At 36.4% G+C, this 144179-nt stretch overlaps 6 protein-coding genes and 4 non-coding genes across 11 annotated transcripts; 7 read left to right on the top strand and 3 right to left on the bottom strand.

Annotated features, from left to right (window-relative positions):
• The first annotated feature begins 6446 nt into the window (after positions 1-6446).
• Trnat-agu (transfer RNA threonine (anticodon AGU)) lies at positions 6447-6520 on the top strand. The gene has a single exon. It is a non-coding gene; the product is annotated as a tRNA-Thr (tRNA).
• Positions 6521-42031: 35511 nt separating this feature from the next.
• LOC129236623 (U6 spliceosomal RNA) lies at positions 42032-42138 on the top strand. The gene has a single exon (XR_008581683.1). It is a non-coding gene; the product is annotated as a U6 spliceosomal RNA (small nuclear RNA).
• Positions 42139-52199: 10061 nt separating this feature from the next.
• Positions 52200-59831, bottom strand: LOC129246664 (serine/arginine-rich splicing factor 4). Of its 2 annotated transcripts, none has more exons than XM_054885394.1 (6): positions 59560-59831; positions 55193-55519; positions 53973-54088; positions 53193-53711; positions 52812-53119; positions 52200-52673 (listed from the first exon to the last, which is right to left on the bottom strand). In XM_054885394.1, exons 2-6 carry the CDS (start codon positions 55397-55399, stop codon positions 52567-52569), a joined length of 1257 nt encoding a protein of 418 aa, XP_054741369.1. In that variant the 5' UTR covers positions 55400-55519; positions 59560-59831; the 3' UTR covers positions 52200-52566. The 2 variants fall into 2 exon arrangements, with proteins under 2 accessions (XP_054741369.1, XP_054741371.1); XM_054885396.1 differs by lacking the exon at positions 59560-59831 and adding an exon at positions 56871-57263.
• Positions 59832-63414: 3583 nt separating this feature from the next.
• On the top strand, positions 63415-69109 carry LOC129250839 (adenosine 3'-phospho 5'-phosphosulfate transporter 1). Its single transcript, XM_054890439.1, has 6 exons — positions 63415-63607; positions 63749-64189; positions 64297-64532; positions 64592-65415; positions 65485-65610; positions 67719-69109. The coding sequence occupies exons 2-6, from the start codon at positions 64158-64160 to the stop codon at positions 67887-67889; spliced, it is 1389 nt and encodes a 462-aa protein (XP_054746414.1). The 5' UTR covers positions 63415-63607; positions 63749-64157; the 3' UTR covers positions 67890-69109.
• Positions 69110-88586: 19477 nt separating this feature from the next.
• On the top strand, positions 88587-91971 carry LOC129250837 (PE-PGRS family protein PE_PGRS17). Its single transcript, XM_054890429.1, has 2 exons — positions 88587-89720; positions 91846-91971. Exons 1-2 carry the CDS (start codon positions 88587-88589, stop codon positions 91969-91971), a joined length of 1260 nt encoding a protein of 419 aa, XP_054746404.1.
• A 9114-nt stretch (positions 91972-101085) lies between these two features.
• LOC129246839 (uncharacterized) lies at positions 101086-101547 on the bottom strand. The gene is made up of 2 exons (XM_054885495.1): positions 101536-101547; positions 101086-101457 (listed from the first exon to the last, which is right to left on the bottom strand). Exons 1-2 carry the CDS (start codon positions 101545-101547, stop codon positions 101086-101088), a joined length of 384 nt encoding a protein of 127 aa, XP_054741470.1.
• Positions 101548-119252: 17705 nt separating this feature from the next.
• Trnaa-agc (transfer RNA alanine (anticodon AGC)) lies at positions 119253-119325 on the top strand. Its single transcript has one exon. It is a non-coding gene; the product is annotated as a tRNA-Ala (tRNA).
• A 3248-nt stretch (positions 119326-122573) lies between these two features.
• On the bottom strand, positions 122574-123246 carry LOC129251703 (acanthoscurrin-1). The gene is made up of 2 exons (XM_054890853.1): positions 123235-123246; positions 122574-123119 (listed from the first exon to the last, which is right to left on the bottom strand). Exons 1-2 carry the CDS (start codon positions 123244-123246, stop codon positions 122574-122576), a joined length of 558 nt encoding a protein of 185 aa, XP_054746828.1.
• A 1664-nt stretch (positions 123247-124910) lies between these two features.
• Positions 124911-132707, top strand: LOC129251111 (shematrin-like protein 2). Its single transcript, XM_054890519.1, has 2 exons — positions 124911-124922; positions 132216-132707. Exons 1-2 carry the CDS (start codon positions 124911-124913, stop codon positions 132705-132707), a joined length of 504 nt encoding a protein of 167 aa, XP_054746494.1.
• Positions 132708-142785: 10078 nt separating this feature from the next.
• On the top strand, positions 142786-142858 carry Trnaa-agc (transfer RNA alanine (anticodon AGC)). The gene has a single exon. It is a non-coding gene; the product is annotated as a tRNA-Ala (tRNA).
• The last annotated feature ends 1321 nt before the right edge of the window (positions 142859-144179 follow it).

Genomic DNA, 144179 nt, shown 5'->3' with positions numbered 1-144179 from the left:
TAGTGTTAAATAATATGTTTTATTTAATAACAAAAAATAATAAAAAATGTTTCTTCATAAGAAAGATATGGCAAATTAAAATAATTCAGTTACAGTTTTGAGGTCACAGCTTAAATGATGCACTAAATTAAAAGCACTCAAAAAACATAAACACATTAATATTTCGATTTCATGATTACGGCTAATACTCAGTGGGGTATCCCTTTTGATTCTGAACAGCTTTGAATCGGAACTAATTTTATCCCATTCTTCCTGTAGTGCCCGTTTCAGATCAGAAGCAATAAAATTATTGTGGTTTCTTATATTATTTTCCAGCACTGACCACAAATTCTCAATAACCTTGAGATCTGGACTCTGTGCAGGTGTCTGTACTTCATGTGGGCAGTTCCAGATAAGCCTAGTTTTCACAATACCAGACGTATGCTTGGGATCATTGTCTTGGTAGAACCTAAATGAATCCCTAACGCACATTTTGTACTAAATTATCTCTTAGCAGATCCAGATACACCTCTTTATTCATGTTTCCTTCGATAAATGTTAAATTTTCGACGTCTGAACATGCAACCCCATACCATCACACTACCCCCGCCGTGTTTAACTGCAGAGCGCAAATTACATGGTTGAACCGCGGTGTTTGATTTTCTCCAAACGCAGCACTTCCCATTAGACCTGAAAAAGTTAAATTTGCTGTCATCCGCAAAAACAACGGACTTCCAAAACGAAATGTCTTTGTTCAAATGTTGTCTGCAAAACTGTATTCTTTGTTTTCTATGACGAGCATTAATCAACGGCTTAATTCGGGCAGAACTCTACTCTACTCTCTGAAAATTTTCTTCGCGCAGAACTCTACGAACAGTTTCAGGGTTCAAGATCTTGCCTAAGTATTTTTCGACTTCTGATGAAAAATGGGTCCTTTACAATAATCCTGTTCGCAAACGTCAATGGTTAGATGAAGATGAAACACCAGAACCGACCCCTAGAGATGGCCTTCAGCCCAAGAAGGTTCTCCTGTCTATTTGGCCTGTATTGTTTATTATGAACTTCTGGAACCAAACCATACGATAACTGCTGATTATTATTCCCATCAGCTATCAAACATGAATGAGGCACTTAAAAAAAATCGACCGTCTTTAGTGAATAAACGCAAAGTTTTGTTTCACCACGACAACGCAATAGCTCACACCGCAAGGCAAACATTAGGCAAGCTGAACGAGCTCGGATGGGAGCTAATACCGCATCCACCATACTCTCCAGATATTGCACCTTGTGATTATCACTTTTTCGGGGGACTTCAATCCCATATGAGTAATAAGAACTACTCCTCAAAAGAAGCTATAAAAGGGGATATCGAAGCGTATTTTGGCTCCAAGGACAAAAAATTGTTTGACCAAGGAATTAGAAATCGTTGGGAAGACATTATAAATAATGAAGAAAAATATATTATTGATTAATAAATACTTTAAAAATTTTTTTATTAATTTTAAAATCATCTTTAAAAAACGCACGAACTTATGGGGGACTTCAATCCCATATGAGTAACAAGAACTACTCCTCAGAAGCAATAAAAAGGGATATCGAAGCGTATTTTGGCTCCAAGGACAAATAATTTTTTGAGCAGGGAATTAGAAATCGTTGGGAAGGCATTATAAATAATGAAGGAAAATATATTATTGATTAATAAATACTTTAAAAATTTTTTTATTAATTTTAAAACCATCTTTAAAAAACGCACAAACTTATGGGCTGACCTGATGCTTCAAAAAGAATAGTGAGTGGATGCACGTGCCGAGCACTTTCGTCTTATTTTATTCAGTTTAAGCATTCCTTTTCACAATCGTAATATGCATTTTAAATGCTTTGATAAAAGCGAAATTTAAATAACCAATTGATTTTCGCGCGTCAAGCACAACAAAGGAGGAAAGTCTTCTACGTGGCGTATGAGTAATATTTGCATTCAATCCCGTCAAAACGCGCATTTAAATTAAATTTGAGTAAAATAAATATTTTCAAAATTTGCATACTCGTATGTGTGTGAATCAACACGACAATTCAAAGCTTAAAATTTGCTTTTGTTGTTTTTTTTTTTAACGTCTGCTGTCGTCTATTGTGGTAAACTTATTGAACTTTTCGAAGTTTTATTGGAAATGAAACATTTGTAGTGGTAAGTCAGTCGTCTATTACATATTTACATACGGTACACGGTAAATGGGAACAAAAAACAATAAAAGCAAAATCTGGTTACAGCGCTTTATAAAAAATGTCAGTAAAATGAATTTATATTTTGAAAAATAATCTCATAACCTTTAGTGACTAAATTGTTCAAGCGTTTTATCATTGTACCTTTATGATGCGCGACATCACGCTGTCTGCTGACTCAAGTGCTTCGCCATCATTTGTCTCAATTTTCTGGCACCACTTGAAGCCATGAAGGCACTTATGAAAACATAGCCGCACAGAAGGCGAGGACGTAGTAGTGCAGCGAGTTTTTCCAGTTTCTTTTTTGCCTTATTGTGTAGAAAAATGTTACACAACACAACAAAGTGACAAGTATTACTTGGAAAAAAAAACAAGCGAATATGAAAATTGTGGCGAAAAGTGTGCAAGGAATCCTGAAACTGTAATGCCATGCAATGCTTTTCTAAAAGATTTTTTCGAAGATAGGCAACAACAAAAAATTCGCTAAAAATTTATGGCTGCAACATGCATCATAGTCAACCAACCAACCCAGCATATGAAGGTGAGAAGCAGCAAACAATGAAGGAGTAAATAAAATTTAAAATTACTTTAAAATACAATCAATTTTTACGAGTTGAGCGACGATAGCAAGCAAGTGATAGCAAAAACCGGTTTATGAGGATATTAAATCAATTTTGAGGTATCATGAAACAGCTGGGGTATGCGAAGAATGATGAAACTAAAAATGAAAAAATATGCGAAGAAATAACAAAAGTTAAATATGAAAATGAAAATAAAAATAAAAAACAAAACAATTTTTAGTTAAGTTTACAATTCATAGTCAAATGAAAATGGAAATAAAAACGTAATTTTTGTTTAAGTCTAATATTCATAGTCAAAATATTTAGCCAAAAAGGAGTCATAACTATTTAACGTAGCTACGGTTTAAATTTTTAGTTGCTGAATAGCTCAGAATTGCCTTTTACATTTAAACTATTCTCTGCCTCTAATACAAATATAAACAGCGCAGAGAAGTTAATACTTTGAAAGCTTTTATATTGTATGTGTAAAAATTCTCATTATTTGCTAACAAATGTAATAGTCAAATCTGCGAAAAAATTATATATCAGGTCAGTCCATAAGCTCGTGCGTTTTTTAGAGGCGGTTTTAAAATTAATAAAAAAGATGTTTAAAGACAAATTTTTAATTACCTGCTCAAAAAATTGTTTGTCCTTGGAGCCAAAATATGCTTCGATATCTCTTTTTATGGCTTCCTTTAAGGAGTAGTTCTTGTTACTTATATGGGATTGAAGTCCACGGAAAAGGTGATAATCACAAGGTGCAATATCTGGAGAGTATGGTGGATGCGGTATTAGCTCCCATCCGAGCTCATTCAGCTTGCCTAATGTTTGCCTTGCGATATGAGGTCTTGCGTTGTCGTGGTGAAACAAAACTTTGCGTCTATTCACTAAAGACGGTCCATTTTTTTTAAGTGCCTCTTTCATGTTTGATAGCTGATGGGAATAATAATCAGCAGTTATCGTATGGTTTGGTTCTAGAAGTTCATAATAAACAATACAGGCCAAATAGACAGGAGACCCTTCTTGGGGTGAAGGCCATCTCTAGGGGTCGGTTCTCGTGTTTCATCTTTATCTAACCATTGGCGTTTGCGAACAGGATTATTGTAGAGGACCCATTTTTAATCACCAGTAACGATACGGTTCAAAAAACTATCATTTTTAAGCCGTTGCAGCTGCTGATAACACATATTCACTCTCTGCTGAAGGTTGGCGACGTAAAGTCTATGCGGAACCCATTTTCCCAGCTTTGAAACCCTTCCCAACTGCACCAGGTGCCTGTGAACTGTTCCATGCGATGAATTTAACCTCTGAGCTATCATATCGACTGTGAAATTTGGCTCAGCTCCACGAGTTCGAGCAAGGCGTCGGAGTTAAAGCCTTCAGGACGACCAGCGCTCGGGGCATCCTCCACGTCGCAGTTACCACTTCGGAATTTTGAAAACCACTTTTGCGCAGTCCTTACACTCACGGTATCCCCTCCGTGAACAATGTTTATTTCTGCAACAGCAGTTGTTGCATTTTTACCACTTTTATAAAAAAATACAAAATATGCCTCTTATACGCGTGCGAAGATTCCATTTTATTTTTTAATAACACGTGCTTCTATCCGCTATTAAAATCACTTGTTGAATGCACAATCTATTAAAGAAACTATAAATAGTTCCGTTATATTCCGCGAATAATTTTTTGATTCCATAGCATCGCTTCCGATCCGTCTTGTCTGAAAACTTTGAACGCGTCTTTCCCAAAACTACTTTTTCCGAGCTAGCAGTAAGGATATCTCAAGTTCTAATGGACCAATATGGTTCAAATTTGGAGAGCATGTTCTTTATACATTCCTTCATCGGAAGACTCTAGCTCGAAACTATAACTTTTCATTTAGTATTTTTCAAAAATCGGAATTGTTAAAAAATTATGCAAAGAATGATTTGTTTTTTCAAACAGCCGTCATATTGTGAAAAAAATCGTATTTAACTTGTTGACGGCTCATTCGTTAACGGCATCTATAATAATTAAGAACCGGTTTGGTTTTTATTTTTCAGATCACCAGGAATCATGCACGAAGTCGCACCCTCTTTTTTTTGGACCCCCATTGACTGCGCATAATTTTGTCAATTTAAATTTTTTTTGGCTTGTTGTTGTTATTGAAGTGGTTGAGTATTTCCACTGAAATAATCCTAATTAGTGACCAGCACCGTTTTACTACCACCGTCCTCGTATAATGATGTGTTTTTCTTTTTATTTTTTTGTTGTTCTAAGTCAGATCCATTTAGTGAGATCCAAGTACAGCAGTGGGTTAGTTTTTAATGTAATAATTAATAACCAATAAACAAATGATAAAAAATGGACAGAACATTTTTTTTGTTTCCTTTGCCAGCGCTTCAAAAACCAGGCAAAAGTCATGCCTCTACACTAGAATACCCCCTTAAGTATATTTCTCACAAAATTATCAGTGATTTTACTAAAACGCAAAAAATCAATGCGAACCCTTTAAGAGAAATGCATAGATAAATGAACGCATTTCAATAAATGTGAACACAGCAATCACATTTCCCTTCTCAAAAGATATATTGTTTAGCGATTTTAGCTGAACTCTTGAAGCATGCTTTACCTCACCCACCCTAGTTACGCTACTAAATTAAAATTGGCATTGAAATTTTGAAAACTTGAAACATTTAAAAATTTAAGATTTAAAAAAATTTTAAAATTTTGAAAAATTTAAAAACTTAAAAAAATTGAAAATCTAAAAGCTTTCAAAAATTTTAAAATTAAAAAACAAAAAAAAATTCAGAAAAATTTTGAAGAATTGAAAACTTTAAAAAATTTTTAAATTTTGAAAAATAGAAAAATTCAGAAAATTTTCAGAAAAATTTTAAAATTTTGAAAAACTTGAACAATGTGAAAAATTTTAATATTTGAAAAAAAAGTTCTGAAAAATTTAAAAATTTTGAAAAATTTAGTAAAATAGAAAATTCAGAAAAATTTTAAAATTCTGAAAAAAAGAAAAATTTTGAAAAATTTAAACATAATCATAACACCACCCATGATTTGAACATTTTTTCGAATATCTTTAGGTACCCTATCAAACGCATCTATTGCTTTTTTATTAGCCAAAGTGCGCTCGTTGCATATTATTAAGCTGCAATAGATTAGAATCATCGCTTCTTCTGATGTTACATACTGCACATTTGGGAAAGGAAATAAAATAGGGGATTACCTAATATCCATCTGTAAACATTTTATACAAAATTTACAGAAAAGTGCATTTCCCCTGTGAGAATTAATTGGTAAACATTAAATAAAAAAATGTAAAGAACTAACTCATTTTGTTCTTGATTTTTAGTATTGCATATTCGCATTCGAGTAGTAAATGGACATATGTATGTATGTATGTGCGCACACTTTCATAGACTGAAGCAAAAATATGCCACACCATTCCGCAAGTTTTTACACAAAATTCTGAATGACGCGAAAATGTATTTACTTGAATCTCTCGTGGTCATTGTACATATATGCTTGTGTATGTTTGTATGTGTGCCGCTATAAATAGGCGTTTCTATTCTACTTAGTCTTATCTCACATCGAACGCATTTATTGTTGTGAATATGGTAAGACCAAAAATTGTTTAAAGATAACGAATTATTATTAGCTAATATTTTGATTTCTTTATTGGTCGAAACGTCCCCAAAAGGCGCCGTGGCTTAGTTGGTTAAAGCGCCTGTCTAGTAAACAGGAGATCGTGAGTTCGAATCTCGCCGGGGCCTTGTGGAACCTTTGTCCATTCAAGTTTTTTTTTTAAATTTAATATTAAATTTGATTTATTAATTCACTATTTTTATTCCAAAATAAAATGAACAGCTCGAAATAAAGAGTCTTTCAAAAGTGTTGCCTAGATGTCAATAGTGAATAATTCCTAGGCAGTACATTTTTTTATGTCATTTTTGGCATTTGTCAAGTAGACAGATATACAATTTTACCCGATAGAACAACGCGTTAAAATTATTGGAACTTATTATGAAAATGGTCGAGAATGGTTAAAAAACATATCGCAAAATTCGTGAATTTTTTGGTGGAAATATTCAGCCTAATGAGTCGACAATTTAAAGGCTGGTGAAAAAATGTCAAGCTTTCAAGCAAAATTTGAGCTGTATGAACTTTACGACAACATAGACATAATGCAGCGAATAAAGATCTAGCGGTTACGTTGGCTGGGTCATGTTGCTTTGAAAGTATTCGATGCGGCACCAACTGGGGAGAGGAAGGCCTCCTATGCGTTGAGAAGATCAGGTGGAAAAGGACTTGGTCTGTCCAACTGGCGCCAGTTAGCACGAGAAAGAAACGACTGACGCGGTTTGTCAAACTCGGTCAAAATCGCGTAAATGGTTATCGCAACAATAAAGAAGAAGAAGTAAATATTTCAAAGATATGGTCTGTCGAGTATAGAAAAAGGACTGACGGACCAAAAACTCGGCGTTCTGTTGCTGAACAACTTTCAACATCGATATTTCGATGTTCACCCACAATTAGGCATTCATGAATCGACTGTTTGGTGGATTTTAGCGGTAAACGAGCGGTGGACATTTAAGTGACGTCATTTTTCACATATATCATACTTTCTCGTATAATTGTTAAGAGCCATATTTTGCGTAAAAATAGTGAAAATGGAAAGTATCTCAATGTTTACATATTTTATTTTAAAACAAGGCGCTTCTTTTTAAAGACCGTTTGCATACACTCGAGGAAACTTTTTATTTGCGTTTTCGTAGATTTTTTTTAATTTTTTCTCGATATTTCGACTTTTGTAGCCTCTATTCTAATACTCTTTTTTTATCAGCAATCAAAAGAAATAAAATAATATTGCGAAAATAAGAATTATAGGTTTCTCATCGATATTTGAGGCAGCCATCATTTGAGACTTTTCTCTGCTCCCGATATTAGAGAAGCATAGGGATACTGCGGCTTAGAAGAAATTTTTTATACCTCAATTTCGCGTCGCTAACCTCCAATACCTAAGTCACCTCCTGAAATGAAGCTCCTTCATAGGCGTATAGCCAACAATCATAGCATCAGCTATGCATTTCTAACCTCCAATAGATCTAATGTCAAGCTAAGTCATGACATTCACCGAAAATTCGTTAGGATGTCTCATCGTCTTTGGGGCATTGTCGGACTTCTGTTACAGTCTCTTATGTTATTTAATGAAAAGACAAATAGCAGTGGATCTAAAAAGTTCCCTTCAGGGACATCTAATGAAGCGATGAAGGCCGCGTTATTTATTGCCTGTATCTTTTAAAAATATCGCTCATAATCCAACCCCAAAAAGACGAATTAAATCCTAGACAGGTTAGTTTACTAATAAGAATTTTGTGTCACACAGTGCCAAATGCTTTTGAAAAATGTGTATTAATGAAGAAAGGCTGGTGACGAGCAAAGAATGCAGCATTGTTATATTTAACGAATGCAGATAAGTTCGGAATAGGTTCGGAAATGCTGATCTATTGAAGCAAATTCATGTTGATTAAGGCAAAGATACAGCCTGTGTCAAAAAAAAGGAACCGCGATTATTCAGAAAGTATAAAAGAAATATATTTCAATACGAGTCGCAATTACTCAATAAACCGTGTAGTCTTCATCGTTGTCGAGTATAGCCTGGCATCTTCTTCATACATTGACCCAGCTTTTTTGCCTAGCTCGTGGACAAAGAGGACTAGATTTTGCGAACTTGAAGCACGAGTTGCTTTAAATCATGAACTAGCCTTCCGGCAAGTTGCGTTTTCATAGTACTCCACATATTTTCAATGGGGTTGGCGTCTGGGAACTGGGAAGGCCAGCCCAATGCTGTGACGCCATTTGCTTGTTTTGATGTTTCTCAATGTGTTTTTCTGAGAGCAGTGGTTTTGATGAGGTGGGACGGTAGGATATGTTCGACTCCTTCAGTTGGCATTCGATGGTGCTGATACTCACATCTATTTTAGCAAGAACTGATCGTGCTTGGCGTAGTTACAAAGAAGGATCCCGCTTAAAAAGTTGGACGATCACTTTATCCTGCTTTTTTGTCGTCAAGCCGCGCTCAGAAAAGTCATAAAAATTTTTTTCACCTAATATCGCTCATTCCACATAACAACGAACTTTTTTTGAGTTTTTAATCACTTTTGCAGCCGCGGCGTAAGATAATTTCGGCTCTTTCGAATGCGCACATAAAAATACCGCCTTAAAACTCTTCGTGTACTTCTCACTCATTTTTGTTTGGTTGCGTTTACAGGAAAGTTTCGAACGACACTAACCTGAGTTAGAACTGGGGTCGTAGCCCTTGAAAGGGACTATTACGCAGCAAAAAGCAGTTCTTTTCTTCTGGCACAGACTATCATATACAGCTAAAGATAATTTATCAGAGGCAATAAGGCGAAAGAGTTTAAATGAAGCTAGAGGCTTGAAATTTGAAATTTGAAAATGTCGAGCCAAGGAGCACCAGGAGATTTCACGGCTCCTAAAGCACTCAGGCTAAAAAGCCCATTGTATTTGAAGCTCCGGAAAGGGGGTAGATAGTCAGGGAGGGAAGGAGAAAAGTATCAGAGGAAGAGATAGGAAAGAATAAAGACAGAGATAGAGATAGTTAGATAGTTAGCTAGAGGCTTGATAAAAATTACTTTCAGTAATCGAACAGTTTCCAATAATTCTGCAGTGAAAATAGGTATGTACATCAGTTTGTACGGTGAACTTCTTTTTTTTAAGTCCATTTCTTTATTGCGATCTGATTTTTAAACATTAACCAATTTTGTTACTTAAAGCTATTCAATCCATTTAAGAGAAAACAAAACATTTATGGAATACACCCTGTGGTGCAACCACTTAATAATTTTATGATAAATACTAATTTAGACAAATTTATTAACATATGAGGTATTTTGTAGATTTTCGCTTGAGTCTGGTGAAGGTTATAGGATTTGCAATTATTCCTGTAACAAAAGGGTTTGAGTGCGATTGGAGTCGTGTGTTGTGTGATATTTGGCATATTTTCTTATTTCTTCAATTGTTGTTGGTACTTTGAGATGACGCTGAATTTGTGCATTTGTGATATAATAAGGGGCGTTTGAGAGCATTCTGAGGGTTTTCGACTGGAATCTTTGAAGTATTTCGATGTTGGAGTTAGCTGCAGTGCCCCAAAGTTGAATGCCCCCATATGTCTATATCGGTTTCAAGTTAGCTGAGTAAAGCGAAAGCTTACCGTCAAAAGAAACATGAGAATTTCAATGTAGAAACCAATTTAGGTTTCTGAGTTTTATTCCTAAGGCCTTCCGTTTGGCGAAAATATGCGCCACTCTTTCAACCAATGAGTTATTTTAACAAGTCCTTTCTGGAGTTTTTGGGAGGTCACTTGTTGTTGTTGTTGAAGTGGTTGAGTATTTCTACTGAAATAATTCTAATTAGTGACCAGCACCACTTTACTAACACTGTTCTCGTGGGATGAAATCTTTTTTTTTTTTTTCTAAGTCAGATCCATTTTTTGAGATCCAAGTAGAGCAGCCATTATCTCGATGTCTGAGATCTTGCTGTAAGAAGGACTTACCGAAAGAGCGAAGTCATGCCCTAGTTAACCCTGGACATTCACATAAGTAGTGGAAAAGACTTTCCTTCACCCCTTCCGCTTGACAGCTTCTGCAGATGGGATTGAAAATGAGGTTGAGTCTGGTTGCATGATCCCCAACTTTTCAATGGCTTGTAAGGGTTACAGCGATGCGTGAAATGTTGGGTCGCGAGAATCCTAACAAGTATTTCGTCCTTTGGATTTTGTACGACGGCCATGTTTTTTTTTTGTAGTACTACACGTATTTATTTGCTTCCACCTTCTTTCGGCCAAAGCATAGTAGTGCGAAGCAATGGATGCTTTTATTGTGTTAAGTGGGGTGGCGACTGCCACCGGCTCTGCTACGTGCAGTGTCGACCCTTTTCGTGCTAGCTCATCCGCTATATCATTACCCCGTATGTTCCTATGACCGGAAACCCATATCAGAGTAATTTCAAGCCAATGGTTAAGCAATTCTAGTTCCTCTCTACACTGTAAGACAGGTTTGGATGAAATGGAGTTGGATTCTAAGTCCAACTTCCTTGCAGAGTTTTAGTGATTTACATGCTTCTCTGATCGCTAATAATTCTGCCTGGAACACGCAGGCTTGAGATATATCGAGAAAAGCCGCTGTGCAATATTTTTTTTTTTGTTCAAATGCTTTGTGTATGCTTTTTATGGGGCCATGGACTTGTGCGATGGTACTGTATTTTTTCCTGAAACCGAATTGGTGATCTGGGATTATATATCGTTCTTCAATTATTGGCAGCATTCTTCTGAGGAAAAGAGTGGCGGTGAACTTAAGGCATAATTTTCTCTTAGCAATATTTCTTATGTTCCTGAGATAGGAAAATTACTAGACCAATTATACTCCCTAAGAACTGACAGTATGATGTATTTAAATAATTTACTATTGCCTTTTAACTAAATTAATTTATACATTTATACAAATTTTGAGGACTTTGAAATTAAGAACACATCAAACAAATAAAATGCATTCACCATTTCACAAAATTCAGTGCATTAATGTAATAATAATTTCTACAAGCATTTCAAATACAAAATCAGTTACTGCGGAAAAACAAGTATTTTATGATCGCTATTAGTACACTGTATAACTTTGAAATTAAAATGGCATTAATTTTGCACCGTAGCTATCACAATATTCTCAACACACACACACATTAGCCAGCCTCTTTGTCTACTCGGCCATAAATGAGTGAGCTCGCCCACACTAAAGAGCGAAAGTTTCTGAACTAATGAACGCAACATACTAAATAAATGCAATGAAAACTGTCAGCGACATCCACTGCCCACACTTGCTCGCACTCTGTGAAGGTGGAACAAAGAGAGTTTTAAATCCTCTCTGCCAGTTAAATGAATAATGATGACAATGGCGTTTTTACTCAACTCATAATGAGTTTATGGTTGTTAATGGAAAACTAGCAACAAAGATATAGAGTTGAAGGCTGAAAGACAATTCCTTCATTTTCCTTTAGTATTTAATTGGACAAGAAAGTTTGAAGCAAGGCTGTGATTTGAACTATCAAAACAAGAAGCCCGGACTTTATGCTGTCAATGTCTTCAAGCGAATGTTTAGGATATTGTTTAAAGGGAAATAATTAAGCAAACTTCGGTTACATAAGTAGTTGTGAGTTTATAAGCGTAAGTATGTATGCACTTATTTTAATTATCAATAAAGTAGTTTCCTGGTGCCCGCTGTTATTGTTGTTGGTTGACTTTCCAGGCTTCCTCTAACTTTGTCCTCTTTGCTACTTGGCTTTTATGCCTTTCTTACCTGTCAAAGTGATTGACGTCAAATGGTTACAATAAATTTATAAAGAATGGATTTAATCTACCAAATTGGAAATTGGGAAACTCATTTATTATACATATTTATTTCAACGAAAATGTTCGTGACCCTTGATTTAAATTTTGTATTTAAAATGTTCTCAATTTATTCAATTATCAATGAGATTGATTAACTCGTATTCTTTTAAATTTTAACTGAATAATTTATATATGTACTCATTGTTTTTTATTAAATATTATTATAATTTTTTTTTTGTTATTGCTACATATAAGAATCATAGCAGGCCATGTACATTTATGTCATTCGTTATTTTTAGTACACATAATTTTTCTAGTTGAAATAAAGCAACCGTAGCGTTTACACGTGCGTTTTCATTTTAGGACATTTAAAGGTAACAGGTTAGGTTAGGTTAGTATGGTTGCCCAGGGAGTGAGCACACTTGGACGAAGAAAGATTCGTCCTTTGTGATACCATTATGAAGGAGGTGAGGTGAAAGGGACAGACCGATGGGATGCAGGGAGAGGGTGGGGAGAGGTGCTGATGGGATGGTTAGGAGCGTACGGATTACGAGCGATTACAACCGATTTGTGCTGCTGATGAAGCTCATCAGATTTTTAATGCCAGCGCCAGCTATATCAAAGAAGTAAGAGCCAAGATGCCTGAATCTTAGCCCCGCGAGAGCGGGTGCAGCTAAGGAGAAGGTGCTGAGATGATTCCACCTCATCCTCCATACATCCAGTGCAAAAAGGGCTCGAGGTGATTCCAAGTCTCACAGCATGCATTAATCGTGCATTGTGTCCTGTGAGAGAACCCACTCGATGAGAGAGCTGATATTCTGTCAGCCTAAGAAGTTCGCCCGAGCGCCTCCGGTCCACACGTGGCCAGAAGGATTTCGCGACCTTACACGTTTGTGTATTTGCCCAGCGCTCGTTGAGTTGGCGCGATGCCCATCTTTCCAGGAGCAGACCGCAGGTAGTCAGGTGGATCCCAATTCTCTCCCTTCGCGGGGAAATCAACTCACATGTCCCTTGTCTGGCCAGCTCATCCGCCTCACAGTTTCCCGCAATGTCGCTGTGACCGGGAACCCAGATGAAGCTGATGTCAAAGAATTCGGACGTGAGGTCAAGCATTCCTTGACCAATTCGGAATGCACCGTCATAGACCCGAGGGCCCTTATTGCCGCTTTGCGGTCGGAGTAAATATTTACTTGCTTGACTGTTAGTACGCATTTGAGCAGCCAATCAGATGCCTCCTTGATTGCGACTACCTCTGCCTGGAACACACTGCAGTGGTCCGGTAACCTGAATTTGAGTCTAATGGGGAGCCCCTCGCAAAAGACTCCTCCGCCAACCTTTCCTTCCAACTTCGATTCATCCGTAAACAAGTTCACCAGGCCCTGCCCAAAATGTAGCCCTCCGTCCACTCTTCCCTTGACGGGATGTGAGTGGAGAATTTTCCGGTTGGACTAAAGGAGGGTATACACTGATCTGTTGACAGAGGGATGAACTCGAAATTTCTAAGGATGCTTGAGTGCCCATAAGTGAGGTTGAGCTTACAGCTCCAGCCCCTCAGTCTGATTACGGTACATGTAGCGGCCATTCTGCCTACGATGTCTGATTCCAATGAGTGCCGACCTCTGAACTCTCTCCAGCTTCTTCGCCAATGTCGTCTTCTCTAGTGAGTTCCACCAGACTGTGACTCCATATAACAAGGTAGGCTTTGCAATAGTATTATATAGCCAGAAAGGTAACAACAGGGCCAAGATCACGTAGGCAATTGATTTTGTTTTTTCGGTAAACCGTTGATATGAAAAAATGAGTGCAATCGCAAATATTCAAAAACTTTGCCCGGACAATTACATGACGTGGTCGGTACAGGTAAAAAGCCCGTTAATAATATTAGATTTGTGGGAATATGTGGTTGGATAAAAAGCGACCAGAAAGCATTGGCAACAATTACATTGGTCGTAAAATCTAGCGAATTAATACACATAAAAAGTTTTGTAACATCGAAGGAAGCGTAGAAGATAATCGATCAAAAATTGTGTGTTTTAAATGTGGCAAAAAGGGACATATACGTGCCCAGTGTAAAGAGTCAATGCCTAAAGAAAATAGAGTTGATAGAACACCCAATTGGGATTTCCATCTCCCTTCATCCATTATATCAAAAATCTTTTGTAACACATGGAATTGGAATGATTTATACTCGTCACAATCATCCGCCCGATTATATCAAAAGCTTGCACGGTTTGGTGGCCGAAAACTATACAAAATACCGTTAAACTGCGGCTAAGTAAACTAAAGAGGCTGGCATATCTCTCGATCCCAACACCAACGAGAACTTGCCCGACCTAAGATTGTGGTCTCCTTTTCTCATTTCTATAAGTGCCAGCAATAGAAGACTGAGGGAGCCAGTGCTGGAGTTTTAATTTAATCACTAAAAAAGCTGCTTTGCCCGAAAGTTCTTTGTGACATTTCCAGTTCGAAAAGGTTGCAGACATACTTGAAGAGCGCGTTTATTGATGTATTTTCAGATAACCAACTGGATATCGCGGATCTACCAAACATTGATTTCAAAATACTGCCACAAGATAATGATTTGAGTCAATGTTGAGTCCTCGGATCGTACGTTAATATAAAATACTAGGAGCGGGTCTTCCATATATCGCAGTCTGATCGATCCGACTTAGTTTTTCGATCAGGAGACTGCTTGATGAATTTTTTATGCTGAAACCCCGGAGAAATCGATCAACCTCAGTCCGTTATCGGATGTTTCGTTGTCCAGGCGACCAAAAATACCTCTGACGTCCACCTTGGCCTTGAAGTCGCCAAACACGATTTTTATGTCGTAGTGGGGGCAGTACTCATAGCGACGTTCCAAGCGCTCATAAAAATAGTCTTGCATAAATAATCAAGCTGTTGAAGAATCTCGAATCCACCGGAGTGAACGGAAAGACTTGCGTTGCTTTATATAGCCGCTGTAGTAGACGTCACGAAACCCAATGGTCTTCTTGCCTTGCCACGTCCATCGCATCTCTGAAATGACGATGATTACAATCTTTACTCCTACGAGACAATCAACCAGTCGTATAAAGGCACCTTTCTCATTAATTGACCGGAAGCATCAGGTGCCCACCCCCAAATCATAGTCCTTCGTTCATTTGCCGTAGTCGTCATCAGAGTAGGAGTTTTCATTCGAGGTTTTGCTTAAATTTTCATTGAGGAAGACATTTTTAGGGTGGCGAGTGCCAAACTCAGCGCACATCCAGATATGCTAAGTTGTTTCGGCATCTCACATCAGCTCGCTCTTAAACGCTCCTGGGATCATATTCCAGTAAAAATGGAATTACTACCATCAATTTCTATAGTAGAAAGATGGGTTTCTGAGCCGTACAAACCTTGAAAACTATCCACGTTAGGTACTTCTAAAAACAGCAACAACACCAAGCGTAAAAAATACAGCATATCATATTGGAAAATCGTCGAGTGACTGAAAGAAATTTAGTACAAACCCTAGGCATCTAATTGAGCAGTGTAAGCAATATTTTGACTGAAGAATTGGGCTTAAGAAAGCTGTGTTCACAATGGATGCCGCATTCGCTAGCAATGGAACAAAAACGCTTTCGAATACCACTTTCTCAGAAACATTTAGAGCGTTTTCGGAAGGATAAATTAGGTTTTGAGGGTATATTCATAACTATGTACGAGACTTGGGTCCATCACCATGACTCTAAATGAAATCAAGAGGCTAATGAGTGGTGGCAACCTGGTCCTTCGAAACTAGTTCGTGTCCAGAAATCGTTAGATCAGCTGAAGGAAAAAATTCGTGAAAAAAGATCCAGTTTGCGAAAGAAAAAATTTCTTTTTCATCAGAATAATGCAACGTGTCACAATAACATTTTGATAATGGCTAAAATCCATGAAATAAAATTCGAATTGTTGGAGCATCCATTGTGTTCAACAGATTTAACGCCTAGTGACTCCCATTTGTTACCAGATCTAAGAAAAATTAAATCGTGGAAAGCTTCAAACGATAACGAAACGTATTTTGCAGCCCTTCAAGATTCTCACTTCAGGTTTGCAATTCATAAATTCGAATCTCGTTGCAACAAGTGGATTGATGTACAGAGAGACTCTATTGAATAATGGAGTGTATTTCAAACCATAAAATTGTGTTTTTCTTATCGAACCGCAAAACTTATTCAACCACCTGGTACTACAAGGAACTTAGGTCACTTCTTTCAACGTTTTAGAGTCACTTATGATTTTTTTTTTTCTTAAACGAGTCTACTTAGTCAGCGATAATTAAATATCTGAAGACAGTTTTGTTTGTTTTGTAATGCTTGTGATTCGCCTACAACAAATAAAGTTTTCAGGTTACACTACGGGGAGATTGGTTTACTATTTATGGGCCCCTTTTTTATGAATTATTAAAATTTTTTTTTTGATTTTTTTTTTTTTTTTGATATTTTCTACGCTGCGAAAACACTTTGGATATAATTATCAATAAAAAAAATATTATATCATCCTCACTATGGATATCATATCCCAATTAATGTATGGCATACAACTAAAACGAGATAAGTGGGTGATTTTTTAGCTATTATCTTTTTAAACAGTTGGTTTAAATAGCTGACGCACGTTTCGTCTTTTATTTCACTGTCAAACATCTTATCTTCAATTTGGTCTATAATTTAACTATGAATCGTCTTACAAACGAACAACGCTTGCAAATCATTGAATTTTATTATGAAAATGCGTGTTACGTTAAGAAAGTTTAAGATCCACTTTTTTATCGAAAAATTGTGTTCAGCGACGAAGCTCTTTTTTGGATCAATGGGTACGTAAATAAGCAGAATTGTCGATTTTGGAATGAATATCAGCCAGGAAAATTGCAAGAGCTACCAAGGTGACAGTTTGGTGCGGTTTATGGGCTGGAGGTATCATTGGACCGTATTTCTTCAAAGATGCTGCGAATCGTGAATCGCGACACTGTGAATTGTGAGCGCTACCGTGAAATAATATCCAATTTTTTTGCCGGTCTAACCATAGGCAAACATCCTATACGAAAAGAAGTTTAATTAAAATTGAATTATTGAAGTGAAAACTTCTTTAGAATCGTTGGGAGTGATTTGAGACTCGATGAAACGAAAAAGCGACACTACGAAGCGTTATATGTTGATATACGTATATGTGTGTGGCTGCGTACTGCTGAGCCACGCTAGTATAGTGAGTATTGTAGTATGTGTACTACACTGCCTATTACTTGCTTTGGTGTTTAGTTCAAGCGTCATACGTATGTATGTTTGTATGTATGCTAGTACGTATGTGTGCGCGTCTGCGTATTACGGAGCCACGGTGAGCGAGAAGGCATTATGTATACCTATACTACACTACCTAATACTTGCTTAGACTAAGCGTCCTACGAATGTTTGTGTGTATATTAGTACGTCTGTGTAATATACGCGTTACGACGCTCATAATAGCAACCGCGTGTGCTGTATTGCGTCCGTATTTTTATATTCGTAAATATTTACCGCAATTATGCCGAAAAATAAAGCAGAAAAGTGTCGTGAATATCGACAGAAAAAAAAATCAATAAATAGCATCACGGAATTCATTCACGAAAATTTAATAAAGTATACACCACAAGTATCGCGGATACTTAGAAAAGATTACGATAAAGTTCCAATGCTTTTAAGTGGCGATTTTAACGTGAATTTTGCATTGGACACAGCGGTTCCTTTAATTGACGTTCTCAATACAACATTCAATTTAAAAATGTGTAACAATCGCACTGAATCGACAACACGATCAAAAACAACCATTGACGCGGTATTTCAAAGAAATGTTGACAACATCGAAACCAAAGCATTTGTATCATATTTTAGCTATCATAAGCCACTCGTATCATTTGTTGAAATTGAAAACATTGAGGATGAATAATAATAAAATGAAGAAAATAAAATTTGAACTTTATAACAATATTATAATGAACCTATAGTTATCCCGCTCCTAATGCTGCTTTCGTCTCATTCTCTCTCAGTTTGTTTTACGGAAGGTTTCACTTCTATCTCGTCTAACCGTTAGACTGGTATTTTTTTTATTTTTAAAAGTCGGGCGCTCTTTTCGAGTTTGGCAAACTAACTTCAAATTCGTAATCAGCGACCTCAAAACCCTCTCAATGCAAAGTTTTATTAAAATCGACGAACACCTTGGTATCTTTGCTACTTTTGAAGGGATTTCGGCCGGTGGTGCGCCAGCTTAAATTGATCAATAAAACGAATAAAGTATATATATGAGCTCCATTTATTTTTGATAAAGGGTCACCTTTTACAACGTGCAATATAGATACTTCTACTTCATCTTAGTTGGGGCGATAAACGCTTACGCGATTCTGGCCGAGCTTAACAAAGCGCGCCAGTCGTTTCTTTCTCGTGCTAACCGGCGCCAATTGCACACACCAAGTGAAGCCAAGTCCTTCTCCACCTGATCGTTCCCACGCAGAGGAGGCCTTGCTCTTCCTCTGCCAATATAGATACTAGGATGGTTGAAATCAGCTTAAACTATAAAGACCCGTTTTAAATGGACATAGATGAAGCAAAGAAGGAACACCTCAACTGGATATGCAGCAGCAATGTGGACCCAAAAAGCCCTTTCTAATAAACACTCCTCAACAACACGAATTGGAATATCAACTGACGGTACATTCATAATGTCTTACAATAATTGGTTTTTTTTCATATAAAAATCGAAAATTTGTTAGCATTTACATCGCAATAAACTTAAATTCTCCTGCAAAATTCTTGTAAACAAAATTATTTACCTAACTACGTTGCGCGCGTCACACTATTATTATTGTTCACATAAAAGTTTAGAATTCAATTTTGTTTTGATTAACTAACCAAACAGCAGCTGCTACGTCTGGCATTTCCGTTAAGTCTTTAATTTTTCTTTATCATTCGCCATAACTTTGCTCCCCCAGTATATTATTCAATCAACATTTCTTGCACGGCATACCTTGCTTTAATTTGCATTTTCTCAGCTATCATTATTCATTTTGACAGCCACAAAAAACAATAAGGCCAACTGTCGGCGCGTGTATGTGTCGCCGAGTTGGCTTGGCCAATATTAACAGTGATTTCAATCAAAGTTACCTCGGGCGCGCGCTAACACAGCTGTCGCCTGAGTGAACAGGAAGGGCTACAAAAATCAGAAAATTCAATGTCTGACCACTCGGGCAAGTGCGAGCTGCCAAGGAGTAACAGTCAGCCGCTTGATTACCTGTGCTCCGCCATCCATTTAGCTGCAAAAATTATATTTTTTTTTTCCTTCTCTGAGGAAGAAAATGTCTTAGCGCATTATTGCGGAAAATATTACTGAAAATCTGTATGTTTATGTGAAAGAGCGCACTTAAGAAATTTTTATAGCGAGTCAAGATAAAGCATAAAAATATAAAACGTTCAAAAAGAATAAAAAAAATTCTAAATATCTATATTTACAATGAAAAACAACAAGTCCCTTGAAGCTTGGCAAAAAGAAAATGCGCAAAAACTGCAAAAAGTAAATTTTTTTAGAACAGCATTCGCTAGTAGCAAAAGGCCCTCCACCAACTGTGTGAATATTCATGGCAAATTGTAATTTGAGTAAGTTTTATTTTTTATTTACCAAAACGAAAGCTAAAAAATACGTCAGTACTGAATGTACGCCTACGCTCGAAAATATGTAAAATGCATTTTGCATGCAATGGCAACCAGTAAGAGAACAATAACAACTGTTGCTGCTACGAGGCGACTGTAATACGATCGTGGTATTAAGTGCAACTAAAAACAACTCCAACAGCAGCGCTTAAAAGTGCACGCAGGATGCACGCGTACAGAATACATTACTTGATTTTTTATGTGAACATATGCACATCCGAGTACACCCTGTAGTCAAATCTACCAGTGCACAGTGCGGCCGATTCCCGAAAAGCTGGCCAAAACTCAAAAAATTAAGTAATTGATTCAAAATTTCTTACTCGGGGGTTGTCGGGGTCGCTGGTTACGAATTTGATCTTAAAATTTTGAAAATCCACCCCCTTCCACCCCTATTGAGCACCCCCTCACGTGAAATAGCGTATATTCTAGAACATAATCAAGATGCATGTTAATTTATATATTTTCGGGGTCGCTGATTACGAATTTGATCTTTAAATTTTGAAAATCCACCCCCTTCCACCCCTATTGGCCACCCCCTCACGTGAAATAGCGTATATTCAAGAACATAATCAAGATGCATGTAAATTTATATGTTTTCGGGGTCGCAAGGTAGCAAGTGGTAGCAGCTGAATCTTATTTTATTCAGTAACCATTACTTTTTTGAGTAACCTTTAATAGGTTTCAAAGCAGCATAGACGGCGTTGTATTACTATACAGTTTGAAAACTCAAATTTTATAAAAAAAATTGCAAAAAATGTATCTACGTATTGCTGCAGCTAAAAATTTTGTGTCGAGGTATTGATATGTACTAAAGATTTCTCGTATTTTACTAACCTTCCGAAGATGATTCCATTTGGTTTTGTTCAATTTACTCCATTACAAAATCTTTCAAATGTGTACAACTTTCACTATTCATCGACAGTAATATGTACGATGCTCAAACGAAGGCCACGTTGCGACTGAAAATACAGAGGATACTTAGGGTATAGGACGTTGCTATGAGCGGTTTTCACTACTCAAGGCATTACTGTAGCCAACCCAAAGACAAAAAAACTCTATCTAGAAACTTTTTTTTCGACTTTTGGCCAGCTTTTTGGGAATCGGCCGCACTGTGCAGTGGTCAACTTCCTCACAACTTGTTTGAGTCGCAAACCCAACTAGTCAGGCAACTGTCTTTTTGCCAAGCAAGCAACTGGTATTTTTGTGGTATTTTTACATTTTACGAGTACATGAACAGTGCATGTTCTACGCCATGCCAATTGTCAGACTTCGATCAGTAATAGACTAGTCCCATACTAGTTCAAAATAGACAAGAAAAATACCGGATCAATAATGGTCTCAAACTACTAATTTGGGGCTAAAAAGAGTAATTAAGATTAGGTTAGGTTAAACTGACTGGCCGAAGCCACGCAGAGACCATTTTAGTCCATAGCGATACAAGATCAGAGTCCTATTCGCGAATTTTAGGAGTCGCTCAAGCTCCAGTTCAGGGATACATTCTAGTATTTGAAAATTGCGAGCACCCAGATAGCATAGTCTAGTTTTCGAGAGAGCCGCGCAGTAGCATAGAAGATGCTCCAGGGTTTCGCTAGTACCCGCCTCATTACATTTCCTGCAAGCATTGGTAAGTGTTTAATTTAGCTTGTAAGCATGCGCTGCAACTAGTCTGTGTCCTGTTAGTACACCAACTAAAGCTCTACAGTTTCTTCCATCGAACAATATAACCGATTTAGTATACCTGTCATTATATGCGCGTTTATACATGATCCTGACAACTTTGCTATTGGTTAAGCTAAGCCATCTGCCTTTAGCCTTTCTTGGCATGCGTTCCTCTAGTTCTTTTTGAATTGTGTGCAGGGGTTCAAGTACCTAACTTACATATGTATGTGATCCCCTTTCAAGTATCGCGCCTTCTTTAACTATTTCGCCCGCTATCTCATTTCCCTCTATGCCACAATGCCGCGGCACCCAATATACACAAAGCCTTACGAGCATTACGAACGAGATTGTTAATCGCTTCCTTGCATTCATGGACATTTTTGGATGATAGACAGTATGACAGACAAGCTCTGCTGCTTTTTTTACAACAAAGATCTCAACCTGAAAGACAGTGTAATAGTTAGGGAGTTTAAATGGATTTCTGATGCTTAATTCCGCACTAAGGAACTAAGCCTTTGCGCCATCCATCGTCCTCGATAGCGATCTTTAGCGGTTTTTCAAAACTCGTAACTGAAACCATATAGTCTGAATCGACCGTGCCATTCCCAATAATAGAGCTACGTGCGAAGGTTCTAAAGGTAAGCTGATCAGTTGTTTGTGGCCTTACAGCTGAGTGGGTGAGAGCCCCAGTCGCTTCCAAGTATTATACAACATTCGTCTCCTTCTTCACCCTCTCCTCAACATTGGATTCCCACATCAATTTATTTTCCACTATTACTCCTGGGTATTTGGTGCAGGATGTCAGCGATAGAGAGATGCCGTCGAGCGAGGGTATTACCTATGCTGGAACTTTGTAGTTCTTTGTAAAGAGTAGTAAGTCCATTTGTTCAGCATTGACACTCAGACCAGCATTACTAGCTCAGTTGTGTATTGTTTTAATAACGTCGCTCATTATAGCGCTTAGCATAGATAGGCACCTTCCTGTAATAACTAAAGCTAAACCTTCAAATGGAGAGGGTATTTGATTTACAACTAGCAGCCAGAGAACTGGCGAAACCCCAATTGAGGAGTTCCTCTATGTGCTTCGCTCGTTAAAATAGTCCATGAAATTCTCGTGTAAGAAACGTCGCTAGCGAGTATGGTTATACCTCATAAAACTATGTAGTATAACTCACTATTTTCAATACTACCAACACTCTTTGTAGAGAGTTTTATTAGAGAGTAACGTCGTATTACCATCAGTATGGCCAGATTACCATTTTCGTAAGTTGATTTAGGATTTTTTTTTGTTATTTAGTCTTGGAGTTTTAGTTCTTTCTTCATGACATTTTTGTAGCCTGTTCTAATTAAAAGTGATGTTTAAAATGTTGTAAAATACATATACATTTTTTAAAAATTAGTTCAATAATTATTTATTTATTATTATTTATTTATAATTGGCGCGTACAGCCTTTTTGGGTGTTTGGCCGAGCTCCTCCTCCTATTTGTGGTGTGCGTCTTAATGTTGTTCCACAAATGGAGCGACCTATAGTTTTAAGCCGACTCCGAACGGCAGATACCATATTTTTATGAAGAGCTTTTTCATGGCAGAAATACACTCAGAGGTTTGCCATTGCCTGCTGACCTGCCTGGGGTGACCGCTATTAGAAAAAACAATAATTCACTCAGTTTTATTTAGTTTTACTTTTTTAACATCTGATCGAATTGCCCGCGATTGCAGTTGTTGTTGGTGTTCTTCTGCTTTCAGCAGTCAAATCTCTCTCTCAATACTGCAGTGTTGCCTAACTTTGGATATAAAAACGCACTCAAATGCCCATTTAAAGAAAATAAAACACCAAATTTTTATTGAATTACTTAAAGAACTTTGTAGGCGTGAGAAATTGTCTTTAAAATGTGCGTTTTTTTTTAAATAAATGTGTTATGGATATGTACAATTTAATTTGTTAAGAGAACGACTTTTTTGCTATATTTGAGGTTATGTAACAAGATAAGGTACTCTTTTTGTAAAACTGTCGTTATAATTTCTTCAGTATTTTTTGGTATTTTGTTGCTTATTTTTACTATGAATACACTTCTTGACGCCCTATGTCCTACTAAGGATTGAGGATCGGAAGAAACGATTACACCACTATGATTTTAATTCGCATTCAGTAAATTCAAACGCTTTTTAAAATGTGTGAAAAGGTGGGTTTCAATGTTAAGAAGAGTTGGGAAAGAGGCATTTAATATTCTTGCATAACCTTAAAAGGAAGAAAAAATTAAATTTACACTTTCAAAATATCAAATTTTATAAGAACCAACAAATTTTCATTAATAGTAAAATCTTCTCAGAGTGACCTTTTTTAACATTTTTTTGTTTAATAATAAAGTTTTTTTTTAACTTATAGTTTCGGTAGCTTTAAATTAAAAATAAGAAACAAACACCAACTTAAAAATTTTCGCATTTTGATGAATAAAAAAGCACTAAATTTATTGCAAAGATCAAATGGTTGGCAACACTGCACAACTCGGCCAATGTGACGTCACTCACTCTCTGATGGGCGCAATCATTCTTGAAGTATTGAGTTGAAGCAACAATTGTTTCTCTGTATGAGCGCGTTCTTACTAACACTCATTAAGTGCTTCCAAGCTGTGTAATGTAATTTTTGGCAGTTCCTTTCCAACGCTTCCAATATATGTTTATTTACAGCAATTGCTTCATCTATTCGCCACTTGCTAACGCTTGGCGAATCGAAGAGGCCTTATACAATCTAAGTCTTACATTTTCTAAATTATTATCATTCCACAGATTAAATAAAAGCATTTATCATTACATGTTATCAAAAGCAAAAGATTTCAAGTACAATAAGTATCATTTTTTATTTTACTTTCCCAATAAAATTTATATAGGTATTTTATAAATTATTAAGAATTGCATAATCCACTTATGCATAATTGAATTTTACTGAATGAAATTTAAAAGGTTAAAGTCAAATAAAATAGGAATAAATAAATAGTTTTATAAGCGGCACAAACCTGGTCTTTTTCGAACTAGTTCGATTTCAGTCAGGAAAGTCTTGTTGTAAACTACTATTTTTCCTGACTAGTTTGGTATTACTCTGTAGGGCAACTGCTTGTATATACATGCATATGTACGAATAGGCAGAACGTACACGTGTGTTCCCAATAACAGCAGCACGGACATGGTACAAAATATTGACTATTTATTTATTTTATATTTAATTTTTTTCGGTGTTTCACAGAGCTCCCTTACTATTTGTGGTGTGCGTCTTGATGTTGTTCCACAAATGAAGGGACCTAGAGTTTTTAAGCCGACTCCGAACGGCAGATATTTTTATGAGGAGCTTTTTCATAGCAGAAATACACTTGGAGGGTTGCCAGTGAATGCTGATAGGCGACCGCTATTAGACAAAACTTTTTCTTAATTTTGGTGTTTCACCGAGATTCCAACGTACGTTCTCTCTGAATTTCGAATGGTAGTTACGCACCAACCCATTCGGCTACGGTGGAATGTTTATGCTACAAAAAAACCCCACAAAATTTGGAATATTTTAATCATCATTTTTAGAATTTCCAAGTATGCAGCTTTTTTATAATAAAGCGCAAATTTGAAGTAGCTCAAAAATCGTGTTGATTTTTTAATTTTTTTTTTGTTTGCTGGCGGTCTTTCTATTTTTCTCCATACAAAAAATATTTTGGCATTACATAGGTTAGGTTAGGTTAGACAGGTTGCTTGTCTAAGACCCTAAAGCCTATTGTGATACCTGCATTTGATTTCCATTCCCTAACTAAGTTGCTTAAATCATTCAGATCTTTTTAAGAAGGTAACTAGTCCCTCCCGTGAGACATTTTGCAAATTTCCCAGGTCTTCAAAGAAATAATCACCAAAATATTTGTCCCTGCTTCTTTGATGTGCAGGACATTCACAGAGGAGATGTTGTACCGACACACAGCAACTGTGATTGGGAAATGGGCGTCTACTGGCTAGGGAGCCAATAGTGCAGTGATCTGTGATAACACCTATGAGGGCACTGGTAGTTGAATTGTTGAATCCAAAGAGGCATTTTGTCCAGTTAGGATTCAGTTTTGACTAGAGCGGTTTGGAAACCCTGCAATTAGTAGTCATAAACCACCTTCTATTAGTTTTTGCGATTACGCTCAAGCCAATCGCCGTGCACAGTTCGACTAGAGAAATGCTTATGTCCCCTGCCACTCGCTGAAAGTCGAGCTCAAAGCCTTTCCTTGCACACTCATCTGCTCTTTCATTTCCCTACACTACAGATAGGCCGAGGACCTATTGAATAAGCGATTTGCATTCTATAACACATCTTGAATTGATGCGCGCTAAGACCAGTGACCTTGATAGCTGCTTGATTATCAAAAAAATGGTAAGGTTAGCCGGAGGTAAGTCCATCAGTCCTCAGTTTAGAAGTCGCCACACCGGTCTGGGAGTCTAAGGAAGCAATTTGAGTTCCTAGTACACTCCCGATCTGCACAGGGTGGATATAGTCTTGCCGTAAATAACCATTAAACAAGTTGGTAACGAGAATGTGGCAACAAAATAGTGCGGAAGCGCTAGTTGTATTCTGGATGAATCACCACTTCAACCAACCAACCAACCAACTCCCGATCCAGTGCCAATGTCCTTCTTTGAGCCGTCAGTATAAATATGGTGACGACTATGATCTGAAATGACTCTGGTCTGCCAATCCTTTCTGTCGGGTATTCGTATTTTTTAGTCTTTGTTCAGATCTATCTTTGAAGCCAGATAGTCTGAGCATTCGTATTTTTTAGTCTTCGTTCAGATCTAAATTAAAAAACTAGATACTTGACATTTTCATAAAAATTTTAAATAAGATTAAAATTTGTATAAATTTTTTTTTTTTTAAATTTTGTACAAAAACTTCAATTATAAGATTTTTTTTCTTAGTATAAAGCATAATTTTATATAAAAAAAATAATAAAAACTTTGCAATATGTCGTGCCGCTATTATCGTGAACACAGGTGTATGCACACACATATGTATTTATATTTTTGCAATTGTATCAGCGTTTTCAAGTCCACTTACACGGAACACAATAAAACCAGCATCTAAAGGCACAATTGCAACCATAAAATACTATGTAGGTACAGATGAAATGAAAATTTAAGTACCCCGCCAGCAAATTCAACGCTGGACAATGCTGCTATGAACCGCTGACGCCAATTTTCCAATGGAACAGTGGACACCATTCATTGTTCAACAATATTGGTGGTACTTAGCAAGCAAATCCCCATACGCGCTCTATACAAGCCGCTTGGTCATCTAGCACGTGCCAGGAGCGATTGGCATGAAGGGACATTCGCGATTTTTACTAAATAAATATGTGCACGCCGTTGTATATGTTTGTAGCTTCGAATGGGGGTATTTATTTAATGAAAGTGTGTATTTACTTTCCATTTTAGTATTACATTTCGTTTTTAAATGCACGGACAATATAAAGACATTCTCTGCCCGGTAAGGATACTTGAAAAAACAAACTGTAGTCTCGCTTGCGGTCACTTGGAAAATGCCAGTGTAGCATATTTTTGCTTTTTAACTTTTTCGATAAGCTTCACAGCAGACAGTGTGGAGACAATCAAAGAAAGTCTGTAGCATGACTGAGCTCAATAAATTTTTAGTATATGGCTTCTCGTTGATATTGACTCAGTATTGTTTATTCGAATTTTTTGCCGTTTTTTTTTTTTTATTTTCAAATAAATTTATCTTTTATTTGTGCATGTGTACCGTTTTTCGTCGATTTATTCTTTTTTTGTTGTTCAGATTGTTGGCTTCTTGTTTCGCTGCTTTCAAGTTTTGCAGTTTCTGTTCTTAACATACACACATACATATGTGCATTCATGCGCACAGAAGCGCATACAGGGAGAAGACTGACTTTCAAAGCACACCTCGAGTACGCCAACAAAAAAGCACTCTGAAGAGGCTATTAAACATACGAGGACCAAAACAAAATCGCTGTCAGGCTTTAGCTAATATCGTGAAAAGCCAAATTTTGTATGGTGCACCAATTTGGGTGAACAAAACGCATCATGTATCATATTTTCGAAACTACAGTCTACCTACCGGTTGTGCGCACTACGCGTATGCAGCGCATTTAAAACGGTGTCCGACGATGCAGCCTTATTAGTATCTGGCATGTACGCACTGGACATATTAGCAATGGAAGCTGCCCAAATAGCGAGAATACAGAGGCCTATAAGCTCGTGCGGCGTTACGAGGGAATTGCACAGATAAGTGGCAAATAAGGTGGGATAACTCTACAAAAGGGAGAACTCTTGGATGGGAGTTGGGAGAAGTCTGTCTAAATGCTAAAGCTTTGGCTAACGATGCCACATGGAGAAGTGGACTTTTACATGAACCAGTTTTTGAGTGGACTTCAAAGCAGATTTATACAGGTTTAACTACGACGACAATCCCTATTGCGACTACTGCTCGCGCTTCCGTCCTGCAAAAGAAATACTTCATAGAACCTTTGGAGAACCTCCTTCGCCGGAAGCATTCATGCATTATGAAAGAGTTGAGGCGTCTGGAAAGACTGCGACACAGCAGCGACGGCTAATCGGTTTCCCTCCCCGCGAAGTAATTCTTGACGGTAGTCGCGCGGCGAGAGGTGGTGTCAATATTGGGTAGTCGAAAAAGTCTTTTCGTATTTCTAATCGAACTCCAACTCATTTTTTTATATTTATAATGAACTTTATTAAACCAAATATGTACCATTTTGGTCGACCGCCCTTTGCCATTTTTCCATCAGTGTAAAACTTTTGTGGTTTCTCAGCGAAAAACTGCGACAAGTAATTTTCACAGGCTTCTCTTGAAGCCAACTTTATTACTCCATTGACCGAAACAAATGGTAGTCCGATGGTGCAAGGTCAGGGCTATATGGTGGATGTATCAAAACTTCCCAGCCAAGCTCTCCCAGTTTTTGCCGAGTCATCAAAGATGTGTGTGGCCTAGCGTTGTCCTGATGGAAGACGACGCCTTTTTTGCTGATCAGTTCTGGCCGTTTCTTTCGATTGCTTGCTTCAATCTCATCATTTGTTGAAAGTAAAGTGTAGAATCAATCGTTCGAGCAGGCTGGAGCAGCTCATAGTGGATGATTCCTTTCCAATCCCACCAAACACACAGTATAACCTTTCGAGGCGTTAATCCTGGCTTTGCGACCATTTGTTGAGCTTCACCACCCTTGCACCATGATCTTTTTAGCACATTATTGTCGTATTTGATCCAATTTTCGTTTCCTGTTACCATTCGCTTCAGAAATGGTTCGATTTCATTTCGTTTCAGCAAAGAATCGCAGATGTCAATTCGGTCCATTAAATTTTTCACAAACAATTCATATGGTACTCAAACATCGAGCTTCTTTTTGTAACCAACCTTTTTTAAATGGTTCAAAACCATTTGACGATGAATGTTTAGTGGCGATGTCATGGCAGCTTATGTGACGGTCCTAGTCAATCTTTTCCATAATTTCATCGACTTTTTCAACGATAAGTGCATCTTTCACATCGAAATTTCCAGAACGGAAGCGAGCGAACCATCGTTGTGCTACACGAACTGATATAGTATCGTCTCCGTAAACTTCACAAATTACATTGGTGGCTTACGTGGCATTCTTCCCTTTTTTATACAAAAATTTCAAAATATAGCGAATTTCTTCATTATTTTCACTCATTTTTGAACAGCTATGACTTTTTTTCAACTTCTCCGAATTTAATTTTTTTTGGTTAAATGAAGCTTAAAATGTCACCTTTCTAACACCATATGATATGACACAATGTGATTGGTAGCACTGGAGATAGATGACTCCAACGACATCTATTAACAAAATACGAAAAGACTTTTTCGACAACCCAATAAAACAGGCTCAGCCTGGCTTCAGAAGACCACTTGATGGTAGCGCGCTAGCACAAGGCCTATTAAAAAATAAAACAAAAACATACAGGGTGTGCCATCTTGAAAAAAAACTGATTTGTATAAGTGAGGTATTTTTATTTGGTTTGGTTACTTAAAATTTATTAAAACTGTTTTTTGAATACAATATCAATCAAGTGACCACCTTTATTAGCAATCACAAACTGCGATCTTTTTTCTGCGTTTGTCATCCCCTTGCCAAGCATTGCGGGTTTTATAGCGACGATTTCGGCACGAATGTTTGCCTTAAGCTGGTTAATAGTCTGCGGCTTGTTGGCGTAAACCTTACTTTTCAGATAATTAATCTACAAAAAGAAGTCCGGCTGGGTTAAGTCAGGTGATCTGGGGGACCAGTCGATGTCGCCTCTTTTTGACACTAGACGCCCCGGGAATTTTCGTTGCAGAAATTCAATTGTTGAGTTCGCAGTGTAGCATGGTGCTTCGTCTTGTTGAAACCAGTAACCGTCTAAACCTTTCTCAGCCAACAACCATCGATATCGGTTTCCATCGATCGTTTCATTTTCTCGGTAAAAATATGGCCCAATGATGGTTTTGGCTCAAATGCCGGCCCTAAACAGTTACTTTCCGGGCATGCAATGGTGTTTCATGGATCTCGTGTGGATTCTCAGTTCCCCAAATGCGGCAATTTTGATTATTCACGCTGGCAGAGAGGTTAAAATGTGCCTCGTCAGTCATTGAAATTTGCTTCCAAAAATTGGGTTCAGTGTCAACCATTCGAGCGACTGTTTGGGCGTATTCCAAACGACATGAATGGTCTGTCGGCAATATTCTTTGTGTCAATTGCACTTTATACGGAAACAATTTTAAATCAACCTTTAAAATACGCCGCACTGTGGGTTTCACTGACGCCAAAATGCTGAGCGCGACGACAATACGACACTGTTGGCTCCTGGGCAACGCTCTCCCTCCCTGGAACGTCTTAGTCGTTGATGAACGGTTTGTTGACGATCTCCTACTGTGCCGTGCTCAAACAAATTCGACATAAACGGGGAATAGTACTATCACACGGTGCCTGTTTGCCGCGATACTTTTTGCGATATGCGCGTTGAGTTAGAACAATAGAACGAGTATTTTCGATGTTAGGCGCGTTGTTTCGGTGTAAAGCGATCCATGGTTGAAATTGTACTGAATTGACGTATCGAAAACATGTATATTGAAAGCGATCGGTTGGTAAATGACAAAGTTATTCAGCGTTTACATACCGACATAAAAGATCGCGCACCCTGTAGAGAAGTATGCCAGTGGTGCAAAATTAGTCACCCTATCGAAAGATTTATAATTAATAAAAGACATCGTACGCCAATCATATTTGACACTTATGAACAAAACAGTTCCAAAATCCGGACGGACAAACCATGGGGTGCGTCAAGGTCAAGATAAAGATTTCCATCACTTAAAATCATTTTTTTATTTTTAGTAAAAAACTTATTTAAAAACAAAATTGGATGATTAATTTTGTGCCACCTTGCACTTTGTATATCGCCATTTAAGGTAACTAGTTGGCTGATTTTCACACGCCGGTAGGTCTACCATTACGTTTGTCAACAGCCAGTTGTGTTACTTGCTTATTAATTCTTAAACCTGGTGAGAATTCTTGGCATTTTTGAATTTTAGTCTGAGAAGACTAAACTTTTCTTAAACATAGCATTTCCTCTAGAAAACGAGATATCCAAATAGTAACATTGGTTTAACTCGGCTAAGTTTCATTTAAAGGCGAATTTATAATGTAATAGGGTTTAGCTTTTGGAATGCAAAGATGTCACACATGCCACAGTACAGTGAGCATGGCCCCTAAAATATTAACCACAACAGAGCCAAACAAAAATGTCCTTCTGCTATTTCTTCGAGCCTGGCGTTGTCGTGAAGGAGTATAGTTTGACCAAGTCGATCAGATCTTTTCAGCCGAATATCCTCATTGACGCGGTGTAGTTGCGCAATGTAGAGCTCTTTATTGACCCTGACATTCGTTTCGAGCATTTCCAAGTGTGCCATGGCCTCCCAGTCCCACTCAACACATATCATGATCTTCTTTGGATGAAGATCCGACTTGACTCTCGGCTTTGGCGCTTCTTCTTGTGCCATCCACTCCTTTATTTATTTCATATTGATGTACAGGCACAAATTCTCATCTTCCGTTACGATTCGGTACAAAAGGCGCTGTTTATGACCGCATGATGGCGGGCGAGGTGCTAAGAATCAATTTGAAGACGACTTTCTTTGTTTTTTCGTTGAGTTCTATCGCATGAATACTTACCTTTCACCAAGCAGCAGAAAAAATCGTTGTGAAATAAAGGAAAATACAAAAACGCTATAAACTTATATCCCAACCCAATATTTATTATAGGGTAAGAAAGCTTCACAAATAATATTAATGCAGTTTTTTCGAGTTAAGGGTTTCCGGTGGTCTAGAATTTTCAAAAAACACCGAATTTTTTTTGTTTTTTGATATTTCCAAAGAATAGGCTTTTAAGAATATACTGTCAAATTTTTGGAAGGATATTCCCAGTACTTTCGTTTCTTCAGCCGTTTTGGCAGGTAGAGATTCAGAGGTCAGATTCATCACGCGCCGGCATGGCATCAATGGTCGCGTTATCCACTCTCAAAACTTTAAATTTAATTATCTCAGAACTACTTTTTTCGGCCTGGTGTTGTCAAAAAAAAAACTATTCAACCGAATCATCTAAAATGTTGGCTATCGCTCGTATTGGAATCATTTTTTTATTTCAATCATATCGATTTTTTTTTTATTAAAAAAGCTAAAAAAAAGACTATTTTTAAATTGTTAAACTCAAAACCGCGTAATTTTTCCAATTTTTTTTTATTCTAGTACGGGACACAGCTACAGTCATACTGATCAATAATTTAATTGGTTTTTGTGTTTCAGAAAGCCAAAATAGACAACACCGTCCAGGTCCAATTTTTCGGGAGAGTCAACTTCAGCGCCATTTTTAAAATTATTAAAATAATTTTTTTTTTTTCATTTTTGTATGTAAAAGAAGTTAAATAAAAAGCCTACAAATTTAAATATTGTTTTTAATATTTTTTATTGTAAAAAAATTCTTGAAAATACCCTAAATTTTCGTCTCTAGACCCTTAAGTTGCTGTAAAATAATTATGGACTAAAATCCGGGATTAATATCGGGATTCCGAGATTATCATAACGAGATCTCAAAAGCCCAGGATTGTAAAAATCGAAAAGAATGGCATTTTTAGTTTACACGAACATAAATCAAGTATTTTTTCGAGACGCCACTGTCGGAATGACGGCGCACATATTGAACTGAGTCATCAAAAACTTAACCAGCCGCATCAAGCACTGCCAGAGAAGCCAAGGTAGCCATTTGAATGATATGCTGCACCACACATAAGTACAGGAATGTAGCCTCAAAATAAAGCCAGAATCGATGAGATTTCTTACACCGTAATTAATTTATTTACATAGGTATATACTGGAGTTTTTCGCTCACTTTAACTGAAATTCATATTTTACAAATAAAATCCATTAAGAGCAGGTGTTAAGTGTCAAATGCAGGATATTTGAAAAGGTATTTAATACTTCCTCATCAAACACTTTAAGCCTTTTCCTATTTGAATTGCCTTAACCACAAGAAACCCTTCCAAATGACCGCAACTCATCATACTTATAATCTTCTCAACCATATTTCAATCAATAAATTTGCCAACAAACACTTATTGTGGTGCAAGAAGGAAGGGTCATTGAAAGAAGCAGGGTAGGCTACTGAAACAGAACGACGATAATAAATCAAATGAAATTAAACTAAAATAGTTAGCAGCTGCTAACCTGTGCTGGACGGCATTATTCAAACGCACCTACATAAATGAATGTATGAATGTATGAAGGGAAAGTCCAAAAAAAAAGATAAATATGTGGTACGCCTGAAAATGGGTTTAATTTAAAAAAAACTGTTGTAGCTTCGAAAAATTTCTTCGAATATTCTCCACAAAAAATATGTAGTGTGTATACCGCCGTAGCCGAATGGATTGGTGCGTGACTACCATTCGCAATTCACAGAGAGAACGTCGGTTCGAATCTCGGTGAAACACCAAACTGAAGAAAAACATTTTTCTAATAGCGCTCGCCCCTCGGCAGGCAATGGCAAACCTCCGAATGTATTTCTGCCATGAAAAAGCTCCTCATAAAAATATCTGCCGTTCGCAGTCGGCTTAAAAACTGTAGGTCCCTCCAAAACATCAAGACGCACACCACAGATAGGAGGAGGAGCTCGGCCAAACACTCAAAAAGGGTGTATGCGCCAATTATATATAATATATACGTATATACATACATACATTCACTATGAACAAATCATTATACGAAAGCAAAATCAGCAAGAAACAGTTGGCACGCCTACAAATTTGCTCAAGTTAAAAATCTGTATTGGCCTCCGGAAGCGTAAAACGGAAGGCTGGTTCATTTGACGTGTGCGCTTACCTACATATCTATGTATATTTTCATGTACTACATTACAGATAAAAGCACACGTTAACGAAATCGAAATGCCAATATATCGCATGTACAAATACGTAAAATGACAAGCAAATGGAAAACATAAATACGCAATCCTAGAAAAACATTTATTTTCATTTTATGTTTTTTTCTGATACCAGCTTTTGATTTTTATGCCTGTAGCAGCAAAAATCAAACAATCTTGAATGCCTCAAGGATTAACCACTTGTATTTACAAGTATTACGCTTGTATTTACATTTGCACACACACTTATGCATCCCTTCGTGAGCATGTGTGTGCGTGCGTTGAAAGGACTTGTTTCCTGCCAACATGTCACACTCGAAGATTGATGACACAGATTAAGAATTTTGTGTTGAGTATTTGTTTTAACACAACTTGGCGAAACCCTTAAAAATATTCAGCAACATTTGATTCAAAATTTTCGAAATTTGGTTAATTTTCTTTATCAAACTAATACTTGTCAACAACTGCTAAATCCATAGATAGTCTTGCGGATGTGCTTTTGTTCGGATTAGCAACTTTGCTGTAGAGAAAGTAAATATTTATTGTAGTCCCTGTACTTCGTAAGACCCAAAGCTATTTGCTTTGTGGCCGTTATTCAACATTTGCACTTAACTTAAAAGATAAAATCACAAACAATGTGACCTCTTGTAAAAAATTCTAAATATGGTACATACATGCAAGGACTGAAAGTGATCTTGAATGCTGGAAGAATTTAGAAAAAATTCACAGACAAAAATACAAAAGTAAGGGAAAATTAAAAGAAAATAAATAAAATAATCCAAAACAAAGGTGAAAACATTATCACGATTGTTAAATCAATGCTATCAAGAACTTAATGTGCGTGTTTATCTGATGTGGCCTTATTGGCGAACATACATGGCGGTCAAAAATGCATAAGTATTGACTGAAGGTTCATAACTGGCATACAATTAATCCGATTTGAACTGAAATCATCATTTAAATTACGAACTTTGAGCAAAAAAGGGGGACAAAAAAGAAAAATAATTAGAGCACGACCGAACATCGGTTTTTAAGACCGAAACCGAACTGAACCGAACTTCGGCCAATATCGACTGAAGCAGAGCATTTTCACGGTCAAAGCAATAAGCAAGCAATAACTTTTTAAAAATTCCAGTTTGGTTATTAAGAACACAGGTAGGTAGGCAGGTAGGTGAAATGGTTGAAGTGCCAGTCTGGCACACCTCAAGTAGCACTGAAGCGCCGTTTTGATACCATTATAAGACCTCCAACAGGCAGATATATACAGCCAGCCAGATCTTTTGAAGTAATGGAGAAGAATGATGGGATTTAGGTTGGTGCACTGCCCCAGGCTGTCGAAGAAATGAGCCCCCAGTGACTTTAGTCATCTAGCTGCCAAGCCCGGATATTCACAGAGAAAATCCTCTACAGTCTCTTTCTCCCACAGCTTCTACAAGGGGGTTAAACGGTAACCCTAGCTTTTGAATAAGCACAGCTATGAGCTTGGAAATTTAATGGCGTGGAATCCCCAAGACATTCTGTGTCCTCCGTATATTGTACTGGAGCCAAAGGGTTTTCGAAATAGCACATGAAGAAATGGAGCTCCATCTTTTCTGCGTTTTCCTGAGAAAGAATTTGTGCAGTTCCCCTTTAACAATTGTCAGGGCGGTCTCTAGGAGGTCTCTAAAACCAAGTCAGTCCCCTTCCTGGCAAGCTCATCAGCAATTTCACTTTCCTCTATGTTCCTATTTACTCGAACCCAGATCAGAGAAATGATTTGATCTCCTCCTTACAAGAGTTTACTGGTATCGTTCTGCCCCATGGCGTCGTCAAAGCCTTGATCGCGGCTTGACTATCGGAGAAAATGTTAATATCTTCCTCGCTCCCGCGTTCCCTAAGCATTTTGCATGCCTGCAGGATCGCAAAAACTTCTGCTTGAAAAACACTAGCAGTACTAGGCAGTTTAAAGGAGATAGATAAATTGGATGATTTAGAGAAACCCTCTGCTCCGAATCCCGATTCCATCTTGGAACTGTCAGTGAAAACAGAGGTGTAAGCTTCGGCGCAGATTTTTTCTCTCGATCCAATCCTGCCTATTTGGAAAGATTGCCCTAGGACGAGCCTCAAACTCTAGTTTGCGGATAGGGAGATCTGTTCGAAGTTCGGAGAAATACGGTGTTAACTACCCCAAAATGCTACCATGCCCCTTGAGAGATTGTCTCCAGAGGCCAACCTCCTTTAACCTGATTGCACTTTGAGCTGCGTAAAAGTCGATGGGAAGTAAGTGCAAAAGGACATTCAGGGCAGCACTGGGGCAAGTTTTACATGGTCTGGTGATGCCAATGCATGCACTCCTTTGCACCCTCCCCAGTTTAGTGATGTTACAGCCCTTCCGAAGAGCTTCAGTACATAAGTTAAAATCTTATTAATTTCAACTTTTAATATTATAAACTTACGTTTGTAACGACAACAAAACTTGTTTACTAATTGTTTGATTCAACAAAGGAAATTAGATTCTTTCAGGTTTCACTACTTTTATTCAAAATACACTATTAAGCAACAACAAAATAAACCATCAAAAACTACAATATATTTCGGACAACAACATCATTAAAGCTACTCAATTTGGTTTTCGGAACTGACATCAACTAATCTCTTACACATTTACGCTGGGCTACTGGGCTACAATAGCAGTAAGTCTTCATTTGTAAAAAGCATTTGCAGGGTATTTAAATTTAATATAAATACAAGGTCAAGTCCAAAATAAACAGGACTGAGCTAAAATAGAAATGACAGGACCTTTATTCTGATAACTTCGATTTATTTATTTTATTTATTTATTCAAAATAGTCCCCTCTGGTCTCGATACACTGTTTTGCGCGATCTAAAAGCTTCAGGAAATGTAATTTTCCTATTAGGAGGAAGTCACAGGGAGCCATATTAGGCGAATGCGATGAGTGATTGATGGTTAAAATGCGATTTCTAGTCAAAAAATCAGTCACAAGAGTGGATCGATGTGATGGTGCATTATCATGCAATAAGCGCCCGCTTCTTCCTTCGCGGCATTCATACAATACAACAAACGCTTCAAAACGCCAAGATAAAAAATTGCATTGAGGGTTTGGCCCGTTGGCACGAACTCTTTGTGGACGATTTCCTTGGCATCGTAAAAACCAATGAGCATCGATTTGATTTTTGATTCCTCCAAACGCAATTTTTTGGGTGGTGGCTCGTCTGAGGCCTTCTATTGGGCACTTTGATGTTGGAAACACCAAGTTTCATCATCAGTTATAATGTTGTGAAGGAGGTTCTCGTCTTTTCTCGCCTCTTTAATGAGGTCTTTCGAATGTTGAATTCTGAGCAATTTTTGGTCCTCAGTTAACTTGTGCGGAATGAAACGTGCACAGACCTTTTGAAAGTCGAAATGATAAGTTAAAATGCGATAAATCGATGTTTTAGGGATATTCAACTCCGATATCATGAATTTCAACGATGATTTCGGTTCATTTTTGATAAATTTACAAACAATTTCGATGGATTTTTCGTTGCTTACTAATTTTGGAGGCCTGTATGTTCTTTTCTCATTTATGTCCTCACAACCATCTCTGAAACGTGTAAACCACTCATGAACTCTGACACGAGATAAACAATCATCCGCATAAACTTGTTTCATCAATTCAAATGTAAACGTATTACCAATTCTAAAACAAAATTGGTATATTGGCTCTTTGTTCCAAACTCATTTTTGTACCGATGACACAAACATACTGACACTTTAGACGCAATAACTTCGCTTCCACTCAACCGAATGTCACCAAGATGTCATTAGAAGTCAGCTAAGGATGTAACTTCCAACGCAGTAATAAATCAATAAAAAGATGGAGCCATCAAAAACATGTTTATGACGCTAATCTTGTTTATTTTGTACTTCACATTGTATACTAAACTACATCTGGGCTATGTTATTAAAAGAGTCAGGACTATTTTTTTTTTTTCTTATTTTAATCTTATAAATATGGCAAAAAACCTAGAATCGAATATAAATTTTAATATGTATATATTAGGGGTGGGACTATTCGAATAAAAATTATTCGAATAATAAAATCTTTTATTCGAGAGGTATTCGTAATTCGAATAATATTTATTCGAATTTTTTATTCGTTTATTCGAATAATGCTATTCGAATAGTTCATTATTCGAATACCTTACTATTCGAATACCTCACTATTCGAATAGTTTACTATTCGAATACCTCACTATTCGAATACCTTACTATTCGAATACCTTACTATTCGAATACCTCACTATTCGAATACCTTACTATTCGAATACCTCACTATTCGAATACCTTACTATTTGAATACTTCACTATTCGAATATTTTTGGTAAATATTTACTTAGATAAGCGGACTACTAATCGGTTTCTGTACAAGTGCATGTACCTATGTATGCAAATTCAAAAACCACGCAAAGGCTTATATTAACACGTTCCCTGTCCCAATACAAAAATGCAAAATTGACCGTCAAGTCCAACAGGGTTTTTTGAAAAATTTGTTTTTTTGTAGTCATAGGATAGCTTTAGTAATAATAATAACTAAACAAAAAAAACGGATGCAGGGTATTTCTACCTGAAACACATATGGTCCATTTTTGCTTCTGCATGTTCATGAAACACATGTGGTTCAGGGAACTTTTTCTATGCTGACACACATATGGCTCAGGAACGTATCAGTGCTTATCAGGCGCACGTTTACTGAACCATATGTGGCTAAGCGTACAGGGAACGTGTTAAATGAAAATACTACCTACTTTTTAATGTGTCGGCGCTTTGTTTTTGTTTCATATTTTGGTAAATATTTACTTAGATTAGCGGACTACTCTTGCTTGAGGCATGAAATTATTATCTTTTAGGTTTTTTGCTTTTCGCAGTACTATTATATGCACATACATACATATACCCTTATACTCTACCTGCTACTGACTGACCTAAGCCCGATAAACGAGTGCAGACAGTCCTACGACCATGCATACGCTTAGGTAACTGGCGATGAGAATTATATATGTATGTATATGGACATTTCAGGCAATAAACTGCATGTGACACTGAAATACGTAATCTATTTCAGACTTCTTTTTAAGAGAAATAAAAAATATATATTTTATTATCGAATTAAAAAAAATTGTTTACTTTAAAAGGAAGAGCGTTAGCAAAAGCATACGTACATACATAAATACTTCAAAAACCATTTACTATGATAATTATTTATCACAAATAGTGTCTTATAACTAAATATACAAAGAAATATCTACCTACTATTGACCACTCAGCAGGGTAGGTACATGTACATATACATACATATGTATGTCATGTATGTATCTGTTGTTGTTGTCATGTATCTGTTGTACACACATTAGTAACAAAAAGTAAGTGATATTTTTATTTAATTTCTTCTATTGCGTAATTTTTTGAAATTACATACATACATAGATACATACACACATGCATTTGCGCATCAATCCAATTTCAAAGCAATCTGCATGTGTACATAAATAAGTACATATATAATTCTATCCTATTATTGGCCTTGAATAACTTCTAAATCTGTAGATTAAGCAAAAGAAGATTTTAAGGCTCCATATTTATCGTTTGAGAGAAAACCATTATTTCGATCCGTTACCGACAATGTTAAAACCGATGCGGACATAGAATATGTGAAATCATATTTCTCCATAGAATTTATATGGGAAATTGAAAAGTGCGGTGCGGGCCACCCTAATATTAATATTAAGGCGTCTAAACACAAGAATTGTTACGAGGGAAAACCAAATATTTTTTTAGAAACGCTCTGATGTTTTTATGCACATTTAGTTATGCACATACATATAAGTATGTATACCTGTCGATGTTTTATCAAGAACAATACCAAAGAAATATTATCATATTAGCTAATTGAAACATGAAGCGGTCAAATCAAAAAATCACAATGTTCAAAATTCGAGAAAAACTGATTAGCACCATGAGAAGGGCCAATGTAATTTTTATATTTTTAAAAGCATTTTCTCCCTGATATAAATGAATATATAGTGAGGTATTCGAATAGTAAGGTATTCGAATAGTGAGGTATTCGAATAGTAAAGTATTCGAATAGTGAGGTATTCGAATAGTGAGGTATTCGAATAGTAAGGTATTCGAATAGTGAGGTATTCGAATAGTGAGGTATTCGAATAGTGAGGTATTCGAATAGTAAGGTATTCGAATAGTGAGGTATTCGAATAGTAAACTATTCGAATAGTGAGGTATTCGAATAGTAAGGTATTCGAATAATGAACTATTCGAATTATTTGAAACGAATAGTATTATTCGTTTTATTCGAATAATGTTTATTCGAATATTATTCGAAAATAATCCCACCCCTAGTATATATGTATGAGCACATAATGCGGCGATTATTGCATATGGCTTACTATTTCATCTCCTCATCATGTTGGTCGCCTTGTCGCGGGGATGAGGCTTAGGTGGTGGTTTGACCCCCACATCATGGGGACACGAACTAAGAGGGAAGCTCCATATGAGGATTGATATTTAAATGATTCTCTTAAAGATTTAAAGATTGTGTTATTACTTTTACTGGATGGCTGTAGACGGTTTTCTCTTCCCTGAATTTTTTTGCAGATAGTGGTCCACATTATGGTATCAAAACGGCACGTAAGTGCTGCTTGTAGTATACCTGGGGTACTCTTGCCATCTAGCCTGCCACCTACCTGTATTACTTTTGCAGAATAAGGGAGGCAGCTCTTGCAGACAACGAATTTTTCAATCATTTTTTGTGAAAAACTGAGAGATGTTATTATCTTAAAATTATTAGTAATATGTATTATTTATGCTTAAATGAATATAATATAAAAAATTTTTTTTTAATAAAAAAATGGCGGCTAGAGCTGCTCAATCGTGGCTCCTTCAATTTGCGCGGTGGAATGTACAGCCTCTTGTAATTAACTGAAATCAACCAGACAAAAATAAAAAAAAAATCAACCATTAAAATAAGTTATTCCGCTTTGCCGTTTTAACGAATAAAAATAAAAATTTGAAGTGAAAAAGAAAACAATACACTTTTTTATAAAAAAATAGATCAAAACAAAATGTTTAGTGATAATTACTAAAATTTTACGTACATGAAAAGGCCAATATGTTTTTTGCCGTTATATTCGACAGCGCGTAAAAAACGTATTTCGAGAAAAACGCAATTAAAATTTTCGTTCGTATTCATCTTTCGTTCGACGCTCATCACTTCACTGAATTAATAGAGACTTTTTAGATATTCTATTAAGCTTAAAACATTGACAATATAATCTTTAGATTGTAAATGAATTTTTAAAGCAAAAAAAATGGAAAATTTGAAAGTGCTGGAGGAGCTGGCCCCCTTAACAAAGTAAAGCCTTCTGCTGTATCCTAATTGCGTTTTTATTTATTTGTTTATTCGCAGCATTGGTGTCACGGCGAATTAGAAAGGCGCAATTGTTATTATTACTACATACATACATACATACTATGTATATACCAAATATAAATCTCACGCAAGAGCAACAACAACATTAACAAGTATTTTGTTTTCCCACTTTGGTAGTCACTGGTAGTGAGTGTCAAAATTCAATGAAAATTTATGTTAAACAAACTAACAAGGCAACAACAAAGCAGCAGGGCACCTTGACAGTCAAACCAGCAAATCGCCAGAAAAAAACAAGTCTTCTTATATAGTGAAGTGAACGAGTACGTGTGTTTATGCACATTCATTCTGGACAATCCATATGTATATGTATATATGAACATATATCCGAACGTAATGACGCTACCTGAATGCGAACTTTACCTTAATTAGCGACTGGAACTGTTCTTGCTAGGCGCACAGCTGCACATACCTATGTATACATGTATGTATGTATAAATCGCTAGCACTTATTCTCTCAACCCTTAGCGAATTGTTTTTTGGTGCGAATTGGGTAAACAAATTTCGTTCGTTGCTTTCATTTCTATTAATTCGTAGATGCTTTTTCGGTATTGCTACGATATAAGTACTCTATAGTTAGAGAGGAATTTGTTCTTGCTTCGGCAGAACATATACTAAAATTGGAACGATACAGAGAAGATTAGCATGGCCCCTGCGCAAGGATGACACGCAAAATCGTGAAGCGTTCCACATTTTTTTGCGAAATTTATATTCACCCAAAGAAAATTAAATAAATGTTATATATGTACAAACGTAATCGAACTCTACGGCAAGGTAATGGTATATCGCATACATTTATAAAGTATGTCACAATTTCATTGACACTGTCAACGTGAGTGGGTATTTTACTGCTGTTATCAACTTTCGATTAATAGAATAAAGCGCGCTCAAAAAATATTTCTTAAGCAGGCATTACTTACGTTACCTACGATTTGAGGTCCCTGTTCCATCATATAAATATCGGCTATAGCTAATTATTTGATAACATCTACAAAGTAGAAGGACAGTTCTTTCACTTTCGTTTATTTTCAGTGTTGCTAATGGCATCGTCGACTGTCCAGTTCTACTTGAGCGGATAAGTTTTAATGTTCCACAGAGAGGTCTTTGCAATTTTTACCCGTTTTATGAGGAAAACTTTAAGACTAAATTTGCGAGTAATGCACCTATTCCTCGCGCTTTTCTAGACTATAATTTATTATTCAATTCCAGCCTGCTTGATTTCATTCGATCTATGTATATCTATTTTTGTAAAAACCAATTATTAACAAATTAAATTATTATTACTATTATAAATTATATATTAGTTAATTCGATGAAAAAAGAACTCGAAATAGGCTGTTTCGCGGTGTACATCATAACTCGCAACATAATCATTGAAACAAAAAAGTTTAATTAATTTGTTTAAAAGATTTTTCTTGGTAGCCAAAAATTTGCAAAAAAAATAAGCTAATTTCTTATTGTACCATTAATAATTATAAAGTAATAAATAAAAACAAGCTCCCTACCTCTACACCTTGCGAATTATATGAAGTGATGCTGGGGAAAATTTCAAACCATTGCTCCAATAGATTTTTAGTTATGACGTAAATGGGCTTCAAAAATAAGAGGCTTCATAAAAATGCTTTAAAACCGAGCAGGTATAGAAATGCAGTATGGAACAATGGACGCATGAGTATTTATGACTTTGCCAATTATGCTCCGATAGAAATTTTGACACAAATTCTTGAAATATAATTATGCACTAATTAAAAACAATAAATTGATAAATCAGTTTAAATACCTTAAAGTATTTCACTAATTCCACCTCTTTAGAAAGCTTAAGCGGAGTTGTGGAGGTAGCAAATATTTGAGTTCTGGTCTGTATTTAAGCAGATATACATAACTGCTGATCACCTACATAAACAAGCATGCTCTCTGATATCCAACTAGCAAATATTATACACATATGACTCTACAGCATCCCATGCAGTTACAATGTAAGTGTGAGTCAACTGCTGTGAGAGGCAGTGCAGTTAACGTGGAACATCACACGCTTCGCTTGCAGTTGCTACGCAAGAGTGAGTCGAGTGCTGTGAGAGCGCCCAGAGTAGTTAACAACAACGAGATATTAAGGCTGAAGTTCACCTTCATCCAATTAGAATTGGTTAATGGTTAATACTAAAGCTAGCTTTACTAATATTTTTGTAAATTCTTATTGTTAGTAAATAAATATTTAATATTTTATACATAGTTATCTAATTGGCTGTCTACTTAAAACGGCATGGCGGTCAAGAAGTAATGACACGGCATGAGACATTCAACTAAGGTTGAGATGAGAGCCAATCTACAATTTCGAGAGAGAATATCGAGCAGTATAAGCATATAATAGTATGTATGTCTGTACATACATATGTATGGCACTCTTCGAATTAATTGGTTGATTTTGTTCACTGAGCCATTATTAGTACTGCATTCATTTTGAACTAGATTGGTGTTTATGTACCTAAATTAACAAAAATATTGCAAATTGAGTTTCAATTTGTGACGGATGTGAACAATTTCTGATTGTAGCAATTTGGGAAAACTGACGAAACGTTTTTACACCTTATTCTTTACACAACTTACTTTAAATGTAATAAATAGCGAAAATTGGCAGGAAATACTATGATTATATAATATTTTTAATACTCATAAAAACTTGATTATTTCAAATCTGAAATTACGTACACTCGGCATTTGTTGAAAAATTGTGCTTTTTATTGTGTGCAAATATTTATTTATTATTTATGTTCTTATTCTATTATCCAAAATATTCTAGTATAGAGGTAACTGCTTATACTCGTACGTACATACATATATGTATATGTATGTATGTACTGTAACAGACCATGAGTATACCAAATCATTTTGCACACTTGGCTTTGTGATTTGATTATTTAAGGTACATCCTTTTTAGCCCTAGCTGAATTTTTATATATGTGCTTCTTTTTTTTCTTTTTTGTGAGGGATACTTGATGTCAGCAGAGAACTCAAAAGCGAAGTATCAAAAAAAAAGTTTAAAGTTGATGTACGAGGGCTGTTATTTTTATTATGAGTCGAAGAGTTCCTTAAATTTTATATCCGCTATGTGAAGTTGAGTACAATAAGAACTTAACTGAAAAAATTAAAAATAAATTATGTAATAATTTTTAGATTTCTTCAATTTTAAGAATTCTAATAAATACCGTTCTTTTTAAGATTTTCAGAATTTTTTTTTTGTTTGATAAAACAGGGTGGGCCATATAGCGTTTGCTTTTTGAACCACCTATTTCTTTGAAACACAAATGACATGTCAAATGTGTTCATAATTTACTTAAGGGGGGAGCATGGTTTATAAGGTCAAAAAAAAAAATATATATATATAGTATATAATCTTTAAAAACTAAATGTCATGAATGGTTCTACACAAAAATAATAAAGTTTTCAGAATAATTTTGAATCTTCGTTGTTTTATTTCAATTTGAAATCCGATACCTCTAAATTGTTCACCCTTTATAAATCTGAAAACTATTAATTTTTTATGTTTACTTCTTTTTACGTGGTCGTACCTCGCTTAACGAAAAAATATGATTGGTCCACTTTCATCGATACACAGCGGTTTTTTAGGATGTTTCGTAGCTATGCGAATACTTCAAGTGATAATTTGCCAGTTGGACATTTAGGTGATATAATTTAAATTCTTTGAGAATTGGTGGTGCATCAAGGGCTATGCTAAAACAAGTAAATAAGCTGCAACTGGCTACTACTTGGAAGCGCATTGTTGGCGAGATTACACAGGAAAAGGTAGGTCAAATTATAACAACCAGATGCTCTGCATAAATGCCACCGATGTGGGGAATAAAAAAAGTCTATCTCCCAAAAATACACCCGTTTTAACGCCAGAAATTTTGAAATTGTTAAGAAATCTCATATTAAAAACTGAAATGAGAATTTTTTCTTTTTTTATTTTTGAAATAGTTTTTGATTACTTCGTCACTCTTGACTAGCTTTTTTTGACAGAAAATGGTTCTATGTTCCTACAAACACAAACATTATAACGGCCAAAATTTTGAAAATTTTGAAATTTCATATTGAAAACTGAAGTTGAGAATTTTGTTTCGTCTTTTTTTTTTTGAAGCGGTTGTGGAATACTTCAGGGCACTTGAGTACAAGTAGGCTTTTTAACTATTCCTTCCTTCGGCTCCATATTTGAGGGGCACCTTAATCGGAGTGAAAAAAGAGCTATCATGGCGTGTCCATACAAGGTCAAGTTACTAGTCCAACTGATTTGTTGGTTTGAATGTCATAGTGATATGTTTTTGCTTTGTTTGTTTGTTGGCTTTCTTATTGAAATTTTCACATTAAGCCCTCCAAATAGCAAAAACAAAATACTGCCGACTCTCGTTAACTCGAAATTCGAAGGACTCTTAAAATATAACGAATTATCGAGTGTTGAAATATTAAATGGTTCGAAATTTTTGAGAGAAAATAACTAAAACTTCGAATTATCAAGTGTTTTTATTTAACTGCTAATGTTTTACATATTCGTCATCTGAATTAATTAATATTTGAAAATAACTAATTTATACGAGTTTGCTCCGAAGCACATATAAATATTTTTTTAAGGAGAAAAAGTGCCTGATATGCTTTTTCATCAGTTTCGTTTTGTAGACAAAAGTTTTGTAAGTTATCGAATGAGGCTCTTGCTACCTTAACTGAAAGCTCTGCCAAAGATTCGGATGTATCGTGTTCATCTTCATCTTTATCGTTGCTCTTTCCATTCGTATCTGTCGCAGATAAAATTTCGCCATCGGTTAGTGATCCTGTGACAGCAACATCTTCATCCACTTGAACATAGTCAGAAAAACTCACACCGCTGCACAGTGGTCCGGCGGCCGGACAAAATTCAATTTTTCAACATTTTTGAAATAAAAATTTGATAATGCAGATGTTTTCTTAAATATTCCAGGCAGATTTCCTGAAAATATTATTTAATTTAAAAAATTTTTCATTGTAGTTTTTTGACTTTAAACATGAAATTGTATGCAAATCGTACTTCATACAAGAGTTTCATTTTCATGTCTGCAAATAAATATTACCATTTGATTGTTAACCAAATATTGAAAAACAAAAGATAATTGAATATATTAACGGAAACAGTAATAATTCTCTTAAGTTGTGGTACAAAATCCAATTTTTGTTTTTTGAAATTTCAAAATTTTTCGAAAATTTTTTTTTAAAGATCATTTTTTCGAGTGGTCCACACCGGTCCACTTGAAATCAACATGAGTGATGTAGCCACATATTTCAGCTATGATCTCAAACTGAAACCTGTTGCGCAAAGTTGCGCAAATTAAAAATAATGTAGCTTTTGGGCATTTACCCACAGGCAAAACGTTACATATGGCTTTTGTAATTTTGTGTAAAAGACATCACAGCATTAAGAGACAACTAAAAAAAAATTGTATTAAAAAAACACATTTTTTCTTAATATTATTACAATATTAATATGATATATGTATATATAATACTATATATAATAATATAACATTTTTATCTGTCACTGGAGGAACGGGCATAAGCCGATTAGAATATTAACGAACATCTGAGAATTCCTTGAATTCCTCCGAAGAGGCTCAGGAAGCACGCAATAAGGATTTGAAAAATTTTAGACAAAACAATATACGAAAAATGTCTGAACTGACACAATGACAGATTTATTAAATGCTTTGCTTTGTTCATCAGATGTTGTTATAATATCAAAAACTAAGGTTCCGAAAAACAAGCCAAAACCATTTTCAAAAAAGGTTCTTGCGCTTTTAAATTTAAAAAATTATCCAGCCTCAGAAAACAGCTCATCAGAAACCGAGGATTCTGAGTCATAAAAAAAAATAAAAAATGAAAAACAAAAAAAAAAAATAACTAAATATCCAAAAAAAAATTTAAAAACTAAAACAAAAAAAAAATTTTAAAATTAAAAATAAAAAAAAAAATTAAAAATAAAAAAAATTTTAAAATTAAAAAAAAAAATAAAATAAAAAATAAAAAAAATCTAAAAAGAAAAAAAAAAATGAGGAGAGAATAACCTTACCGTAAACCTCCACGTGGTACTCTCTGTGGTCGTGAAAAATATAAAAATGAACTCACCAGCTAATTACGGAAGTAAAAATGTATTTATAGTATTCAATGAATTTAAAATTTGCTAAAATTAAGGTCAGATTCGTCATCACTGCTCCTTAAAACCCCTAAATATATATTTTCAGCTTAATTAAATGAGTTTTTGAATTTTGTCCGCCAACGCCTTCTGGTCGGACCACTGTGCGCTGATGTCAACTACTGGTACCATTGATGATTCTTCATCATCCATAATTTTAAACACGACTCCATTCCTCTTTATTTTTAATTTGCAAGCCACCCTTCACTTGCCGCCAAGTTTTGTATATATGTATATTTAGAGTAGGCGTGAACTCTTTTGCTTTTTCCTTTAACAAAGTTCCGCTAATAGATACTTCTGGCCCTCTACCCTGTCTAAGCCAAATGACCAGGCTTTCTTCCGAACTAAGAAATTCACCTTTAGTCGTTCTTTTTCGTGATCCAGCAATTTGAGCAGCAGTAACTTTCTCCTTGTTCTTTATTATGGTTGAGATAGTACGGAGAGGAATCTTAAATTCTTTTGCAAATTTTTTTATTGAAATTACCGAGTGCATAAAAATGTATGGACATAATTCGAAATATAAAGAGATTTTGTAGGGGACTCGTGATAACTTTGAATTTTCGCAGGTTTGAATTAACGAGAGGCGACTGTACATGTAAATATTTTTCTTATTCAATCGCCTTCCCTTTTACAGACTCCCCTTGAGGGCTACGAGGATTAGTTGAAGAGCGAAAAAAAAAATTTAAAAACAATAAATCCATTTTCCTTAATAATGAATTTTTGAAGTGAAACTTCTTAGACGTCAATGGACGAGCGATAATGGAGAGTAACTGGGCATTTTCGTTCCCCGATAGAAAAAAAAGATATAACGTAGAGTAAAAGGATAGAGAGTGAGCTATACCTTATATATATCTTAGATACACTTTAAGCTATTTTTCCTCAGTTTTTCCTTATGGTTGCTAATTTCTAGTGAGAAATAACACCGCCTAATTTTTGGCGCTTGTTTGTTGGTACAAACTTGTAGGAAATGTATTTTTGTTGCCTACTTTTTGGCGTTATATTTCCTTGGTGCCTACCGTTGGGGGCGTTTTTTTTTTGGTGCCTACTTTTTGGCGCTTATTTCCGTTTCCTGGCTAGTGCTTGTGCGTACTATAAAGTGCTATCCATTTCAGATTTATTGGTATTGCCTTGCGGGGTTTACCTTCACCGGTCGACCCTTCTCCGTTTTTTTGTAAATTTTGTCTATTTGTGTTCTCTGCAAATGTTGTGAATTTATTTAGATATATATTCTTTCTCTCTCTCTCTCTCATTCTCTCTCGGGTCTCTCCCTCTTTCTTTGTCTGCCTTGAAAGTTTCACTTCTGTTATGTGTACTACGCTACACGCACTTTTTTTATTTATTTTCCATTCTTATAATATAAAGAGCAGCCCTCGTATAACATCTGCATGTATAGTACATATTTATGACTCAGCCGTTTTATTTTGTATAACCCATTTTTGTAGGCTCTCCAATCACAAGTAGGTCTACAATAAATGTTTGATGAGTCCTTAAATGCTCGTATAAACATTTTGATTGTCGCTCTAATCAGGTAACAAAATGTCTTGTTTTTTGTTGTTGCCACACTTTACAGAAAACGTTATCTAGTAGGTGAGCGAGCAAAGCACCCACCACCGATGATGTGCATTCTGTATATATGTACGTATGTATGTATGTTAGTAAATAAAGGAGCGACCTTTTCAGCAATGCCTTCACATTTTCAAGCTGTTTAGAATTCCATGGCTGTATATGCAGGGTGATTCAATGAAACTGCAGATTCTTTCTTTATAAATACTAAACCACAAAATGTGTCGAAATAATTTTTTTTATTTTATCAGGTTTTTTAATCTATGGTAGGTATTTATAAAAAATAATATCCGTTAAATGCCCGCCACGACTTCTCTGGCAACCCACTTCTCTGTATATCATTTTTAACGCGTATTTACATCATTCGTTAGCTCTGGAATCATCTCGGTTTGATTGGCATAAGCTATACTTTTCACGTAGCCCTAGAAAAAGGGAGCCTAGTGGTGTCAAATCGCAAGATACTCTGTGAGATAAGTCGTCCTGGGAAGTTCGTTGACAATAGGTCCCTTGTTTCATACGCACCGTCCTGCTGAAGCCACATATTAGACAAAAATGTTTAATAATCATTCCTAATGCATTACAAACTCCTACGTTAACACCCAAATATTATACGTCACTCGAAAATTGAGAGAGCAAAGTAACAGTTCGATGCAAGAGAGACGTTCAAGAGAAATTTTAGCTATCAAAAATTATCGATCACGAAAGGCAAATGATCTAAAAGCATATGGCTAAACTTATTGTAAAGAGAAAAATTAATTTATATGGAATTCAGCATTTTGTGCACTTTTGCCTTTCCGCAAGTTTGAAATTTTCGGTTTATAGTCAGAAACGATCAAGTGGAAAAATTTTCAAGAAAAAACGTGAAAAATATTTAAAGTAATTTTTTAGGGGCAAGACAAAAATTGGAAACAAACTCAACTGATATGCCTTCTTCTACCAGTTTTGCAAGTGATGGGTAATTTTCCGTTAATGAACGTTTTGACTTTTTCTTCTCTTCGGGAGAGAAATTTCGCTTGCGCTCAATATTTGAACTGGTGTCTCGTGATGGCTATTTCCGTTATCGAGCACAGCTATTGTCTAAGTCTACGTAATGTAATTCAGGTCGTAAAAAGTTTGTTATCATGTCACGAGAACGTTCACCGTTCACCGTAGCAGTGTTGCCGGCATTACTTTCGAGCAGCACGACCATTTTAAAAAATTATTCGGATCACTTTTAGGCGCTGTTGTACTGAGCTTCGCTCCATGATTAAGCTTGTCAATTGTCTGAAAATAAAATTGGCATTACTAAAATAATTGTTTTCAAAGATCTGCAACCCCACAAGTATTACCCTATACTTATGCAAATGTTTTTCATTACTGCATTTGGTGAGGTAGGCACATTTGCGTTATATGACCACACAATTACATATTTATTAGAGCATCTTGATTAAAAACAAAATCAACATAACGAATTAAAAAGGCCATCAATTTAGTTCGGAAAATTACTTTTATTCAATTCCAAAGTAAAAAATGTGTGAAAATAATACAAAATTAAGAATCAATTTACTTTTGCTCGATATGACCATCTTTTGCCTTGATTATGGCCTTGAGACGGTCCAGAAACGAATCGCAAGCTGCCCGAATGTGACTTGCAGGTATTTTGGCCCACTCGCGGACAATGGCTTTTTTCAGCGCCTCGAGACTGGTGAATCTTTTAATGTGTACCTCGCTCTCCAAAATGGCCCTATTCTCTTTGGATTCCATAGGATTCGCGTCTGGTGAATTTGAGAGCCATTGTGTGGACGGTATGAAGTTCGAAACGTTGTTTTTTAGCCATTCTTGGTTCACTCGAGCTTTGTGAGACGGTGCCGAGTCGTGTTGAAATGTCCATGGTCTGCCACCGAAATGTTTGTCTGCCCACGTCTTCAAAGCAACTTCCAGAATACTCTCCCGATAATATTTTGCATTTACCTTGACGCCAGGCTCTATTAAAACGATCGCAGAGTGCCGATCTGCGGTTACAGCGGTCCAAACCATTACCTGTGGCGGCAGATTAAGCAAGGTGTACCGCAGGGTGGTGTCCTTTCAGCCTTGCTGTTCAACTTCTATATCTCGAAACTCCCCCAACCACCAGAGTGAGTCTGACGGCTGCACGATAATGGCGCCGGGCAATGACATCGATGGCCTGTGCTGCAAAGTGAACAACTACCTCACCGACCTTTCTCGCTTTTCCACTGCAAGGAATCTCCCACTAAGTCCACGGCGACCCTCTTTACCACCTGGACAAAGGAGGTCAAACTGCCTCTCAAGGTAAAAGTCGATGACACACCAATTCCAACAATAAACAATCCCAAAATTTTGGGTATGACCTTCGACAGTTTGCTCTCCTTCTCTGCGCACACAACCGCTATTGCCACTAAAGCCCAAAATCGCAACAAGATCCTCAAATCGCTTGCCGGCAGCACTTGGGGCAAAGGCAAAGAATTGTTGCTATCGACATTTAAGGCAATTGGCCGGCCGATTCTAAACTATGCTACGCCTGTCTGATCGCCTGGAACCAGTGACACGCAGTGGATAAAACTTCAGACATGCCAAAACACTGCCATAAGGACTGCGACAGGATGTCTACTGATGTCGCCAATACAACATCTTCATGACGAGGCCCATGTGCTACCTGTGAAGGAGCATAATAAACTGCTTAGCAAGCAGTCCCTGCAGACACCTGCTTGAGCCTGAGCCACCTCCCAGGCATGTCAGGAGACCCTTCCTTAATTACGCGGACGAGATCCAGGACAAAACAGAACGATAGCTACTGGATCGGACAGGGTACAGACAGACAATCAACGACATTCATCGGAAGACACTTACCACCTTCTTAAGCTCCCGACCTCCGAATGCCGTCATCGCAGACGAAGAGCTCCAACTTCCCCGAGATTTCCGCGAATATCCCACGTTCTGGAGTGCAACGTACCGTAACAACTCGAATATAAATCAAAATACTAACATATTTTATGCACTTACGTAACTGCATAATACATACATTTATTCATTACTTCAATATATTAACAAATTAACTTAAATTCGCTTTCCTTTTAAAGGTTTTAAAAGAACTCACTGTTAAACTAAAAACTTAATTAAATTTAAAATTAATTTCAAATATATACATTAATTTAAGAGGAGCATTTGCTACCTTGCTTTATCTGAAATTAAAAACATAATTTTTTTTTAATAAAACAAACTTACATACTAATAAGATACAAATACGAGTATGTTAATTAGAGTAGGCCTAAGCTTCTTTCTGATGACTAATAAATATTAATTTTTTAACTAATCTAAATATCTCACGGTGGTTATTTTGTATCCATAGACGGCTTAATTCCTCAGTAGATAGTCGCTGTTCTCAGTTCTTGTTGTTGCCATATATTGATCTAACTCCTTATCCAGCTTATCTTTGTCAACACCCGGCTTTGCGTTTTTACCTAAATAAAAGAAAACAAAAATTTTAGTGAACAATTCTTAAAAAGATATACAATTTTATTTGTAAGGTCCTCTTCACTCAAATGCCGAAGTTCCTGTCACAGTGTGCCCAGGCACAACACGCATTGGTTTGTTTTTACCTTGGCTACGACCGCCACGTCCACCCCGACTACGACTGCGGCCTCGTCGCTGTTGTTGTTGTTGTTGTCCATTACTACTACCATTAGCTTTACCATTTCTTTGTATCCCTGCACCACGACTTCCTCGTCTCTGTTGACTGCGACCACGAGCGCGACCACCCTGAACCGATCCTGTATTGCGCTGACCTACCACAGATCCCCCACGTGGACGTGAACGTGCACGCGATTGTACACGAACCTGTGCGCCATTCCGTGTACGTGAACGAGAACGTCCATTCGCGATTGCGTTTGCGTTTCTAACCACTGGTCTGCAAAAAAATAAAGATACAGGATATATTATTCGTATAGTCGGAAGTTATTTTATGTCACACTGCAATTTACCTTCCCCGTGTACGGCCAGCGCGTCCGCCAACTGCAGCAGCCAAATTTGAATTGCGTCTGCGCTGTATGCGTCCTTGTGCAACGCCACGTATGCCACTTGTACTACGGCGACGGCGGGCAATAGCTCCGGGACGCAAGCCCAAACGGGCTTTTATTGGTAAATTAGCTCTGGTGTTGGCGTTGGTGTTGACACGGCTCCGTGTACGTTGACGTGAACGTGAACGGCCCCGCATTTGTGTGCCTACCGGTATGCCGCGACCTGTGCTACGTGAGCGACTGCGTGTCAAATTTATGACCGCTACGGGGGCGCGAGAACGACTACGAGAACGACCACGTCTCTGCATTTCATTGATCATACCTGAACCGGACATTGTACGTTGTAGGCGTCGTTGTGCAATGCGTTGGGCAGCACCACCGACCAACGGGCGACGCGAGCCTAAACGGTTCGAAACGGAATTTGAGCGTCGCTGGGATCTGTTTATGGCGCGCTGACTGTTAGTTATCAAATCGGCTTCCATTCTGTATCATGTATGAAGGAGTGAAGAAAGTAGAAATCATTGATTGGCATGCATATTGTAGCAATCGTTCAAAAAGTCTTGAATAATTCGCAGTTGCAACAATTGACGTAAAAACTTCAATTTGATAGCTTCGACAAGTTCTGTGGGTCTGCATTTTTTTCCATTATTTGTTGGCATTTACAGACGCAACTCAAAGCTTTTTCTATTGTGGCAGCTGCAGTAAATTCATGCAAGAAAATATAAATAGATATTGAGTCCTTACGTTGCAACGGTGGTCAGGCTATTGGTTCGGATCGGTTTTCCATTGGCTGCTACACGCAATGCCTTTATAGAACCGCGTCTCATGGCAACGCTTCCTCCAATGGGGCGCATGCTTCTCTGTAAGATCCACACATAGTGTGAATTAGAATAAATTTTTCAAAATTAAACGATGATTCGTTTGTTTCCTTTCGTTTGCATCTACAAGACTTTAAGCGAGCAATATTGGTTGGCTGTTGTTTTCGCTATGCTCTGTATTCCCGAAAACTCAGGGAAATGCAAGTATAAAATCATTTTTAGAAAGTGTATCGATTTTTAGGCAGGTTTAAATATGTTTCAAATCTAGCACCCAATTCTATAACTGTCGAGAGTGAAACGTAGAAAATAATTACTTGGAGGTTTTTAGCTAGTTATAAGTGTTGTAAATGGTGTGAGCTGGAGCATAATGTTCCAACGTATGTGACAGGGACGGATAAAAACTTCATATGATATGCCGGATAAGATTACTTGCAATCGGGTTTTTGCTGGACAGTACGAACAGTTATTAAAGATGTTGGTGTTGATTTTTGCAGGAACAGTCACTGTAGACATATTACTAACTATACTGGCGATATAACAACTGACGTAGATGTTGGGGAAAACGGTGAATACCGTTACCGCCAAATACAAACGAGCTGCTTTGGTGAACATTACGAATTAATTCCATTTGTGATTACCGCACAATGGATATTTCCTTTCTTCTTTTATTTGCTTGCTGAAACATCCATAAAATAGTATATATTCAATTTTTTCTGCACACATAGAATGGCTGTGTATTTTAACATTAAAGTTGTAACCTCATCTCTCCGTATCTAGATACCCCATCGTCATGCATTCATAACTGATACCAATCAAACTTGCAGGAAAGCGTAATAAATTTAACATTGTAACTGATTCCATATCATCCTATGTTCTGCTCCATAGAGGTATTACAAAAACATACTCGAAAACCATTGGGCAATACTTATAGAATTGGGTGTTTGGACGATCTCATCTGTATATTTCTCCGTTTTAGCACAAGCAATGTTCAAAATAAAATTGCATTGAAGTTAGACTGGTAAGAAGCTTGTCTGACTAGTAACCTCCGTTGTGTTCCTTCAACTCGAAATAATTATTTTAAGCCAACCACATGCATTTTGTTTCGCTTCAAATGATAATAAAATTCGAGACTTTATAAACACGTACGCGCTTCAATTTGAGGGCTGCTTGCATTTTATGCCTCCTGGCTAACTGCTGCAGTAAACGACGATTAGCCACAGAGGTATCACGAGCTGGAGGACGCAAAACTCGCTCCGGAACATCACGACGGCGATCTTGCACTGCAGTGAAACGTTCATTCAACGACAATCCGGTTGAATTCGTTACATGAATTTTACTTATTGATGCAGACATTATGGAATTCTTCGATGGTTACTTATTAACTTTCACTTGGTTTTTTCTTTTTTATTGAATTGTTTAATACAGTCGATTTAATACGCGCTTGATTTAAACTGGAGCTAGCCTGGTTTAACACTGAAAGTAAAGAAAAAAACATCAGTATATATAGATGAGAAATAAAAACGAATAGGTACTTGTTAAAAACATATGCCTACTAGACCGGAGTGAAATACGTAAATTTTTTCAAATCATATCGTAATAGCAGGGAAAAGTTGCTACATATCAATACAAATTCAGGAAAAAAAAGAAATTTCAAATCGGTTAATATCTTCCGTTCGCGCATTGCATTTAAAATTTACAAATTTTATCCCAAACCTTGCTGATTTACGAAAACTTGTAGAAGTTGTAAATGATTAAAGATCGAGCTCACTTTTTATACATAGCACTTTCAGCATTGAGTAGTAGATTTTTATTTTTCTAATATATCCATTTCTGTGGTTCTAAGCGACACAACTTTCACCAATTTTACACCAAATCTACTAAGGAAGCCTATGCCAAATGAGGCTTGCGTGAAAGCGGCTTACGGCTACTATAACACGTCTGTGCTTTAGATCGTCTTCCACTTGGTTACTTGTATTCCATCGTCTTTCTTTTCATTTTGCTTTTGATTCTGCCATACCGATAAACGAAGTGCACAGAAGAGCTAGTACTCTCTGGTCATTACCAGTTCTGCTTTCACTCTTGTCGAACAGCGCTGTTTGGTCTAAAAAATGTCTTTTCGATGTTCTTTTGAATTACATAGTTTACACAATTACTTAACATTAAATCGCTTCAAACATTTTAATCATGTCTCTTACTCCTAAGGACATACACTGCACATTTTTTGGTCCACCTAAACCACTGCTGTCATCGGTCCTTGCCACTAATACCGACATTATACAATGTTGGCAAGAAGTGAGGTACAAAATGACAGTAGAATCTTCTGCTGCCAGTTCTGGTCAGAAGTTAAGCTTCATAGTTGTAGCAGATACTGTAGCTCATAAGACTGAGTCCCTTTATTCTATGGCTTCGATTCCAATAGTTTCCCACACAAAAGTTGTACAAAAGATCAAACATCTACATGATCGATACTACACTCTTCTTAAATCTTATTCAAGGGACAAAGACACACCTGAGAAACAAAATAAGTACAATGATTTTATTGAACAATCTTCAAGTACATTATTTGACATTTCGTCCTGCAAGTGCGAGATGACACTCAATTGCTTTTGTCAAAGAAGCTTTGACAAGTGTATTTGTCCAAGGCCGGTAACTATCAACTGCACATGCCCTAAAGATAGAAAGATACCTCCATTAGAAATCAATTTTTTATATGCTCAAAGATATCTCGGACAAGGTAAGATTGGGACAGGAGATACCAAAGAAACTCAAAAGCTTACATTAAAGTTGCAGAGAAAAGCTCGTCACTTAAGTCAGACCAACTTACCTGGACCTTCTTGTAGTAGCATTGATTCTGAAACAGAGATAACTCCTGAAGTTGACAATGATAAGAATGATCCCGATTCTCAGACCTCACGCTCTATTTCCTCTCAGTCAGCAAGTTCAAAAAATGCACAGATGCTCTTATCACTTCCAGCAACGGCTTGAACAAGTGATCGTTTTGGAGTATCTGATAGAGCAGCAGCATCTATTGTGTCTAGTGCATTTAAAGACGTTGGTCTTATAACGGACAAAAATACTTCTTTTGTTGTTGATCGAAGCAAAATTAGAAGAGAAAAAGAAAAATGTAGACTAAAACTTATCGAATCGGGGAATGCAATAGAGCAATTAAAAGATCCGACGTGTGTGTATTTTGATGGCAGGATGGATGACACTTTAGTTTTAGTTGAAAAAGGAAACAAACGTTATCAATCTATAAAAAAAAGAAGAGCACATTTCAGTAATAACAGAACCAGGCTCAGAGTACTTTCGTCATTTAGTACTTCAAAAAGTGGAAAGGACTGTATGCATTCCAAATTATTTTGAAGAAAATGGTATAAATCAATCTTATGTTGTAGTGATTGGATGTGATGGTACGTCAACAAATACTGGGTGGAAGAATGGTGCAATAAAATTCATTGAAACGCGTTTAAAAAGACCAGTACAATGGGCTATCTGTCTCCTCCATTTTAATGAATTACCTCTGAGGCATCTAGTTGAAATACTTGATGGTAAAACAACAGGTCCTCAGTCTTTCAGTGGGCTTCTTGGCAAACAGCTGGCTAAATGTGAATTTTTGTTCATCGTTGCTTTTCAGAGGATTGAATGCTCTCTTCCACGAACGCTTGACACAATAAGCTTAAGTAAAGATCAGAAATACATGACATTGCCATTGCTATTGATGCTGGTTTTTGCTCCCCAGATCTAGCAAATCGAGATACGGGACCAATATCACACTCTCGTTGGTTGACAATTGCAAACAGGTTCCTAGGATTATACATTTCTTTGCAAGAGCCATCTAAAAATCTCATTCAAATTGCAAAATACATTTTGACTGTATATGTACCTCTATGGTTCGAAATCAAAACAAATTCTTGAATAGTTGACGCACCTAAACATATTTTAGAATGTATTAAAATATGTAGAATCTTATCTTCACAAGTCCAGGCAGTAGTTCATAAGGTCATTCAAACAAATTCCTTTTATGACCATCCAGAAAACATTCTTCTCTCGATGGTGGTAGATGACAGAGAGCATGTCCGCGATCTTGGATTGAGGCGAGTTCGGAAAATAAAAGAAATCCCTTCAAAAGACAAAAATATTAGAAACTTTTTGGTTCTTAAACTAAACTTTAAAGCAAAAGAATATTTTGAATTAATTAATTGGTCTGAAATGAAACTTACCTGCCCCCCAATTTTAGACAGCCTTTCTTCTGAAGATATCTTGCATTTAATTTCTGATAAAGAAAAACCAAAACTAACCATAGATTTAACAAATATTCTATGCCATACGCAAGCTGTGGAGCGTTGCGTAAAATTAGTAACTTTAGCGTCCTCAAAAGTGTATGGGAACGAGAGATGTGATGGGTTTATAAGAGCAACACTCTCTTCTCGTACACTTATGCCTCAATTGGACACTAAAGCAGACTTTGCCACTCTCGAATAAATAATTTTTCATCTTTGGTTGGTTGGTTGGGAAGGGAGTGGGTGGAACTCGTAGTACAGTCACCTTCACGTGGTGAGTTCTGAGTCGTCCAAAAAGTGCGGGCCAAGAGCTGTACAAAACTTCTTTAAGACAGTGTGGTTAGTGGGCGCGCTAAGAGGGGAATAATTTATTCTACTTATATACTCAAGAAGACTTATACAAAAATTAAAATAGAGAAACTAACCACCCGCAATTACGTAAATTTATACAAAAAATGACATTTCCCACTTCTTTTCAGGGGCTGTAGGGGCTTTGATAGAGCGGTAGACGTTTTTCTTTTCAAACTGTACCTGATGTTGTAATAGTCTACAAAAAATGAACTTTATCTAACATCATTTCCACCTCTTACAATTTTTCGAATATTTGTTCAATTTGTTATAAAATTTGTAAATTTGAAATGCAATGCGCGAACGGAAGATATTAACCGATTTGAAATTTCTTTTTTTTCCTGAATTTGTATAGATATGTAGCAACTTTTCCCTGCTATTACGATATGATTTGAAAAAATTTACGTATTTCACTCCGGTCTAATGCCTACGCTTACTACCTGTAATACAATTTCAATTGTATCATGGTTGTTGCTCCTTTAGAAATTCAGACGCATACATTTCTCAGGAAACACAACTACATATGTACCGCACAAAAGGCAAAAAGTGGGTGTAGACTAAAATTATCCCTTTCTGTTTAATATGAATGTATATAAAAGTAAACCCTTATTTATAACAGACTAAAATTGTATGCGGTGTATAAGAAGTTATATTTTGTTAATAACAACTAGACCTAACATTTACCTTATATGCAGTGACTTAACTTATCTATTTCTGTAATGAATATCACCATTTAGCATGCATCTAAAATTAGTATGTATACTCGCAGTGCTTGCAAATATGCACGAAAAAACCTCAAGGCCGTCATATACAAAATGGCGGACAATAATGAATTTATCTCTAACATATATCTATACAAACAAAATAATATCTACTAAATCTTACCTTGGAGAAAATACGTAGACTTAGATCCAATTTAATTTTAAAGCAATTTCACGATTTCAGCTTACTGATGAAGTGCGGAAGTCTCCGCAAAGAATTTCAGCTGGCGCTCCAGCTAAGTTTATCGAAGTATATGTATGTATATATATTTAGTTTTAATATGAATAAATTTTTATTTTATTTATTGAATTTATTTTCACGAAAATTAACTATTCTTGCGAAATTCACAAGCTTGCATATTTGCTGGTGCTGATGCAAAAGAAAGATGGCGACTTCTTGTGAATATATCAGCAAAAATCCGAAGAATGATTCAGCAATCAGAGTTGCTCATAGGCTTACCACTTTTGCTTTAAATTATAAATTTTATACTAAAATTATTAAGAGTTTTCACCGAGAAGGATTTGGACACCGAACTCGTTTTAGTATTATTCGTTAACTTCAATCGTGGATTCTGTTTTTGTACACTTGTTTTTGGCGAAAGCGATTTTAGACGATAATGCGATAATAATCTTCGCGCCACAAATTCGGTTTATCATGTTGGGATTATTATTTCGATGACTCTTATATACCACATACAAATATTTGTAGAGTCCACCAAGTTCTTCATTCGCGCAAAATGAATCAAATACGTTCAAATATGCAGTATTTAGCAATAAATCCACAAAATTAATCTAACCGTTCACATAGGGCAGATTACCTGCAAAATAATTGACAATCAGCTGTCAATACTGGTGTGAAAGGTTTTTGTTCATAGAAATTGCTTTGGTGGAATATTTTTGAGTTTTTAGTTTGTTTAATTAATTATTATTCACGATATGAGTAGCTAATTTAATTGCGCAATTGGCTACTAGTAACAAACAATTAGAAGAAATCCGTAAACGACGTTTACTGAGGTTTCAAAAAATTATCGCAGCAATACTCATGCGAACTTCGATATTACATTTTATAATAAGTAATAGGTGGACCGCCGTAGCCGAATGTGTTGGTGCGTGACTACCATTCGGATTTCAGAGTGAGAACGTAGGTTCGAATCTCGGTGAAACAACAAAATGAAGAAAAACGTTTTTTTCTAATACCGGTCGCCCCAGGCAGGTCGGCAGGCAATGGCAAACCTCCGAGTATTTTCTGCCATGAAGAAGCTCCTTATAAAAAATATCTGCCGTTCGCATGAAACTGTAGGTCCCTCCATTTGAGGAACATCAAGACGCACGCCACAAATAGTAGGAGGAGCTCGGCCAAACACCCAAAAAAGGGGGTGTACGCGCCAATGTATATATACATACATATAATAGGTGGACAAAGCGTTTATGGACACACGCTCTTTTCTGTAATATGAATGTATAATTAGTAATATCTAACAAAAATTAAATTAGAATTATGTATACAAACCTATTTTCTTTGCCGGCATGCATGGTATTTAGGTTTTACTTTGACGTTTTTCTTTATATATATATATAATTGGCGCGTACACCCTTTTTGGGTGTTTGGCCGAGCTCCTCCTCCTATTTGTGGTGTGCGTCTTGATGTTGTTCCACAAATGGAGGGACCTACAGTTTTAAGCCGACTCCGAACGGCAGATATTTTTATGAGGAGCTTTTTCATGGCAGAAATACACTCGGAGGTTTGCCATTGCCTGCCGAGGGGCGATCGCTATTAGAAAAATAGATTCGAACCGACGTTCTCTCAGTGAATTGCGAATGGTAGTCACGCACCAACCCATCGGCTACGACGGCCGAACGTATTATTCGCAGTTTATTAGTTGGCAGTTATTAATCAATTGGAAAAAAGTGTTGCGTTATGTTTGTTTTTACGCAAACTAGCTCCATTTCATTCAGTGGAAGAACATATTATTAAAATATCAAATTTATTTTACCAACGGATCAAATTGCCAAGCTTACCATTGCGGCGCTTCGTTACTTGGCGCTATCATTGGATTTATTAAATTTTTTAGTTAGTACTCTTTATTATTTTTTATTTTATATTATCTCATCTATCTATATATATAAAATTCAAATTATGTATGTATCTATAGATCGACTTGCGTCCTAAACGCATAAACCGATCGTAACCAAATTTGAAACACGAACTGGATACCTTACCGGGATGGTCATGGGCTAAAAAATATTTTGTTATATATAGGGGGCGTGGCACCTCCCATACAAATGGAATTTTTAGCAGTCCGTATTTCTGGAAGTATTTAGGCTAGACCAATGAAATTTGGGAAGGGGTTATATGAGGTTAATCCCTAACACCTCCAAGAAAACTGAGAACAACGAAAAAGGGGGCTTGGCACCTCCCATATAAATGCAATTTTTCATTGTCCATATCTCCGGAAGTATTTGGGCTAGACAACTGAAATTTGGTAAGAGATTATATAAGGTTAATACCTAACACCTGCATGAAAACTGGTGATAGCTAGAAATGGGGCGTGACACCTCCTATACAAATGGGATTTTTCATACTGCATATCACTGGACGCATTTATAGTAGAATACCAAAAATTGGTAAAAAGTTTAATGAAGTTATAATAGTATTTAGTACTCCTAGAAAAAATATGAGCTTAGAGAAAAATGGGGGTTAGACCATTTAAAATAGAAACGAATTTATATTCAGGTATTGCTGAATTGAATGCATTCTTTTATTGGAAAAGCTTTATCGGTAAGTAAACAATTCAGCAATCTAACCAACTCATGTTTTACCCATGGCCAATTATATGTAGCCTGCTCCAGAGTTGGCGCACCGAAAAACCTTTTTATTTATACTCAAAATAATATAACAAAAAATATTGTATATCCGATCGTTTTAAATAATACCTAAACTGATTTAAAAAAAGTTAAAGTTGTTTTTTTTTTATTTACATTGCATACTTTTTGATAGAAATGTGGGGTGAAACCCACGGGTATAAGCTAGTCTATATATATAAAAAGAAGTTACATTTCTTTGGTAATCTTATAACTCAAGAACCGCCGAACCGATTAACACAAAAATTTCAGAGTTCTTTTCTATCTTTGAGGAGGTGGTTTGTGTGAAGTTTGATTGAAATCGGTGCAGCCGTTCCTGACATTTTATGTGTGTAATGGTTTCCTCTTATACGAAATGCCTGTATGGGAAAAACAACAACAAATACACAGCCGCTTATGAGCGTTTCTGTTGTACTGTTGTGGTTGTAAGTGTATTATGTTAATATTAATTTTGGACGAAAATATAATAAAAACTGGAGCATTCAAGGAACTGGAAAAACATTTTTAACTTTATTTATTTTAGCATAATTTATTTAGCGTAAAAAATTGAAATGGAAATTAAAGAATCAAAGTTTAATTACAAGTTTTTATCGGCTCTTTCACCTTACCTGTATATAGGTGACCACCACAATCAAATTTTAAAAAAGTACAAAAAAGGCTATTGTGACATCTTTAGAAAGTATGTTAAATGAAAAAAATCAAGTAATTCAACTGTTTAAACATTTTACGAGTTCTATAAAGAAAACTTAATATGAAAAATTTCTTGCGATATAAAAAAACATTTTATGTATGGTGGTGCGAAGCCCACTGGGAAATGCTAGTAATATATAAAAATCAAAATATATTAGGTATTGGCTTCAACAAAATAAAAAATAAAAACCAGAAGAATTTGAATGTGGTTGGAAACGAACTTTTTCAACATGGATATTAACATCACCATATGAAAATATGATAAATTTAGTCATCAAACTCATATTAAATATGAGCCAAATAAACAATCCCTACTGACACACGTTCCGTTTCCATTTTAACACTTAATTTCAAATGCAACCCTGCATGGCAAGAACTGCTGATTAGGCCGATGTTGTTTACACAAACAGCTGTTTTTTGACAACTGACCAACTAAGAAAGTTTTCTTCTACAGCTCCCCTTTTTGTGGAGCTGGGGCCCATTCATAGCCCCGCTTAAGATCTTAGAGCACAGCGCCAACACACATACTTCAACATTAGCAGTTGTAGAGGCAGCATCAGGTAGACACGAATGGCATAATTTGGCAAAGATACAACGACATAAAGACTGCTTTACCTCTTGTAAGTAGCAACTGCTCATTTATTAAGTCATAATTATTTACAAGTTCTGTGAGAAAGAAGTAGTGAGTTAGCATATTAACATATTTTTCTGATCTGTTTTTTTTTTTTTGTGCATACTATTTATCTCGTTTGCAAAACCAGTTGTGTTATGATAAGGGCAGTGAACTTTTGACCACCGAGATATCCAGAAAACTATTAATGTCTTTTGGCCGGCAATAAAAGCGATCATCGAACTTCTGGATTTGTTATTTGACGCCGCTAGGCATAAACTGATCAACAAACAAAAAAACTTTTTTTCATTAGTCGAACGAAATTCGCCAAGGCAGCGACTATGCTAAGCAATATCAATTGTATCGTTAAGGGCAGTCAGATTAGTTGTGAATGCGACCATCAACTGAACGTGCAAATTAAAAGTAGTTGAATTTTTGCAGTGCAGTGAAAAAGGAGTTGAGACACATCGAAGACGTGTGAGGATTCGAAAGTGCAAAACTAACCAAAATACGAGTTTATCACCAGTATATCTTGGACCAAGACGGGATAAAAGGTTACAATGGCAAAAATGGTGCCAGATGTGGTTATTTGGTGAGTGGTGGTTAAGCAATTGTAAATAAAAACATATTTATATTTAATAACTTTTCAACTAACTTAAATTGACTCTCTCTCTACCCTCCTTTTATTCATGTGTATAGCGGTTTCGTGGTTACGGCTCTTCTATTGATACACTTCTTTTCGGACATATTACGCCTTTCCTTCGGTGGCTATTATACACACGCTACACTGTCGCAGCTAGTGGAATCCCAAGCAAACAAAGAGTACTCATGGTTGTTGAAACTTATAGCCAATTGTTTTGGCTACAGTTGCGTCTTTGTACCTGGCTATCTTATTTACAAATATGTTAAACGCACAAAATACCTTGAGCGAAGTGGTAAGTTAAATTAGCATTTAACAATATAAATATACATTTTTATTTTTTCCTTGGAGCAGAAAAAACATGCATTTATGCTGCTGTTAGTATGTGCATTACCGGCAGTCCAGGTACAGAACTCGACTATTCTCAATCCATGGAACGGAAACCAATGGAGCCGATGCCAACGCCTAATGGCACGCAGAAACGCACAAAATCTCAGGAGACGCTACTACTGTTCTGGTGCTTTGCTGGACTCATGGTATCTTATCTAACGTGGGGTGTACTCCAGGAGAAAATAATGACACAGCAATATTTCAATTACGCTGGTCAACCATCACATTTTAAAGACTCACAATTTCTTGTCTTCTGCAATCGTTTTTCGGCCTTTATGTGTGCATTAGTGACGCTACGTATCAAACGATCATCAAATCGTCATTGTACACCACTCTATAAGTATTCCTTTGCCTCTTTTTCGAATATAATGAGTGCATGGTTCCAATATGAGGCGCTCAAATTCGTTAGCTTCCCTACGCAGGTGCTAGCGAAGGCATGCAAAATCATACCCGTCATGTTAATGGGTAAAATTATATCGAAAAACAAATATGATTGGTATGAATATGTATCGGCTGTGCTAATATCACTGGGAATGATATTTTTTATGACTGGTTCGGCGAGTAATACCAAAGCTAGCAGTGTGACCACATTCACTGGCACCTTTCTACTCGTAATGTACTTAACTTGTGACAGTTTTACAGCAAATTGGCAAGATGATCTATTCAAGAATTACGAAATGTCCTCACTGCAAATGATGGCAGGTGTCAATTTGTTTTCCACCATATTTACAGCTACTTCATTGTGGTTGCAAGGCAGTTTCATAGACTCGCTAGAATTTGCCAGTGAGGTGAGCAGGAAATATATAATATAATATAAAGAACGTCATATCAAAATATGTATTTTGTTTATTTTATAGCATCCAAAATTCATACTCGATGCTTTCACAATTTCCATGTGTTCGGCTGTGGGTCAATTATTCATTTTCTATACAATATCTGTGTTTGGTGCAGTTGTATTTACGATCATCATGACATTACGGCAGGTGAGTTATTATGTGTGTGGCGGAATGCGTCTACCCAATTTATTTGACCTAATTTATTTTAAATATGCTAAGATAAACTATGAATTTTAGTTTATTAATACAATATGCTTATAAATATGTATGTGTGTGCATATGTTTATATTGTGTAACTCAAACATCAGCGTGCATAGACTTCTAGCACTTACCGGCAGCTAGCACTCCAGGCGTGAATTATGTACCAACAAAACTTGAAACAGCTGGCATTTCAAATGGGGGGGTTTAATGTTTGACAAATATTTTCATTGTTTCAATCCAGTAAAAGTAGAACACATATTATTTTTTTACCAATGCGTTGAAATAAGGCTTGACTAAATAGCTTTAATTTTTATTAAATAAAGATGCGTTGAATTAAAAGGTACTACACACAGTAATTACACACAATTTGATTTGGAATATTTATATAATGAAACATAAAGTATGCAAGTTTGGCGTTGTAATTTGTATATAAGAAAATGTGTGCTCAACATTTAGGTATCCACCTGTAATTTTTTGGTTTTAAATCTTCACGGGCTACCTCTTTGTAATAGTAAGCACTTTTTTCCAAAAAATATTCCCTTCCGAAGTTTGTTTATGATTAGAGTAAACAGAAAAGAAAATAAATTCTCTTAGGAAAGTTTCGATAGATGGAAATGGAAATATGCGAAAATGCCGCTAAATTTCTATTCAGAACTAGGCTGATGTTGTTGTTCTAGTAGCGGCCATTCTAAACACTGTCAGTGTAGTGTAAATCACCGGACGTCTTCGTCTAACTCATCTAAACGTTTGCCCAGAAAACTTGCTGTTTCGACAGGTTATGTCCAGAGGGAGAGGGGTGTTAGATGGTGGGTTTGATGGGGCATGTGAAAAGGTGGTTAGTGATGTGTGGGGTGTCTTCAAATGCTGGACATATGTTTGGTATACCGGGGTCAATTCTGGATAAGTAGGAATTTAATCTGCTAGAATATCCACAACGTAATTATGCCAAGGTTACGCGGGTCTCACGGGAAGCTGGCGGCGTTCTTGTTGTTGTTGTTGTAGCAGCATAAACATTCCCCATATATGTGCGGAGAATGCTGCTGGACTGACAGTCCTTGGCCGGATATAAATCCGGGTCGTTCCGGTAACGTAGAACCGACTGTCGTGGGAACGGCTGGAGTTCTTCATTTGCTGTAGGTGGTGGTTGGACTCCGATTACGGCATTCGGTTGTCGGGAGCTTAAGAAGGTGGTAAGGTTTTCTGTTGAATGTCTGGTCCAGCAATTGTCTGTTCGTTTTGTCCTGGATCTCGTCGGCATGTTGTTGTTGTTGTTGTTGTTTTATGCGCTTACCCTGCTCAGAATAATGAAACTATCAAGTTGTTTGTTATTCTATCCATTAACGCAACACATTACACGTTGTCGATCATCTAACGGTCGACCCAGGTCAACGGGGTGGGCTTAAAAGGGCTCATATGAAGAGGTTGTTTTTGTAGTAGTTGACGAAACTCTGACAAGAGAAATGAAGTCATCGGTAGTCGTCGTATATCTCATTTAATGGTAGGTTCAGGAAACAGGGTGGAATTAGAGAGAAAGGAATATTAGATGGGTGGGTTTAAGGTGGCATGTGAAGACGGTGCTATGCAGTGCAACCTTCCCCTCGGGTCTCGCGTAGCTTAGAACTGGCCAGTCAATCACTTTAAATGTCGATCTTTACCTCAAGTGCCACCGTCTGGAGGCTTGAGGACGCTTTTGCGGTTTAGGTTAAAAATAAAGTAGTTTGCGCACAAAATTTAAGGTTTATAAACATTCAATTTACTTTACTTTATCTCGTCCTATAAGAATTAAAATATTGAATGCAATATTTGGTTTTACGAACTGTCTATCTCTATAAACGAATTAAAAATAAAACACTACTCATAAAAGCAAATATACATAAATGTTCCCCACAGGGCATAATATTATTTTACCTACGCATTTTGTTTATTTTTCATTTTGTATAAAATACTAACAGTTGTATCCACGCAGAGTTTGATATACACGTATGTACGTACATACATTCAAATGCGCGTATTTATTTATCAGCAATGTGTTTCCTGTTTTCTTCTCTTTTTAGGCTTTTGCGATATTACTTTCCTGTTTGATCTACAAGCACAACATTTCTGTGTTGGGTATTTTCGGCATATTGGTCGTATTCTTTGCGGTCTTCATGCGTTCCTATGGCAAGCAACGCATGAAAGCGATACGTAAACGCGCCGAGGTGCACAAACCGAAAATGGCTGCGTAGTTGGCACAGCTGGAGAGCGAACAGAGTGGAAGTAGTAGCAATACCACCTATGTTTGCAGCGGTACGAATGCCGGTAGCGTTACTTAAAAGCTTGGAAAGGTGGAAAATTAACATAAAACTAGGCTGCTAATAAGTTAAATAAAAATTAAATACCTGTCAGCGGGGGGAAAAATGTTTTCATCTAGAACAGCGCAGCGTGAGCGTTAATAGACTTCCTACAATATATTAATGCACCTTAGCTGAGTATATATCTTTTTTAGTTAAATTATGCAACTCTTAATAATGTAAACCATTTTATAAAAGCAAATTTATTTTTGTATCTAATATTTAAAGTTGTATACATTTTTTTTATGTACTTGTAATTGACAGCTTACGTGCTACATTGATTGTTGTTCGTGCAAACAGTAGATATGTATGTATTTATGTTGTATGTAGAGTTATAAAAAAATGTGCAAAATTTGGCATGCTTGTTTCGAATTTAAGTAGGCTTTTTTTGGCAGCAGATGTAATAATTAAAAGGAAAATGTAAAGTTTTGCTAATAAAAAATTAAGTAGTTAAGTTCGGAATTGACACTTGTTCTACGCTATAGCTTCATATGTGAAACATTTTGGTTTCAGCATTTGTGTCTATACCATACGTAGTAATGCGAAAACCGTTAAATTTACTTCAGAAATAGTTTGCAGTTACATTTTATTGCAGGAAAGCAGTTGGTCAGCTTTAAACCCACTTGAGAATCGTCAATTGTAAATTATATTTTTGGGATTCTGAGGTATATTTAACGCTTTCTGAAGTATTGCTGAGAAAAATAGTGTTTTAAGATTTTTTAGCGTATTTAAATAATTTAGAAAGTACCTATATTGTAAACGATTTTAATTTTTTTTAATTTAATTTTGCAAATTTATGTGTATCGAATTTTAAATATTACCATATACTACTTAGCTACTTGAACGCATGCGGAAGCAGAGGAAGCGTACATACTGTATGTATGGGTTTGTGTATATCTACAAGCGATTCAGTAACTGAAAGTGAATATTTGTTTGTTTGTACGTATGTGCATTTGAAAAGTGATGTGCAAACTAAAAGGAAAATGACTGCAAATACACAAAACACTTTGAAGAAAAAAAAGTAGCTTGTTGTTGTTATTGTAGCAGCTTATCACAAGTCTGCCTATGTTGTGGGTCGGTTATATGGTAAACAGACGGCAGCTTTAATTTGCCATTACGACTTTAATATACATATGTAAATTAACTCATTAAAGCTAGAAGTTCACGCGGAGCGTTCCAGGCATTGATGTCATAAAATGTCTAAAATATCTGAAATATCTGAAAAATTTACTAATTTTTCGTTTTCTACAACACTTTAAAAACACACCAATAAAAAAAGGCAAATTGTTACATTTGATTACAAATGATTTTTCGCTACCACAAAATTAATATACGAGGTGGCGCTAATTTAATTACAACTTTTTTACTATATAAAAATAAATTTGAGTGATGGAAATCTTTTTTTGACCTTGACACGTTCCATTGCTTGTATGTTTGTATACTGCAGCTGTCTAGAGCTGCAATTGGTGGTGCAGTAGTCATAACGCCATAGCCGCAACATTACAGCATTTGCCGATTAGTCATGCCTTAACCATAAACAGCTGATACTAAAGTAGAATTAATGACAGCATTTACATTTTGTCATAAAAACACGGATAATTTTCCACTAAGTCAATTAAATTTTCGTCGTTCATGTGCAAATTTTTATCGCAAATATCAAAACAAGTGTAAAGTATTTTATAGCTGCTTACGGTTACGGTAAAAACCAAAATTCAATAGATAAATACGGCTACGGTTAGGGGTATGGCGTTATGGTGCGGCACCTATGATTGTCTACAGGGTTCAAACACGTTTTCACACATCCGCGTTATCAGTTACAATTTTTCATTGTTTAATCAACCATAGCCAAAAACCAACAAATGCAAATAGTTCATTTATCTATAATTAACATTATTCAACAGTGTTCTTAAGTTATTTTAATAAAAATTATAATTTTTCTTAGTTTATTTTATAAATGATTTCGAAATGTACTGCTTGGCAACACGGTGTGGTGAGAGAGCAATCAGCTGACAGGGTTCTACGGGAATTTTTAAAAATTCTGAGATAAAATCTACGATACTACGATACGGAAGGAAGGAATTTTTCATTTAAATGGGGTTCTCATTAGTTTGATCGTAACAGCTGACAGGGGACTGCGTTTACGTCGTTCACTATTTTCAGCATTAGTTTCTGAAGGCCAGTAAAGAGATCGTTAATATTCTGCGTAGTGGTATATTCTGGTCAGGTAGAAGTGTAACTTGCTGCAATATCCAGAACGTTAATGTGTCTGACGCTGTTTAGTAGGTGAACATATAAATAATTTCATATGATGTGGATACAGGTATCTTTTTGGTTTTTCACCGCTCAAACCACTGAGTGCGAGCCAGCATTTAAGATACTTCTGCGGAAAGAAATTAATGCTTCTTTACGCTTGAACCAGGTAGGAAAATATTGCACACTTATTTCCAAAGTTGGTGCTGTGTTGCCCGAACCGCGTAAGTAGTATACAAAATTGAGAAAAAAAATTAATGAAACGGGCTTGCTAGTGGAAAGTATTCGACGGACCTAGAGAGCGGCTTATATTTATGAGGAAAAATAAAGATCTATCAAATAATGTGAATAAAAACGTTAAAGTGATGGGGATATCGTTTACAAGCTGTCTTGACAACCAAAACTAAGCAGCTTTATTGACAAGACAGACTTGAGTTTTCAGTAAAACAAATGCTTAAGATGTTAATACTAAAAATCTAATAGTTACGTCGCTTAAGGGTGGTCTAGAACTCGAAAATTTTGGGTATTTTCAGGAATTTTTTTTAGAATAAAAAAATGAAAAACGATATTTAAAATTTTTAGGCTTTTTATATAACTTCTTCTACATACAATAATGAAAAAAAATTAATTTTAATAATTTTAAAAATGGTGCTGAAGTTGACCCTCCCGAAAAATTGGACTTGGACGGTGTTGTCCATTTTGGCTCTTAGAGAATAAAAAAAATTGACAAGATGGCGTGGTTTTGAATTTGACGCTCTAAAAATCGTTTTTTTTTTCAGTTTTTTAATAAAAAAAAAACGAAATATTGAAATTCTAGTACGGGCGATAGCCATTGATGTTGTGAACAACATATTGAAATTTCGGACGATTCGGTTGAATGTTTTTTTTTTTTGACAATACCTGTCCGGAAAAAGTCGTTTCGAGATAAAGGAGTTTAAGGTTTGAGGTACAGGAGCCTGCGGACCGCTTTCGACCTAGTTAATGGGCTGTAGAACCTATAACATTGGGGAAATCCGCATGAAAATTTCACAGTATATTCTTAAGGTACTATTCTTTCGAAATATCGGAAAAAACTCGATTTTTGAAATTTCTAGACCACCGTTAAGTTAAGGGGACCCAACTTAATTAGGCGCCACCCACATGTCGCACAGTGTCTCTCATCTTCCAATTCGCCTTTTCTGTCCCTATTTCGTCCCAATTTTTGATGAGTACTGCCAAGAGGAAGTACTCCATGTTCAATCCAGCCACCCAACTTTTCGAAAGTTGAAAAATTAGAAGCACCCTAATAAGCACATTTATGTACATATGTATATGTACCCTAATAAGCACATGTGTTGGTATGTATGTATGTATATTTATATTGTGTAACTTAAACATCTGCATGCGTTGGCTTTCTTGCCGCCAAATACTAGTACAACAGATATGGATAGTCTACCAAAAAAATTTAAGCAGCTGGCATTTCAAATTAAGTTTGATGAAAAAGGTATTGTAAATATAAAATAATTTAACACTTGTAGATTAAATTAAGGCTTAAGGCTTTTAGAGGCTTCAAAAAATCAATTTTTTTTTGCATAAATGTCTTCCCAAACTATCCAAGAATGTGTCCTCAAAATTTCAGAAGCAAATTCAAAATATTTTCGGAGTTACAGAAGAAATTGTGAGCAAGCGTCAAGCAGGTATACTAGCGCACAGTGGTCCCGCCGCGTAGGAAGAGAGGTCATAGAAACTTTTGGCGTGATAAATGACTTTTTAGTACGTTTTTAAGTTGAGAAATGTTTTTATTTGTTAAAAAAACATGAAAACATATAAAAAGTAATATATATATAATTAGAATATATATAAGATATAATAATAATAATATACAAATTACAAATTAATTTCAAGGGTACATAAGATGTAACAATTAAACTTCCATCTTCCGTTCTCGGATCAGAAAAACTTTGCTTGTATTCGCTCTGTCCAGTGCTGCCATCGAAACCTAATTTACCTACTAATTCATACTCAGTGCAACTTGATTGAGATATATTTATATTACCAATACTGGTTTTTGAGATTCGAGAATTCGAGAGCAAGTGGGTCCAACAAACATTGTAAATTAATTTCGGCAGATGATTCTGTAACGCCAATTCCTGTTGGGTAACACCGTTTTTTTGCGTCAAGAACTTTTTTATAAAATGGTAAAGCGTTAGGCAATTTTGAATGAATAAAGTCTCTTAATAACAAATACTGATGTTTGGTGAGTTTTGCCTCATTAAATAGAGACAAAACTTCGTCCGTATTGAATTCTAAAGAATTTGAGTTTGATTGCTTTGAATTACTTAGTATTGCATGAATAGCGGAACTATCAACATTAGCTAGATCGGATAACCTGCGACGCTTTGTCCTCTTGCTGCAATCCTCAAAATCTTTTCTGTGTCTCTGCCAGTGTTCGCTCGGAGAAGGATTCGTAGAGTTTGTCACCTCGCCCGACTCACGCTTTTTCAACACACATAATTCGGTTTCAGTTAACCAATTACTGTACTTGGCAATCAGCTTTGTTTTTGATTTTTGCACTTTTTTCCAGTATCGAGAAATCCGTGAACAGATCCAAGAAACACGATTTTCAACGTCTTCTAAGGTTAAATTCTCAGAGTTTGGTAAAGCTTGAATTATGTTCTTCAGTACGTGGCGACATATGCGACGTGTCCAGAATATGCATGCGCGTAAATGAACACTTAGAAATTTTAGCACAGTTTTGGGTTTGTTGTTCCAAAGATTGCATGGAGATACTACGATACCACCAAGGTGGTGAAGTCTTTGTCTGCCCAACGTAGGACACTCACAAAGCACATGTTCTGAGCTTTCTATGTCCATTTCGCAAAAGCGGCAGACATTGGTCTCGGATAGACCAATATTGTTTAGATGGTACCTCAGGCTGCAGTGACCTGTAAGGTATCCAGTTAAAAGACGCAGATCTACTCTATTTAGTGAGAGAAGTTTGTCAGATATTCCTTTGTTGGGACTTAGGAATAGTTTGGCTTGACGCTGACCGGCACAGTTTAGCCAGTGTGCGGCAAGTTTTCTTTCCTCCCATTTCCTAAGGAATTCATTAATGTGGCCTTTTGTCAGTCCACAGAAAGGCTCAGGACCAGTAAGTTGCATATTTGCTCCTTGTTTTGCAAGGTCGTCAGCCATTTCATTTCCCTCATGTCCTTCATGTCCCGGAATCCAACATAGTGTTACTGTGTTGAGGTTTCCTAACGTGTTTAAGAGGTTTAGGCAATCGTTTACCAATTTAGAGGTGATGGTTGTAGATAGAAGGGCTTTTAAAGCCGCTTGGCTATCCGAAAGTATGTAGATGTGAGTACCTCTCATTTTCCTTCTAAGGCATTCTCTCACACATATTTCAATGGCATGTATTTCTGCCTGGAATATTGTTGGGAAGGATCCCATCGGAATCGATTTTTTGAATTTGGGCCCATTGATTCCTGCCCCTGTTCTACCATTTTCCAATTTGGACCCATCAGTAAACCATAGCTGGGAGCCAGGTTTGAAGGTGATAGAGTTAGTTCTCCAGTCTGTTCGTTCATTGATTATAACTTGGAAGTTCCTGAAGAGTATTGGTTTGGGTGATAGTATATCATCCCTATGAAGAATGGGACTATGTAGGAAGTCTTCTAAGATCTTTAAATGTCCTTTCATATCCCCACTTTTGAGTTCAGATATGCCTTTTAGTCTTAAGGCACTCGATCGAGCTTCCCTTTCAATTAGAATTGGAAGCGGTGGTATGTTCAGGAGCACACCCAATGCATCCGTGGGGCACGTTTTCATAGCCCCTGTAATCCCAACACATACCAGGCGATGCAGTTTGCTTAATTCGTTTGCCGCCTTTCTTTGCTTGACCTTGGGCCACCATGCTAAGGATGCATAAGTGACTATGGGTTTTACAACTGTGGTGAATGTCCAGAAGGTCATTCTAGGGCTTAGTCCCCATGTCTTACCAAAAAGCCTTGTACAGGCAAAGAATGCCCTTGTGGCTTTTGAAGTAACTCTCTCAATATGGGAGTTCCACGTAAGCGTTTTGTCAAGACTAACGCCAAGATAGTTCGCTTCTGTCGAGAGTTCAAGTGTTGTTCTATTAAGGATCGGACATTTGAGATTTATGTTCCTTCTCCTAGTAAACGGTACAAGTGTTTTGGATGGGTTGATGGAGAGCCCTTTTTCCGTGCACCATTTGTTTATTATTGTAAGGGCTTGCTGCATGCGATCCGAAATGGTTTCCTCATGCCACCCTAATACGTAAACTACTAGGTCATCAGCGTAACCCTGAGTGTGAAATCCTAGGTTATTCAGTTTGTGGAGAAGTTCATCTATAACTAGAGTCCACAGAAGAGGGGAGAGTACGCCACCTTGGGGGCAACCTCTTGTGGCTTTGATGTGTGCTAAAATTTCTAAAAAGCCTAAAACTCTAGGGTTACAAAATAGGCCTTTCACAATAGATCAGCTCTGGTCGCAGTGCGTAATGGCCTTCTAATAATAATAATAAATGAACACTTAAAATTTACACCTAAAACAAAAAAAAAATCTTTATTAGCAATCTTGGTAGAATCACATTTTTCAAAATCCTACACATAGGTACAGATTAGACCCTATATCAAGCGCAATCGCAGGTTATCGCAGCTGGAAATTATTTTTCCTTAAAGAGGACATACGTAAGAATATTTTAATGAATGTTTCATTTGTGCAGATTCGTGCGAACTTAATATAGTTAAAACTTTACAAACTTATTATAAAAAAAAATAAACGGCAAATTTTAAAGTACGTATTTCGTACGGTCTGAAAACCTATTAAATAATAATTAAAAAAGATAACAAAACGTTTAACATGTCGTACATACCTTCAACTTGAATTTTCATTGTACAACAGGTCATAAACACAGTAATGCTTAGAAAAATAACACTTCCCGCAACTGCGTAAATACGGAGCGGAGACCACGCTAACTATCACTTTTCAAATTCTCTTACTTTGGAGGCACAATTATAAGTGAATTGTTTGTGCAGTTGAAATTTCTTTTGTACTCTAAGTTACTATGACTAATGAACTAACATTTAGCTAAATATTGTTGCATAATTTTAACATGACTATTTTCATCCAATGTCCCATGGCGGAACCACTGTGGAGCGGCCGGATCGCTCGAAGTGCGATTTTTCGGTTTTTCATTTTTGCGATTTTTCCTAGTTGGCGGGAAAGATAGGGAAAAGTTAAACGTCCTATCGAAACGAGATAACATTGATTGTATTCGGAATTAAATTCTCTTTTAGTTGAACCTAAAAAGCCTTAAGAAAGTTATGATTAACCCACTTTTTAAACAATCTAAAGTGAATTTGTTTTTCCCAAAAACTTAATTTTTTTATTAGCGAATTTCTCACTTTTTGTTTAATTTTCTTGCTTTAACTAGAAGCTATACTATATCAAAATAACAACTTTTTGGGTTTTTTGTTTCAGATGAAAATTGCGACCTGCATCTTTCCCGCCGCACGACACATGCACACTCGAGGCGCCTCGGCAAAATGATTGTACCAGTCATAATATGACATATATTTTAATGAAAAAATTTGAGAAGACTGTTGAAATATATAACAATAAAACCTGAAAGTTTCGTTTCAATCGAACATTACTTTCCTTCCCAAAAAAATCCACGAAACCATCGATTTTTGAAGCCTCTAAAGCTGGCTCCCCCCTTAAGTTAGAAACGGTGCTAATTTTTTTGATGGCAAACTGCAGTTATTTTATTATTTGTTTTTTTTTTATTTATTTAAGTCAATAGTAACAACCTTACTGACTAGGTTTACAGGGTAAAATAACAAAAACTTAATAACTAAAATTAAATAGATAGTTATTTCACAAATAATCAGACACAATAAGTGACTTAAATAGATACCTTGGCATCGCAAAATCAAGATCAAGACTTCTAGGGAGCCGATTAAACTCTTCAAGTCCTCTTGTAAGAGGAGCGAAATTAAGGTAATTAGATCTGAAAACCTCAACATAAAATGGATTATAAGAGCGAAGCACTATATTAGGAACATTGAAACTTATTTGGCTGAGTAAATCTGAACAGTCAATGGTACCAGATGTACAGATTGTACATATATAAACATTAAGCTTTGAACAAGTCGTCGGATCTCAAGTGGTAAAACATTTATAAGTATGCTCCTGACATTATTTTCCAGCAAGACGGAATATCTCATATAAATGAGCTATATGTATGTGTATAAATTAAAAAAAAAAAAAAAAGTTTGATGAAAGTTATTCACATCAGAATAAAAATACTTATTTTTGCATTGGCCATACTTAAGTAAATTTTAACAAAGTTTCCAGATTAGACGACCGATTTTACATAAAATTTGTATGGTCTGATTCTTGGTGTTTTTTGCCTGTAAATTAGTATAATCAGAGGAACTTGAGTGTACCATACAATCCAAACCATATACCACACAAAGTCACTGGTGGCGTCCCTCAAGGATCAGTCCTTGGACCCTCACTGTGGAATGCCATGTACGACGGAGTACTTAGGTTAAAATTGCCGGATAAAGCAACACTGGTAGGCTACGGCGATGACATCGCTTTCGTGGTCACGGACAAGAAGCTAGACCACCTGCAGGAGAGGTGTAATGATGCAGCAGCTAGGGTCCAACTATGGTTTTCTTCAGCGGGGCTGAAGTTGGCCGTACAAAAAGCAGAAGCGGTCCTCGTAACTGCGCGTAGAAAAAAAGAGTGCATGAAATTGCGAAGGTGGCCATGAAATACTGTCGCAAGAGGCAATAAAGTACTTAGGCGTAATGATTGATGAACGGCTCTGCTTTAAGCAACATTTAGCTACTGTGGGTTCCAAAGCAGCGGCAGTTAACGGTGCTCTTACAAGAAGAAGGCACCTTCTGGCAAGTGTGGTGGATTCAGTCATCGTATATGCTGCTCCTATATGGGCAGGAGGTAAGCCATCGAATGTTAGACCAGTAGTTCAAGCGAAATTCACTAAGAGTCGCGTGCGCATATAGGGCCGTATCAGACGACGTGGGTTGCGTCATCGCTGGAAAGCTGCCAATAGATATACTTGTGCAGGAAATGGGACAACTTTATGACAGACAAGGAGTAATGTCGACAACTGAAGCGAAAGCTGCAGAACGTCTGCATTCGTTAGAAAAATGGCAAAGCAGATGGGACTCGTCCGTTAACGGACGTTGGACCTATAGACTTATCACCAAAATTAGCCGATGGGTGACCAGAAGGCACGGTGACGTAGACTACTATTTAATCCAAATATTGAGCGGTCACGGATGTTTCTTGGAGTACCTCCATCGTTTTCACATGGAGGAAACTTGCAATAGAAAGCGCGGAGCATGTGTTCTTCTACTGCGATCGTGTCAACGAAGAACGCCGAACGCTTGAGTTAGTCTTGGGCGAACAGCTGAGTCCCGACAGCTTAATCAATAACATGTGTGCATCACATGACTGTTGGAACGCAGTTAAAAGTTTTTCAAAGAGGATAATGCTGCACCTGCAACGCGCGGAGTGGCAGTGCAAAACGCAGGAAAAAATAAATCAGCCCTCGATAGGAGGTGAACTGTCTACGAACTGACGGCACACGATCGAGTCACGTGCTCCCGACGGCATCAGACGGTATTATATAACAGCAACATCTTCTTTGCTGCAGATGCAAAAGAAACCTCGATAGCATATAACATCCATACGTCCATTTGAGAGGAACCTGAGATCATGCCACACATACTACTGGTATGACGGCACTGACACATTAGAAGACGAGCCTATAGCATGAAGCTGGCTACAAATATGGTGGACCCAGACGAGGGTGAATAGTATTGGTCCATGTAATGGACACCGTTCTGGGCCTTCCCGAAGTAATGCAAGGTAGTTCCGGGAAGGAAGTCTCCCCAGAAGAGGAGGAGGGATTGTTTTAGTGGTTACACCATTCGACGCAGTTGACGACGGTCGCTGCAAGTGCAAAGGCATTTTAAACCCTCCTCACTCACCACAAAAAAAAAAAAAAAATACCACACCTCGGGTAATATTAGGGTCGAGAGTAATAGCGTAACTCTACCCTAAATGATTTAAATGCATAGCTACAATAACAATAATAAATTTTTCGTGCTCCATAAAAGACAATAGAATGTGGGAATACTTGTTTCATTCCATTTTGACTCGCCCTTATTGGAAAACCTTTTTAGCTTAATTTGTAAAAATAATTTCTATGCATACAAAATTTCTCAACGTTCGCAAAAATGAATGTTTATCAGCAAATTATAAAATACTCTTACAAGAACATGAATGCGCATTGACACCAGATGGGAAAAACCAATAGCCATTAAATGGGAAAGCCCAATAATAATTTAGACTTCTAGACAGAAACAATTAAGAGGGCGACAACCCGTGGCGAAATACATAAAAATATAATGGATAATGGATAAGCCTTCTAGGAATACTTAAGCACTTCTTAACCGCACCTTTGTAGTTTACCTTAAGCACTTACACATTTGTCGCAGTATAAGGCGCGCCGCGGAAATATACCCAAAGCAGGTACTATTTCCTTTATGCTTATATAAAATAAATAATTTCGGGTACACCACTCACTGTTAGCTGTTTGGCCGAGCTCTTCCTTATATTTGTGGCGTGCGTTTTAATGTTGTTCAGAGACCAATAGTTTTAAACCGACTCCGAACGGCAAATGGTTTTTTATGAGGAGTGTTCATGGCAGAAATAAACTCGAAGGTGTGCCAGTTCTTGCTGAGGACGACCGCTATTAAAAAAAAACGTTTGCTATCATTTTGCTGTTTCATGCACAAAGATTCGAACCTACGCACTCCCGCATGATAGTCACGCACGAACTCATTCGGTTACGGTGCCCGCTTTATGCTTTAGCGCAGGAATATCGTTTGTTGGCAGCGAGAGCAAAAATACAAGGCAGTGATTTAGACACAGGCACGCGGTTGTTAGCAAACAAGACAGTCCAGTCGATTATATGCAGTTGTTGCAGGCACTCAGTTGCAGGAACTCAGGGACACGCAGAACTCAGTTACAGGCAGTTGTTGACTTGGAACTATCCAGTGCAAGACCTACAACAATCCAGTGGTCGAACTTAGAGGAGTTATTGTGAGACGTTTTATTGGAGAAAACGTACCAAATTTGGTAACAATACAATAGTTTGGGGAAAAAGAAATCCATTAATTTGGCTTGAAACTGTTTAATGTTCGATCTTGGCTCCTGGGCGCTTCTTCGGCTACTAAAATGTCGGTTAACTACGATTCTGTGATTTTATCGACATTTTCTTTTGCATCAGAAATGCCTCAATGAAACCAAAATATAATAGCACGTCATTAGCAGTAACAGTATCGGCACCATAAACACCATTCACAATTTCAGCGGCCTGGCTTGCATGTTCGCCTTTATCAAACTAATGTATGTATGTACGTATGTATGTACATAGGGCGATAATAATTTTTGGTATATGTAAATTGGAACAAGTGGGTTTTTGATAGTTATATTTAGTCATTATCACTTACTACCCGTATATTGTTTTTTGTATATTTTTTTCTTTTTCCTCAATTAAATAATAATGTGTGACCTATTTTTTGTGTACCGATAAGCATATCCGCTGCTTTTATGGCAGGCATACTATATAACTTTTTAGAGAGTGATATAGGCTGAGCTCACTGCGGGATGCTGGATTTGGAATATTTTGAAAAATCGGATTAATATGCAATTTAACTTATATTAAGAATCTACTTTAGAAGAAAATAATACCATGTTTTTATTAGCCTGTCGCTTTTATACACAGCGAAGCAATTTACTTAGACATACATGTTCAGACAGTCTTGTGAGGCTAAATTGATGTCGAACAGAACTCAATTTCACCTCCACGTCTAATGAAATAAAGTCTCAATATATGTAATTATGTAATTTTATGTACGCTAAGAGGAAGTTCTCATCCAAGGCGTGTTTTTTTTTATATTTTTATTCGGAGTTTCTTTTTACGTGGAGGGTCCGAAACCCAGCGCACAACCAGAGATCCTGGGCTGTTTCACCTTTTCACATTAGTTTGCTCTCAAACGAGTGTTCTGAAGCTAGCCAAAGGACACTTGTGAGCACCTTGAATCGTTTGTAAAAAAATTGTCTAGCCCACTCCCAGGTGAATGGCGATCAGAGGCCTTTCCAACACGGAACAATGCTTCGTCGCTTGCCAACAAGTACTACTTCGGAATTGAATAGTAAAGTCCTCTTTCGACGAACAAAACTAACACCTTCTGAGAGCCTTATTATGCCCGTCCAATTTTACGGCGCACATGCTTGGCGTTCTGATGAGGCGTTCCTTGGGGATTAAAAATAAATTGCGTAGTAATGCACTGGTCGTCAATAGCCACCGCCAATGACATCGCTGTATAAAAATTGACAACTGCGTATTGGACTACAGCTAGTACTGTTTTTGTCATTGTTGTTTTAGCAGTTCATCAAGCCCTGCCAGCACAGTGTAATCACCGGTCGTCATCGTCTATCTCAACCAACGGTAGGCTCAGGAAGGTTAGGTTAGATTATGGTGGTAGTCGGTCTGTACGACCAACTCGCTTAGAACTTACATTTCCTTTGCGATACCACTGCGCGTCGTGGGAATCTCATTTATTTTTCTTCGTGAAACCATTTTGTGGCTCTTATGAAGCACGGGATTGGTCCAGTCCCCACGTTGGACAGTTCCGTAAGAGAATTTTTAAATTATCTAACCAGAAAACCTGCTCTGATTTTAGCTAAAGCTGGACAATTACAAAGGAAGTGCTCAACTGTTTCTTCCTCTTCCTCATCTCTACAACTTCTTCAATATTTGCGGGAGAAAACTCCTAGTCTCAGGGAATGCCTACCAAATAGCCGATGACCAGTTATACAAGCCACGACTTTCGAGATATCCTCTTTTGAAAGGATCTTTTCTTATTTTTTTTTTTTATATTTATTTACGGCCACAGTCGGCTAGCTGTTGTGCATGTGCCTTCATCTCTCTATAACCTATAGGACTCTTAGATACCATTGTTTTTGGTTATTAGTTTGCTCGTGGCCATAGGTACCAAACTGATATTTCTAACGATAAGCAGTATGAAACCTTGGTGTTTGTAACTCTATTCTTGGCGGTATACTCGTTTTAAAGAGTCTGTCGAAGGTGAGTCTAGGAATATAGTAGACTATTTCTTGTTTATGACTATTCAGAGTATGAAAAATAGAGGCGTGGCCAAACCGGCAGCCTTTCCATAGCGCCATACGTTTAAGTCTAAGCGCCTAGGCGGCGGCCACGTGTTCCCCTACAAGCTTTACGTAGGCCCAGGAAACTTGCTATTTCGACGGGTGGGATCCAAAGGCATGTGCATAGGTGGTTAGTATTATGTGGACTACCTTCGGTAGATTCTGGATAGGTCGAAGTTAGACCTGTTGCAACATCGTGAGCGAAATTGTGCCAAGATAACGCCGGTCTTAGGAGGCACCTGTAGATGTTCGTCTGCGATAGACAGTGGTTGGACTCCTAGGAATGCAAAAAAAAAACAACACTTTCCAGCATCACTTTGGCCTTATATTTTATAATGTTCAACGAAATATGAAAAATGGAAATAAACAAAAATATATATATGTAAAAGTAAGTTGTACTTGTTTTCCTATTTTGAATTCTCTGAAGTTCTAAATTATTCTTTTCTTTTGATTTGAGAAGAAAAACATTTCGTCATCATATTTATGCTCCTGTGGGCTCCGGATGCAATCTGTTCTAATCTTCAAGCACTTATTGATGGCCTAAGACTTTAATTGATGGCTGAGACTTTAATTGGTTAGTTGGGGGTTCATGCCAAACCACTCTTTAAAAAGCCGATGTTAAAATCTCTAAGACCATGTAACCAACGCAAACAGGAGGCTTTTCTGATGATCCAGATTGTACCAAATCAACTAAATGTACATATTGCTTTTGGATATACATATGTACTCATATGCTCAATTATCAGGATGTGAATATATGGGACTAATATAAGTCATACATGAGCTATTCCATGTCAAGTGATTCAAGTATTTGGGACATCACTGTTTCGCTGTTCGAATATAACTCAAAAGTTTACGGTATTCCACCATTAAACTTTCAGGGTTTAGCTGAGCATAGTCTCGGCTATTAATGGAAAAATAAGAAAAAATGTGAGCTGTTTATTTTTCAAAAACGGCAAAAAATGAAAAAAATAAGAAAAAATTTGAGGTGTTTATTTTCCAAAAATTACAAAAAAAAATTATTAAAAAAAAATTCTTAAAAAAAAATTAAATAAAAAAATGTATCCTAATAAATTTAAAATAAAGAGGATTATAAAAATGCTAAAAAGAAATTAGTTATTTAAGTAAGAAAGTTATTTTTCTTTAAAAAATGCCACACCACAATTTTCAACATTGCATAAATCTCAAATTTATTAAATTTGTTGCAAAATTTTCTCAGTTTACTTTTTATTATACTCAAGCCTAAGAATAAACTCATTTTCAGAAAAATTTACGACATTCTCGAAAGTACTTAGATCACTTAACATACATAGAATCGCTCCGATTCCGATTGAAATCCATTTAACATTTAACATTTTCTTTTATATCGTCTGGGACGAAATTAGTTATCATAAGCCAGAGCTCAAAGATTTGGTCAGATTACTACATAGAAAATTTAAAACATATTTTAATACAGGGTGGCTGATGAAAGCCGCTACCAAAAAAAAATTGAATAACTTTTTTTTCTTTTTAAGTTATCTGTTCCATTTTTGTTTTAATTTGCAGATTGATCTTTAAAATTTATTAAAATGGATAACTGGGACACGCAAACAAGAATTTGGATAGTTCGCCGCTATCACGCACTGGAGTCCGTAGTTTTGGTACAGAGAGAGTACAGGCGGATGTTTGGTGGCGGTCCCCCGAGCAGATGGACCATAATGAGACTGGTGAATAATTTTGCTGAGCAAGGAACAGTCGCAAGAAGGCCTTATCATCGAAACCCACCAGTTCGGACGGAGGAAACGATCGCTGCTGTAGCTGCAGCTATACAAAGCAATCCAAGGGTTTCAACAAGAAGCTTATCTGCTCAACTTGGTGTCAGCCGACAGTCTTTGCAAACAATAATGCACAAAGATTTAGACTTATTTCCCTACAAAATTCAAATGGTTAACAAACTGAATGCAGCAGACTTGCCGATTCGCTTGGAATTTTGCCCGAAGATCCTGCAAATGGTGGAAGAAGACCAAAACATGTTAAACTGCCTTTTCATGTCTGATGAGGCCCATTTCGATTTAAACGGCAATGTGAACAAACAAAATTGTCGAATATGGAGTACTTCTAACCCACAGATACTCCACGAGACGGAATTGCATCCTCTTCGCGTGACAGTGTGGTGTGCGGTTTCTTCATGCTGTATTGTCGGGCCTTATTTTTTTGAAGAAAATGGTCACACCGTTACGGTTACTGGAGACCGTTATTTGAAAATGCTGAAATAATTTTTCTATCCAGAACTACGCCGAAAGAGAATTCCTTTCAACTCTGTGTGGTTTCAACAAGATGGGGCAACGTCTCACATAGCCCAGACTGTTATGACAGAGTTGCGACGAAAATTTTCCAATAAACCGATTTCAAGAAACTCCGAATTTCGTTAGCCCCCCAGGTCGCCTGACCTTACTGCACCTGACTCTTTCTTGTGGGGTTTATGTAAACAAGAAGTTTATAAAACAAAGCCAACAAATTTGGATGAACTAAAACAATACATTCGGGCAACAATTGCGGTTATTCCTGTCGCAACTCTCAAAGCAGCAATGAACAACTTTTTACTAAGATGCCGCACTTGTGTCAACGAGCATGGGGGGGGGGGCATTTAAATTCAATTATTTTTAAAACTAGTTAAGCTACATTTAATATAATAAAATTTAATGACATTCAACTTGAAAAAAAAGTAAATGAATTCCATACACTAAAAAAAAGTTATTTGAGTTTCTTAATGTAGCAAAATTCATCAGCCACCCTGTATTAGACATGAAAAGCAAAAACAGCGAGAAAAGCTTTTGCGTCAATTTCTAGCGATCAACGTTTAGTGACGAATGTATGCCCAAAAGTCACAGCGTAAACAAATTTATGAGTGGCAGTGAGTAAAAAAGGCAACAAACTATCATACATGAGATCTCATTTTCTATTTTACTTTTATATTATATTTTATGTGAGCGATCTTGACCTGATTTGAGACCAAATAAAAATAAAATAAAATGTATCACCGAATTTGCAAAGCATAAATGACTTTGTGATGGCTGTTACATTCACTAATACTACTAACATATATGTATATAAGTGTATAGTAGATGCCAATATTAGCAACAATTTTGATGCCGGGATTTCTTAAAAAATATCCCGAAATTCCGGCATTCTGGACAATAACTGAAAGTGCTTAAAAGTACGTTCCCATATGCAGTGATTAGAAATTGACAAAAATTAATCCACCCGTTCACATGTGCCAGATTAGCTGCAAAATTGACAATGAGTTAATTTAACTGAGCAAACAATATCTACCGAGGTTGCAGAAAAGTATGACAGCAATATGGATGCAAAATTCTATATTCTTCTTCTTCCTAATTGGCGCGATAACCGCTTACGCGATTTTGGCCGAGTTTGACAAAGCGCGTCAGTCGTTTGTTTTCGATACTACATTTTATAATAATCAATAACAGGTCAAAGCGTCTATGGACACACGCTTTTTTCTGTAATATGAAAGTTTAATTAATAATATCTAACAAAAAATGTATTAGAATTATGTCTAAAAATCTCCTTTCTTTGCCGATAACCATTTTATTTAATTTTTACTTTTTTATTTCTCCTTACATTTGTAATAGTAGTTATCGATAGCATAGACAGTGTTTTACAGGAAAAAGTATATTTATAATCTGAGCTTATTTTATAATCTCTGGATTTCGGGAGAGAAATTTTGTATGGGTAATTTTGCTTTTTAATTACGGATTGTAAGTTAAGTTCGAAAAAGTAGGTAATATAGGTATATGTGAACCTAATAAAGGATTTTCCAATAACAGGTGTTATTTTGAATAGCCCGCTATTTCGGTAGTAGTCACTTTTGAAGCTGTTATTTTTTGATATTTGACAAGTAGAAACTACACCATTAATAAAAATGGAATGATATACGCTTAAACAACGCATTGAAATTATTAAAATTCACTATAAAAATGGTGAACATTTGGCAGAGACGGTACGTGAAAGTCGAACAATTTTGGGTCATCGTGAAGCACCTTGTTGGACCGCAATACAGAAATTGGTGCAAAAATTCGAGCTGTTGGGACAAGTTAGTGATGTGAAGAATAAAACCCGTGCACGTTGTTCAAGTACAGCCGAAAATATTGCTACTGTAGCCGAGAGTGTTGAAAAAAACCTAGGCTTGTCCATTCCTCATCGTTCTTTGGAATAAGGCATTCCACAAACGTCATTTCACCGTATTTTGCATAAAGATTTGGGTCTTAAGGCTCATAAAGTCCAGTTAACACAAGAACAACGTCATGTCTTTGCTAATTGAGTCGTTGAAATGCATGAAAATGATCCAGAATTCCATTGAAAAATCATCTTGAGTGATGAGACCCATTTTCACCTCGGTGGCTTCGTCAACAAGCAAAATTGTTGGATCTGGGGCTCACAAAATCCAAGAGTTATTGTTGAAAAGCCTCTCTATCCTCAACGTGTGACTGTTCGGTGCGGTTTATGGTCCGGCGGAGTCATTGGACATTAATTTTTCGAAAATGAAGCTGGAGCAACAGTTACGGTGAATGGATTACGCTACCGAATAACACCTCTTATTGGAAAACCCTTTATAAACGTTGCATGAAATAAAACCATTTAAAATTTAAGACAAACGGTCGTTAAAAATCACTTTCAGTCTGTGTCAGAAGAAAAGGAACGTTTTTTTCTTGTAACTTCAAGATACATTTCGTTCTGCTTATTGCTGCATAATAGTCCCACTCAAGTCCTTCGACGCCAGTGCTAACTCTGATTAGTGTCGTTCGAAACTTTCCCTTACACGCAACCAAACAAAAATGAGTGAGAACTACACGAAGCGTTTCGATGCGGTATTTTTGTGCACGCATTCGAAAGGGCCGAAATAAGTGATTAAAAAATCCAAAAAGTTTGTTGTGATGTGGAATCAGCTGTATAAGATGTGCAAAAATGTTGATGACTTTTCCGAGCGCGGCTTGAAGCGAGTGACGACATAAAAGCAGGATAAAGTGATAGTCCAACTTTTTAAGCGGGACCCTTCTTTGTGACTACGCAAAGCATGACCAGTTCTAGCTAAAAAGGGAATAGACGTGAGTATCAACACCATCGAACGCCAACTGAAGGAGGCGAGCATATCCTAGAGTCTCACATCATCAAAACCATTGCTCTCATTGAGAAACATCAAAACAAGCAAATGGCGTCACAGTATTGGACTGGCCTTCCCAGGCCCCAGACGCCAACCCCATTGAAAATATGTGGGGAACTATGAAAACGCAACTTGCCGGAAGGCCAATTCAGGATTTAAAGCAACTCGTGCGTCAAGTTCGCAAAATATAGTCCTGTTTATCGACAAGCTATGCAGAAAAGCTGGTTCAAACATGAAGAAGATGCCAGGCTATACTCGACAACGATGAGGACTACACGGCTTATTGAGTAATTGCGACTCGTGGTTTTGTACATATGATACTTTCATGTAATACTTATACTTCATGAATAATCGCAGTTCCTTTTTTCTGACACAGACTGTATTTACTAATACAGATAAATCTAAAATAATGTTTTTTTTTTTCAATTATTAAAAAAAAATGCGAATCAGGCACGCATACATACATCACAAATAGGTATACGGGTGTGTACAAGGTACCAGTTCTTTTCAAAGTAGCAATTAACAAAAAAAAAATTACAATATTTTAAAAATTTACAAAAATATACAAACCCAAAATCTCTAAACATCTACTTTACTCCATAAAGGAAACATAAAAAAATCTTATATAACTAAACCGATATTAAAAAAAAAATAAAACCACTAATTATTATTGCACTTAAAGTGGTACCAAAGAACAGCAAAGCATTTAAAGTGGAGTGTTCTCATATTGTGTCTATATTTGTGTCTATAATTGTGTTTTCAGTTCAACAGATCACCCTTTTTTATTCTATTTGTATCGTGGCTCAGCTCTTATATGTTATTAGCATCCGTCCAAAAATGTCCAAACTAAAACAAGTTTCTTGGAAATTGAAAATTTTTTTTTGTATATTAATTAAATTTTGTAATAGAGTAGTTCTTACGCTTTTAATTCGATATTAATACATTTTATATTAATATAATTAGTACCGAAATTTGCGGGGCCTGAAAAATAGCGGTATTCCGGAATTGGCAGTCCTAATACATACACATCTATCCAAAAGAAAAAACAGAAAGAAAAGAAAAACGGAAAACGAAAAAAAAATTGGATACAGGTCAATGCACAGGCGGGAAGTAGAAAAACAAAATAAACCAGAAATGAGTAAAAAAAGGAAATAAATAAAATTGTGCGTATTTTAATTTTTGCACCAAAATTTAGCAACGCGAAAGCGCTGGCAAGTTCCACAAATGCTACGATAGTCTATGCGCACAGTGAGGCAGGTTGCGGCTGTTAAGCATGCGCAGATGAGCAGCCACTACTCCATAGCGTGGCAACCAGTGCGTGGGTGTGCGCTTCTTCTCACTTTCAACAAACAACAAATGGGCTGAAATTAACATATCACAAAAATACACAAAAAACAAAAAAAAAAAAAACGAAATACAAAGACTAAATAAAAATTTGCAAACTAAGCTGATGGTAATGTTTTGGCGGCTGCAAAAAAGGGCATTTTGCAATTTTCACGCTACCATCTATGGCAAGAACGACACAAGTTGGTTGGTTGGTCAGGGTTTGTTGGTTACTAAATATTAGAAAATAAATACCGAAATTAGTTGCGAATGTGTGGGTTTGGTTTGGAAGACCCTACGCGTATGCGCACTACATTTTTCGATAAGTTAGAGTGTTGCAGCAGGTGGGCGCTTAGTGCAAGTTGCAAACGAGAAACGAACAGTTCGAACAGTTATTTCAAAAAAATAAAAGAATTAATAAAATTGAGTAAAGAAGAATTAAAAAAGGACCTACAATTTAAGCTGAAATTTAGCAATAAAGTGAATGTACGTGCAAGTAAAAAATCCGGTATACACCACAAAAGGACTAATTGAAAAGTGTCAGTGCAAAGCGTCGAATGGCGTGAATTTCAAAAGTGAAAATGTCTACATTATTTAAAAAACCACTTACGCGTTCACTGCTGCTACTCGCAGTATTCGGGATGTGCGCTTGCGCGGCCCAAAGTTATTATTCCTCCTCTTCCTATGCGGCCCGTCGACCAACTCCATATCGCGCAAATCCTTACCGCCGCGTCGGGTCTTCTACCTATCGCGACTACAATCGCGAGTATTATGAAGCGTTGCGACAAAGGCGCTTGCGTGCACTTGCCGACAGCTATAAAGGCATCTACAATAGAGTTAGCACCAGCAGCAACAACGGCGGAAGCACCCAAGCGCAGCGCCTCTACTCCACCTCACGGTTGCCCGCTGCCGCAGCTGCTATAAGCGCTGTCAGCAATGATGGCAGCAGCAGCACAACCACCACTAGTATTTATGCCAGCAGCAACAATAATCCAAAAAATGACTATTACACATCTAATAATAGTCTTACGGGTAGCAGCATCTCCGTTACCTCTGCGAACAAGCAGCAAGATGCTACTGCCATCACAAGCAAGCAACGCATCAGCAAAGCTGATCAGGAGAATGCAAAATTTGCAGGCCTTAGGAATCAGGAAGCCGATGAGGAATCATCGAAAACCGTATCAAAACTAAAACTTAATAAGTTCCGTCGTTGTTTTCCTTTTGGGCGTGATGCACAAGGTGACGAAGTGACACCACCACCAGAGGAACAAGGCCGCATACTTTGGGACTTGAATATTTATAATATTTATTCGGGAGGCGGCTATGCACCGCCACCTTATGGTGGTGGTTGTGGCGGCTTAGGTGGAGGCCTGGCTAGCGCTTTTGCTGGTGCTGGCGGTTTGGGCGGACTTGGGGGACTTGGTGGTTTTGGCGGACTTGGCGGTGGCGGCCTGCTCTCTGATCCCATTGCAGCCGCCTATGCCCCACCCAACAGGTTGAATAATTTTCTGCAGTTATTTGCCCCTGGTATATTACAAAATGCTTTAGCGGCGACGGCACGCCCATCGCTATTAAGGCCTCAAGCCGATACAAGCGCCAGTGAGGCAAACGATTTGGCTAATGATCCTGAGGTAGATCCTGAATATAATGCGATAGCAGCCAGACCGCCACCCGTGAGAAGACCCAATCGAGTTTATTACGATTCAGCAGGAGCGGTAAGTAGAATTAACTCAAAGATAAAATTATATTTCTTTGTTTTATGAGTTGCCTGAAGAATCAATCAGTATCATCATGAACTCTGTGATAGCGCTATTCTTAAGGAAAAATTTGCAAAGTTTGTTTTTCTCTTATTCATTCATACGTACAGATTAGATTTCGGAAGAAAGCTGAATATACATATATGAATTTACTACTAATCAACTTTTCTCAGAGAGGTGACCATGGGTTTAGCTAAATCTCATATGCTCGAAAAAATTACTTCCAGAAAACTGATTAGTTAGCTTTTTGTAGACACTAATTAACGGATGTGCGTTCGATTATTCGTGACCTTACTTCAGGTTTTTAGAGTCGAAAAAGTAGAGCAATTTTCATCAAAAAAGATGACATAAAAACTATTTGATATAAGGAGGTGTAGGATGGGATGGAATCGTGGATGACCGAAATTTGTCGAAGCACTCAGGAAATAATGTCCGTTCTTTCCGGACTCTTTTACGATTCTTTGTAGTTTATCGAAGAAAAGAAAATGTAATTCGTCCATTTTCAATATGTCCGAGTCAAAAATGTACAATGTAAGTCTGGCGAAGGCCGGACAGTGGCAGAGAGAATTTTCTGTACTATCCTCATCTACCAAACAAGGTGAATCGACGATGATGTTTATGGTGCCGATATGCCGTTCCCACGAATTGTGCCCCGATTGAGTCCTATGGGGGCTCGTAGCTCGCTCCATCTCCGTCTGAGAAGCAATTTTACTACCAACTTGTAAGAATTTTTTAGGAATCACTTAGTGGTTTCGCATCGGTCTAAAAAATTGCTGTTGGCAGTGCCCTCGCATCCACACTAGCTCAATCTCATTACACCTTGCAAAGAAGTTCAGCCTCAACTTAAATCCTTGGACTATTGAAGAGGTGGGAAGGGTGTCTAAGGTATTTATGTATTGCAGTTTGACTATAAGTACAGACACTGATCTTATGTCCACGCCACTTTTCGAAAATTATCCAGTCTACTTCTTTAAGATCATTACGCCTGAAACAGTAAAGTATCTGAAGTTATTGCCCAAATGACATCCAGTTGCAGTATCAATTTCAGATTTGGAGTCGTCGCTACAGAAAGTTTTAACATAGCTCCTCAAGGGAGTGTCTGAATATTTCCATTGTTCCCTTGTAGGAAGGCTAACTTCTTTCAAAAGAGACTCCAAATATCGGTTTGTCATTAGATACAAAAAAACAAAGGGTCAGATATTCTTCTAAACAACTTTCGGTGCACGGAACTCCGTTCGTGGAGTCACATCCAAAAGAATGTAAATCGAACGAAGCATTAAGAGTCTAATCTGAAGTTGTACTCATTATGACCGTAATGCCTATAGCAACACTCCTTTAACATGGGAAATGAAATGTTTTGTCTTGTCTGACAGCACGGCCCTGTAAAGTGCACATTCATTATTCTTCTTCAGGGTCGTCTGTACTTTTAAACAAACCTCCCTGATCATAGTGCACAAACATCAGCCGCGTAAGCTTAAATATGAAAGAAGTCTTGTGGAGGAGTAGAAGAGAATTGTTTAAAACTGTTGAGATCATATGCCCCACCCCGTATTTTATTATTATTCGTGAATTAGAATGCAGATGACGATACTGAAGCAAAAGATGCTGCATTTGAAGGAAAATGCTTCACGCTGATCAGTTGGCAGTCGCTGGCCTTTGAAGCATCCGCATTTCTTCTACAGCAGCGCCAAACTCGCATTAATGCAGCGTTCACCATAGTTAAGCGGCGGCTTGTGCGTCTCTTTTATGCTCTTGGTTCCGAGTTCGTTGCCTATTGAAGGGATTAAGCAACAAGTAATAGAAACACAGGTCAAACTCTTAAACGCCATGAGGAACCTTTTGCCATTCGGCGGCAGCATTAGAATATAGGTCCTTCCATTTGAAGGATAACATCAACATGCACTGCCCAAATTTTATGGAACATATGTATATATGGTACATAAGGAAATTATACAAGTTATCAATCACGTTGGAACCACCTCGACCAGATTTAAATATTATAGATTTAAATAAAAATTTATTTACAACTTTATTTACTTTTTGTTTAGACTAATATTTTCATATATTTCTCTTTTTTTTTTAGGCTCCTATAACACCTGCTCAATTGGTGGGAGGTGTAGCCACCACTGTTAACGGCATCATACAACAGCTGACTGGCAATGTTCTACCTGTTTATCCTAGCTACAGATCACAAAGTTACGGAAAATGAATAGTTTCGCACCTACATAAACTACTGCTGACATTTTTCTAAATTCTAAGTTATATATTTATTACATTATTTAGTATCGACTGTTTTTATACGAGAAATTTTTAAATATACGAGATGTTTTACAAATGAGATTATTTTTATTGTAATGTATCTTTGACTTGTGGAGACGAAGATAACGAATGGCCAACGACACAAAACTGATAATCGCGGCTGGGATGGATGGAGGGATAATAATTGCGTTATGAAACGAGTTGAAGGTAGGAATTTGCGGTGTAATTCTTGCTTTTGTACCAATAAATATTGAGAAGCAGTGATTTACTTGTGATTTACTTGGATGACTGTCTTCTTCTTCTTCTTAATTGGCGCGATAACCGCTTTTGGCCGAGTTTAACACACACTAAGGGAAGCCAAGTCCTTCTCCACATGATCTTTCCAACGCAGAGGAGGCCTTCCTCTGCCACTGCTGCCACCAACCGCTGGATCTTTATTCGCTGCGCTATGTCTATGTCGTCGTAAAGCTCATACAGCTCATCGTTCCATCGCCTGCGATATTGGCCGTTGCCAACGTGCATAGGTCCAAAAATCAGAATCAAATCAGCAGAATTTTTCTCCCAAACACTGCAAGCGACGCTTCATCGGGTGTTGTCATCGTCCACGCTTCTACGCCATACGTTAGAACGGGCATGATGACAGCCTCGTAGAGTGTTAATTTTGTTCGTCGAGAGAGGACTTTACTACTCAATTGCCTACTTGGTCCAAAGTAGCACTTGTTGGCAAGAGAGATTCTACTTTGGATTTCTAGGCTGACATTATTATCGGTGTTAATGCTGGGTCCTAAATATACGAAGTCTTTTACAACCTCGAAATCATAACTGTCAACAGTGTCGTGGGTGCCGATACGCGGCACCATCAGACCCATTCGTTTTGCCTCTTTATCCAGGAAAAGGCAGAACTAACAGCGCGGTTGTTAAGGTCGATGATGTCAATATCATCGGCATACGCCAACAATAAAAAAATTGTGCCTGAGCGATTAGTTCAGCGGCTCGTACGATGCTCTCCAACATCAGGTTGTCACACGACAGCGAGTCACCCTGTCTGAAACCTCGTTTGGTATCACATGGCTCGGAGAGGTCCTTCCCAATTCTGACGGCGCTGCTCGTATTGGACAACGTCATCTTGCATAGCCGTATTAGTTTTGTGGGGATACCAAATTCAGACATCGCGGCATACAGGAAACTCCTTTTCGTACTGTCGAGTGCAGCTTTGAAATTGACGAAAAGATGGTGTGTGTCGATTCTCCTTTCATGGGTCTTTTTCAAGACTCGCTAGAACCTTATAGGCGATATTTAGAATACTAAGCCCGCGATAATTGACACAGATTGCAGGATCACCCTTCTTATGGGTTGGGCAGAACACACTTAAATTCCAATCGGCAGGCATGCTTTCATCCAACGATATTTTGCATAGAAGCTGTTGCATGCACCGTACCAGCTCTTCGCCGCCATGTTTGGTCTAAATGACTATACTATGTAGATTTCAGACCAAATTTACAAATTTACTGAAATAAAAAAATCTTTACAAATAAATAGCCTTCCTTCACCTTTTTTCACCATTTAAACCATTTTGATAACAAATAATAAGCAATCGATAAAATAAGCAATCGACGAAATGAAACTCATATGAATCTCAGTACGAATTAAATTCAGTACCATAAAATTTGAGAATAATCTCTCTATATTGTTCGAAAGAAAATAAAAATTAAGGTCAGGTAATAATGTTCGCCTATTGTCTTCAACTTGATTTTATAAGTATCATATTAATTGCGATATGCACTGCCAAATTAAACCGCAACGGTATCATAAGCAACAAAAGAATGATGCTGATGGAGTACTCAGACGATATTGTTACCAGGGTTAACAGGGCTACTTTCTCTCTTTCGTGTGGCTATAAAGAAAAGCAAATCCGTGTACCACTCGGCAACGCACGGTAAGTAAGTAAGTAACAAGTAAGTCTTCCTAGTTGCGAGGAATTTTGTTCATTTAGAAACAAAAAAATATCAAAAGTATCAACAATGCCAGTATTGAGATTAAGCGACCTTTTGGCAATAGCTGTTATTTCTTGCGCGGTAGACAAATTGAAAGGCAGAGTGTCTCCTAACGCGTTTCTCATCAGGCTCGTCCGTTTAAATGGCGAAAAAACGTAAATGTGTTGAATATTCCAGATCATCACCATCGGGCAGCTTTACTGCTCGGAGTGAGCTTCATTAACGATTCGTTTGAATGCGGTATCAGTTCTCCGGTTTCTAACACCCAGCGTTCTTAGGTCCATTAAAACTTGTTCAAATCATGTTAGTCTTGGACGTCCTCCTCTTCAGCGGCTACAGGGTTGTATGACACGTTCGATTTCTCTCATGCGCTTAAAATGACCCAATAATCACAGTCTTTGAGGCTTGACGTATTTGACAATGTCCTCGCCATTACATAGCTGCAGCAATAGTTCATTGCAGCGTATTCGGTAGATACCATCTTGCAATCTTAGCGGACCAAACACCCTTCCCCACACTTTTTGCTCGAATACTCTTTGACACGATTCATTTTTAGGAGTTCAGCATTCACAGTCGTATGTTCGTATTATTCGCTGATATAGTTAAGTATGTTTTAATAGCTTTGTATTATGGCGCCCAGATACTTAAACGATTGTACGCTCTCCAAGCGGTAAGTGCCAATTACCATGTCATCTGGTTGTCTTCTCTCCACCTTGCGTGAAATCTTCAGATATTTGGTTTTTTCTGCATTTATTTTGGGTCCTACGGTTTCAGCGCCTTTCACGATGAAAAGAAAAAGTTCAGTCAGGTATTTTTTATTTCGCATGATCATCGCGATTTGATCGGAATATGCAATGGTTAAGCCTGAGCGGTTAAAGAGATTGCCAAATTTTACCTGCAATTGCTTAAGGCAGTACCAAGTTGAAAACGATTGTGGGGAAAGAGTCGCCTTGTTTGAGTATTCCAGATAGTTATGCTATTAAAGGTGATGAAGGGATGAGTCTTCATAGACATTGTTAAGTGTATAAAGATAAAGACAAAATTGAAAATGGTCTCCCTGCACTCGGCAAACTTCGCAAAGAAGAAAGACAACTGGTGAATTTTTACCGCCAAGGGGAATCTACAAAATGTGGTGTTATTTCATCAGCTGATTGGTGCCTGCTTGTCAGAGATTGTTTGTATCTTTTTCCCCTCTCTTCTTCATTCGGCTGAAATTTGACAATATGACGTCAAATGGTTGTATTTGTAGAATCAATATCACCTTGTTTAGATTCACCTGATTACTATTGTAAACATAGTTTAATGGCTTAGCATAAAGCCATTTTAGGTCAAAATTTCGCTTTGAATTTCTAGAATTTTCCTACTTCTGCATAAACAAATCATGTTCTTGCACAGTTTTACACAAACATGTAAATTTCTAGGCAAATTTGATTAAAATGGATACCTAAGCTAATGCTATAGATGATTATTATTGTAAATATAACATCAAGGCCTTGCAATTTCGTATACATTAGGTAGAAAGGCAATTATTTTGTCAAATCATATCATCAAGTTAATCAGAAATAATATAAAAAAAAATATTTTTAGGTATCTAGGAGGACTTTCCCGACGAATCTGTACATCATAATTTTCTTATTTTACCGTTTTTTGAACGTCTCTAATTCGAATACCTAATTAATTTGTAAAATATTATTGGACTCTTCCGATTATGAATTATCCGTACTCCACTGTATCTTGCAAATTGAATTTTTAAGTTACGCGCCACCCATAATTTCGTTTCGAAAGACATGCCACGGAAAGTTTTCCCCATAACAAAGCTTTTTGAGATATCTAACTTTACCACCACATTGCAGCTTTGAGTTGAAAGCTCTTGACTTTGAATTTTACGATTATTGCAATTGTTTCGGTTGAGATTTGAATTTGCATAAATTATTTACATACATACATATGTTCATGCATTTGTGTATATATTATAAGTATATGTAGATATGTATGTGTACAAGTGCAATTAAGGAAAGGAGGATTTGTGTACAAAGTGTTTTCGACAGTTAGCAAAACTCTTCAAAAGATAGGGATGTGTCAGAAAAATGGACCCATCGCAGATAAACTGTAAAATTTTAAGACTTAAGACATTTATACGAATATAGCAGAAGAGGAGCTATTGTGTTTGAATGTTTCCGGTGGGGGATTCGCTTAATCGCGAAATTTGGATAACTAGGAATCCTCGAAACCCCGAAACTTTTTCAAAGCATAATGTGGATCCTCCTAAAATCTAGATTTTCGGAGCTTATGTTTTCTGGACTTCCGATATGCCGCACTTGACAGTTCCTATTATTGAGATGGCATCCACTTACGCTATAAGACCTGTTGATACCTTTTTCAGTTATTTAAATATCTGAAATTTCCAGCGATCACTACAAAATATGTACATATGTATATGAATCCAGTAGCCACGCACCTCAATTTAGCTAGACGGATTTATAATGGCCAACATAAGAATTCCGGTGAACCAAAGATTCTCATACGTCTGTCACAATACAAGGTGAAGTACAAAATAAACAAGACTGGCGTCATAAAAATGTTTTTGATGGCTCCATCTTTTTAATGAGTTAGTGTTGGAAGTTACATCCCTTATTGAAGTGAATGCTTTGTGTCAGTTATTGCGTCTAATGTGTCAGCATGTTTTTGTCATCGGTACAAAAATGAGTTTCGAACAAAGAGCTAATATCAACTTTTGTTTTAAAATCGATAAAACGTTTACCGAAACAGAATTGAATTGATGAAAAAAGTTCATGGCGATGATTGTCCATCTCGTGACAGGGTTCCTGAGTGGTTCATAAGTTTCAGAGATGGTTGTGAGGACATCATTGAAATGAATCGGAGTTGAATATCTCCAAAACATCGATGTATCGTATTTTAACTGATCATTTGTGCTTACGAAAGGTCTATGCTCGTTTCAGTTAACTGAGGACGATTAAAGAGGCGAGAAAGGACGAGAACTTCCTTTACAACATTGTAACTGGTAATGAAACGTGGGGTCTCCAACATGAACCTGAAACTAAGCGTCAAAGTGCCGAATGGAAGGTCCGAGACGAGCCATTACCCAAAAAATCGCGTTTGAAGAAGACAAAAATCAAATCGATGCTCCTTTGTTTTTACGAATCCAAGGGAATTGTCCATAAGGAGTTCGTGCCAATGGGCCAAACCGTCAATGCAATTTCCTATCTTGGCGTTTTGAAGCCCTCAATACCGCGAAGGAGGAAGCTGGTGCTTATTGCATGATAATGCACCATCTCATCGATCCACTCTTGTGACTGATTTTTTGACTAGAAATCAAATTTTAACCATCAATCATTCACTATATCCGCCTGATATGACTCTCTGTGACTTTTGCAAATTGCATTTGGCCATGAAAGGAAAACGTTTTGCGTCCGTAGAGGTCATCCAAAAAGCTTGCATCGACATTCTGAAGGACATTCCGGTCAATGACCTGATACACTCTTTTGAAAAGCTTTTAGATTGCGCAAAACAGTGCATCGAAGCCAGAGGGAACTATTTTCAAGAAATAAACTCGAAGTTATCATTTATTTATTGTATTTAATTTAATATAATGGAAAGCACCATCGATAAAAATTAGCGCGATACAAAATTGTTATTCTTCTTCAAACAGTTGTCATTTGCGACAGACGTGCCTTACAGCAGAAGTAGAAAGTTTCTAACCTTTGTGCATTCCGTCATGACGTACGACAAGTATCTGGAGCTTTCTACTCAAAAGCAGAAAATCCATTTATCTGTTAGTCAAATTCGTTGCCGCAAAGGACGGAACGGAGCCATTTGACAGGTCTATAACAACATTTAGCGTGCAAATTATTTGTCACCTACACCAGAGTTAGCACCGATGGAATCTATGTACCAATGATAAGACACTTAGGAAATACGCATTAGAGGTGACCACCTTGCACTGAAATATGTGTGTCCTTTTGAAATTGCTTCTATTTAGTCCACTTTTTACAGGCTCAGGAATAAAGTTCCACAGTCTTGCAGCGCTAACGAAAAACAGGCTGCTGGAAGTAAGCGAATTGTATTAAGGAACAACCAGGCGGTTATGTCTCAGTGACATGGTTGGGTGAAGCTGGTTATATAAATATTTTAGAACTTTCCACTTTAGCAATTTGAACATGAAAATAAGAAGAATTCATCCTTACATAGTGATATACAAGCATTCCGACCAATTACGTATTTATTTTTCTAAATCTATTTCATCACCTTCCATATTCTCCTACCCCTAATACAACAGATCTATTCCAATGGTTTCTCCAAAGCACGCAGCGAATTGGTTTTATCTTTTTAATCGCGTCTAAGCGAAATGCTCGCAGCGAAGTTGACGTATTATCGCGGTGCAAATTCTTGTTTGCGAATAAGCATCTCTCAAAATACCAGGTTGTTCCAATAAGGTTTGCGGTTCGATAAGAGAAGGCGTTGCTACTATCATAATTTTTTTTTGTTATGTTGGTACGCTCTCAAATCAACGTACGTGAAGTTTCATTTCAATCTGTCAATTCATTCTTTGTTTACAAACCATTTAGTACCCACGTGTCACAGTATTTTCTACAATAGAAAAAATCAAGTATCGTGCGGTGATTGAGTTTTTATTTTTGGAAGGTTTAAAAGCAAAGGAAATTTATGAACGAATGTTGACAGTGTATGAAGACTCTTTGCAATCAATTAGTACAGGAAAAAAGTGGGTTGTTGAATTTGAAACGTGGCCGTACAAACCTTGAAGACGATCCACATGAAGGACGTCCAAAAAAAGCAGGAACGCCAAAATCGTAAAATAATACAGGATTGGAAAATCATCCAGTGACTGAAAGAGATTTAGTAGAAGCCCTAGGCATCTCATTGGGCAGTGTAATTAATATTTTGACTGAAGTATTCGGTTTCAGAAAGCTGTGTGTACAATGGGTGCCGCATTCGCTAACAGTGGAGCAAAAATACATTCGAATGCGACTTTCTCAGCAACATTTTGAGCGTTTTCGAAAGGACAAAGTGGTTTTTATGCTCGATTCATCATTATGGAAGAGGTTAAGGAGTGGTGTGATACTGGTTCTTCGGCTCCGAAGCGAGTTCGTGTCCAAAAATCGGCAAGAAGGTGTTATCATCAGTTTTTTTAGGTGCGAAATTTTTTTTTTGTGGATTACTTGCAAACTGATTAAACAATAAATTCTGAATATTATTGTGACCTTTTAGATCAACTGAAGAAAAAAATTCCTGAATAAAGACCCAGTTGCAAAAGGAAATAAAATATTTTTCACCAAGACCGTGTCACAAGAGCCCTTTGACAATGGCTAAACTCCATGAATTAAACTTCGAATTGTTGAAGCATGGATCCTATTCACCAGATTTGGCTCCTAGTGACTTCCATCTGTTTCCAGATCTAAAAAAAAAATCATGCGTGGAAAGCGTTTTTCATCAAATGATGAGGTCAAAACAGCTGTAGCGTATTTTGCAACCCTTCCAGATTCTCGCTTCAGCGATGGAATTCATAAATTAGAATCTCGTTGGATACTCAGGGAGACTATACTGAATAATAAGGTACATTTCAAACAGTAAAATTATGTTTTTCTAGTTTGAGGTGATCCTAATGAAATGTTAATAGTAGCAGCAGCGAGGTCTATAATGGTTAATCGACCATTTTTGAGTAACTAATTTTTAATTTCTTTAACGAATTACTCATCAGTTTATGTTCGACGGCCATCTAGGTTGAACTTCGTATTCAAATCTACTCTGCCTTCCTTGAAGTTTTTAGGGTAATTTTTTTTTTTTAGAAGTTTCATTCCACATACAATATGAAATATTTGTATCTTTGCTCAACAAAATCAAACATCGTTAAAATCGCTGTATTATATTAACTTTTTACTCTCACAAAGCAGTGCGTAATTTTAGTTTAGTAATAACAATTAGTTAAAAACATGGTCTGAATTGATGAGCTAGCGTATTTTAAATCGATAAAATCGATAAATCCTGAGTGGAAATTATGTTCCTAAATCCCTAGTCGATAGTCACAATTGGAGTCACCAGACTCCTTTTGCAACCGGATCTCACAAGAAAAACTTTCTCCCATAGAGAAGCTTGCACACCTACAAGATAGTAAATTTTCTTCACGGCAATCAGCTTTCTCATCCATGTTAAGTGCGAGTATTAGATGCAAAATATTCTCACATCAGTGAAGACAATATAGACTCTGGCCTCCTAAGATTGATACTAACAGTAAAGCCATCCGATATCAAGCATAACCTATATACCATATTCGTTATCATAAAAGGAGTTCGAGTTGTACCTTGTACTGGTATGCATTAAAGGTATGCAGCAAGGATGATAGATTGAAAGATTTGGCCATCCAAAGCAAAATTGTGAGAGTAATTTCGGCAGTCTCGTCATATCGGATTCGAGAGCAGAATTGTGCCCGCTCACTTCTCCACACGTATTCTTACGCTCTTCTAATTTATCGCTGTTTAGACATTATTGGGCAATAGAGGCGTTAATCTTTTCTTATATCACCAGCACAATCTCAGTTTTGTCATAAACAAACCACTCTCAGCTAATCAGCTGATTCCTACAAAATTATTGAGAGTCGGTTAACGGTCTGAGCTTGGCCACACCTTCTGAATTCTCTCCACTGCGATTAGGCAGCGCATAATAACCTACATTCTGAGTTTTAGAATTTTGACAGGACAAAGAAACTGTTGGGAGTATAACCTTCAAAAAAATTTTATATTTTATCCACTCTCCGAACCGTATTCGATTTATGCAAACCTTAATACAGTGATTCTAATTTAATGAAACAAAGTTATCACCCCAAATTCCTAGGTATCATAATAGCTTTTTTAGATTTCCACTCAAACAGGGCAGAGCCATACCAGTAGATAGATATTACTAAAGTAAAGCCAAACCAAAAAATTTTAACGAAAAATATGTTTATCTTTAAAATGAGTATATACAAAAAATTCTCAGTTGTTCTTATAAAATATCTAAAACTATTTACAACTAAACTTATCAGAGCTTTTAACTATTTAACCAAAGAAACCATTACCGAAACCACCGTTGTAGTAGCCACTATGGCTGTTCGACTGACTTTGGGACTGACTGAAGGAGCCACCATAATTGCCATAGCCGCCATATCCGCCACCATAGCCTGGGTAATAGCCACCACCGAAACCGGGTCTGCCATAATAGCCGCCATAACCGCCTGGATAGCCACCGTAGTAGCCAGGGTAGCCACCATAACCTCCTAAGCCACCATAACCACCAATGCCCAGACCAAACCCAGCGCCCAAGCCTAGGCCGCCAAAAGTACGCGCCTGAGCGCCAGCAGCGGCAGGTTGTGGTGCAGGTGCGGCATGTAGGGCAGCAACAAGAGTGCAGATGAGTGCGACTTTGAGGAGCTGGTGGAAAATAATATAGAGACAAAGATTTTAGTGTACAATTTTTGCAACATCCTTTTAAAAAAGATCTTTACTTACATGTCCAGCCATTATTGATTAGTTGAGTTTGTTTCCTTACTTCTTGTCGAGTTCTAGAAATGAGTTGCTCTGCTTAGCTAGTTGAGTACTGAGTTGCAATTCAAGTGCGCGCACTGCTTTTTATACTTAAACAACCTGAATATGCGAATGTGTGGACGCATGCGTTTAGTAGTTCTGCCGGGCAGCAGTAGCACCGCGTGGCAGCAAAATTGAAGAGCCGCAAAACCAGTTGATGACGAAAACAAATTTTTACGCAGCTATTTTGTCATTGGCGGAAGTGTCCATCGTCAAGATCAAGTGCACAATAGCATCGGCGCCAGCAACCAAATGAATGCTACTAATACGCAACAAGCCAAATGAACTCTATTATGTGATGGTGGTGGTATGTAGTGGCCAGAAAAACCCAATTTTGGAATTTTAAAATTCTCAGCCCGCTTTGTGGTAGTAGTGCTGCGCAGCCAGTTCACGCTATGTTTGCGGCTGCTCAGTCAACCGAGAGTTAAAGGAAAAACCGAGTGCTGTGTAGCATGTCAACAGAAAGATCACTTAAATCATCATCACAAAAATTGCCATTGAAGTAAACTCTTTGTTGTTCCGGTCAGAATTTGAAAGTTTCTTATAAACAGTACCGCCCGTATTAAGCAGTCATCAGACTGAAGAATTTCGCATGTAATACTTGTACAGTGGCTTCCGAATGCTACCAAAAAGTGACTTGCAGCTTCATTTTGTTGAAACTATTTTAGACTGTTCTTAGCGGACTCTTCCCATTTTACTTTTTGCACTTTGAAATGCTTGAGCTGCGGCTAAGTGCTTGGAAAATCAATACTAACGAGAATTAGTGTATTTATGCCCACCTTTAAAAATAAACAGCAAGTCCATTCCACAAGAATATCAAATATCTTGGCAAACCTCTAGACAGAAAGCTCATCTGGAAGAAGGATATAGAAAATAAAATGTATCCTTCATTGAATTATGGGATACAAATCTTGCTGAAGTTAGAAAATAGGATCTTGCTTTTCAATGTAATGATCAAACCTGGCTGGTCTTATGCAGTCGTATGTACTTCGAGACGGTTTCGAATTCAAATAAAATAAACTATAAAAATTGCAGTCAAAAATTCCAATTCCATGCCACAATTGTGGAGCATTGCGATACGTAAAAAATTCAAATAACCACAAGGATTTAGTATAAATACAGTCCCGAAAAAACTATACAATATTTTGAACAGTTTTAACAATTTTGTTTTTTTTATATTAATTTTTTTTGCAAAAGTATAGTTCATGGTCTGCGGCCGCCGTAGCCAAATGGGTTGGTGCGTGACTACCATTCGGAATTCACCGAGTGTATTTCTGCCATGAAAAACCTCCTCATAAAAATATCTGCCGTTCGGAGTCGGCTCCCTCCATTTGTGTAACAACATCAAGACGCACACCACAAATATATGGTCTAACAAAAAGCATATGAATACAATTTTCAAACTGTATGCAAAAATTCGAAAATCTCCATAAACTCTCATCCCAAATCAACGTTAGTTTTTTAATTTCTAAGAAAAATTTTGGTATGCAATTTTATAGCTTGTTAAATTTTAGTTAAATAAAGTGCAAGTTTGAAGCTGCTAAAAAATCTCGTAGTTTTTTTTACACATTTTTTCTTGATGGCGTTGCGCATTTTCTCTTAATAACAAATGCACATTTTTTTCGTACTGAGAAAATAGGCAACACCGTCAGGGAAAAATATTATTAAATTCCAGCAAAGGTTTTGTGCCGTCTCAAACTTACACTTTATTGTACTAAAATTTAGTGGGCTATAAAATTGTGCAATCCCTTATGATATCTTTAAGAATTACCTAAAAATAAAGAATATACATTTATCACATAGTTTAAATAATATTTTAATAACATGAAATTCAATGCATTGTTTATAAGATTTTAGACTTATAGTAAGTTTCTTTGAAAAGGTTCAATAAATAATAATGAATAAAGATATGTAGGTCTATTTGATAAAGCGATGTCAAAGGCGGGAAAATTAATACTTATAAATAATTTATTAATAAAAAAGGAACTGATCCAGGTGACCGCTTTTGTGGTTACTATACAAAAAAAGCGAAGAACACGATTCTGCTATAAACAAGTCAGCTTGGGTGGAAATAATTCGAAAAGTCTGAAAGTTTGAAAATCTTTACCAGGTATCGTTGATGAAAGATTTGCGGGTCGAAGGCGATGATTTTGTTTTTGAAATTTCGTAGTAATCAAAAATTAAAAATTAAACTCTGCAATAAGAAATTCGCTATAGCGTAAGGCTGAATACATATATAAAGCAAGTTAGTCTTTTCCAATTGTGGTCATTAAGTATATTTATTACTTCTGCTTCATTTAGCTGCGCTGCATTTAGGTATATTCTTCTGATCTCCTTCAGTACCGCACATCTTCCTAAGTGCGCATATCTTCTTTAATGTGATAATCGTATATTTTGTAGTCTAAATGCTTATAATTTTAAATTTTGAGTAGTCTAAATGTTTATAAAATCGCGTCGCGCTTGACTGTGCTTTTTGCCTTGCCATGTTGATATCTTTTATTTTAATTTTGGTAAGAAGTTGCACACAGTGAACTTGCCAGTCTGTAGCGGTGATGTTTTATTCAAACTTCAGACCAAACTCCATTCCCATGTCGTTCAAATGCTTAAGCCAAAACATAGTTTTACTTAAGATGCCTTGTGTTAGTTTGTGTGGGAGTCTGTTCTTCATGTGTAGCTCTCAAGAATACATGTGGCTATCTTCTAAATTAGCTGCTAATGTTATTGCATAATTCGGAGTGAACTCGGGTAGTTTGAGGATTATTTTAATAAAGTAACGTTGAAGTTTATTTACTTCATTTTACTTCATCGAATAAGGCATATCCCCAATCTTGCGCTGCGTAGGCTTCTATCACTCTGCATACCGCTTGGAACAGCTTCCATTTTGATTTTAATGAAATGAATGGGTTCGCTAAAAATTGTTTCATGTGCAGTTAATATTAGCCTTTGTTGAAGTATTTCTGGCTTCTAAGTGCTTGCCGAATGCCATTTTGGGTGTGAGAATCACACCAAGATGTTTACATTCGGCCACCAATTTAATTTCTTCACCTTGGTACCACCATTTTTCTGCCTGGGAAAGTCGTTCGCCTCTTCTAAAGACCATCATCTCCGATTTAATTGGGTTTATTTCCATATTCCAATCAGCGCAGTATTTTTCCAGGTTATTAATCATGGATTGTATGACTTTACTTATAATCTTCTTCTTCTTCTTCTTAATTGGCGCGATAACCGCTTACGCGATTTTGGCTGAGTTTAACAAAGCGCACCAGTCGTTTCTTTCTCGTGCTAACCGGCTCCAATTGGACACACTAAGTGAAGCCAAGTCCTTCTCCACCTGATCTTTCCAACGCAGAGGAGGCCTTCCTCTTCCTCTGCTACCACCAGCTGGTACCGCATCGAAAGCCGGAGCGTTTGAATCCATTCGGTCGACATGACCCAGCCAACGTAGCCGCTGGATCTTTATTCGCTGCGCTATGTCTATGTCGTGTAAATAAATATAATCACATCACATAAATATTAGATTTCAGAGGAATGTTTAGTTATCATATTTTATATTTAATATTTCATTTTACTTATTTACACTAATTTATATTTTAGTCGCCAACAATGGCACATAGCAACATTCGAGCAATTTAAAAGCACTTTCTAGAAAACTGGCTAATGCAGGCGCCAGCAAATCGGAAATACCTTTCCAAATTGTTTGACTTTCTAATAATTGCAGTCAGACTAAGTAAGTTTCATTTTGGAAATTGAAAGATATTCTCCAACATATTTTTTGGATTCTCATATGGGATAATAAAATTTTGTGACAACAAAATCAAGAGCAAAGCATTTTCCTCGCCATGTCTGATTGCACCTTTAACTCTTAGCAGCGCGCGTATGAGTATCAGTGATGCTCTAACTTGAGTAAAGCTAAAGTTTATTTGTTAATATGAAAAGTAAATAAATGGGCAAAGTGTAATAACCTCTCGAGCAGCTATCAATCATCTAAGACGTGATTAGCCACCACCTACCTGCTGATGGCGTCTTCTGTTTGAACATTTTTTTTTTTGCGTTTTCACTTTCAGCGATCATTCGCAGCAGTAAGCCAGCGGTTAGTAGTGATGATTTGCGACAATTCTCACCTACCACTTTTCCACTTCAGTTCAGTGTTCTAATTTTTCTATTTGTAAATTGACTTGGTGTTTAGTTAGTTTTGTCTTTAATTTTACAGTCTCATGAATATTAAAAGTGTAGAAGAGGAATTTAAAACAACGTAAAACCGCAATAGAGGCAGTTTTGAATTTTAAATCGGGGAAATCCTAACAAATATTTGTTCATCTTTGAGTTGCCGCTCACATTTTTTATGATATTTCTGAACATTATTAAAAGTGTAGAAGAAGAATTTAATTTAAACAAACCACAATCATGGTCGTTTTGAATTTTGAATCAGGGAAATCCTAACAAATATTTGTGTTATCTTTGTGTAGTCGCTCAAATTTTTTTATGATTTTTTTAAATATTATAGTTTTTGTGGTTTTCAAGCAGTCGAAACAATAACAAATTTTTGACTGCGTTTTGAAATATTTCTGTGTCTTTCACAGTCAAATTTAAATTGAGTTAACAAATTAGACAAGATCAAGTGAAGCTCAAGAACATAGGCGCTAAGAACCGTGAAGTTGCCACCACAGTTCCATATTGTTGCTTGTCAAGAATGACTTCCGAAAGAACGTACCCAAAATATCTGACTGATCTGTGAACCAATTATGTTGTGGCGGCCATTGAAATGAAAACTGAATATGGTGTCATGATAGTCAGTCCGAATTTATTTATGCTGTGTCGCTGAATATGTGACGACTTATCAATCGAATACAAATGTCAAATTGCTATTTTGCGGAAACCTTCGTGTTAGGAAATCTTCCACACTTTTAGGGCATTAAAAAACAAATTCAAACCCGAAGAGTGTAACAAAAAATTAAACTATAAATCTAGATTTCAGAAATGTTCATTGATATACAAATGGGTCAAACATTGATGAGCAAAAATGGATAAACAGACCTAGTATTAGAATAGCTATCACGATTTCACGGTACCTGCAGTGTTTCCGGCTCAGTTAGTATTAATATGAAAAGTGAAGATTAAACAACCTTAGAGATTGTAACGAAAGGATTCTGCTAGTTTGCAGGCAACTATATCGGCGTTCGAACTGGCAAGAGGAGGTTCAGCCACTATTCTCCTGGGATCAAAAGCATTTTGTGAACGCTGCTGGTATGAATTGAAATGAATGAGTTGATAAACTTAATCCACTTAAGTACTAGGGTTTTGCACTTACTTAAATGCGATGATATGTCAGAACACATTTCTTAGTCGAGCTTGGCCGCACTGAGGTAGATTCAAGCATTAAAAAACTGCTTGGTTACTCCAGAGCAATTTCTCATCAATTAATCCAAGTATATTGGACATTCTAGTCAAATCTTATAAAATTTGGTTTGATTGGTTGGTTTAAGTATAAGTAAACTTAAAAAATTTGGATAAATTTAATAGTTTAGACATTTATTGAATGTTGACAATTTTGCTTCATAGCTTTTAAAAGTGAAATAGCTTCGGTTATTTTTATAATTTTTATTTTTGTATTATATTATTTTATTAATTATATTATATTTAGGATAAAATACTTAAATTTTTTTGGGAAAAAAAAAATTTTGTTACAAATTTGTGTGAAAAAATGGTTTCCGTCATTAAAAAACTCCCCTTTTCAGATATTTTTTTATTAATAGTAGAATAAGTAGACTAGTTTTAGGACGTTCATTTTTCTGGCGGAGATCTACGCCTTAGAGCCATGTGCCTGAGAAGTCTTTGTAGTGGCACACGTGTTGCCAATATCAACATTCTCTCTGACAGTCACGCAGCTCTAAAATCGCTATATAGCTTTTCCAATCAAGGTTGGTCTGGGAATGTTTTAAAATTCTCAAAACTCTAGTATCAAGAAATTTTGTTACACTGATGTGGTTACCGGGACATGAGGTGCACGAAGGGAAAGATATTGCGGACACTTTGGCGAAAAAGGCACCACCACCTCTCCCCGCCCTCTCCCTGCATCCCATCGGTCTTTCTCTCACAATGGGAGCACAAAAGACGAATCTTTCTTCGTCCAAGTGTGCTCATTCCTTGGGCAACCATACAAACCTAACCTAACCTAGCGAAAAAGGGTGCAAATACTCCCTTCATAGGACCTGCGTTTTAATTTTCCGATCACGGAAAACTTCTGAGTAATCTTGAGCTTTGTATGCAGTAACACAGAATTCTACTTTGCCGAAACCTTCAATAATTGTCGCTGCTGGGTAAAGCAACCAAGTGCTTGGTTGGCTTTAGAGGAAAGTGATTTGAACTGGTTCAAATCCTACTATGGACGAATTATAAAATAGGTAATTTTTGTCTAATAGCTGCTGCTCGTGGACAGGCAATGACCAGCCTCGGTGTCTGGTAAAAATCACCTAGCTCTCGAAGTCGTCATGAAGTTCTTGGTGAATTCATTTGTAGGACAGCATCAACACAAATACTATGAGGTCAGTCCAAAAGTTCGTGCGTATTTTACCCATATTTTCACTTTTGTACGATTTTTGCATACAAAAAATTATTCCCGGAATACAACGGAACTATTTATATTTTCTTTGATATATTGTGCATTTAACAAGTGATTTTGATCGCGGATAGAAGCACGTGCTGTTAAAAATTAAAATGGAATCTTCGAACGCATATAAGAGGCATATTTTGTATTTTTTTTTATAAAAGTGGTAAAAATGCAACAACTCCTGCTGCAGAAATAAACACTGTTCACGGAGAGGATACCGTGAGTACAAGTAAGGACTGCGCAAAAGTGGTTTTCAAAATTCCGAAGTGGTAACTGCGACATGGAGGATGCCCCGCGCGCTGGTCGTCCTGAAGTCTTTAACTCCGACGCCTTGCTCGAACTCGTTGAAGCTGAGCCAAATTTGACAGTCGATATGATAGCTAAGAGGTTAAATTCATCGCATGGAACAGTTCACAGGCTCCTGATTCAGTTGGGAAAGGCTTCAAAGCTGGGAATATAGGTTCCGCATAGACTTTCCGTCGCCAACCTTCAGCAAAGTGAATGTGTGTTCTCAGCTACTGCAACGGCTTGAAAATGAAAGTTTTTTGAACCGTACCGTTACTGGTGATGAAAAATGGGTCCTTTACAATAATCCTGTTCGGAAACGCCAATGGTTAGATAAAGATGAAACACCAGAACCGACCCCTAGAGATGACCTTCACTCCAAGAAGATTCTCCTGTCTATTTGGTGGGATATGGCCGGTATTGTTTCTTGTGAACTTCTGGAACCAAACAAGACGAAAACTGCTGATTATTATTCCCATCAGCTATCAAACCGGAATGAGGCACTTAAAAAAAATCGACCGTCTTTAGTGAATAGACGCAAAGTTTTATTTCACCACGACAACGCAAGACCTCATACCGCAAGGCAAACATTAGGCAAGCTGAACGAGCTCGGATGGGAGCTAATGCCGCATCCACTATACTCTCCGGATATTGCCTCTTGTGATTATCACCTTTTCCGTGGACTTCAATCCCATATGAGTAACAAGAACTACTCCTCAAAAGAAGCTTTAAAAAGGGATATTAAAGCGTATTTTGGCTCCAAGGACAAACAATTTTTTGAGGGAATTAAAAATTTGCCTAAACGTAGGGAAGACATTGTAAATAATGAAGGAAAATATATTATTGATTAATAAATACTTTAAACATCTTTTTTATTAATTTTAAAACCATCTTTCAAAAGCGCACGTTCTTATGGACTGATCTGATACAAATTGGAGCAGAATCCCAGTTCAGTTTATTTATGTATCAGGTCAGTCCATAAGTTCGTGCGTTTTTTAAAGGTGGTTTTAAAATTAATAAAAAAGATGTTTAAAGTATTTATTAACAATGCACAATATATCAAAGAAAATATAAATAGTTCCGTTATATTCCCCGAATCATTTTGTGTATGCAAAAATTGTGCAAAAGTTAAATTATGGGTAAAATACGCACGAACTTATGGTCTGACCTGATATATTTAGAGATATATAAAAGAAAGACCAGAAAGTGCCTTGTACCATCTAATAAAAGGCTTTAAGTCATCTTTGAAATTGGACGAACAACTGTAACCTTAGACCATTTAAGTCATTTAATAGTACTTGGAATTTTCTCATATTTGACTTTTCTGATAAAAAGGATTTTGTATCAGTACAGAATTAGGAGGAAGAATAAAGTCTATCAAGTCCACAAGAGGTGGACATTAGTATTGGATGAACTTCTCCACAAACTGAACAATCTAGAAGTTAACACTCAGGATTATGTTGATGACCTGTTAGTATACATAGTGGGCTGGCATGAGCAGACCATCTCTAACTGCATGCAACAAGCCCTCAACATTATAAACAAATGGTGCACCGACAAAGCGTTGCCATTAACACATCTAAAACTGCGCTAGTGCCGTTCACCAGGAAAAGGAACATCAACATCAACTGTCCTGTCCAAAATGGATCGACTCTTCAATTCTCCACAGATCTTGACAAAACGCTCACTTGGAACTCTCATCTTGAGGAAGTTATTGTAAAAGCCATAAGGGCATTATATGCCTATACAAGGCTTTTTGGAAACATGGACATGGGGTTTCAGCCCCAGAATGACATAATGAACAGAGACGGGAATCAATGGGCACAAATTTAAAAAATCGAGTCCAACTATTTCCCAGGCAGAAATATGTATATGCCATTGCGATATGTGCGAAGGAATGTCTCCATAAATGAGAGGAACTCACATTTACATACTTTCAGATAGTCAGGCGGCTTTGAAAGTCCTTATATCAACTACAATCACCTCAACACAATATTATTGGCGTGGGTTCCTGGACAAAATAGCGGACCAACTAGCAAAAAAAGGGGTAAACATGCCTCTAATTGATCCTGAACCTTTCTGTGGACTTAGAAAGGGAGGTGGGAAATGAAGAAGTTCGTTGAACACTGGCGAAAATCTATCGGTCAGCGAGAAGTGAAACAATTTCTAACGCCGGACAGAGGAATTTCTGATGAGCTACTTTCACTTTGCAGAGTGGACTTAAAAATTTTAACTGATTATCTCACAGACCACTGTAGCGTGAGATATTACTTAAACAAAATTGGCCTCTCTGAAATCATCATCTGCCGGTTCTTTGAAATGGACATTGAAAATTCAGAACACATTCCTTGTGAATGTCATGCACCAGGCAGAAAAAGGCTACAGCACCTTGGTGGTATTGCTGTACTTCTATATAAACTATGGAATAATGTGCTAAAATTTTTAAAAAGCCTCAAAATATAGGGTACCTCAGCAGGTTTTGCACAATAGATCTACTTTGGTCGGAATGCGCAGTAGCATAGTAATAATAATAAGGCGCTTATAAGCCTATAAAGACAAATAAAAAAATTAATCTAACTGGTAGGGAGACGAGATTTTTGCTCTTAGATTTATGTAGTTGGCAGTTCTTCTATTGTAATAAATGTATTGATATATTTTTATTTTTGGATTATTCATAGTCTTCACTTAAGCTCATCAGTAAACTAATACAATTATCAATTTTGTTTTTGTCTTTTAATTAATCAAACCCGAATGACCTCACCTCAGTTAGAGACAAATAAAAGTTCAACGCCTTTTCGGTGTAAATTTGCAAACGTTAGGAATAATGAGGAAATATGCATGAAAATTAGATGAAAAGAAAAACATGAAAATAAATAGCAATAACAAAATAATTATGCTAGAATAGATTTTAGCTATTCGGAAAGTTTATAGGGTTACATTTGTGTTAGTTAAAAATTGTATCCATTGTTCTTTATATAATTCACTCTCATTTTCATTTCTCATTTTAGTCGTACCTACAAGCATTCGTAATACATACATATATGAGGCTAAATACGTGGCTAAGTCAATTCTACGAACGAAAAATTATCGAAGTGAAACCAAATAAAAAAAAACTACCAAAAATTTTGCACATTGCGTGTGCGAAAAGAAGACAATGATCGTTTTCAATGCAAAGTTAAGTTAAAAAAAGTTATTAAAAAATGTTTAGTCTTTGAGAAAGACATGCAGAGTGATTTCATACGATGCTTAAATTATCAACTAAACTTTGTTCATACACCTACAATTATAGCACACGGGTATGATGCTAATGAAATGACAAAAAAATACACTATATGAAGATATATTTACTAGTACCAAAGTGGTGAAATAAGAACCATGACCAGTTTGTGTTCCTTTTCCATATAATCAGCTAAGGAAATTTACATGGCAATGTGCTAACAAATGTCAATTTACATTCCGTGCATTTGGGAAATATTTAATATTAAATTTGATAGATGAGGCGACAGATACCTGTAAATTTCGAAAAAAAAAATATTTTCATAAAATGTTAATGTAGTCCTTTAAGAATATGTCAAAAAATTTTTAAATGTATATTTAAGTATTTCTTATATTATAGATCGTCAACCGTGACGACTCTATTCTTTGCGTTCGAGGGGTGGGAGAGGTATAGTTACGTATTCAAACTTTAGACGCGTTTTTCTCAAAACTATATTTTTCGAATTGGCGTACACGATAACTCGAAAAGTTATTGACCGATCTTCCTGAAATTTCGCACACATATTTTTTATGATATTACTTTCTATGAGTTTAAAGTTTTCGAAAATTATTCGAAAAAATAATTTTTTCGAAGCAAAAATAGTAGGAAAATTCGCCCCAAAATTAATTTTTTTTAAGCATTTTTTCCGCGATTTTTTTTTCCATTTATTGTTAATTCATATAGAAATTATGACATTAATAAACAAAAACATTTTTGGTTTTTTCTATTCAGGTAACTGGCGCCGATGCTACAATGCCCGCCGATTGAAAAAGCCCCGCTGCGACCTTCCTGGAAGAATTAAGTGTACATCCGCCATTTTAAATGATTAAAATAAAAAAAACATTTATGTTATTTTAATGTTTAAATGAACTGTATGCCATTTTAAAAAAATATACAATATATTGACTTCTTCATTTTAAATAATTTTAATGAAATTCAGGGAAAATATGGTATCTGTCCCCTTAAGAGGAAGCCACCGTGGTGACTTACGCTATAGCATCTGATTTGGTTTTTCTTGCAATTTGCTGGTAGGAATGTTAAAGTATCCTGTTTCTTTGTTGTTGCCTTAAGGAGTCCCAGTGGTCTAGAGCTCGAAAATTTAGGGTATTTTCAGGATTTTTTTTACAATAAGAAAATGAAAAACGATATTTAAATTTTTTAGGCTTTTCATTTAACTTCTTTACATATAAAAATAAAATAAAAAACAATTTTTTTTAATTTCAATAATTTTGAAGTTGAACCTCCGGAAAAATTGTCCTGGACAAATTATGGTGTTTTCCATATTAGCTCTTCTATAGGGTCCGCCATATAACTTTACGGAATCACAAATGCTATAAAAAAGAAACTACTCAATATTTTTCCAAACTGTTTTTTTTATTTTGAAGTACAATCCTTCCGGTTAATGATGGAACACAACTTCATTCATATGGCTGCCTCGGCTACCATACCAAGGTCTTTACGCAAAACTCGTCTCAATGATGTCTCCGAAATGTCCAATTGTTGAGAACGACGGTGAACTGATGTTCCTGGTGATTCACGAACACTCTCGGCCACAGCAGCAATATTTTCGGGTGTACGCACGGTTTTTGGTCGGTCACGCGTTGGTTTGCCAATAAGCAACCCAGTTTCTCTTACTTTTTTCGCAAAGTAACGCACATACGCTTCATTCGGTGCTTTTCTTCTTCCCATTGCCGTGCGTAATTTTCGTACAGCGGAAGAATAAAACTAATTTTCTGTCAAATAAGATGACAGCTAAGTGTTACCATTCTTCAAATAATACCTAGTTCAAATCCGTAACGATAGATGGCGGGCCCTGTATTTATCTGAAACACAAAAACCAAAAAAAATTATTAATCAGTATGACTGTAGCTATGTCCCGCTACAACAACACACACAATGGCGCAGTTTTGAATTTGACACTCTAAAAATTAGGGGTTTTCAGTTTTTTAATAAAAAAATACGAAATAATTGGAAGAATAGTATGATTCTAGTACGGGCGATAGCCATTGATGATGTGAACAACGTATTAAAATTCCAGACGATTCGGTTGAATAGTCTTTTTTTTACAACACCAGGCCGAACAAAGTAGTTTTGAGATAATTGAGTCTAAAGTTTTGAGAGTGTATTATGCGACCATTGATGCCGCCGTGGGACCAATCTGACTTTACCTGCTGCAGAATCGAAAGTACTGGGAATATTCTTCTAAAAATTTAACAGTATATTCTTAAAAGCCTAAAAAAATCGATTTTTTGAAAATTGTTGACCACCTTAATTGTTTGTTTAGATTTTGATTAAAATTTTGACAATCTAACTGCCAAATTGCAAAATCAAAATACATGCAAATGTCATTGTTTCTCTACCAACTCACTTTAAATGAATTCGCCTTTGATCTGATGTACTCTGTATCGAGAAGAAGTAGTTTTCAATTGCCAAAATCGCACTAGTTATGGACCAGCAGCTCGATTAATTGGTTTCCATTTAGGGTACTTTTTTATTTTCCATGCTAATGAGCTAAATAACTGTACGAATAATAACGGTGACATTTTTAAATACGTAGTAATATTACATATCGAGCTATTGATAATTTTTATAAGCAATCGATGAAAAAACGGAAGGCATTCAAATGGAAAGTTGGTAGTAAAAGTTTTCTTCGAGACTATAAAATTGTGGACTTTTCCTTGAAGGCAAGTACTTATCGCTTATTCTTGTACGTGGAAGTTGTAGGGGAAATATAAATATTTCTGGCATGTAAAAAAAACGGAAAATGGAAAGCAAATAGCATTAAAATTACAAAACAGGATAGCAAAGCTCAAATTTAAAAATTAATTTGATACAAAAGAAAAGTACAGAGACTTAAAAAAAAAATTAGTAATAATCGTTAAATAACTTAAACTTTTTAATTTAAAAACTTCGAAAGAGAGTTTAAGTATGTGAGTGAATCAGTGTAAAAGAAATAGTAATAGAAATGGGAATATAACATAAAAACTCAAGAAATGAGCAAACGCGGTTAAGATTTTAAGAAGTTGATATTTTGGTATTCCCATGCAAACATTTCTAAGGCTTTTTTTCATTAATAGCTGAGACTATGCTCAGTAGTCCGTGAAGGTTTCATAGTGGTGTTCCCTTAACGTTTCGATTTATATTGTACAAATACGTACAGCGAACCCGTGAAAATCAGTGTAAAATACTGGTTTTTAATATATTAATAAGAATTTAAAATTAAATATGCGAAGAGTGCTCTTCATAAATAAAAAAAAGTAAAATATTGAACAGAAAATAAAATTTTTTAAAAAGTATATTTTACCCTAAAAAATTAAAAGATAAATTTTAAATATTAAACGAGTCTGACTCGTGATGGAAATTTTGGTTCAAACATGAACATGACGACCGAGGCTCGTGAATAGATCGACGGCCCAACGTAAATATCTCGAGCCTGGGTCGTGATTGCATGTTAGTTTCTATCTGTACGCCACCAGAGTTAGTCACGAGTCTCATAATTGCTGTTACAAAGTAGTTTATATTATTCTGATCTGTTTACCACGCGTTGGCGCGGAGCGCTTGAACTCTCATTTAATATATCTCAGTATCATAATTCTTTTTTAACGTTTTTCGGTTTATTACAAGCCCACAAACAAACTAATTTTCAGAAAAATGAACGACAAAGTCCAAAATACTTTGATCCCTTGACATGGAATCGCTCATTAAAAGAAGGTTTTATTAAAAAAGTTAATCATAAAGCTCTTTTCCAACTGTATTTTAGAGGGAAAAAATAAAAGAAATTCTTTACTATTAGAGTATAAAATATATACATGAATATTTTTATTTAAATGTTACTCTATTTAAATCATTTAATTAATTTTTACGCGTTCAAATTAATTAACTCTAAATTGAAGTTAGAATGTAAAAAAAAAAAGAAAATAAAGGGTGGTTAAGTTTAAAGTGTCGGTGTTGATTTTGAATAAAATACAATTTTTTTTTTAAATTATTGTCATTTCTCTTTATTATGATAATATTGGTATAGCTCAATTACGTATAAAACAAAATATCGGCCAAATGGCCGCCGCGGCCTCGGCGGCACACCTCCATCCGATGGTCCAAATTTTCGATGATGCTGAGGCATAATTGAGGTTCTATGCCATTAATGTGCCGAATTATCTCATCCTTTAGCTCTTGAATTGTTGCTGGCTTATCGACGTACACCTTTTCTTTTAAATAACCCCAAAGAAAGAAGTCCAGCGGTGTCAAATCACATGATCTTGGCAGCCAAAAGAGCCATTGTTTCGTTAGCTGTGTGACAAGTGGCACCGTCCTGTTGAAACCACATATCGTCCACATCCATGTCTTCCAATACGGGCGATAAACAAATCGTTATCATCTCACGATAGCGAACACTATTCCTGACCGGTCTCATTTTGGAAAAAATACGGCCCAATGATGCCGCCGGCCCATAAACCCCACCAAACAGTCACTCTTTGTGGGTGCATTGGTTTTTCGTTCGTTCATTCGCCCAAATGCGGCAATTCTGCTTATTGACGAATCCACTGAGGTGAAAATGTGCCTCATCACGAAGTGCGCGATATGCATTTTGATTTGAACGCGCGTTTTCATAATAAGCCTGAATAACTTTAACGCGTTGCTCGATTATGTTTTTTTCCATGGTTCAAATTGAGTTAGTCTGAAATTGAAGAATATCAAATGAAATACAGGAAAAGCTTGAGGTTTAGGTGTGGTTCACATTCAATAACGGCCCTTGAAATTGAACCACCCTTTATATTAAAAGCCCGGAACACTAAACATTTGACTTTTCATAATTTTAAATTACAAAAGTACAAACCTATAAAATATTTGTTTGATATCTTATAATAATACAATGGGTGGATGAACTCTGCAGCCAGCACCAATAACTGAATTTTAATTATTTAGTGCAGTGTATAATTAATTTTTTTAAAATTTTTTTTTATTCTTTTTTTTCAATAACAAAATAAAAGGCATCATTCTAATAATAAAACGCAGATCACATATGTAAAAGATCATGAAAATTTTAGAAGGAAAAAATAATTGTAAAATAATAATAATAAACTTGTTTTCGATCGCATGAGTACTAAATGAAAGTTAAAATTTTTACCCAATTCATTTTTACTCAAAAACAAATATTTTATACCAGTAAAAAATTTAACCTTCGCTTATTTACAAAAATCTCTTTTAATCAATTTAAAATAACATTTCATTCAAATTAAAGTTTTTATTTTCAATATTTGAATAAACGGTCTAAAAGCCGACGGCTCGATTTATCCAAAAAAAATATTAGCGAATAAAATAAAAAAATAATCTATAAAGTACTTGCGAAAGTTACATTTCCTCTGAACAAGTCAACAAACTGCTAAATATGCTGAGGATAATTCTCGTAAGTTGCCCTTTACTCAAACGAAAAACGAACGCACTTAACAAACTTTCCAATCGTCTAGCTTTTACTCACCACATCTTTAATTTTCACCAATGGCTTGGATTCTATGGCAGCAGCAAATCGTGTTTATGTTGGTGACTTTACACCGCCGGCTTACAGTGTGGACAACTCGGTTGGCATCGGCGGTTACCCTTACTACAATAACTACAACAGTTTTCCACCCACTTACAACAATAACTATCACTCGTTTCCTCATTACGGTGCCCCTTCGCCAGGAATGGGCTTTCAAGCACCACCACATAGGGGGCTGAATGAATTTTCGGATTTTGGTAGCTATGCATCAATTACACCACAACAAAAATACAACCATTTTGGATTAGAGCCTACTTATGGTGGCAGAGCTGGTGGCGTTCCAGTGGAAGGACCACTGAATGTTAGCAACTACCCCATTCCATACAGATCCCATTTTGATGTACAACGTGCGAATATAGGAGCGGCTTTGCCTCTCTATCTGGGGAACGAACATTTAAGCAGTTACAATAATCCATACACCTCTATGGGGATTATACGTCCATATAAGTAAACGATTTATTTATGTATTTATATATGTAAATATGTATGTGTAATGTGCTTAAACTTTTCTGGGTTTACAAATATTTACTACTTAACAATCACGTATGATACTTATTAGCAGGTTATGAATTTTTTGAGTAAAGAATTTGTACAAAAGGGAAAATAAAATAATTTAAACAAATAAATACAAAACAGAAAATTGTGTGCAAGGTCAGTAATCTGTAGTGAGGGAAATGATTCATACATGTTTGTAGGTGCATATGTATGTATGTAAGGGAATGGGTAAAACTGGTTAAAGCGCATCATCATGAGCCACTCTCTCAATTTGAATGTAGGTGACATTGTGATACAAGCTTTGTCAAAAAAACAGTTACGCTCTTTTGGAAAATACACCGTACACATAAAATGAGGGGAAATATCTAATAAGTTTACTTATAGTTCACAAGATGCGTATGAAAATGTACACACACTCATATGCATGTGGATGAATTTAGGAGGAATCTTATTAGTTTTAGCCGCGTAGTTAGAAGATGGTCAGTGCTTCTCCGTAAATATTTGATATGTAGTAGAAAGGCCATAACGATTGATTTGTGGCATGGATTTGAAAGATATGCCCAGCTTTCTATCCATGATTTTCTGCTTCCTTGAGGATGTTCGACGAATTCGTTCTCACACAGCTTTGGCTCAACTAAATATTTGACTCGCACTATTTCCACAATCACCAAGATACGATTTTCTTTTCCATCCCACTCCTTATTAAAGGTCCGTAGATCTCAAGAAATTTGAAAATCCTATTGTATATAAAAAGGTTTAAGAACTGCTGAAGAAGAGTTTTTCCTTTAAATTTTCTCATGCAACAACTACTACTATGTTCTAAAGTTTTTTGAGAAAAGATCACAAGGCAACCCAGGTTTTGAATAAAAATGTATGTGTGCTTCATTATTGCTTAAAGGTAAAAAGGCAGCGTTGCCTTCTGCCAAATATAAAAAGTTAAATTCTCTTCGGTAGTACGATTTCACACAAAACGAATAATAACAACAATTTTCTTGGCCTCTTTTTGGAGAGGTTAATTCTAGTTTTAATTAATTGTAAATCCAACTTAATGGTATTTATTTTGAAAGAAAACATTTTAGCAAAAAACAAATAATAACGTGAACATTGCATTTAAAATTTAAAGGCCCACTGCTTTGACAATTTTACAACAAAACTTATAGCAACACTAAGTAGATAAGAATAAAGCCTGTAAATCAAAACGTTTTTTGAGCACATGTATGAGTAACTTTCTCATCTACTGTTAACAAATTGTGGTTGAAATACATACTCGTATATGTACTCGCGCATGTAAATATAAAAATGTACATGTGTTAACATCAATGAATTCAGGGTCACGCTCTATTACAGTGGCATTTAATCTGCACTAGTGTGCGCAGTAGTTCTCAAACTATGCAATTTTAACGTTTCACTCACTTAAGTCCATTGTTATGTTAAATAGAGCATTGAACACGATAATGTCACATGGGGATGTAGCTCAGATGGTAGAGCGCTCGCTTAGCATGTGAGAGGTACGGGGATCGATGCCCCGCATCTCCAATCTGATAGAATTTTTTTTGAAACACACATATTTTATTTTTTTTATTCTTTTACATGAATATGTTTATTTTAAATGTTTTCATGATGCTAAACTGTCTTGGCAGACCTTTTTTAGTTGAGTGTGATGTACTTATTTTCAAATCTCGGTTTAACAAGGAATATAATGAAATTAGCGTCGATTAGCGCGCACAAAACATTAAGATAATAACGAATAATCAGGATTGATATATTATACAAGTGTTTTATTACTTCCACATATGTTTTGACTTAGCACAGAGTTACATAGTACGCGAGCTGGATCGTGTTAAGAAAATCATTAAAAAACGAGTTGTCTAAAGATAAATTAGATTATTTGCATGTTTTATATTTTTATTAAAAAATGCTTATTTTTGAAGCGAATAAATTGTTGATGTGATGATGCAAAAAAAATTTTGGAGAGTGTTCATAATTGTTCTAATTGTTTAAGTTTTCTTTTTACGATTGACGACCTTGATAAAAGTTCCTGGAATATATTCGGAAAATTCGCAATTCAAGTTTATTCCTTCAAAGTACTCTCCATCAACAGCAGCGCGTTTATTCCATTTTCGGTACAGCCATGTGAGTCCTTTACCATTTTTCCATTACTTCCTTTCGTGTGCTAAAACGAGTTTTCCGGTGTGGTTTTTTGACTTGATCAAACAGAAAAAAATGGCAAGGAATCATATCAGGCTGAACAGGAATTCGATGGTATTTGGAAGGTATTCGTTTCGTTCTCAGTCAAAAATTCACGGATAATGATGGCACACGCCGACGCAAGTGTTATTATGGTGCAAAATCCAAGAGTTGTTTTCTCACAAATCCTTTCTTTTTTGGCGAATTGGCGCGTAAACCTCTCGTGTCGTATAATACCGTTGTAACCATAAAAACCGAGAGCATCACTTTATTTTTTGGCTGAGAGTTTTTTGGATATTGGTTCGTTCGGAGCTCTCCACTCACTCGCTTGATGTCTGAATTGCGTGTCGTACTCATTACTGATGTCTCCAGTAATGATGCGTTTGATGTATGTTGGATTTGATTTAGCCCATGCTAAAGTCTTCTGTCAGCTCTCTGATGGTTAATTTGCGGTTATTGATCAACTTTTCTTGCACTTTATTGATGTTTTCATCAGTTTTCGATATCGATGGCTCGTCTCTATGTTCGTCATCCTCGATGGTCTCATGATCTCTTTTGAAGCGCTCATGCCACTCGTAAGCAGCTATTTTCTTTGGAGTATCATTACCGAATCAGTTTCCCAAAAGTTTTAAAGTTTTCGTATCATTGACTTCATTTTTAACGCAAATTCATTTTACAAATTCGTTGTTGCAAATTCAAATCCATTTTTAAAATTGTTAAACATCGAACTCATGTCCAGAGGTAGATTTACTCAAGACGGCGTAACTTTTACAAATGTCAAGGTTAGGTTAGGTATATCTGGCTAATCTGAATAGATCTCAAATAGACCACAAGGGTCCGTAGTGTTACCAGTGTTGTTGGAGTCGTGCTAAACATAGTTCTTCATAGATGACTTGACGAGTTTTAATAAACAGTTTAAATTTTTTATGGATTGAGCTCTGCTTAGAGCAGAGCAGTGGCAAATGAGATATTCTAATGTATCCCCTTACTCGCGTCGTTCTGGGCCAAATCCATTTTCCAATTGCCCAACAATGTCCATACAATATTGATAGGATCATCGATCACAGACGTGGCAACCTGACAAAAAAAAAAAACAGGGCTCAAATCAGTTGACTTAGAGCGTTACCTGGCGGTTAGGTAGGTAGGTGAAATGGTTGAAGTGCTAGTCTGGCACTCCTCAAGTAGCACTGAAGCGCCGTTTTGATACCATTATGAGACCTCCAACAGTCAGATATCTACAGCCAGCCAGAGCTGTTGATATAATGGAGTATAGTAGAAGAAAGAAGCAAACAGTGACCTTAGTTGTCACAGAGAAAGTGCTCAATAGTCTGCTTTTCTGAAAGGCCCCCACAGCTTCTGTAATGGGGGTTAAATGGTAACCCTAGCTTTTCCGCGTATGTGCCGATCGTCCAGTGACCGGTAAACACAGCTTCGAGTTTGGAAATTTAATGGCGAGGAGTCCAAAGGACTTTCTGAGTTCTTCGTATATTGTACTGGAGCCAAAGGGTTTTCGAAAGAACACATGGAAAATGGAGATCCATCATTTCTGCGCTTTCTTCAGAAATAATTTGTGAAGTTCCCCTCTAACAACTGTCAGAGGGATTCGTTTCAAATATATATTCGAAGTATAAGTTATCGAAAAAGCTAAAATGAATCTATACCAGTTGATATCGATTATACAAATTATCAAACTTCAGCTCAAGGACGAAGAGGAAAAGAAAATAATAGCCCTTCCATTTTGACAATCAGACACCAATCAGCTGATCAAGCAAGCCTAACACATGGGCTGAAAAGTCCCGGGCCTAACAAAGAAAATACGTTAACGTAATTTCCATCAAGAACAACGCAATCACTACAGCGCCGTTCTAACATTTCAATACCACTTTTGTAGAAGGATTTACATTTTGCCTTAAAATAGGCCTCAATTTCAACGATAACCTCTTCATTCGAGCGAATTTTCTTACTGGCGAGCATTGTTTTTAAGTATGCGAACAGCCAATAGTCGCTGGGAGCTAAATTTGGCGAATACGGTGGATGTGGGAGCAATTCGAAAAAGAACACGAAATTCTTTTTAATCCAGTGTTTTGAAAAGGACAAAAGTAGCGTCACTCTTAGCGCAATAACTCAAGAAGTAATTAATGGAAGATCATGAAATTTTAAAAGCTGTCTGTTTAAGGTTAATACTAACTGAAAAAAAGGTAAATGCAATAAAACTAGTGCTATCTATGTTTAGGCCCGGGACTTTTCAACTCATGTGCTATTTTGTATAGATTCGCATAGGGAAGGATTTCTGCTTGAGAAAAAATTTAAAATCTGACAGACTTTCAGGAAAGCTGTTTTTATATAATATTTTTTAAACTTATTTTGGCGAAATTTCCATCCAAATGCTTTTAATAAAAGTAGTTGAAAAATTTTGACTCTCTCACTGAAGGTGGTTAACTTTTAAAACCAAAACTAAGGCATTATTTTTATGTTAAGTACAGGAATCTTTTTGTTTTTATTAAATAACAAACACAACGACTAAAGCTAAAAATTAACAAATATTAATACTAAGTTTTCCATAGTGAATACGCAAAGGCAGTCCAGCTGTTCGGCATTTAACCATAAAAACCGCCACCATATCCAGGATAACCAAAACCGCCGCCATAGGGCGAGGGCACGCCATATGGTGAGAATCCCGGATAAGGTGCAGGTACTGGATATGGATAAAAGCCACCGGCACCACCACCACCACCTCCAATTGGATTACGATTTCTGCCAGTTAAAGCGCCTAACAGATTGCTAAAGAGACCACCACCACCGCCGCCACCGCCAAGTAGACCTAGAATACGCGTATTTGGATTGCCGCTAGTTAAAGTTGATGGTGAAGCCGCAGTGTTTGCTGATCCAGGATAACTACTGCCTGCGCCAAGTCCTGCACTACCCAGACCAGAGCCTGGAGAGCCGGGTGAAAGTGATTGTGATGGATATGATGGATAGCGGCTGCCAATGGAGCCAGCATCAATACTATTTGGATTGGATGGACCAAATGACGATTGTGCTGGATATCTGGGATAGCGGTTGTTGGCGGTGGTTGATGAGGGGAAATTGAACTGCGCTTGTGAGGGTACACAAATGAGCGCCATTAGTAGCGTTGCAAGGACCTTTGGGAAAGAAGATTTGAAGACAGATTTATTTAAAAATTGGCTCAAATATGATTTATTAAAGCGCGATTAAGAAGCAATTACGCAAATAGTGTGAATTTTTTGTTTTACTTACAAAGGATCTCATTTTGATGATTTTTTTTTTATTCCTTTCCGCCTTTTTCTGTTGCTTTAATTGCTTGAAACAAACTTTGAATCAATACTTCTCAGTTAGTTAACTGTTTATGCTTGCTGCTTGGTGGTGCCTAAGTTTATATACTAAAATTTTAGTTATTAGAATTAAAAACGCCTACGCGCCTTCAACTATCCGATTGTTTTGCGGTTGATATTTTATCTGTAAACAGCCAATCTTGACAAGACGGGAAGTGATAAACAAATTTCGCAAAATTTGCAAATTATTTAATTTCCATAAGCAGAAAGTATCATACGAGTATTCATTCTAATTCTAACTGCATCACTGACCTTAAACTCGGCATTTGAACTTTTGCTTTCATTCATCATTAACCGCTTCGGCCAATAAACTCGAGCAATCTTTGTGATATAAAACAAAAACATACAAACAGAAAATGTATGTAGAAAAAACAAAGATTTATGCAAATCAGCTCTGCAGCAAATCAGCTCTGCAGCAAATCAATACCAACTATGGGCTTATGTTATGTTATGTTGCGTTATGTTGCATTGATCTACACGTGAGTTGGCGCGCGAAGCAAACTTCTGTTAAGTATTTATTATATATTATAATACATACGTATAAGTGCATACAAAGGTACATATATTTATTAGGGTGGTCCAAAAAAAATTTGTATGCTGCCGCCCCCCAAAATAGTAAAGAATGAAAAATAAAAAGACCCGTATTTTTTTTTTTTTAATCAGACCATATTTAATGGTGCCGCCGGGGCTTTGAAATATCCCATGTATTTTGCATGGGAAAAAAATACTTTTTCGTAGATTTCATGTAAAAACCTGGAAAATGAATATATTTTAACCGGATAACTCAGTTTCTCTTCATAATTGGTCAGGGAATAACAACCAATTATGAAATAATTAATTTTTTTTGTATTAACTATTTTCGTAAAAGTAATATAAAATATTGTTTTTCGATTTTTTCTTAGATTTTCGTTTTATGGGGGCTTTTTGGGGTTCTATAAAAAATAGTTAATACAAAAAAACTAATTATTTCATAATTGGTTGTTATTCTCTGACCAATTATGAAGAGAAACTGAGGTATCCGGTTAAAATATATTCATTTTCCAGGTTTTTACACGAAATCTACGAAAAAGTATTTTTTTCCCATGCAAAATACATGGGATATTTCAAAGCCCCGGCGGCACCATTAAATATGGTCTGATTAAAAAAAAAAAAAATACAGGTCTTTTTATTTTTCATTCTTTACCATTATGGGGGGCGGCAGCATAAAAATTTTAATATAAATTTTTTCCCATGAATTTTTGGACCACCCTAATATTTATGTGTACATATTTAAATATGTTTTCATATTTCTTTTCATCTCTTTAAATTGAAATATTTATGTAAACGCTTCATAGCATAACGAGCCATATTCAATAGTTGGTGGCTGTCGTGGATGACTTTTTTTTTGTTAAAAACAGGATTTTTTTCGTCTCTTACTTGTTTCGGAATTCCCCTTTTCGATAGCACCACTGAAACGATCGCCCCAAGAGGGTCTCTACAGCATCTGCGCTTATTTGTATAAAAGTCTATACGAATTTTGTACGCAGTTTAGTTATATTTTTGGTGTACCGTGAAGTAGTTTTGTGTGTGATTCAAGTAACGATGGGAAATTTCGTAAGTTGACCTTCAATGTTGTTGAATTTTGTTTATGTTGTGCATTCAATACCAAAGCCAGATTAATTAGTTCAACAGTGAGTTGAGTTGAGTTGTAATTAATATGTCTCGAAGCAATTTATGGATGCAAGGCATTTAAGAAAAAAAGTTTTTAATTAAACAATATATTGCAGCGATTGTTATGAGCGAAGTGATTAAATATCTTTTCACTGTGGATGTGTAAATTGTGGAGTTATAGTAACAAAAGACGCGCCTAGATGTTGTTTTAAAATAAATTATGTAAAAATTAAGGGGTTAGCGGTAGTCAGAGGCCCGAAAAAATGATGATTTTCAATACTTTTTTTTTTGCTAGTCAATTGCTTTATTTTACAAAAATAAAAAAAATAAAAAATCATGTTACGACTTGACTTTAGCAAAATTTCAAAAAAAAAAAAAAATGAAAAAATTAATAGTTGTAAAAGTTATCGCTGTTTGTGGGGATCCCATTTGTCCAGAAGTCCCTTGCGGTGATCATCACAACCCCTTGGAGACTCATCTAAAATCAATCGGACAGGAGAAATTAGTTTTATTAATAGATAATCTTGTGCCTTTTGTGTTTTTTTCAAAATTAACAATATGGCGGCCTCAGGAAATATTTTTCAGATTTTCGAGAAAAAACCGACAATTAATTGTTTAAAAAAAATTGATATTTTTGAAAAAAAAAAATCTTTCGATCAGGCACAAGTTTTTATATTTTTCAAAAGCAGTATAAATTTGATTGAATTCAAAAACATACAATAGTTTTGAGAAAAACGCATTTAAAGTTTTGCTATCGATTTATTTAGAGTTATATGAATTATTTAATTACTTACACTGTATAATCTATTCCTGGGCCATATAATAGTTCTTCAGCCGTCATAGCAGCTTCCACAATATCGATTTGCTGTTGCCTACGTAGCATTCTATGATACCTTCTCGAGTGTTATCGTTAGCGCGCTTATCTGCCACTTTCATACGTGCAGCATCCATTTTTTCAGCACACGAATTGTTAATTGTTGAATAACTCAAAAAGTATTTGTCAGATTCACTTCAAATTTTCACACAATATTTTTAAGATATTAGACTTTAAGAAAATATCAAATCAAAGTTTTTGAAAATTCTGTGTACCCCTAACCCTTAAATCTCTTAGGTTACACTATTTTTATACAAAATACGGTTCTTAGCATTGAATGTGCACCATGAGCACGTCTCCATGTGGCAAACAATGCCCGCCAAACGCTTCGATGTTGAAGTTTGTTCAGCAACAATTTGCCCTACAGCAGCAATATTCTCAACATAATCAGTTTTTGACCTGCCAGCCCTTTTTCTACTTTTATAGAAATTTTTTCACCAACTTTTGAACTGTCTTCTATTACTGACGCTTATTTCCAGCAAAGAAAATCTCGAATTTTGCGATATGTTGTTCTTAAGGATCGACCATTTTCATAATAAGTTTCAATAATTTGACCGCGTTGTTCTAGGTACAGGGTACTAGGTATAAAAAAAAGGTACTATCTAGGAATTAGATTATTCACTACTGACATTAAGGAGTCACTTTTGAAAGACCCTAATTACGTAAGGAATTAGTAGACAAATATGTATAGTTCTAAATAATTATCTCCAAGTAGCAATTTCAAGTTTACATATATTAAAAATTACAACATCCAGATTTAGTATTCGGCGATTTTAACAAACTTGTGTGGATTCATTTAAATCTTAAAAAACCATAAATTTGTATAGATTTCACAAGATAAAAAAAAACTTGTGACCAGCGCTTTTAGTTTTTCATTTCTTTTGCTTCGGCTATACTTTGGCTGAGAAGATTGAAGCTGCAACAGGGAAAGCAAAATAATACCAGAAAACAGGTCCTGTGCTGTCGCTTTGCTGCGAAGTGTGTTACAGTACAACGAGAATTAGTTGCAAACAATTAAAGTTTTGTCGTGACTATTGCCAAAACATGCATGAAACAGCAATAGAAAAAGTTCTTCTAATAGCGGTCGTTCCTCGGCAGGCAATGACAAACCTTGGAGTGTATTTCTACCAAAAAAAAAGCTCCTCATAAAAAACAAGAGTCGGTTTAAAGCAGTAGGTCCCTTCATTTGTGGAACAATAACAAGGCGCACGCCACGAATAGGAGGAGTAGCTCGACCAAACACCTAACAGAAGTGTACGCGCTAATTATAATTTTTTCTTTTTATTGCTGAGGTAACTGCTAATGTCCATTTTTCTTGTCACAAGGTTGCAAAACTACAGCATAGTCATACGAGCAAAAATTTGAAACTGTCCTGTGGCTGAGCTCTTTAAAGCATCGTCGTTAGAGCCGCAGCATAGCTAAATAAAATATAGGGTGGGCCATGTAAAATTTGCTTTTTGAATCGGCTATAAAAAAAAAAAACTAATTAATATTTTTTCAAACTTTTTTTTTTATTTTGAAGATTGAATATTGTCATTTATGAATGAAAAATAATATCGTTCAAATGACTGTCATGACTGGTTTTACAGTAGGCGATTCGATCAACCCAATTTTTAAGCACATTTTTGATTGTTTGAGCTCCAATTTCATGAATGGCAACTTCGATTTCGTGGTTTAAAGGATCAGTCGTCTCTGGATGGTTCGCATAGCATTTGTCCTTAACGGCTTCCCACAAAAAATAGTCCAACGGGCTTAAATCACAGCTCCGAGGCGGCCAATTGATATCGGAATTCAAAAACGGTAGCCAAAAGTTCGAGTGTAACTTTGGCAGTGTGACAAGTTGCACCGTCCTGTTGAAACCAAATGTCGTCTATGTCATCCTCTTCAATTTTTGGAAACAAAAACTCGTTGAGCATGTCACGGTAACGCTCGCCATTTACTGTAACCGAGGAAGAAGAAGAAGACTCACCACTTTGGAAATAGGTGTTCAATATTTCCCAATTTTGTTCAAGCGTATAGCGTCCCACTTCGTAAATGTCAAACCTTTAAGTAAATTATAAACATATTTGACATGTCATTTGTGTTACCATCTCAAAAAAATAGGTGGTTCAAAAAGCAAACGCTATATGGCCCACCCTTTACTGGTTGCTGGTGCTGTAACTTCGGAGGTTGAAACGAGCGCAGCGCAGCAAAGTCAAAATTGAATTATGGTAATAGTTTTACAGCACAACCAGAGCATATGTTTTAGTGCTGCTGCTATTATACCGGCAGTTATTCAAACGCTTCACTTGCCTGGCAGAAGTTAAAAATGCAGAACAGTTTTTGAGATATAGCTTAAATTAAGTTCTTTAAGTTCTGAAAAAAGGAAGATAACTCACCCAATTGCCATATGTTAGAATATTTTTTCCCCCTTATTCACTCCTCTCGGGAGCATGGGCCTCAACAAGGCTTGTCTTGCATTGGTTTCGTTAATATATTTGATTTCTGACAGGGTAGGTGATTAGCCGCCGCTATCAGTCCTAAATAGTGGGAAAGCCCACCTGTCGTTGCTTAGGAACAACGTCTTCTTATTGCTTGGAGCGCCATCTATGTCCAAATATAAAGTGGGTGCAATATAATGAATAAATTCAGTTAGTTTCAAATTGAATTGCTATTCATGTCTATGATTTTATTAAACAAAAAAAAGAAATAAAAATAATAAAAATAATTGCTCAAAAAGCAGAAATTCACTACATATTGAATTAATAATATTTTTCCAAAAAAATATAATATTATTTGTGAACATAATTATGTTTTATTTAATAAATAAAAATACATACATATTTATATATTTTTTTTTAATTAATTTTAATTATTTTTTTCTATAAAAATATATTTTATTCTAAACATATTAAAAACCACATAAATTCAGGCTTCAAACTTTGTGCAAAAGGTTTAAACATTCATCCAATTTCTATCCAAATTTCACACTTTCTCACTTCAGAATCTTTGGAGCATTTTTGGGTATGCAGTTTTATCTTCTTCTTTCACAGCACTACAACAGGAGGCGCGTCGAAGCTTCCTTCACAATGCTCCTCCAAAGCGGTCGATCTTGAGCTTTTGCTTCGTAGTTACGTATTCTCAAATTCATGAGACCGTTTTCCATTGCGTCTATCCATCGTTTTCTTGGTCTACATTTGGCATTTATGCCCATTAACATTCATATTGTTGCTTTCTTCACGGCACTGTCAGCTGGCATACGGGTAACATGACCCAGCCTTCTTATATGCACACAGCTGTTTCGTTCTGAGTGAGATCATTTAGTTCGGAGTTATACCGGATTCTATAGGTACTATCATCCATTCTAATTAGTAATAAAGTGAAAGTTTTGAAATAGCTTAAATTCTAGTTGATTTTAAAATTTTTTCCACGAAGGTGTTGCGTGTCGTCCATTTATTATGTAGGAAAAAGGCGTCCTCTGGGGGAAAATTATCAAAAATCAGCGAGGATTGTGAGTTATTTCAAACTTGCACTTTATTGTAGTAAAATTTAATGGTCTAAAAACTGCATACCCAAATGTATTTATTTTTAATATTCTGATTAAAAAAGATTGAAATTTGGATGAAAATTTTTCACATTTTTATAAATCTTGTAAGAGTTTGAAATTTAAATTAATATGGGCATTGTTATAGAATGAAATGTACCGGTATAAAAAAAATAATTGAAATTAAAAAAACAATAATTGAAATAAAAAAAAAAAAAATAAATAAATATTCAAATCTCGTCCATAAGTGCCACTTTTATAATTTCGCCTATATCTTTAGTAAGAAGAAGGCAAAAATAAACTAATATGAAACGGCTTATTTTATACAAAATAATCTCCCTTAACTTTCATACACTCATTCCAGTGATGCTCCAATAATTTTCTACTATCCCTGCACTAACTTTTGGAAGAACTTTTTCATACGTAATTCTATATGTAAAATATGGAGTATTCGTTCTTCTGAGATGCCTGTGCTATAGCAATCAGACACTTAATTAGCTGCGATCTTCACAAGCCATATTATATTAGTTTAGGGGAAAAGAAATCCATTATTTTCTCGGTAGATGGCTGTAATAACCGAAATCTCGACATCTTACTGTTTTTCTTTGGTAAAGGCGGAAAGGCAAGCCAGACCGCTGAAATTGTGAATGATGTTTATGGTGCCGATACTGTAACTGCTAATTACGTGCAAATTTGATTTCGTTGATTCCGTTCAGGCATTTTTGAAATGCAATCCTTTTCAATCAAATTGTCGGCTTAACAGCTGTTTACTAACTCATCAGGAATTGTTTACCATTTTTAAGAAAATATCGTAAACTAATTTGGGTTTTCTCTAAATGTTGTCTTAAGGAGCCCGAAAAAATGGACGATTGTCATTATTTTTTTTTAAATATGTTTTAGAACTTTTATTCACATGAGGCATATATCATACTGAAGGGTAACTCTCGAAGAATACATTTTGGTGTTTATATTTTAATAAATGTTATTATTTATTGTTGATATCGCCCCTCCCCCGAAACGCCGTTTTTTACAAGAGGCTTGCGGTGATCACGGTAGCGCATGAGCAGCTCAACTGAAACCAAAAAAATTAAATGATTAGTGTAGAAAAATGTTTTTTAGTGAATCGTTCATTTACCCAAAAACATTTGTTCGCGATAAGAAAACCGCTTTGCACTAAAAAACGATTTTTGAGGGGTTGAAAAATTAAAAAAAAAATTAATTCCAGCGAACTATGCAAATATTTATAAAAAGTGAACCGTTCAGATTCACGAGGTTGTAACTTCGAATAATTAAAAAAAAAGTTTATGCAAATCGATCAAATATAATAGTTTTTGATAAATAATGATCACCGCGACGGTAATTAAAAAAAAAACACGACTTCGAGATAATCGCGTCTAAAGTTTTGCGTGCACTTCATTTATGGATAATTAGCGCGCTTCCACGGTCTGTAACTTTCGTTCCAGTGCTCCGATCTTTATGATTTTTTTGAATTTATATTTTTAAGATGATGTACATTTAGAATATGCCATACAAAAAATTTCGATTTTTTAGTCCAACACAAGGTATATAACCCCTTAAAAAAATTGTTAACTGATAGTTTGACAAAACACAGAAAATCAGTTTTATTTATATTTTTTACAGCCAGGAATTAAATTATATAAAGAAATAAAGAAAAATAATTCATTGAAAAATTCCCGAAAATCTTTCATTGTTTGCGATGTCCACATGGATTTCATTAGCACAAACACTTTTAAAACGAGTTTTGTGTGAATCTCTCTTAAATGACAAATAATAATGAATATAAATTGGAATATTTACTAATTCCCAAAGCAAAAGTATTTCGCCATTCAAATGACGAGTCATGATCGAGATTTTTAAAAGCACTATAAAATAATATTTTGTATTCTGTATAAATATATATGTAAAAACAAGATATCAGTTAGTTTTTTCTGAAGTTCTAAAGCTCGAAAAAATCCCCTTTTAATACATAATAAGTATAACAACAACAATGCGACGCAAGAAACATTCTTCTCCTTCGATGTGTTGTCAACAGTTGTTTATATTTATTACGAATTTCTGGTTCTAGTTTAATAGAAACTAGTATTTTTGCAATATTTTGAAGCTCGAAAGCTTTGAGCAAACTACTTAAAAGGCCAAGATTTCACTTTTCCGCTTAAAGTTTATGTACATAATTTTTTTTTGTTCAGTTTCAATAATTTTTTGCTAACCAAAAATTAATATGAAAGGTGGCACAAAATTAATAATCCAATTGTTTTTTTGAATAACTTTTTTCTTCTTCTCTTCTTAATTGGCACTATAACCGCTTACGCGAGTTTAACAAAGCGCGCCAGTCGTTTCTTTCTCGTGCTAACCGGCGCTAACTTTTTTACTAAATAAAAAAAGAGGTTTGAGAGATGGAAAACTTTATTTCGACCTTTACGAGCTCCATTGTCAAAGTGTCCATGTGTCAAATATTATTGGCGTACGACACCTTGCAAAAATTATAAATCTTCCGAATGGGCGATTGTTTTTGCGTCCCTTGCACTAGTATGTTTATGCTCTCCATTCAATAATTACCAAAGAGCTCATAAAGACTTATATCATATATAATATATTAACTTTTGCTTGAAACTTGGTAAAACTTTAACAAAAAAAACTTATCATTTAAGTTAATTAATTGCTCCATCCCGGAATATTTTATATCACCGAGTGTAGTTACACCATTCAAAAAATATAAATTTATTACAATAAAGTAAATTGAATTATGTTTATCTTGCACTTAAATACTTTCACTAAAGGAAATTCTCTAAAACTTTTCTTCTAATTTTTTCTTTTGCAGAAAATCACCAGTTTTGTCGCTTTGCTTTTCTTGGGCATTTGCGCAACACCTACAAATGCGCATTTCAAGAAAAAATTCGGTGGCTTTGGTGGCGGTTTTGGCGGCGGTTTCGGTGGTGGTTATAGCGGTGCGTATGCCAGTAGTAGCGTTATAAACAATTACCAAGCAGCGCCAGTGCCAATACCGGTACCAGTTTCGGTGCCACAGCCCATTCCTGTGCCCATAGCGAAAGTGGTGCCTGTGCCAGTACCCATTTCGGTACCCGAACCTGTGTGGCCTGGCGGCGGCTGGGATGGTGGTTATGGTGGTTACGGCGGCTATGGCGGTTATGGTGGTGGACAGAGCTTTGCATCGGCATCTGCATCTGCATCGGCTTCGAGCTTCGGTGGCGGTTATGGTGGCGGTTTGGGAGGTTTTGGTGGGCATGGCGGTGGTTTTGGAGGCTTCGGCAAACATGGATTTGGCGGATTTGGTGCTTGGAAGCGGCGTTAAATTGTATGCACCGAATTGAGTTTAAGTTTTTCTGTTTAAAATATTTATGTTTTATTTAATAAATTTAAATTAAATTTATCCAACATTGTTTAAATGAATGCTGGCTTCGGTTACTGGTAAGGAAATGCTTATAATTTTAATATTCCTTTTTCGAACTATCAAATATTCCTTGAAGTTTATATTAGACTTAGTTTTTTGCCACCTTTACATTTTCTTCTAACTCCCTCAACTTGAGCGCCAAGTGTGACCAGTGAAGCCCAACCAATGGGTAAATCTTTCTCCCTATTCGTCGGAATTTTTCGAAAGTTTCGTTATGGATGTCTGTTCAACGAGATCCAAGTGATATAAAATATAAAAATAATTTCGTAAATCAACGTCAAGGAAAAGTTATAAAAAATGAACTAGAATTTTGAGGTACTGTGGTCATAACTCAGCCAAAAGAGTTTGATACTTTGATTTATATATCACAATACTATCTAATATCTGGCTTGCGCTTAGAAAAATATTAAATAAAATTATTTGGTTTAACTTTTTACCTCTACCTAACATATAAATGGAATTTTTGGCCTTATCAGTTTGTCTGCTTTTTTTAATTTCAAATGATGTAATTATAATGCAAATGTATGTGTGTTTTTATTGGCGGTGCGGTTGGGTTAAAAATGCCATCGCACCATATAGTAACCGCCGCTACTATGTGTGTGGTGATCCCACTAAAAATATCCTTCCTCTTTTCTTGGATTTTTCCCTCTACCCCAGTCTTGCTTCCGCATTGCTTCGAGGTAGAGGGCCACAACGGCGTCCTAAGAAGAACACTTACTTACTCACACAGCATCCAGGGTCGCCTGTTTTGAGAAACCTATGCTTAATGCTCTTCAGCATAAGTTTCCATTTCACACTTCTATTTTCGGATAATATCGTCCACGAAATTTGCGACGGCATTCCATTGTTCTTCATCTATCATCATTTTCTCAATTATTTCTTCAGGTGTAAATATACCAATAGCTCGTTGCAGGCCTGTTATCTCTCTGTTCCACTTCTCGCATTTAAACAAGGTGTGCTCCGCATCATCACACTCAGTATCTCCATATATGCAGTTTGGTAGGCTCGCTTTTCCCACTCGCCACCAATACTTGCGAAAGGATCCATGTCCGGACAAAAACTGTGTGAGGTAATAGTTAATCTCACCGTGCTTTCCTTCTACCCACTTTTTTAGATCGGGTATTAGTCTCGTTGTCCATCTACCGTAACGTTCAGAGTGCCATCTTGCTTGCCAAAGTGTGAGCTTTTGATCTCTAATATCAGAAAAGCGTGGTACTGGGATTCCTGAGATTAGGGATTGTTCCGCTGATAACTAAAATCGCTGCTTCAGATACTGTTCTGTGTGAAAAAGCCACTATGAGTGCGTTGCTTAGATTGCAGAGTTTTCCGCCGGCATTGCAACCTTAGCGAATCTGCCCATATTTCGCATTCGTATAAAAGAATCGAGCTCGGCGTGTCCATTAAAAGTTTTCGCTTGTTCTGCGTTGGGTCTCCAAGCTTTGCCATGAGCTTACTTAACATGCCGCTTACTTTGGCAGCTCTTGTGGCAGCATGATTTATGTGCAGTCAGTTAGCCTTGTATCTAATTGCACTCCTAGGTATTTGACCACTCTTTTTGTCGATAAAGTGGCATCGAGTACTTGTATATCTATTTTGAATGGGATAAGTCGGTTGGCTAGAAGCATTAGCTCTATTTTCTCTGTGGCCAGCTTTAATCCATGATGCTGAGTTACCTTCCTTTTGGCTTCGTCAGTGTTTCGAGCGATTATTACAGCTGCAATGTCATCTGCATATCCCACTAAATGCACATCCTCAGACATCTCTATTCGAAGGATTTTATCGTAGCTTATATTCCAAATTTCAGGTCCGAGTATTAATCCTTGGGCCGCACCAGCTGTTATTTGTTTAGTCTTGCATCTTTCTCGCGTTTCGCATAAGAGCACGCGATTGCTTAGATAGCTACGAATAACCTTCAATAGATTATTCGGGATCTTGAATTTTACCTTTAAGGCTTCATTACGTCGCCCCAACTTAAACTGAATTTTTCAATTTTCCTCTCAACCATATGAGCCCGTAACCACTTTGGATAGCTGAAAAGCTTTTAAAATAATTTTCATAATACATAGTTTCCATACATATTTTTTTTAATAACGTGAAATAGGAAACACTTAGTGAAAAATCGTAAATGCAAAACTTTATCAAGCAGGCAATATTAACTGTCAGCGGTCGGTTCAAATTTTATTGAGGATTTTTGTTAATTATGCCCTTTAACTAAAAACAGAAAAAATCGAATCCTTGAACAAACATTTAAAAAAGTGGGGGTATGTAAAAGCAACATTTTTTGTTTTAAATAATCTCTAAAGTCGTATATCTCGAAAACGGAAAAGTTTTGGACATCATGTCATATTATTAATTAGTGAGAAATATAATGATATTTATACTTATGATTTATGATTTATAATAGACCTCTTCTATTCACCACTCTTTGCTCGCCATATTTATGCTCGATTAATTTGACGAAAAATTTGCATGCGAAAGCAACAACAAAGTTGTCGAGTAAGATTCGCCACTAGCGAGTCTGGTTATACCTCATTAAACTGGTATAACTCATTATCTTACAAACAAATGTAATTCAATGCAGCTCTATCCAGCGTTGCGAAGGTATGTTCATTTACACCAATTGTTTCAGCTATTCGCCACTTGCTAACACTTGGCGAATCAAAGCGGGCTAGTAAAAAGTCTCCAAAGCACCAATACTGCGATTAGTTTTATTTGCCTACGCAAGAAGTTTGTTTAGTGAATTTGAATGGATGTGCGTCCAATTGCTTCAACTCCCTTCAGCAAGCTCCACATGCAATCTTCATCTTCAAACATCATTTTGCAATAAAGTCAAATATGTTAAGAAGCAGACATCACCACTATCATCCATTAACATCTGTCAACAATAGAAGTAAGCGCACTTCAAACTTATTCATAGCTTTTATCTTAAAGTATAAATTCTTGCAAAACTTCGAATTGAAACAAAGCATCACACTTCCTCATGCTCAACTATGGTCAATAGCCATTGCCCACGTGAGCTCCGTTAGTACAAAAACAACCGGAGTTGGGTGGTGGCCACACTTACAGATGAGTAAATTCACAGCTGGTCGAAATAACCTTTCACTGCCACCAACGGGAGAGCCGAGAGTGCCCAGAGTGCCCGCTACCTAACAGAGTCCTAAATAAACATTTCCAAACAGACAAGACATAAGAAAACAATTCATTTTTAATTGGAAAAAAGCACCAGCAAAGTATCATACAAAATTTTCAACTAGTGCAAGAGAAGAATTTACGAGTTACGAAGATACATCAACGTTATTAGCGAGTGGGGATGGTCAATATTACACCACTGCCGCTTGACCAGCTCAATCACTTGGACATCACTTTTTTCGCAATCGCTGTAAAATTTCACCACTGGAATGGTACTTCTCGGCTCGTCTTCGAACTTATCTGCCGCCTGCAATCTACATACATAAAGGAATCAGCAACAGGAAGTAATGTTAGGAATACACGTTTGGATGTGTGCGGGCGAGTTTGTACTATGTGTGGGCAAGTGTGGGCGATTGTTGCATGAGGATGCATGTTTTGATTTCATCATAACCGAAAATGATATGAGTGTTTGATTGCGGAGAGTGAGGTGGAATGGTACAACATAATATATGAAGTGGACAGCAACAAGAATGTATACTCGTATGTAGCTCGTAATTTCTATAGTGATAGCAACAACTACACTGCATAAATAACAGCTGTAGCAATAGAAATAACAAATATATTTGGAATCTAGCAGCAGCAATAACAAATAAAGCAAAGATGGCCTGAAATTGCCCTGAAGGATAATGGATGGATATGCCACAGAATGAGTGTAAGTAAGTTTGTGCAGATGTATACGAGTACTCGTATGTGTGAAGTGACCACAGTCTAATGTTGCGCCCAGAGAGTTGTTAATTTTTTTTTTGTTTTTTCTGTACTGCAAATATAATGATAATAATAATAGACTTATGGGCAAAGGAAATATGCACAGCGTGCTTGCGAAAAAATGATAAACAAGAGCAGACAGTTAAATAAACAAAAATAAGTTATGGAAAATTGAAGGAATTTTTTATTTCATTTTTTTGTAATAAGTCTTCTTCTTTTATTAGGAATTTTTCCTGTTATTTAAAAAATACAATATGTTTGAATACTTAATTGATTTTTAATATGTATGTATGGATATTTAAACTATTTTACAAGATATGATGTTAGTAAGAAGGTGTTAGTAAAAAATAGCTTTTGTTGCTGTTAGGTGCAATCATCTTGTGAGCTTGATATCCAGTATTCGTTCCATTTTCTGGGTGGTCCTCCTTGTGGTTTTATAACATTTGGTTTAGCTTTCATAAATATCATACGTTGCATTCGTTCAATATGATTTCGCCATTCTTTTCTCCTTTTTCTCGTGAATTCTTTGATATCCTCGATTTTTACTTTTTATACGCATATATTTTTTACGCCTGATAATATTTTTAAACCTCCTGGTGTAGCAGCCCCTTAGTAAATTGGATTTTTAATTCTTTTTTTATCTCTTTGTTATTCTGGTTATTATCATTCCTAGGTACAGGGACCGGCACTCGAAGTGCAACCAATTAAACACACTTCGCCTGAAGTAGAAACAGGTTGACCTAAAATGCCAATAAAAATTGAAAGCGGCGATTTGTTGTCCATTAATAGTACATTAAAAATCTGCTTCAATTAAAATCCTAGCTGATCCTTTTTTCGAGATAAGTGGATTTTAGCATTTTCGAAAATTTTTTCATAATTAAGCGATAATGTATCTTGGCGGTGTTATTATTTAAGCGTGCAAGTGTATGTGTTTGTGCGTGTGTCCATATACATACGTGATAAAGCACTAAACTCGCTATTTCGATTAATCAAATAAAATTAGTTTAAAAAATTAGTATAAAAAGGCCATAAATTTAATTCGGAAAATTATTTTTATTCAATTCAAAGTACAAAATGTGTGAAAATAATACCAAGTTAAGAATCAATTTAATTTTGTTCGATATGACCATCTTTTGTCATGACTATGGCCTTTAGACGGTCCAGAAACGAGTCGCAAGCTGCCTGAATGTGACTTACAGGTATTTTGGCCCACTCGCGGACAATGGTTTTTTTCAGCGTCTCGAGACTGGTGAAACTTTTAGTTCGCTCTTCAAAATGGCCCAAAGAGAATAATACATCGGATTCGCGTCTGGTGAATTCGAGAGCCATTGTGTGGACGGTATGAAGTTCGAAACGTTGTTTTTTAACCATTGTTGGTTCACTCGAGCTTTGTGAGACGGTGCCGAGGCCTGCCGCGGTCTGCCACCGAAATGTTTGTCTGTCCACGGCTTCAAAGCAACTTCCAGAACACTTTCCCGATAATATTTCGCATTTACCTTGACGCAAGGCTCGATAAAAACGATTTAAGAGTGCCCATCTGCGGTTAAAGCGACACAAACCATTACTTGTGGCGGGTGCTGCCTCCTGGTGGCCAATCGATCAAATTCTCGTATAAACGGTCGATCAAATAAACCCTATCGTTTTGGGAATTTACGAATTGCTTAATTTGAAAATTTTTTCTCGTCAGCAAACACAATGTTCGGAAGTTGACCGCTTTTGGCCAAGCGAAACAATTCCTTCGCTCTCTCAAGTCGGACTTGTTGCTGCTTTGGTGTGAGATCATGTGCCTGTTGGATCTTGGCTTGGATTTGAAATCATTTGTCAGTATGCGGCGGATGCTACGGTCAGATATTTTCAGTTCTTTCACAATTTGATTGGCACTTCGTCGGGCATTCTGCTCAAGTCGCTTCTTCGCGTTTTGAACCATTTCACGTGATGTTGCACTCTTTTGATGACCACCTCCCTGACGTTTCGCGATGCAGCCAGTATCATTGTAACGAGTAATGGTGCGATAAACAAAAGCTTTATTTACTTTAAGCTGCTGGAGCTTACAAATGGCAACACCATATTATATACATATATACAGGGTGGGCCATATAGCGTTTGCTTTTTGAACCACCTATTTTTTTGAGAATGGTAACACAAATGACATTTCAAATGTGTTTGTAATTTACTTAAAGGTTTGAGATTTACGAAATGGGACGCTATACGCTTGAACAAAATTGGGAAATATTGAACACCTATTTCCAAAATGGTGAGTCTTCTTCTTCTTTTCTGATTTTCACATCGGTGGCTACGTCAATAAGCAAAATTGTGGATTTAGGGCTCCGAAAATCCACACGTTGCTGTAGAGAAGCAAATGCATCCATGGTCTGGCGGCTTCATCGGGCCAGTTTTTTCGAAAATGAGCGAGGAGCCGCGGTTACAGTAAATGGCGAGAGTTACCGTGACATGCTCAACGAGTTGTTTCCAAAAATTGAAGAGGATGACATGGACGACATTTGGTTTCAACAGCACGGTGGAACTTATACTCGAACTTTTGGCTACCGTTTTTGAAAACCGAATAATCAGCCGATATTCCGATATCAATTGGCCGCCTTGGAGCTGTGATTTAAGTCCGTTGGACTATTTTTTGTGAGGAGCCGTTAAGGACAAATCGAAAATGTGCTTAAAAATTGGGTTGATCGAATGACCTATTGCAGAGCCAGTCGTGGCAGTCATTTGAACGATATTATTTTTCATTCATAAATGACAATGTTCAATCTTCAAAATAAAATAAAAAGTTTGAAAAAATATTGATTAGTTTCTTTTTTATAGCCGATTCAAAAAGCAAATTTTGCATGGCCCACCCTGTATAATCAGTGTTACAAACCACTCAAAAAGTTTCCTCCAAATATTTTCAAAAACCTCTGGAATTTTCCTAAAATCAAAACACAGTTATTCGCGTATAAGAAAATATATTTATTAAAGAAATAAAAATACTTCTTGAAAATTAGCCTAAAAAGCCCCCCAAAAATTCAATGTTTAAAAAATGTCGACGTGGGAGATTATAAAAACTTTGTAGGCAATTTCACCTTTTCAATAAGATTGAAATGTTGTTTTTGAAAATAAAATTCCTAAAAAAAGTAAATTAAAGTGTAAGCTCGGACCAAACTGAAATGTATACTTAGTCTTGCCATAAGTTCTGTTACAAGTTGAGGTCGTTATAGATATGAAATTATAATATCTTTTTAATGAAGTTAGTTTCAAACGATTAGGCATTACAGCTACTGCAACACCCACGATTTCCATGGATATTAACGTCGCTGCTCGAATCAAAGATTGTTTGAGACTCTCCCAATTTCTGTGGGGTCTTCGATAGGCCATGTTCTAAAACTCTAACCACAAACTGTAGCCCAATGGATTCATAGCTGGAATTCATAGTAGTGACCTAATTTCTGGCTACTCTTCAGCGGCTATAAGCCCAGGATTTTGTTTTTAACACTGCCGTGTGGATTTTGCCCTATTTGGATGGAGAAGAATCTTGCTGGAAGATCCAACGCTCTCTATTGAAGAAAGTACTGCTCAACTGCTGCACCTCACTTTCTAAGACATCCTCCTAGTACACTTTTGCCCTCATATTAGTCTTTTTTTCGCCGAAATGAAGAGATGTAACGCCTTTACAAGACACTCCCCACCAAACCATTATGGGGTCTGGATTGGCTGACAAGGTTGAACCCTTAGAACAAGATTTTTTTAGGTCTTTAGAAGTTTTTGCATAGATTTTGTGGTTTTTCTTATTAAATACTTTATCAACAGTGAACATTTCCGCATCTGTGAAAATAATATTTTCTTGGCCGTTGACCGCGTGGCACCGAAGAAACTGCTTGCATCTGTCGTGTCTAATTTTTTTCAAGCGCGTTGTTAAGATATCACCAGTTGAGATCGTCTCTAATTAGTCTTGACATGGATCTGGTCGGTAAAATAATTTCCCTGGACATGAATTTCTGGTTTCTAAAGAGATTTCTGCCATTTTTTTCTTAAATTAGTTCGAACCACGCGAGGACGACCGCTTCTTTAAACTTTCTGGAAATATTAACTTTCCGCAATTCGTACATCTCGCTTGCACTTTTACCGCACTTTATAATGCAATCATTGCAATGCGATTTTCTTTAGCTCCCCACTTCATTGTTAACAAGCGAAATATGTCACGAAAGTGAGTAGACAATCCATACGAACAAAAAAAAAAATAACGGAACTTTTTTCTGCGAATTTGTTCTCGCCGTGTGCATTGCCAAATTTGTCCCAGAATTTGTTCCATTGTCAAGGCGTAGTGCACCATGAGTACCTCCCATCGCGTCAGACAGTCAGTGAAGAATATTATTTATCCGTTTTGAAGCGTTTGAGAGATGATGTACGTCGCAAACGGGCAGAAATGTGAGTAAACAATTCTTCGATTCTGCAGGATCATAACGCGCCATCGCACCAAGCCCAAATTGTGCTGGATTATTTGGCCAACCACCAAGTAAATACCATCGTGCAAGCACCGTATTAACCTGATATGGCCCCGTGCGACTTCTTTTTGCTTCCCAAGATCAAGTTACCACTTCGTGGAAAGAGATTTCAGTCGATAGAGGAGATCAAAGAGAATGCGACGAAAGAGCTAAGGACCATTCCTTCGTCGGCCTCCCAGGACTGCATGGAGGACTGGGTTAAACGTTAGCACATGTTTGTTGCTTCAGACGGGTATATTTTGAAGGAGATAAAATAAATTTGCCTGAAATTTTACTCTGTTTTGTTGTATTTAAACATTCACGGTGCGCATATCCCTTTTTGAGTATTTGGCTGAGCTCCTACTCTAATATCTGGTATGCCTACCAACTGCGCCAGTAAAAGAAAACGCAAAGTAATTTGATTTTATTTTTATTTATGTATTATTAAATCTATTAAAGCTTAAAGTACAAATTCAAACGAAAACTAAGAAACCGATCTTACATACTAACTATTAAAAAGGAGAAAATGGAAAAGATGTAAATTAAACTAACGGATCCTTGTGTGTAAAATTATGTAGTGAGAGATCAAAGAGTGAATTGTACAATATTAAAAGAAAGAGAGGAGAACATAATTCGAGGAGTTTTAGCTCTTGGCTCATAACGGTCCATAACTGACTTTATCACAATTTTTGTTTGGAATAGATCACATGAAAATCTTCGAGAAAGAAAATCTTGACGAACAAAAATAATGCAAAAACAAAAAAAAACACACACATTCAGTTATAGTAATATATATTTATTGAATTCCTCATGTGTGAGAAAAATTGTATCGTTCTGTGTGTAATATCACTAAAGCCTCCCTTGCATTAGTTATACCTCGCGTTACAAAGCCTTTTATGCTTCTTTCAGCTAGACGCTGTTAATGAAATGCATTTTCGTGGCTACATTGCATATCACCTGTTTTATGATAATCATTATTTCGCATAAGACATATTTAAATAGTTCAATGAGTCGAGGACACGCTCGTACAGAGGTAATAGAGAGCATGAGTTTGTAAGTATTTCTGCAATTTGTTTTTTTTGTGATTATTTACTATGCGCCCTTGAACAACTCATTCATCAATCCCACACCTGAATTACGAATTCAATCGATTTCCATTTATATTCGCACACTTCAAACGTTTTATTTACTTTTGAATGGCAGATAACGATTGAAACGATGATATTGCAAATGCCAAAGCTAACACCCAGCTTTCGATAGTGCTGTTATTCTTTATATTTATTTATTCCACTTTTTATTGATTTCTAGTGAATTTGTTAGTCGTTGTTGTTGTTGTTGTTGTTGTTGTTGTTGGCGTACATGTGCGGAATATTTGAATATTTGATTGCGTGATTCGTTGGCAAGTACCTGATTTTTTGTGCGATACGCATGAAGCAGTTGTTGGGCAAGTAAAATTATAAATAAATTTTTAGGTCTACCTGAAGTTTCATTTGCAGTTTCTCATTGTTATTTCATTAAAATTTTGTTGTCTATTTTTTGTTAGTCATTGGTATTCTCAACACTCAACTAACGCAACAACGACAAAATTGCAGTTAGTCATAGTTCCGTTATGTGGGGATGTAGCTCAGATGGTAGAGCGCTCGCTTAGCATGTGAGAGGTACGGGGATCGATGCCCCGCATCTCCAAATGTAATTTTTTTTAATTTTATACCTGCGGAATTTTTATTTATTTATTTTTACATTTTAATAGTTTTCTTGTTTTTATGAGTTTGAATTATGTTTGATGGGTTTAGGTAGGACAGTGTGATTGTACACCGCATTTATGAGGACATTAAATATGTATCGGTTTAAACTTTTATATTTATATTTTATATATAATATAAAAGTAGATAAGTTATAAGATAATAGTAAAAATAAGTACAAGAAAAATTTTAATTTTTGCAGATTTTATCATACATTCAAATAACAAGTTGATAAAATTATGTTTAGTCTTATAGAGACTCATTACGGCGAAAACGGCGGAAATACTCGAAGACGTCTTTGTGTACTTTTTTATAAGAACACGACATGAACATACTAATAAGGTGATTAAATTCGGTGGCAGCGTGCAATGAAAGTGCATTAACCCGAAATAAAATCTATTTTTTGTTAATGCAGTAATGAGGCAGGAGTAATTAAAGATTATTTTTCCAGTACTGAATACTTTTTGGCCATATCTGCAGTAAAACAGAAAATTTCAGAAAAATTAAACATATTTTTTAAACATAACTGTAATATTTAGAAATGCTCCACATTAAAGTTTTTGTATTATAAGCTGAATAAACTTTTAATAATAATGTGAATTAAATCTCAATTTATTTCCATGCTAAACTAAATTAAAGTATCCTCTCCCCCTATTAATACAAATACTTTTGACAGCCATCCACCAGCTTCATAATTACATTTTGTTTTCCGGCCTTCTTAATTGACGTGATTCTTTTAGTTTTATCATAATATAATCAGCAGTTAAATTAAACTATTCGAAGTGATAAAAATTTTATTCCGTTTTCCAAAAATAAACATTTTTTAAAATCCATTAAAATAATATAAATTAAACATGCGATATGTACCTAAAATTTAATTTTTGTTTCATTTATTTCTTAATATTACAATTAAAAATTATAATTTATTCACCAAAGGGCAGTTGCATTAGTAAAATGTCTTTTCGCTAAGAAAAAAATTATGATGTGAAAAAAGTATTTCTCACGTTGTGCGTTTTTTATGCGTCTTTACGCGGATTTTTTAAATATCCCCCAATTACCTTTTTAGGGTGTCGAATGGCGCAAAAAATAATCAAAATTAATTATATTAAAATAAATTTTATTTTTAAGGGGACAGATACCTGTAAACGGCCATATTTTCCCTGATTTTCATTAAAATTATTTAAATTGAAAAAGTCAATACATTATTTTCAAAATTGGCATACAGTTTGTTTATACATTAAAATAATGTAAACAATTTTTATTTT

The sequence above is a fragment of the Anastrepha obliqua genome, chromosome 1, assembly GCF_027943255.1.
Source record: "Anastrepha obliqua isolate idAnaObli1 chromosome 1, idAnaObli1_1.0, whole genome shotgun sequence".
Lineage (NCBI taxonomy): Eukaryota > Metazoa > Arthropoda > Insecta > Diptera > Tephritidae > Anastrepha > Anastrepha obliqua.
The sequence above is the reverse complement of the archived record's forward strand: the minus strand, read 5'-3'. Positions and strand labels throughout refer to the sequence as shown.

Bases quoted from the DNA above. Each gene is read 5' to 3' on its own strand.
- LOC129250839 (XM_054890439.1), top strand. From the start codon at position 64,158: ATGGCAAAAATGGTGCCAGATGTGGTTATTTG. The intron at 65,416-65,484 runs GTGAGCAGGAAA...TTTATTTTATAG, and splicing joins CGCTAGAATTTGCCAGTGAG to CATCCAAAATTCATACTCGA. The intron at 65,611-67,718 runs GTGAGTTATTAT...TTCTCTTTTTAG, and splicing joins TCATCATGACATTACGGCAG to GCTTTTGCGATATTACTTTC.
- LOC129250837 (XM_054890429.1), top strand. From the start codon at position 88,587: ATGTCTACATTATTTAAAAAACCACTTACGCGTTCACTGCTGCTACTC. The intron at 89,721-91,845 runs GTAAGTAGAATT...TTTTTTTTTTAG, and splicing joins ATTACGATTCAGCAGGAGCG to GCTCCTATAACACCTGCTCA.
- LOC129246664 (XM_054885394.1), bottom strand. From the start codon at position 55,399: ATGTCTGCATCAATAAGTAAAATTCATGTAACGAATTCAACCGGATTG. The intron at 53,120-53,192 runs GTAAATTGCAGT...ATTTTTTTGCAG, and splicing joins GCTGGCCGTACACGGGGAAG to ACCAGTGGTTAGAAACGCAA. The intron at 52,674-52,811 runs GTAAAAACAAAC...TCTTTTATTTAG, and splicing joins ACGTGGCGGTCGTAGCCAAG to GTAAAAACGCAAAGCCGGGT.